Below are 144,179 nucleotides of genomic sequence, written 5' to 3' on the forward strand. Positions count from 1 at the left end.
GTCAGAATCAAGTGGACTTTGGCAGCTAAGGCAGCTCGCCGTTCCAGCTTCAGCTGTGCTCCTTCCCCCCCCCCCCCCGCCCGCCACGTGAATCTGGCCTGGGGGTTTGCAGCGGAGGCCGCGGACACAGCTGGCTAAGTGAAGAGCGTGGGGGTGAGGAGCTGAAAACAGTTCCTTGCAAAGAAAGAGCAGGTTTTGCTTATAAAGGAAAGTCGAAATGTGCTAAAGGAGGTATTTGAATATGAATGAGGTATCCGGGTATTTAAATGCCCCCAAAGAAAATCACTCAATAGCAAGAATGCCTAAGCCTAAAAAAGATTTCACAGAACACAAGCACACACTTCAGTAAATGAGTTAATAAACCATATAGCTAAACATGCATGGCATTTTCGACTCATGCCTCATCTCCTACTCTTTTTAAAGGGCAGAGAGCTGTTTAACAACCCTCCAGTGTTCCAGGCAGCAAACAGGCTCTCAACTATTAATGGCAAAGCTGCTAAAAGCCAGACATACCTGGGACCAGATGAAAGGTTTCGTTTGTTCACCTTCAACATTACACTAGTTCCCACTCAGGACCTCTGAACACATTACTGGAAATTTTTTAAACACACAGTTACTGGTGTGAAGAGGTTTCTGAAAACATACAAAGCATACATTCAACAAGAAAGTCCACCTGAAAATCCTGTGAGGGCAAAACTGGATTGGAACATTACAGCGCGCCTGTTCCTTTTTACAAAGACCAAAGCAAGTTCAAAGACTCAGAAACCTTGAAAATGATACAAATGTTATGGCTAATTAGGTTTTATCTTGCATGCCAAATCCAACAGATTGGTAGTCGCTTCCTGAAACCCTGTCGGATACCTGATCAAATTAGTAATAACTGCCGTGGCCTGGGGACGCGGGGGGAGTAGATATTCACCATTAGTTTAAACGTCTGCTTTGCTTTGCGTCTCATTCCTATCTTCTCTCCTAGAGGTGCAAACCCACGGCTTGTGCGCTGGGTTCACACTGAAAGATAGGCTTTGGCCCTCACGGGATTTTTTAAAATTCGTTGCCAATATCGGGAAATGAGAGATTTCACCTTTGTTAGGAAGGATTTGAAGTTTCTTTTAAAAATGGAAATTTCTAGCAATTTTAGGCCTGTCTTTCCAAAAGGCAACCGTCACTGGAGCTGAGTAGGGCCTGCTTCCTGTAGATGCGATGCTGCGCTCTCTTCAATTTACCTTCTTTTCACTCACGGACGGTGCCTGTCTGGCCTCTGTAGGATACGTGTTTCTGACCCTCTACCTGTACCTCTGCATTGCTGTTGCTTAATCAAGCTCCTCCACGTTAATGAGGACCTCGAGGTTCACTGTTTCCTTTTCGACTTCAGTTCTGTCATTAAACCAGGATGACTTTAACTCCTCGGCCTCACAGTTGCTGGACTTGCTCAGCTGCAAGACGGATCACCTCCACTTTGGCAATCCACTCTTCAGCAACAGAAATGTTCTACCCACAAAAATTTGGGGGGCGCCTGGCTGGCTCAGTCGGTAGGGCATGCGACTCTTGATCTCGGGGTCATGAGTTCGAGCCCCACATTGGGGGTAGAGATTACATTAAAAAATAGAATAAGGGAGGCGCCTGGGTGGCTCAGTCGGTGAAGCGTCTGCCTTCGGCTCAGGTCATGATCTCGGGGTCCTGGGATCGAGCCGGTGACAGGCTCCCTGCTCAGCGGGGAGTCTGCTTCTCCCTCTGCATGCCCCATCCCCCACTTCTGCTCTCTCTCAAATAAGTAAATTAATAATCTTTAAAAGATTAAATAAAAGAAAATTTTAATTCCAATATTCTACTTTTCTGTTTTCGTGTTTGGTTTTGTTTTACCATAACCTCATATTGGTACAGATGTTTCTCCCTTTATTTCTAAGAAATCTTCCATCACTTCTCAGCCAGATGTTTAGTCCCTTGACCTTTCCCCGATTTTCCATATCTATCAGTCCCTTTCTGGTCTACTTTGTTCCCATGGCCCATCCTGTCCCTGCCTCTCTTGAAATTAGTTTCATGGTATTTTTGTCCCTTTGTCATTCTCTCAACCCCGCTCATCAAATCACGTCCCTGAGTCCATCCAACCATTCAGCTTCTCCAGGGTGATGAATGCTGCTGGATAAAATCACACTACAAATTCATGATCTCCAGGCTCAGTGAACCTTCTATCCCTAAATATCACCCTCTCCTATTCCCCTCAATAGGGGAATGCTTCATAGCTGCCACTCCCCTCAAACGATAAAGACTGCTTCGTCTTGCCTCATGTTCAGAGGCAACTTTTGCTTTCTGTTCTCTGAGAAAATCAAGGCTGTCAGACGAGAGCTTCCTCAGCTTGCTCCTTCTCCACCTAAGGAATTACTTGAGTTTCCACACATTCTGACCTCATGTCTCAGTGGGACAAATGTTCCTCCACCATTTGAGACTGATCCTTCCCACCCGTATGCGCATCTCCTTGACATCAGCCCATTCTCCTCCTCCTGAAGGCCTGACTTTATCCCATCACTTCTACCCCTTCTCTTATCTTTGATAATTCTCTGTGCCGACTTATTCTTCCCTCTCAAAATATGAATGTGCTCGAGTGTTTTCCATCTAAAAAACAATCCTCCCTCAACTTCAACTACCCTTCTGGCTGCAATCCTATTTACTGCCACTCTTTTCCCACCAAATTTCCTGAAGAGCGGTCTCTAATTCCTTGCTTTCCATCACTCCTCCAGCTACTGATTTTTGGTTTGTATCATTACCTCTTCATTGAGACTTTTTTAAAGGTCACCAATAACCTCCATACTTCCAACTTGAGTAAGCATTTTTTTGTCCTTATTTTGTTTGATGTCTGAAGCATCTGCCCAGTGTTGACTGTTCCCTCTGCCTCCAAGCTCTCTCCTTGCCGTCGATGGTTTTGCTTCTACCTGTGTGGCTGTGTCCTATAACACTTTGGAAAGCACTGCTTTTGCTTCTCAACTAAATGTTGTCATTACCCAGGACTCGGATCTCAGCTCTATGCTCTCCCCATATTACATACACTCACTTACATAAACCTTCCACTAGTACCTGTCAGCTGCGGCATCCAGTCCCGCCATCTCTCTCAAGCTCAAAACCCACTCATCCAAGTGTGTCCTGAATATTTCTATTTGGATCCTCTAAAGGTCCTGCAAATTCCACATGTCTCAAACTGAACTTCTCCCTCTCCTGCTTTCCCTGTCCATTAATGACATCAATATCTATCTAGTCTTTCAAGCGAGAGATTTGTGAGTCTTTCGGAAGGTCCGTTCCCTCTTCTTCACCCAATTCTTGTAACTACAGATTTTAAATCTTTTTTTTAAAGATTTATGTATTCATTTTAGAGAGAGCATGAACAGGGAGAGGGGCAGAGGGAAAGGGAGAATATCCCAAGCAGACTCCACGCTGAGTGCAAAACCTGGCACTGGGCTCGATGCCACGACCCTGAGATTGTGACTGGAGCCAAAACCAAGAGCTGGGTGCTCAACTGACTGAGCCACCAAGGTGCCCCATAATGACAGATTTTAAATGTAAGCAGTGCAAAGAAGAAACAGTGAAGACACCATCTTGGCAATAAGAGAAACAAGATCATCCTGTGAGACCTGGTCATAGTTTGGCCCTGGGGAATCTATTCTCCCATAGAGCTCCTATTTGAAAATGCTGAAATACAATCTGATCATAACACTTCGCTTCAGTGACTCCCCATAGATTTCAGAATAAAGGTAAAGCACTAATATAGAGCACAGGCCCTTCCTGAACCAATCCTTATCAACCTTGCTAGTCTCATTTCCTGCCTCTCCTCCGTGTGCCCTCCATGCATTAGCCACACTGAACTGCTTGCACTTTCCTGAATGTATTACACTATTTCATATCTATACTTTTAGTCATGCTGTTCCCTCTGCCTAGAATTAGCCCACATTTCTAATCCTTCTTTTTTTTTTTTTCCCATCTGCTTAGCTAACTCTTAACGTTTCCTTGAAGACTTAACGCAAACATAAATTTCTTCAGGAAGCTTTCCCTGACTCTTGAACAGGAGCAGAATTTGCCACCCCAAAATATGCCTCTTTGGCATGAGGATTATTTTAGGCTGATTATTTTTAAGAAATGGCAGACATAGTAAGAAGCTCTGAAAACTGAGTAGAAGTTACCATTTTGTAAGAGAAATTAACATTTACAAGGGAAATCTCCACTTATAAGGGTGTCTTTCTGACTATACCAGAGAGAGGAAGATGGCTCTAAATCTCTAGAAACTCTTATCAATGGAGAAGACAAAGACAACAACCTAAATCTGCATAACAGCTATACCCTTGTTTACGGGGCTTTTCCTGGAAACCTCCCATAACTGGACCCCCCCCCCCCATCATTTTCTCTTGTCTTTAGCTTGCGATGGTGTATAAGCTGATGGCTTGGGCCATTTGAGGGAGTGGCTCAGGTTTCCTGGGTATGTCCCATTTACGCAGGACATACACATGTTATTGAACTTCTGTTTGTGTTTTTCTCCTGTTAATCTTTTTATTATGGAGGAGTCTCAGCCAAGAACCTAGAAAGATAAAGGGAAAATTACTTTTCCTCCCCTACACCCTCCTTTTCTGCAGCCCCAGTATTCAATGTGTATCTTTATCATAGCACCTTGTCACACTGACATGCATACCAGTTTACTTGTGTGATTTTTCTATCAAGCAGTAAAGTCCCAAAAGCAGGGATTGATTGATTGATTATTTATTTATTTATTTATTTGTGTATTTATTATTCTTGTCTCTCTATTGCCTGGTACATTATTTAGTATATAGTACACACTAAATTAATATTTGATAAATAAAGAATGAAGGAACAATGAATGGAAAGTTAATTAGGGAATAGAAGAGACTAAAAATCCATGCTGCTATGATTTCCTTTTTAACACTTACTTCAAATTTATATTTTCATTAGGGGCTTTTATTGCAGTTATGTACTTATGGGAGGTGATTGAGGATTTGTAAGAATTCGTACCTCTGGTCACCTTTGTGTTACTTTATCATGAGTAAGTCAGACTGTACTTTGCATAATTGAAGTGCTGCCTGGCTAGATGCTGGTGGATCCTGTTAGGGTAACTAGGCTACATTATGTCACCAAGGAGTCTTCTTTTACTTGCCAAACCTCTACTGTCTTACAAAGAATGTCTATGTAAACAGCGCCCCAGCCACTATGCCTCTGGGACTCTTCTGCCACTGCTCTGGCTGCCTGTGCCTCATCTGCTCATACTTCTTGCCGTCTACAACTGCTACTTTAATAGAATGAGCCAACCAGGCTCCCCAAGCAAGGTGAGAAAATTTTCCCAGAAGAGCAAAATAATTGTTAAATCACAGGCTTTGTGGATCAGAATTGCTTCTAACCTCACTCAAAGCCTCCTTTTGTGCCTAGAACAAATTTAAATAGTTGTGCTTTTCCTCCCTCTACTACAAGCCCCCCCCCATACCCCACCTCCAAAATCAACACCTTCTTGCCAATGAATAGCCTAATTCAGACCTCTCTTTCCTCTTTGATGCATGGGTCAGGAGGTACACTCTGCTCCCTTCCTGCCTGTTCCAAGGATGGCGTGTCCTGTCCGATTCTGCTACAGGCCCTCCATAGGATGAGAATGTGGTGTCTCTCTAGGGAGGGAAGCTCACCACTATGATGCAGCCCGTAAGGACTATAACGAAGGGGCCGTGGACGACTCCTCTGAGCTGGTCCTTGCAACCCAGGTGAGCCTCATCAGCCCACAGTGGGCACAAGCTACACATCCCCAGGCTAGTGAGTCAACCCCTCAAAGTATCTTGGCTTATCAGTTTGCATTACCTTGGATGTAGTACCTTCTTATACTTATTTCCGTGCTTTTAACTGTAGCACAAGTACTTTTAGAAGGTGTTGCTTCTCTGGTATAAAAAAAAAAAAAAAAGTTAGGAATCCTGCTGCCCTAAGAGTCATATCTAATATTTCCATAAATATCATTAACACTTTTGCCTGTACTTTTCAAAGCCAGTACGTTCTTCCACCTACCTCCCCTTTTACAATCTTTGGTTAGACCACATTGCGTTGATGTTCTTTTAACCCCGGATTATTTAATGCCCTCAAGATGTCAAGAGTTGCAAGTGTCAAGGATGAGCAAAACACCCCTGTTGACATAACTTCATATCAATACTTTATTTTTTTTAAAGATTTTATTTATTTGTTTGACAGAGACAGAGATAGCGAGAGCAGGAACACAAGCAGGGGGGTGGGAGAGGTTCGAGAAGCAGGCTTCCCCCCCACCCGGAGGAGGGAGCCCGATGTGGGACTCCATCCCAGGACCCTGGGATCATGACCTGAGCCGAAGGCAGACGCTTAACGACTGAGCCACCCAGGCTCCCCATATCAATACTTTAAATGGTCTTTTTAAACAAACCAAATTAGTCTAGTAATCATCAAATCTTTCTTTTCGCATTTTCAAATCTCTTTCTCCAAACTTTTGAATTAATCTCCACTCAGATATTATACATTCCCATGAGTCTTCAAAATTCTCAAATATCACCAGTCTCTTCACAAAGCCAATCAATTACATTCAAGCCATAGGGAAACATTTTTTTTACGAGTATCTGTAAATATTCTCTCAAATGTTCCTGAATATATTTAGAGCTAGATAATTCAAGTTGAAACATGCAGCCTATTAAAACTCAATGCTTTTCACATTAAATTTAGGCCATGACCAAATCACCAAGCTTGCTAATTAGATTTTCTGTGATTTGATCAAGCTAGAGAGTTCAAATCTTAATGCTAACTAAATTGTCAGAATTCGTTCCCTTTTTAACAATTTGATTGATGTGAGAAATTTAAATCTGATCAGAAACATTAGTTCTGGGGGCGCCTGGGTGACTCAGTCAGTTAAGCGACTGCCTTCAGCTCAGGTCATGATCTCAGGGTCCTGGGATCGAGCCCCCGCCTTGGGCTCCCTGCTCAGCGGGGAGCCTGCTTCTCCCTTTCCTCCCTGGCTCATGCTCTCTGTTGCTATCTCCACCTCTCTCTCAAATAAATAAGTAAAATCTTTAAAAAAAAAAAAAGAAAAGAGAAAGTTCTGAAAACTTTGTTTTCCATGTAATAAAAATCACGTGTCTCCTCTTTAGGCAGAAGTAACTAAAGTGGCTGCCCAAATCATCTGACCCCCAAGTTTGCCTAAGCAAAGAGAAGTGCTTTTCAAAGCTTCCAGTTCCTGTACCTACGTGTGAGCATTGGCGGCTCTGTGTCACTGGAGGAAAGGCATAGGAGAGGGATTGTCCTGAGCTGTTGCATGTCAACGACTGGGTCTGGCTCAGGACTTCATCGGTACCTTGCTGCCTTTCCAACTGGCAGATTAAGACGAATAGGAGAACATCCACACAGCCACGACTTCCACTCCACCTGCTGCTGCTGACAGATTATTTATTAATGCCTTCACGTGACATGTTTGGCATTAGGGCTGAGATGTGACAAGCAATCTCCTGCATGCCGATGACCAACTTCAGCTGAGTGCCAAACATTTTATAATTTCTATATTCCTTTGGGAACTCGCTAGGAAAATATGCCCCCCACCCCAGAATTTTATTTTGATAATAAGATGCTTTCTTGGGTAAGGTCACTTAAACTATTTGAAAACTAGGAGTAATTTAGTAATGCTTTCTCAACGTTGGCCTCCAAGATTCACTTGTATCATAGGGAGCATATTTATTTGGAGCAGCATGTATTTGAATGGACCCAAAGCGAATGGTATATAATTTAACCCTTGGTCCATTTTTATGCAACAAAACACCAGAGCTTGAATAATTGCATAAATCGTTAAAGAAGCATTTCTCCCTAGTCAGTTATTAAAACAAGAACTTCCAGAAAGGCACTGAGAGCATATGTTGCTACCTTCATAATATCCCAGGAAGGAAGGCTAGAAACACTCTGAGAAGAGTAGAGCCAGAGCAAAGAAAATTAGGGCTTGGCACCAAACACAGCCACCAAATGTAGGGCAGTATGTCACTCCCAGAAAAAAAAGAAAGGGTATGGTCATCTTAGAGGCTCTGAGCTGAGAGCAAATCATACTCTGTCCCCTGCACTCCTGCTTCCGTGGACATCCACATCCAGGTGGGACCAATTCAAAGGAAAGGCGCTCTCACCATCTGTACCCAATAGAAATATGGAGAAGGGCTCTACTGACTGGTAGCCTCATGGCCTTGGGGGGAGGCTTAGGAAGCCTCATCTGTCACAACTTCTAGATGATCCACAGGTAGGGGGTCCACAGGCCTTGCTTTAAGTAGCACTGCCTCAGAGAATAATAAAACTATCATCATCATAGAATCCTAGAGCTGGAAGGCCTCCAGAGGCTATCAAATCATTTCCAACAGTCAGAGCTAAACAAAAAATGGTGTGGACCCCCTCTGGGAGACAGTAAGCTGCCTATCACTGAAGGCATTCCAGCGGAAACTCAGTAACTCCTTAGCAAGAATATTGTAGTGGGATTTCAAACACCACATGGGGAAGTTAACTAGGTGATCTTTAGGACAATTTCAAGTCTGAGATTATATTATCTCTAGCTCTGGGAAAAGACAGAAATCCCATTCCCAGAAGTAGAAATAATACTAAGATAAGTTCCAACTTATCAGATCATGGGAGTGATGTTTAAAAAAACAGTTTAAATGCAAACTAAAACAATGCCAAATGTTCTGAGAAACGAAACTATGTACTCAGAGTCCATGGAGAGAGTCTAGAGGGCAGAGGTTGCTTGGTCTAACTTGAAGGGGCAAGAGAAGATAAGCTACTATGGATGAGTACTTCTGACCTATAGCTGACGAGCTTGCTATTAGTGTTTGATATTCATCCTTTCCTGCTTTCATCATGGGGCAGAGGTTAGAAAACAGGATGGCAATGAGATAGAGAAGAAGGAGTGGGAGCAGGGAAGAATAACATTGTATTCTTCAAGTAGCCAAGTTTCACGGAGGGGCGGGCATGATAAGGAGCAAAATGTCTGAAAAGGCTCCTGGGGAGGGGGGGAGTGATAACAAAAGAAAGGTTGGGAAACACTGCTTTATATTGAGGAGTGAGATTGCAGTGTATGTGTATATTCAACTTATATGTCCTGCCAAAGAGTTTTCCAGAATGGGTACATTTTTTAAAGTACCAGAGGCTATTCTCATGTATACCCAGGGGTTGAGGACAACTCACTCTGCTTCGCAGTTCATGGTAGGCAGAACAAACAGTATCACCAGTCTGAACATTTGGGTCGATAAGGTCCTATCTCTCATCTTCCTTGGTCACCACCACAGTCCCTAATCAGCAGCTTCTCCCTCAAGTTTGGGAACGAATTCTGTCAAGAAGGATATAAAGAGCTCTAGGTGATTTCATCAATAAATAAATACCGAGTCATCCTAACTACAAATTCTAACTCTGACTCTGTGCCCCAGTTATTAACAGCTGCTCTAAGACTCCTTGTTGGGTATTTTTTGTCTACCCTCTGGGACCTCTTTTGCTGAACCCATGCTTTCTATGTCAACAGCCTGCCTTGACTACACGTATGTCACTGCCTATTCTGAAAACCACACTCCTAGAAGCTTAGCTAAGGAAAGAACAAGAGAGGGGCGCCTGGGTGGCTCAGTCAGCAAGCATCTGCCTTCAGCTCGGGTCATGATCCCAGGGTCCTGGGATCGAGCCCTGCTTCGGGCTCCCTGCTCGGCAGGAGGCCTGCTTCTCCCTCTCCTACTCCCCTCTCACTATCTCTGTCTCTGTCAAATAAATAAATAAAATCTTTAAAAAAAAAGAACATATAAAATCTACATAATTTTAAAAAAAAGAAAAAGGAAAGAACAAGAGAAAAGCATTCTCCGAAAGTGATGCTTTTTCAACATTTTTAAGGTGCTATATTGACATGGTTGTTTTTAATACTTGTGGTACAGAGAAAGCAGTCAATAAGTGTTGTCTTAAAAAAAAAAAAAAACAACCTGTGCACTCCCCTACCAGCCAATACCATAGCCACTCTCATACAAGCCCACCCTTTGGCTTCCTCCCTCTCAGGTTAGAAATAAGGCAGTCCTCTGCACCTCCCCCTTCCCAGCCGGGCTTATTTTTTATCACCAGAAGCTGGGTCTTCCCTGCAGCACCTGCCCCCTTCCAGACATCTCAGGTTCTAGCCTCACCTGAGTGTAGTTAAACCTACTTGTGTCCCAAGGTGTCCTGTTGGTGAAAAAATCAAAGGCTCCCTGCACTTCCTGAGTCTCCGACCAGTTCTATCAGGAAAACGCTGTCCCCTTACTGAATCATAATTTATATTCTTAATCTGCAGGTTGTGAATATTTCTTTTGGACCTTCCTACGCTCCTTACTTTCTAGACATGCCTACATTTAGGGAATCAAATGATACCCTCGAATATCACAATTGTAAAATCCTTATTTTAAAAAAAGCGGTTTTTGCTTTCCCATTGCATTTAGAAGGCTACTAAGCTCTGGCAGACGTTGAACTGAAGCAGCATTTTGGGGGCAGTAACTGGAAAAACCAAATTTTCCTTCACCGCTGGCTGCCTCACTAAATCCGGGCTACAGAAATAATAGTAGGGATTGCGGGAGGGGAGGCAGAAGGGGCCTCTGTAGCTCAGATGGCCAGCCAGACAGCATGGCCGTTGCTACCAGCTTAGCAGGACTCTAGTTAGAGCAGTCATTTAGCATCTGCGGTGACTCAACAACATAGGAAGTAACGTAAACTTTGTTAGCTTCCATTATGCCCTAGGGCACAGATTAATCCTCTTAAACATATTTATACTTCCAGAACCTCTGGACCAAGTAGAAGGACAGTGATTCCCTGGAAAGAAAATATTGGCTCAGAGTAGGAAGAATGGAAAAAACAGGTTCACTTCTTTAAAAAGTTGTAATTCTGTATTTTTCAATCGAGTAAAAATGAATCATGATCTCCCTCTAGTGACCATAAGGAGAGTAGCCACCAGAGTATCTTCTTGAGTTCCTTTTTTTTTTTCTTTTCAACAGGCTGTTTTTAAGTATAAAATATTCATATTTATCCTTAGCAACTAAACACACACGCACACACACACACACGGTATATGTATATATCTCTGTTTCTTTATGACCAGAGCATAAGACTGTACTTGGAGCGAGGATCAGAACACAAAGTATGGACGTCATAATTTGGAGACCAGCTACATAGACACTAATTGTTTTCTAGCTAAGCATAGGGGCCTCATAAAATATTAAAATCTTGGGGACTGGAAAACTTCATGTTTGGTAAACTGGTGTCTAAAAGAAGAGGAAATCTGATTTTCTTAAGGTTGGACTAAATAAATTTACACTGATGAATAAGCTTCTATGAAATGCCTGGAATCAGATTATATTACAGATTTCCTTTTCATTTCTCTTATATCCACTAAGTCCTTTCTATTGAACAGTGTTTTCTTCTCTCTATTGTTCTAAAATTTACGATGTTTTTAATGTTCTGCGTTGTTTTGCCCTTAACTTAAGAATCATACTCATGGGCCAGCATTACTTTGGTCCCAAAGCCAGACAAAGACCCCACCAAAAAGGGGAATGACCAACCAATATCCCTGATGAACATGGATGCAAATATTCTCACCAAGATACTAGCTAATAGGATCCACCAGTACAATAAAAGGATTATTCACCACGAACAAGTGGGATTTATTCCTGGGCCGAAAGGGTGGTTCAACATCCACAAATCAATCAATGTGATGCACCACATTAATAAAAGAAAGAACAAGAACCATAACATCCTCTAGATGCAGAAAAAGCATTTGACAAAATACTGCATCCATTCTTGATACAAACTCTCTGCAGTGTAGGGAAACATACCTCAATATCATAAAAGCCATATAAGAAAAACCCACACCTAACATCATCCTCAATGGGGAAAAACTGAGAGCTTTTCCCCTAAGGTCAGGAACACCACAGGGGGGTCCTCTCTCACCACTGTTGTTCAACATAGTACTGAAAATCCTAGCCTCAGCAATCAGACCAAAAAAAAAAGAAAAGAAATAAAAGGCATCCGAAATTGGCAAAGAAGTCAAACTTTCACTTTTCACACACAACATGATAGTCTATGTAGAAAACCCAAAAGACTCCACCCAAAAATTGCTAGAACTGATACAGGAATTCAGCAAAGTCACAGGATATAAAATCAATGCACAGAAGTCAGCACTAACAATGAGGCAGAAGAAAGAGAAATCAAGGAATCGATCACATTTACAATTGCACCAAAAACCGTAAGAGACGTAGGAATAAACCTAACCAGAGAGGGAAAGGATCTGTACTCTGAAAACTATAGATCGCTTATGAAAGAAATTGGGGAAGACACAAAGAAATGGAAAAACATTCCATGCTCATGGATTGGAAGAACAAATATTGTTTAAATGTATTACCTACCCAAAGGAACCTACACATTCAATGCAATCTCTATCAAAATACCATCAACATTTTTGACAGAGCTGGAACAAACAATCCTGAAATTTGTATGGAACCAGAAAAGACCCCGAATGGCCAAAGGAATGTTGAAAAAGAAAACCAAAGCTGGAGGCATCACAATTCCTCACTTCAAGGTGTATTACAAAGCTGTAGTGATCAAGACAGTATGGTACTGGCACAAAAACAGACACATAGATCAGTGGAACAGAACAGAGAACCCAGGAATAGACCCTCAACTCTATGATCAAGTAATCTTCGACAAAGCAGGAAAGAATATCCAGTGGAAAAAAGACAGTCTCTTCAACAAATGGTGTTGGGAAAATTGGACAGCCACATGCAGAAGAATGAAACTGGACCATTTCCTTGCAGCATACACAAAAATAAACTCAAAATGGATGAAAGACCTAAGTATGAGACAGGAATCCATCAAAATCCTGGAAGAGAACACAGGCAGCAACCTCTCTGACCTCGGCCACAGAAACTTCTTGCTAGACATGTCTCCAGAGACAAGGGAAACAAAAGCAAAAATGAACTATTGGGACTTCATCAAGATAAAAAGCTTTTGCACAGCAAAGGAAACAGTCAACAAAACTAAAAGGCAACCGACAGAATGGGAGAAGATATTTGCAAATGACATATCTGATAAAGGGCTAGTATCCAAGATCTGTAAAGAACTTATCAAACTCAACACCCAAAAAAACCAAAAATCCAAATCAAGAAATGGGCAGAAGATATGAATAGACATTTCTCCAAAGAAGACATCCAGATGGCCAACAGACACACGAAAAAATGCTCAACATCACTTGGTATCAGGGAAATACAAATCAAAACTACAATGAGATACCACCTCATACCAGTCAGAATGGCTAAAATTAACAACTCAGGAAACAACAGATGTTGGTGAGGATGCAGAGAAAGGGGAACCCTCTCACACTGTTGGTGGGGATGCAAACTGGTGCAGCCACTCTGGAAAATAGTATGGAGGTTCCCCAAAAAGTTAAAAATAGAGCTACCCTACAACCTAGCAATTGTACTACTCGGTATTTATCCAAAGGATACAAACATAGTGATTCGAAGGGGCACATGCACCCCAGTGTTTATAGCAGCAATGTCCACAATAGCCAAAATATGGAAAGAGCCCGGATGTCCATTGACAGATGAATGGATAAAGAAGATGTGGTATGTACTAGTGTGTTTGTATACAATGGAATATTACTCAGCCATCAAAAAGAATGAAATCTTGCCATTTGCAACGAGGTGGATGGAGCTAGAGGGTATTATGCTAAGCAAAATAAGTCAGAGAAATGATTTCACTCATATGTGGAACTTAAGAAACAAAATAGATGAACATAGGGGAAAGGAAGGAAAAATAAAGTACAATGAAAATTGAGAGGGAGGCAAACCATAAGAGACTCTGAACTCTAGGAAACAAACTGAGGATTGCTGGAGGGGAGGTGGGTGGGTGAAGGGATAATTGGGTGATGGGCATTAAGGAGGGCACTTGATGTAATGAACACTCGGTGTTATATGCAACTAATGAATCACTAAATTCTACCTCTGAAGCTAATTAAATAAATAAAATAAATAAGAATCATACTCATGCATATTTACTTTTCCTAATTTCTTTCTTTTTAAGATTTTATTCATTTATTTGATAGAGAGCGAGAGAGCACAAGCAGGGAAAGTGGCAGCGGGAGAGGGAGAAGTAGACTCCCCGCTGAGCAGGGAGCCCAACACGGGCCTCCATCCCAGGACCCTGGGACCATGAGCTGAGATGAAGGTAGATGCTTAACCAACTGAGCCACCCAGGTGCCCTACTTTTTTAATTTCTTAAAGATATTAATATCTGTAGCTTCTCCCTAATAAAACTAGAAGTTCAGCATGTTCTTACATTAATTTGGTCACCTGTCATCTCCATTATGTTAATATGGCCTATAATTTTAATTATGGATTTTGATGAATATATGTTCACTTTTTCTTCTCTTTAGTCCTGAAATTATTTTTATTTTACTTTTAAGGCAACATAAACTTAGCAAAGAAATTTGGTCGTCCAAAGTTGCTATATTTCTAGAATTATCATTTGGATTTGTTTCTATTTTTGAGTACTTCTTCTGTTCCAGTTTCAATTTGTGTTCTTGTATAACAAACCCCCTAAGGCCTAGTTACCCAAAGGCCATTTTTATTATTCCCTCACATTTGAATAACAATTTAGCTAGATAAAAAGTCTAGGCTCAAAGTTCTTTTCCTCAATCTTTAAAAAAATAATAGCTCCATTGCTTCCTTGAGTCCAGAATACCGTTCAAAAGTTGGATATCTATCTAAACTTGATGCTTTTATTGTTGATCTATTCTTTCTTGCTCATTTGTAGGCTGATTGACTTTTTAAAAAATCAGTACACTTTACTTTTTAGAGCAGTTTTCTCTAAAAATTGAGCAAAATGTACAGAGTTCTCATATATCCCAACATCCCCACTCACCCACCCACCAATATACATGCACACAGTTTCCCCTACTATTAATATCCTACGATAGTGTTGTGCATATGTTATAAATGATGAGGCAATATTGAAACACTATTATTAACAAAAGTTCATAGTTTATATTAGGGTTCACTCTTGCCTTAAACATTCTATGGGTTTAGATATATTATCCACCATTACAGTACCATACAGAATAGTTTCACTGCCCTAAAAATCCCCTGTGCCCCACCTAATTCATCCCTCCTTCCCTCTCCCCATTGCCATCATCATCACCGTCACCACGATTATCAGTGTCATCATCCTCACCAGCATCGCCATCGTCATCATCACCATCATCACCATAAACATCATCTTCATCATTATTACCATCACCTACACAATTATGAACATCATCTGCATAATCAAAAGAATCTTCATAATAATCAAAACCATCATCTTTATCACCAGCAGCAGCAGATCACCATCATTATTCACATCATCATCTTCACCATCATTGCCATGATCATCAACATCATTGTCATCTTCATTATAACTATGGTCATCCTCATCATCATCACCCCTCACCATCATCTTCATTATCATTGTCACCTTCTGTTATGGACTAAATTATGCCCCCAAATTCATATGTTGAAGCTCTAACCCCTAATGTGACTGTATTTGGAGATAGGGCCTTGAGGAGGTAACGTTAAATGCGGTCATAAAGATAGGGCTCTATTCCTATTGGACTTGTGTCTTTACAAGAAGAGAAAGAGACAACAGAGCTCGCTGTTCTCTGCTCATACACAGAGAAAAGGTCATGTGAGGACATAATGAGAAGGGTCCATCTTCAAGCTAAGAAGAGAGATCTCACCAGAAACCAACCCTACCAGCACTTTCATTTTAGACTACCAGTGTCCAGAACTGTTAGAAAATAAATTTCTGCTGTTTAAGCCACCCAGTCTGTGGTATTTTGTTATGGCAGCCCAGGCTGCCATCACAACCATCTTTATCATCTAAAGAACCACAACTGTCACTTTCATCATCAGCACCATCACTATTTTTACCTTCACCATCATCAATCACCCTTAGCATCATCTTCATTATCACCAACATCATCGCTGAATTATGACCATATTTATCATCTATGTTTATACCATTTTCATCATCTTCTGTGTTATTACCATCTTCCACATCATCATTATCAATCACCATCATCTTCATATTAATCATCATCACCATCCTTATCCTCACCTTTATCAGCAGTCATCATCACAATCAGCATTATCTTCATCTCCATAATTATCACCATCATCACCATTATCACCAATATCACCAAAATCATCATCATCATCACTATCATCATCATCACATCACCATCTTCATACTGCTCATAAAATTCGACATCATCAGATTCTTATCATCATTAAAATCATCAATATCATGATCTTTACCATAATCACCAACATTATTTTCCCCCTATTTCTCACCACCAATGGCTATCATCACCACCAATGTGTACATTGCCATCATTTCATCATCTTTACCATCATCCTCATTATCTTCACCATCCTTAGCATCATCACCAATAAAATCACTATCATCAACAACAGCATCATCTCTATCACTATGATTATCACCATGTCCACCACCACCATCATCTTCAACATCATTGCTATTATCATTTCCTCATCGCCATCATCATAACCTTAATCATTAATGTGATCATCACCATCATCCTCACCATTAACATTACCATCATCACTGCCATCATCATCTTCATCATCACCATTCTCATCACAATTATCAGCACCATCACCATCATCTACAATATCTTCATCATCACCATCGTTGCCCTCATTACCAGCATAATGAACATCATCATTACCATCATCATCACTTTCACCATTTCCAAATTCCTCACATAAGCATCACGATTATCTTCCTATTCAGCATTACCATCATTTTCATCATTTTTGCACTCATCCCCATCACCATAATAGAATCCAAATCATTATCTTTATCTCACCATCATCATCAGCTTCTTTTTTATCTTCATCATCATCACCATCATCATCTTAATTATCATTTGCACTATCCTCATAACCATGACCATCACAATCATTGCTGTTATCATCGCAGTTGTCACAATTATCATCATCACCATCATCAACCTCATAATCATCATTATAATCATCATTTTTATTATTACCACCATCATTTTCAATGTCCTCATTATCATTAGCTTTACTATTACGAACATCATCATCATTTCATCATTACCACCATCTTTGTCTTCTTCATCATAGCCATTATATTATTCATTATATTATCTTTACCATTAAAACCACAAGCATCATCATCTTTATTATGAACATGTCATCATCATCATTCATACTCTTCAATACCCTTATTATCATCACAATCATCATCTTCATCACCATCTCATGACCATCATAACGATAATTGTTATTACAATTACAATGGTTATTACAATTCTGTATATGTTATTACAATATACAATACAATTGTTAATACAATTGTTATTACAATTACATCACCGTCTCATGACCATCATAATGATAATTGTTATTACAATTACAATTGCTATCACAATTGTTATTACAATACATCCACAATATCTCCATCACCACCATTATCACCATCATCTTCACGGCATCATCCTCATTCTCATCACTGTTCTCATCATTTTCATCACTACCATTGTCTTCAGCAGCTTTGCATTCATCATCACCATCATCATCACTATCCCACTATTTTCAGTCTTACCACCATAATCATCATCATCTTCATCATCATCATCATCATTCTTCGTATTCTCTTCATCATCACCACTATCATCATCTTCATCATCATCATCACCATGATTATCACCATCATCTTAATTATTTCTATCATCATCATCATCATTACTATCATTATTCTCACTGTTATCAATATTTTCCTTGTCATTACAATTAACATTACCATCATCTTCATCTTCATCACCACCATCATCCTTTTTTTACCCTTTTCATTAACATTATCATCACCATAATATCCATCATCCTCATGTATATTATCACCATCAGCAGCAGCATCTTCAGTATCATATTGCCATCATCACTTTTACCACAATTAACATTATCATTGTCAACCCTATCATTGTGATTGTCTCCATCATTTTCATATTCATCATCATTACCTTCATCATCACCATTATCACTCTCATCATTCTCACCAGCCTTGTCAGCATATTCATTAATATTCATCACAGTCTGGGGTGCCTGGGTGGCTCAGTCTACTGAGCATCTGCCTTCGGCTCAGGTCATGATCCCGGGGTCCTGGGATCGAGCCCCAATTCAGGCTCCCTGCTCAGCGGGAAGCCTGCTTCTCCCTCTCCCTCTGCCACTCCCCTCCGCTCATGCTCTGTCTCTTGCTTCCTCTCTCTAAGAAAAAAAAAATATTCATCACAGTCACTATTATTGCCAGCAGCAGCAGCAACTTCTTCACTCTCTTCATCCCATCATAATCACCATCATAATCCTTACTATAATCTTTATCATTACCAGATATGCAGAAGATAAATCAATTACAGAGGAAAACTTGGCAGACAAAGGTACCAAAGTCAGCGTAGTTCCATAGGTTAGTGGAACAACAATTTTTTCTTAGTTCTTTAAGATCTTGTACAAATTTATATATATTTATCAAATTTAATTTCCTTCTTTATTGGAAACACAGGACTATAACATGGTAAGTGCCTTTTGAAAATTATCCTTTCTTTTATTCTAACTCTTTTATAATTGTTTTTATTCCTTCTAATTGAGCTCTTGACAAAGGATATTGTTTTATACATGGCTATGGCTTATCCCTTTGGTAAAATATTTTTATCAGCGCTAGAGTTTGGATATAACAGGTATCATTATTCCCTAAGGCTCAAAACAATGTATTGATTTGTTTCAACTTAGGATGCTTTCCTACAGTGCTCTGAGACTGAAACTCTACCATATCGCCTTTCTTTTGGTGGACACATAGTAACCATTTCTGATACTGCCTACAGAGGAGCTCCACAGCCACTCCATCTGGAGAACAGAATATGGTAGCCTTTAAGTTGCACAGCTGGACTCTGACCAATTGGTGTACAGAAGAATCAGGAGAGGGGCGCCTGGGTGGCTCAGTTGTTAAGCGTCTGCCTTCAGCTCAGGTCATGGTCCCAGGGTCCTGGGATCGAGCCCCGCATCGGACTCCCTGCTCGGCGGGAAGCCCGCTTCTCCCTCTCCCTCTGCCCCTGCTCGTGTTCCCTCTTGCTGTCTCTCTCTCTCTGTCAAATAAAAAAAAAAAAAAAAAAAAGAATCAGGAGAAAGTAAGAAAACATGTTCATCAGTCAGAGGACTTGTCAATGTGGGGACATGGATGAAATGGAACAAGTAAGAAAAGGTAAAGTGAAAAGGCTGATCCAACATACCAACATCCTATATTGATCTATCACCAAATAGAATGTGAGAAATTCCTGAGAAAAATGCAGAATAAGTAACACCAGTATCCCCAGTTCCCAACTCAGATTCCATAAATCTGTGCATTTTAAGCCATTTATCAAGTATTCCCTAGCTTTCTGGGCTTTCCTGTTTATGTCATTCCTGCATCCTCTAGACTCTCTTTCTATAATCCCCCTTCTAATATCCTGACTTCTGGCAATATTGACGTACATTTTCCCTTCTTCTTTTGTCCCTTTCATAGGTTGTCCAGAGTGAAAGTTATTCCCTTTAGCAAATAGTTCTAACTGAGCAACTGACAGAGCAGTTTTTTCAATTTCTTCATTTTTTCTTTGTCTTCTCTGGAGTTTACCAAAATAGAGTAGCTGCACCTAAGATCTGAGTAATAATCTGCCCTTGCCTTCCCATAGCATTTTCCCTAATATGAATTTAGAGAACAGCAAAGGGCCAAGACAAAGGTGGTTGGGATCAGGGGGTGAATTTGACCTGCCCTTAGATCCGGGCCTACAAACATAGAGAAAACATCTACAAATCACTGATGAAATCAGTGGGGGATTCACCCACCTTCTTGTGATACCACTGCAACTTCCACCAGCTTACCTTTGATGGAAAGGCTTCACATGTGATCATTACCAACCCTTCCTGATGGGGCTCCAAAGTCCTTCATTCTTTCATACTTGTGGGGTGACAATAAACATCTTCCCTTGTCACCATAACACTGGATGTGATCTTCCAGACTCCAAAGTGTTTGCTAGAGCACCTGAAGAGCCTTCGGAGAGCAGGATTCCATGCAGCTGCCAAGTGCAGAATTCGAGGAAGTAGCCAGTGCGCACCACCATGCACGCGGTTGTAAACTGCAAACACTCTGCTTCTGGGTCCCAGGGAAGAGATGACATGAGTATTATCAGCTAGCAAGAAAGGAATGTGCATTACCTGGCTGTCTGGGGTAGCTTCTCAATGACATCACCTTTGCTGCTGATCCAACTAGGAAGGCCTGGGTTTTTATTTTATTTTATTTTATCTTAGATTTATTCATTTATTTGAGAGACAGTGTGTGTGCAAGCAGGGGGAGGGGTGGAGGGGGAGGGAGAGGGACAAGCAGACTCCACACTGAGCACAGAGCCCGACACAGGGCTCAATCCCACGACCCTGGGATCACGACCTAAGCCAAAATCAAGAGTGAGACACTTAACTGACGGAGCCACCCAGGCGCCCCAAGCCTGGGTTTTTTTCACATTGACAAGAAAAATGTAAACAATATAGCACTTTGGTCTGGTTACCCGTATTGACATTCATCAGCTTAACACCTTCTTTGTTTGCTTTTTTCCAAGTAACCAGCGAAACTGCTGCTCATATTTATCCGAGTTCTCAATTATTCTCAGATCATGTCCCTTTATCATATCTGCTTTTCTAACTGCATGGACGATAAGGGACTCTCAGAGGTATAATCTGGGATAAGATGTAACGTGGACATAGGGCCAGGCCATGAGGCACACGAACATTCATCTTGAAATAGCCGCTGTTGTACAGAGAACACAGTGCAAACAAACTCAGCAGATTTCATCACTGATGAAGCCAACAGCCAGCACAGACACCACAGATACCCTGAAGATATTTTGCCACCTTTTTTTTTTTTTTTTTGCATTCCAGATGCCTGTCACCTGAGTCCCTCCCCCAAACCCTCCAGGGTATGCACCTGCATCTGTCCAGCCCAGCCCCAGCGTTAGCCTCCGCTGCTCTCTGCATGCCCGGGGGAAAGTATGCAGCAATAGGAGAGCACGCCAAAAGCCAGGGCCTCCACAGCTGCCAGTGAGCTCATAGTTGGCCGTGGCCGCTGCTGCCTGCCCTGACCCCCATCACTCCATGGGTGTCTGCAACTGGATCCTGCCACTACACAGGCATTTGCAGCTGGCCCCTGCAGCTGAATGTGCACACGCCACTGGCTCCAGCCACCACGGCTGTCTGCCCGGGTCCCTGGCCACCAGAACTGGAGGCGCCGCCAAAGGCAGCGGCCCTTGTAGCCACTGCAGACCCCATGGTGCTCGCAAAGGACCATTTAGTTGTTGATGCTGTGTTCCACAGCATCCTGAGCCAAAGAGGCATCGTACCCGATTAGCCCTGGTGATGTCAGAGCCCCTGCACTAGGTGTGCCCCCCACACCAGTGGACCACAGGGTACAGCGGAGGCCAGCATACCCCACCCAAAGGCAAAAGGCTTCACGTATGGAAGTCAGTCCATAAAGGCTGGAATAGGTAACTGCTTACTCAAAAGCACAGACACCTATACAAAGCCACAGGGATGACAAAGGATCAGGGAAACACGTCTCCACTGAAGGAACACAGAAAACCTCCAGTAACTAAACCCCCCCTGCCAACAAATGGAGATCCAGCAATTTCCCTGCGATGAGTTCAAAATAATTGTTCTAAATATGCTCAAAGATGTACAAGAGAACACAAATGAACAATTTAATGATATCAGGAAAAGAGTACAGGAATAAAATGAGAAGTTCAACAAAGAGAAAACATCAAAAGGAAACACATTTATGAACTGAATACAATGACTGGACTGAGGAATTCGAAAGAGAGCTTCAACAACAGACTTGAATAAGCAGAAGAATCATTGAGCTAGAAGACAAATCAATTGAACTTATCCAATTAGAGGAGTAAAAATAAGAGAAAATGAAAATGCAAGAAGAAAGTCTATGGGACTTCTGGAATACCATAAACAGAAATATTATCCATATCACTGGAGTCCCCAGAAGGAGAAGAGAGGGAGAAAGTGGTCGAAAGCTTATTTAAAGAAATAAAGGCTGCGGTGGCTGGGTGGCTCAGTTGGTTAAGCATCTGCCTTCGGCTCGGGTCATGATCTCAGGGTCCTGGGATTAAGCCCAGCGTCGGGCTCCCTGCTCAGTGCAAAGTCTGCTTCTCTCCCTCTCTCTCTCCCTCTCCCTCTGCCCCTCCCCCACTCATGCTCTCTCTCCCTCTCTCTCTCAAATAAATAAATAAAATCTTAAAAAAAAATGGCTGATACATCCAACATAAGAGCATCTAAATATATAAAGCAAATATTAACAGACCTAAAGGGAGAAATAGAGAGCAATATAATAATAGTAGGGGACTTTAATACCCTACTTTCATCAGTGAATAGTTCATCCAGACAGAAAATCAATAAGGAAGCAGTGGCTTTGAATGACACATTAGGTGAGATGGACTTAACAGACATATACAGAAAATTGATCCAAAAGCAACAGGATACACAATATGCATTCTTCTCAAACAGACATGGAACATTCTCCAGGATAGATTATATCTTAGGCCACAAAACAAGTCTTAGTAAATATAAGAAGACTGAAATTATATCAAGCATGTTTTCTGACCACAACGGTGTGGAACTAGAAATCAATTACAAGAAGAAAACTGGAAAATTCACAAGTACGTGGAGATTAAACCACGTGCTATTGAACAACCAATGGGTCAAAGAAGAAATCAAAGAAATCAAAAATATCTTGAGACAAATGAAAATGGAAATACAACATACCAAAACTTATTGGATGCAGCAAAAACAGTTCTAAGAGAAAAGTTCATAGGGATAAATGCCTACATCAGAAAACAAGAAAGATCTTGGGGCGCCTGGGTGGCTCAGTCGTTAAGCGTCTGCCTTGGGCTCAGGTCATGATCCCAGGGTCCTGGGATTGAGCCCCATATCGGGCTCCCTGCTCAGCGGGAAGCCTGCTTCTCCCTCTCCCACTCCCCCTGCTTGTGTTCCCTCTCTCGCTGTGTCTCTCTCTGTCAAATAAATAAAATCTTTTAAAAACAAAAAACAAAAAAACAAAAACAAGAAAGATCTCAAATAAACAACCTAACTTTACACCTCAAGCCCTAGAAAAAGGAGAGTGAATGGAGCCCAAAGTTAGCAGATGGAAGATCAGAGTGGAAATAATGATATAGAGACTAAAAATACAATAGAAAAGATCAATGAAACAAAGAGCCAGTTTTTTATTTTTATTTTTTTTTTAAAGATTTTATTTATTTATTTGACAGAGAGAGACAGCGAGAGAGGGAACACAAGCAGGGGGGAGTGGGAGAAGGAGAAGCAGGCTTCCTGCAGAGCAGGGAGCCCGACGCGGGGCTCTATCCCAGGACCCTGGGATCATGATCTGAGCTGAAGGCAGACGCTTAACGACTGAGCCACCCAGGCGCCCCAAGAGCCAGTTTTTTAAAAGATAAACAAAACTGACAAACCTTTAGCTAGACCCACCAAGAAAAAAAGAGGACTCAAATAAATAAAATCAGAAATGAAAGAGATGTTACAACTGATACCACAGAAGTACAAAAGGCCATAGAAGACTACAATGGATAATAATTATACCATAATTATACCAATAATTATACCAACAAATTGGATGAATTCATAGAAACATACAATCTACCAAGAGTAAATCATGAAGAAATAAAAAATCTGAACGTACTGATGACTAATAAGGAGATTGAAATGGTCAAAGATAGGAACCCTATAAAGGCAGAAAGTAAAGTATTCCTCCGTTGGCCTGCATACAGTGGTAAGTGCACATGTGAAAACACAGGGTAATGAACATTGTGTTTAGGAACAAACTGAGAGACATGGTAAATAAAGTGCTGACCTGCATATGAAGAAAGACTTCCTTGATTTTAATAGTAATCCTGCTAAAACAGTTTAGAGAAAATCCCCCACCCTGATCAAGTTCCTCATCCCCTACCTTTGATGTGTAAATCCTTGGCCTGCCTTTAGCAAGAATTCTCCTAATTGGGGCACTTGGCTGGCTCAGTCAGTAGAACATGTATGTGACTCTTGATCTTGGGGTTGTAAGTTCAAGCCCCACACTGGGTGCAGAGATTACTTAAAAATAAATTCTTAAGGGGCGCCTGGGTGGCTTAGTCATTAAGCATCTGCCTTGGGCTCAGGTCATGATCCCAGGGTCCTGGGATCGAGCCCCACATCGGGCTCTCTGCTCCACGGGAAGCCTGCTTCTCCCTCTCCCACTCCCCCTGCTTGTGTTCCCTCTCTCGCTGTCTCTCTCTGTCAAATAAATAAAATCTTAAAAAAAAAAAGAGTTCTCCTACCCTCCTTTTTGTAATTTTCCACCTACTGATCCCCTCACTTGGCTGTGAGACTCCACTTGTCCTTGTTATATGTGGAGATGAGCCTGATCTCTCTCCCCTATTGCAATTTTCCACCTACTGATCCCCTCACTTGGCTGTGAGGCTCCACTTGCCCTTGTTATATGTGGAGATGAGCCTGATCTCTCTCCCCTATTGCAACAGGGAAGGCTTCTTTGGGATGACATTTGAACAGAAGATGCTTGATTAGAGAGAGTAATTCACTTTTGCTGTTAATAGTATTCTTTCACTTGAGATTTTTCTGGTTCTTTGTATGACAAGTGATTTATGATTGATTGTATCCTGGACATGTGGGTATTATATTCTGAGTATCTGGATCATCCTTACATGTTATACTTTAGCCAACAGTTCAGATTTAGCCCTCAGGTCATGGCGAACTTTCGTGGGCTGTGTTTCGAATGACAATTGGGATTTCAGAGGCCTTGAAAAGCTATTCTGCTCTGCTTTACTTACGTGTTACTCAGAGGCCAACCTGAGTACCTAAGCAGGATTTCAACTTCTTGTACAGGTAACTTGGGGGTTTTGCCCAGGATGAGATATATATTTAAAAATTCCTTTTTCCCACTCCTTCCTTGACTTTCTAGTTTGGAGGGGTTGAAACATCACCTCATCAAGCTTGCCCAGCTCTGTCTCCTAGATATCACCTCATTAGTGGAAAGGGAATGCTGCCTCCCAACTACCAACTGGGGCAACGTGTACTAGCAATTTTTAAGTATCAAGGAATTTAATGTTGAAAAACTTTCACTCTGTGCTTCTCTAGTAGGAAAAAAGACACAGATGTTCATTCAGCATCTTAGCAAAAAAACACCAAAAAATTCAGCTAAGGTACACTTGTTGAGTGGAATCTGAGCAGGAGGGCAGAAATGTGTAAATAAAGAGAGTATCCCGGGATCTGTGCTTTATTAGAACAGAGACCAGAAATGCTATCCACAGGATCAAAACCAGTAAAGTATGATGGCAAGGAAAAGGAACATGTTCCTATTTCAGATTATACAACAAAGTTAAGTAAACTGAGCCATCAGTATATGTGACATTCATCCACAAGAGCTCTTTTTTGCTGAGTAAATATTCGATAAATAAACTAAATGTTAAAAAATAATGAAATGATATTTTTATACACGTGGATGAGTTATTTCCCCATATGTTGGCCTGGGTAAGTGCATTTTCATTAGAGAATTCATTCCTAATTCATGGGTATTGTGTAATTTTTGTGATAAGCCTTTTATTTTTTTATTTTTATTATGATTTATTCATTTGAGAGAGAGGGAGAGAGCACAAGTGTGGGGAGGGGCAGAGGGAGAGCCTGAGCAGGGAGCCTGATGCGGGACTCGAACCCAGGACCCCAGAATCATGACCTGAGCCAAAGGCAGACGCTTCTAACTGAGCCACCCAGGTGCCCCATGTGATAAGATTTTAAAATAAAAAGGGGCGCCTGGGTGGCTCAGTTGGTTGAGCGACTGCCTTCGGCTCAGGTCATGATCCTGGAGATCCAGGATCGAGTCCCACATCAGGCTCCCTGCTCAGCAGGGAGTCTGTTTCTCCCTCTGACCCTCCCCCCTCTCATGTGCTCTCTCTCAAATAAATAAATAAAATCTTTAAAAAAAAAAAAGATTTTAAAATAAAAAACTCAATAATAAGAGAAAAAAATACATTGATGACAATTAAGCAAAACATTCAAGAAGAAAGCAGTTTCCTATACCATATACAAAAAAAAAAAAATGAGGTTACTGTCACTACCAAATGTTGCCACATATTCCACACTATAAAAATTTAAATCTCAATAGAAAACATTATCTTTTTTTCTCTCTTTTTTAAATTTTTTATTGTTATGTTAATCACCATACATTACATCATTAGTTTTTGATGTAGTGTTCCATGATTCATTGTTTGTGTATAACACCCAGTGCTCCATGCAGAACGTGCCCTCTTTAAGACCCATCACCAGGCTAACCCATCCTCCCACCCCCCTCCCCTCTAGAACCCTCAGTTTGTTTTTCAGAGTCCATCGTCTCTCATGGTTCATCTCCCCCTCCGATTTCCCCCCCTTCATTCTTCCCCTCCTGCTATCTCCTTCTTTTTTTTTTTTTTAACATATATTGTATTATTTGTTTCAGAGGTACACGTCTGTGATTCAACAGTCTTGCACAATTCACAGCGCTCACCATAGCACATACCTTCCCCAATGTCTATCACCCAGCCACCCCATCCCTCCCACCCTCCACCACTCCAGCAACCTTCCGTTTGTTTACTGAGATTAAGAATTCCTCATATCTGTGAGGTCATATGATACATGTCTTTCTCTGATTGACTTATTTCGCTCAGCATAACACCCTTCAGTTCCATCCACATCGTTGCAAATGGCAAGATCTCATTCCTTTTGATGGCTGCATAATATTCCATTGTATATATATACCACATCTTCTTTATCCATTCATCTGTCGATGGACATCTTGGCTCTTTCCACAGTTTGGCTATTTTGGACATTGCTGCTATAAACATCAGGGTGCATGTACCCCTTTGGATCCCTACGTAGAAAACATTATCTTAACAAAAATAACTAAGATAACAAGGGTCAATAATTTCTTTAAAAGCACCTATGTTTATATTTAGGAGAGTTACAGTACTTAAAGATGGTACAAGAATCAAAATTGCTTTTCAAAAGAATGTGTTTCCTAGGGGCACCTGGGTGTCTCAGTCAGTTAAGCGTCTGCCTTCTGCTCAGGTTATGATCCCAGGGTCCTGGGATTGAGCCCCTGTTTAGTGGAGAGCCTGCTTCTTCCTCTCCCTCTACCCCTTCCCCACTCGTGCTCTCTCTCTCACTCTCGCTTCTATCTCAAATAAATAAAAATCTTAAAAAAAAAAAGAATGTGTTTCCTATATTACTGTAGTGAGACAAAAAGATATGCCCACATTCTAATCCCCAGAATCTGTGACTCCTTTATATAGCAAAAGATGTGATTAAGTTAAAGATCTTAAGAGGAGGTACTTATTCTGGATTATCTGGGTGAGCTTTGAATGCAATCGCCTTGCGAAAGAGACAAAGAGATGTAGAGGGAGTTTACAGACACAAAGAGGGGAAGGCAATGTAAAAATGGAATGAAGGGAGATGCCGCCCAGGAATGCTAATAGCCATTATTAGAAGCTGGTGGAGTCAAGGAAGAGATTGTGTCCTAGAGCCTCCAGAGGGAGTGTGGCCCTGCCAACACTTTGATTTTGGACTTCCGTGCTCCAGAACTCTGAGAGATAACTTTTCGTTGTTTTAAGACACCCAGTTTATGATAATTTGTTATGGCAGCCCTAGGAAACTGATACAATTATCCTTACACAACCTTATTGTTTTCTCTTTGCCTCCTACATGAGTTTCACATTCCCCATGGAGTTTCCAATTATTGAGATACTGTCTGAAGAAGGAGCATAAGATGGTGAGCTCACAAGGAAAGCAGAAGAGCCAGCAGTCTTATTCCCTAACATTGTACCATACTTGGCTACAGCTATGCAATATGTGCACATTAATGATCACCAATGGCTAGAAGATGCCGTAAACTTTAGTCCAAGTTTTGCCTTTGACCATTCGATTCTCTTCAAGGAGAATCAAGTCATAGGGTTAAGAATGGAACCATGAAGTTCAGTTTTATACATTTATTTCTGCTTCTTTCCTTAAAGTTAGAGCCAAGTGATGATCCTGGAGCAAAAGGTCCCTCTCCCCCAACAGAGGTGGTGATGGAGGAGGAGGTCCTTGAACAAAGATGACCGTGGTGGTGATGATGGTTTACCATTTATTCCAGGTAAAGGAATTGGAAGAGGAGGAACAACTCCTTTGGGTAGGGGTGGCACTGGTAGAGATGATGGTGGGCATGGCCCTCTATCTGCCTATAGAGGCAGTAGAAGAGGTCCTGAAATTTATGAGTAACTGGACAGCCAATGTTCCTTAATAGAAATAATCTAATGTTGAAATGCTTGCAGTAAAATATGCAATAGACATTTGTGGGTTTTTTTAGAGATGATACACTACTTATTAATTTATCAATCTTCAAGGACTTAGTACCTGCAAGAGACTTGTACAGATATTTAATAAGCATTTTTAACTCTACACAATGAGGGTCCTGGTCCTTCTGCTAACACTCTAATGCTAGAAGAGTTGGCATCCTTATCTAAAACTTTGTGAAACAGTACTCCAAAATAATGAGAAATTAGATTTCATGGTGAACATATGCAAAGAAGTATTCTATCTTGCCTGGGCCTGTTAGACTAGTTTGTTCAAATATGGATAATACAAGGTTATGGTTTGATCCCCTTGGGAGCTAATTAGCTTTACACAAAGAGTCTGTCTCAGAGTACCAATGATCTAGCTATCTTATAACAACGTAAGCGACATCCATTTGTATAGTAATATATGCTTATCAAAGTTTTTACATCTATGATCCCTTTTGAGCCTTATTATAACCTTGTGATATAGGTAGGGCAAGTAGTTTTATCTCACTACTTATAGATGAGACACTGAGACTCCAAAAGCCTAAGTGATTGGACAAAGGTCACAAATTTAGTGTGAAACATGATTAGGACTTGAATGAAGTTCTTCATACACCTAATTCAGCTCCCTCTCTATTATAGCAGACTACCTCCTCATGCCTGCAAGTCATTTGTCATGAGCTGAAGACAGAACCTAGGTGAATGCCCTAATATGGGGAGTGAAAAAAGGGAGAATAACCAACTTCTTAGAGGGGAAAAAAAAAAAAAAAGCAAAGTAGGATAGAAAAAAAATTGTCAAATATTATAGATACAGTAAAGAAAAGTGAGGCTAAGAAAAGGCCACCAGATTGGGTCACTTGGAGTTCACTGTAGAGTTTTTTGTTAAGTTTTCAGTAGAATGGTAGAAACCAGCCAATTCAAGCAACAAACACCTATTGAGGATCCACTATGTTAAGATACAATCTTCACATTCTGAATATTCCCTCCAAATATGAGCTGTCTTGAGGAGAGTACTTAATCAGTTGTAAAGTGTAGACCACCTAACAAGGATTTTAAGTATCATGAAAACTTTCCTCAAAGAGAACGTAGGTGGGAATATAAAGTTGACAGGTTTTGAAATGATGGTAGTCAAGATTATAGAGGTCTACAAAAGTTTTGGGGATCATTAAAATAATTGAAGATTTTCTTCATGAAAGGAAATGTCCTGATGGTTAATTTAATGTGTCAACATGACTGGGCAACAGGGTGCCCAGATATCTGGCTAAACATTATTCTGGGTGTTTCTGTGAAGGTGTTATTAGATGAGATTAATATTTGAATTGGTAAATTGAGTAACACAGATTGCCCTCCCTAATGGGAGCAGGCCTAACCCAATCAATTGAAGGCCTAAGTATAACAAAAGTGCTGGTCTTCCAACCAGTAAGAAAGCATTCTTACTGCCTAACTGCCTTTGAACTGGGACATTGGCATTTTTCCTGAGTCCATTTAGGACTCAAACTCAAACATTGGCTCTTCCTGGGTTTCAATCATGCTGGCCTTCCAACCAGAACGACATCATTGGTTTTCATGATTCTAAGGCTTAGATCAGATTAGATCAGATTAGATCTAAAGCAATGGCTCTCCTATGCCTGCAGTTTGCCAACTCACCTTGTAGATCTTGAGACTGGCTGCTACCATAATCATGTGAGCTACTTTGTTACATTATGTATACTATATTATATATTATATATGTTATATATAAAGTATATATACAAATTTATATAAAATATATGCATATTTACATATAAGTGTATGTTATATATTATATATAAAATATAGTCATATTTATATATGAATATATTATGTATATATAATATATACATGTGTGTATGTATAATATATACATAAAATCTCTGTCCCGTTGGTTCTGTTTCTCCAGAACCCAGAGTCATATAAAAGTGGACCCAATTTTTCAAATTAGAATGAAAATTTTCTCTCAAAAATAATTTTGCTTGTATAATATATTCTATCACAAAATATGTAGAGAAGCTTAAGAAACTAATGTTTTAGTCTTTTCTACACATGGAAATGATTTGTCTTGGGAAATCAAATTTGTAGAGTTATTTAAACTAAAATTTTAATTTATGAGAAAGTCTGTTTCTGGTCCTATTTTCCTTCTATTTAACTAGATATTTTCCAAATTATAACTCATCTTGACATGATACAATATATATGTAGTTTCATTACCTGTGTTCAGTTTTGCTGGAATTCTGTTTTAAGCTCTTTGATCTTTTCTTCTGGCATCTTGTTTTGAGCTTGGGTTCAGACGATGAATTTTTCCTTTATCTACAATGATCATCACCATAAATGCATACTTAATAATATAGCTTCCAGAAAGCTTTAAACAATATTATGTATTAAATAAATGGAATACCCTTTGCTTCTTTAATTCCCGGGCCTTCACTCATGACTATTTTCATGACAATTAAATACCCCTCTGTCGGGGTGGGGCTAGTGCTGGTGGTGTAGTGGTAGTAATGATGAACTATGCTCTCAAACTAAGGCAAACAAAAGCATTTTTACTCCTGAAAAAAATACTATAAAACATTTTTTAAATGTGTGAGCCACATTTTTCTTCATATATCATGGGCATTTTTTGTTTTGCTATTCAAAATTAGATCTTAATAATTTCATCCTAAATGGGGAAAACTAAGAACTTTTCCTCTACAGTCAGGAACAAGACTGGGGTGTTCACTCGCCCCACTTTTATTCAACAAAGCACTGGAAGTCCAAGCCACAACAATCAGACAACAAAAAGAAATAAAAGGCATCCAAATTGGCAAGGAAGAAGTAAAACTTTCACTATTTGTAGATGACATGATACTCTATAGAAAACCCAAAAGACTCTGCCAAAAATGAAGGGGGGGAAATCGGAGGGGGAGACTATGGACTCTGAGAAACAAACTGAGGGTTCTGGGGGGGGATGGGTTAGCCTGGTGATGGGTATTAAAGAGGGCACATATTGAATGGAGCACTGGGTGTTATATGCAAACAATGAATCATGGAACACTACATCAAAAACTAATGATGTAATGTATGGTGATTAACATAACATAATGAAATAAAATTAAAAAAAAATTTTTTTAAATGTGGCATTACAAAAAAAAAAAGACTCCACCAAAAAACCACTAGAATTGATCAACAAATTCAGTAAAGTCACAGGATACAAAATCAATGTACAAAAATCTGTCGCACTTCTATACACCAATAATGAAGCAGCAGAAAGAGAAATTAAGAAAACAATCCTATTTACAATTGCACCAAAAACCATAAGATACCGAGAAATAAACCTAACCAAAGAGGTGAAAGATCTGTACTCTGAAAACTATAAAACACTGATGAAAGAAATTCGAAGATGACACAAAGAAATGGAAAGATATTCCATGCTCATGGATTGGAAGAACAAATATTGTTAAAATGTCTATACTACCCAAAGCAATTTATACATTTAATGCAATCCCTATCAAAATACCACCACCAGCATTTTTCACAGAGGTAGAACAAACAATCCTAAAATTTATACAGAACTATAAAAGACCCCGAATAACCAAAGCAATCATGAAAAAAGAAAAGCAAAGCTGGAGGCATCACAATTGCACACTTCAAATTAGATTACAAAGCTGTAGTGATCAAAACAGCATGGTACTGGCACAAAAATAGACACATAGATCAATAGAACAGAATAGAAAACCCAGAAGTGAACCCACAATTATATGGTCAATTAATTTTCAATAAAGGAGGCAAGAATATACAATGGGGAAAAGGACAGTCTCTTCAACAAATGGTGCTGGGAAAACTGGACAGCTACATACAAAAGAATGAAACTGGACCACTTTCTTACACCATATACAAATATAAATTCAAAATGGATTAAAGACCTAAATGTGAGACCTGAAACTATAGAAATCCTAGAAGAGAACACAGGCAGTAACTTCTTTGACATTGGCTGTAGCAACTTCTTTCTAGATATGACTCCTGAGGCAAGGGAAAGAAGAACAAAAATAATTTATACTGTTTTTTAATGTTATACACCATATATTTAAGTTTAATAAATTAGAAAATGAAGTATAAAAATAAGATGTCAGATAGTTCAACTTCTTAAATATATTTAATCTTGAAATGAGATCGCACTTCTAGAACATTCAAGTTGATTCACATTAATACAAATTAGAATCTTTCTACTGCATCCTTAATTGCTTAGCATTCTAAAAGATGTGCTCCACCAAATCAGACAGTAGAATGATACACATCATAAAGGCATTCTCCTTGAGACAGTAAATCAAAATACTTGTATAAAATGTTACGAGGGAATGTGAGAGGTTAAAATATGGTACTAATCCAGAGAGATCATCTAAATGGTGGACATTCTTCTGCTGTGTCCTGCCACAACCCCTACCTCAGTCAAGCCTCTAAACAAGACCAAACAAACCTATTTAGTGTGAACTCTGGTTGGTCCAGCTAAAGAAACGCCATATTTACATTTTATTTCCCCTTTGTTGCAATGTCACCTCAAATCATTTTAGAAGGCTATACAACAATGCTACTCCTGTTTCTAAAAGTGATATCGTCTTGTCTGGAATTGTCTTTAGCTTAAATGGAACATTAAGGACTTTCACTGTTAATCAATATTCATTCTCAGAGTATATTTTACCTTTAGAAATTACAAAAGGCATTCAGATCCAAGTCTGAAGGAAGAGTGCGTGAACAATCTGGATAATAATAATGGTTAGGGTCAAACCTAAAATACTACTTATTAATTGTTTTCTCCATTCGTATCTGAGTCCTGGAAAACGTCCCACAGTGGCTAATCTGAATCTCTAGTACCTTTAAATTTCAATCCCTCCCCAAAGACTTTGATCAATCAATGATCTGATACTCTATTTTTTTTAAAGTAATCTCTACACCCAGCGTGGGGCTTAAACTCTCGACCCTGAGATCAAGAGTTACATGCTCTACCTACTGAGCTAGCCAGGCTCATACTCTTTACGAATCTTTCACTGAAAGATATGAACTTGTTTGACTTCACTACTCTCCATGTTAAGATTTCTCTGAATCCAGGGGCACCTGGCTGGCTCAGTCGTTAGAGCATGGGAGTTCAAGCCCTATGCTGGGTATAGAGATTACTAAAAAAAAAAAATTAAACTTTAAGATTTCTCTGAATCCACACTCCCATCCCTTCTAAAATCAGCTTCTCTTTGTGTGCTTCTGAACATGTGCCTACACAAGATAATGTCCACAATTTCCTTCTGTAAATGGTTCATTGCTGCATTTGCAGAGTCATGTGATCTCTCTGCTTGTAATTTTATTTTTTTATTTTTTTTATTTTTTTGACAGAGAGAAACACAGCGAGAGAGGGAACACAAGCAGGGGGAGTGGGAGAGGGAGAAGCAGGCTTCCCGCAGAGCAGGGAGCCTGATGCGGGGCTCGATCCCAGGACCCGAAGGCAGACGCTTAACCGACTGAGCCACTCAGGTGCCCCACTCTCTGCTTGTAATTTAAAGTTAACCCCACTTAGAATTCAAATCACACAAGTCTAAAGTATGTGAGCGGGAAGATGCCTTCTTAGAAGTCCACTAATCTTATCCTCTACTTCTAACAATGAAGAAGCCAAGACCCAAGGAGTGTGACTTACTTAAAGCCACAGCCAATTAGGAGCAAAGCTGAGATCAGATCTTACTGCTTATCAAATTCTACAGCTGAGTTTCAAGAGTGTTAGAACTTACCAGATAGGTTAATATTTCCAGTCCCCCAGGCTCACGATCTCTCATGATCATCATAATGAACCATTAGAGAGACTGAGCGTACGTGGACACAGTGCTAACCAGATATTAACAGAGGAAGTTCTGTGCGAGGCCTACTTTGAAAAAGGAGCCTATGTGCTGAAGGGGGTAGCACAGAATCAAAGTACAACTGAGCTGACTTACTTACCTATCAGAAGTGTGACGTCAGGGTCTGCTCCTCGTCTAAGCTTGAACTCTGGGTCCACACCACGGCAAGGGCAGCACGTACTGTCGATCACACTCTTCGGGTTTCTTCAAAACCATGAGCTGAAAAGGAAAGAAATTATTTTTGATTACCCTTGCTGCGGATACAAATCAATTTCTCTAAGTAAAGATTCTGCGTGAGAAAGAGAAAAATACACCAGTCTTTTACTAGCCCTGTAACAGGAACCCTTCCAGCCACCGCACACCCTTGGGAGAAATAAGCCTAGACTTAAAGATGGTCTGGGCTTTATATGCTGCAAACCCTTTGTGATGTCATCAGCTGTGACCATTTGGTGACCTCACACTGTAATTTGCTGGGATTCAGTGGTCAGAGATACTAATCAACCTTTCTGCTTACTTAAGCTACTGTCCCTGAGGTTAATGAAATAAATATCCTGTTAGCCCTATATCCACGGATATAGAAATGTTCCCCACTTGCTACTTAATGATTCCAATGAGGGATGAATATCCTGGCACTAGGTGGCAAGGGACAGTTTGGATTTTGTACAGCTCTGTCACTCAAGTAGCTGTGAACAGCCTATATAAAACTGGACTGAGGGACGCCTGGGTGGCTTAGTCGGTTGAGCATCTGCCTTTGGCTCAGGTCATCATCCCAGGGTCCTGAGATTGAGTCCTGCGTCAGGCTCCTTGCTCAGCAGGGAGCCTGCTTCTCCCTCTGCCTGCCACTCCCCCTGCTTGTACACTTTCTCTCTGACAAATAAAATCTTAAAAAAATAAAACTGGACTGAGTCACTTAAGATGCTAAGCAAGGAACAATTTATACACATATTCAAGAAAGATCCAATTTATAGAAGCATACATGTTTAGTACACATGGCTAGAGCCTCAATTTATTCAAAGTGGCAAAGGTCTTGAACCATATCTTGATTACATAAACCATCAAGGTAATCCTGGCCCTAAACCTGACCACTTGCATATTGCCAAAATACAACACAGCACCTGTTGCATCAAAACTGGAGGGAAAATGACTATTGGTCAGGGGCTAAAAGATTTAACAGAGTAACAGAAGAGGTATAGGATATTCCCTCTCGTTGCAGCTCTCATCCCCAGATCTCCACAGGGCTCTCTCCCTACTTCCTTCATCTCTTATGTCACCTTCTCAATGAGGTGTCCAATCCACCTGAAGGTGCAAATCCCCACAGCCATCCCATGCCCTACTCCCCTGTCCTGCTTTCATGTGCTGGAAAGCTCGGATCATTATCCTTTATGATATATATGTGTCTCATTGGTCTTACTTTTTCATTCTCCCCCACTAGAAGGTGAGCCACATGTGAGCTGGGACTTTTTTTTAAAGATTTTTATTATTTATTTGACAGAGAGCACAGGTAGGCAGAGTGGCAGGCAGAGGGAGAGGGAGAAGCAGGCTCTCTGCTGAGCAGGGAGCCCGATACGTGACTAGATCTCAGGACCCCGGGATCATGACCTGAGCCAAAGGCAGATGCTTTTTGTAATTTAATTTTATTATGTTATGTTAGTCACCATACATCATTAGCTTTTGATGTAGTGATCCACGATTCATTGTTTTCGTACAACACCCAGTGCTCCATGCAGTATATGCCCTCCTTAATACCATCACCAGGCTAACCCATCCCCCCACCCCCCTCCCCTCTAAAACCCTCAGATTGTTTCTCAGAGTCCATAGTCTCTCATGGTTCGTCTCTCCCTCTGATTTCCCCCCCTTCATTTTTCCCTTCCTTCTCCTAATGTCCTCCATGCTATTCCTTATGTTCCACAAAGAAATGAAACCATATGATAATTGACGTTCTCTGCTTAACTTTTTTCACTTAGCCTAATCTCCTCCAGTCCCATCCATGTTGATGTAAAAGTTGGGTATTCATCCTTTCTGATGGCTGAGTAATATTCCATTGTATATATGGACCACATCTTCTTTATCCATTCATATATTGAAGGGCATCCTGGCTCTTTCCACAGTTTGGCTATTGTGGACACTGCTGTTATGAACATTGGGGTGCATATGGCCCTTCTTTTCACTACATCTGTGTCTTTGGGGTCAATACCCAGTAGTGCAATTGCTGGATCATACTCTATTTTTAATTTTCTGAGGCACCTCCACACTGTTTTCTAAAGTGCCTGTACCAACTTGCATTCCCACCAATAGTGTAAGAGGGTTCCCCTTTATCCACAACCTCTCCAACATTTGTTGTTTCTTGCCTTGTCAATTTTTGCCATTCTAACTGGTGTAAGGTGGTATCTCAATGTGGTTTTGATTTGAATTTCCCTGATGGCTAATGATGATGAATATTTTTCCATATGTCTGTTAGCCATTTGTATGTCTCCTTTGGAGAAGTGTCTGTTCATGTCTTCTGCCTTTTGACTTGATTATTTGTTTTTTGGGTGTTGAGTTTGAGAAGTTCTTTACAGATCTTGGATACCAGCCCTTTATCTGTAGTGTCATTTGCAAATATCTTCTCCCATTCTGTGGGTTGCCTCTTTGTTTTGTTGACTGTTTCCCAAAGGCAGATGCTTAACCAACTGAGCTACCCAGGTGCCTGAGCTGGGACTTTTTTTCAACAACAATCAGCTTAAACAATATTCAACAGTTTGCGGGGGGGGGGGGGGGCTTGCTTTTTTGTTTGTTTGTTTTGCTTCAGTATTTTAAAACATATTGCAGATATATGATTTCACACATAAATCTTAAGCTATACAAACCATACACTCTACTATAACAAACACTCCAACAGATAAGGGCTTTAAAAGACCCAAATATTATCATTGCATCTAAGAAATTATAATTACAGTCAACCCTTGAACAAAATAGGTTTGAACTACATGGGTCCACTTATACACAGATTTTTTTTTTGAAACAGCACAGTATTGTAAATGTATTTTCTCTTCCTTATGACTTTCTTAATATGATTTTCTTTTCCCTAACTTACTTTATTATAAGAATATAGCATATAATACATATACAAAATATATATTTATGTTACTGGTAAGGCTTTTGGTCAACAGTAGGCTATTAGTAGTTAAGTTTTGGGGGAGTCAAAAGTTATACTTGGATTTTTGATTGCATGAGGGGGTCAGCACCCCTAACTCCCCTCATTGTTCAAGGGTCAACTGTATTGCCTAATACCACATGAAAATACCCATGTCCAATATTTCTGGTTGACCTAAATATGTCTCTCAAATTTGATTTGTTCTTATTAGGATCCAAACAAGGATCATCCACAGAATTGGCTGAATTATGATGTAATCCTCTTTTCATCTATAACATCCCCTTAACCCTTTTTGTTTGCCATTTCTTTGATGAAAATACTGGATTATTTGTCCTATAGAATTACTCACATTCTGGATTTTTCTGGAGGCATCCTTGTCCTGAACAAATTCCATTATAATCAGAATATCTCGTAGTGAGATCTATAGACTTGGTTAGATTCAGGCTAAATTACCTTAGCAAGAATGTTTTATACCTGATGCTTTGTACTCCTATTACATCATATCAGAACGCACATGATATCTGTTTCACACACTGCTGATATAAAGATTGGTCAGGGGGCACCTGGGTGGCTCAGTCAGTTAAGCGTCTGCCTTCAGCTTAGGTCATGATCCTGGAGTTCTGGGATTGAGCCCAGCATCGGGCTCCCTGCTCAGCAGGGAGTCTGCTTCTCCCTCTGCCCCTCACCCTGCTCCAGCTCTCTCTCACTCTCTCTCAAATAAATAAATAAAATAAAAATAAAGATTGGTCAGGGGGTCATAGTATTCTTACCATGATTCACCCACATTATAAAATTTCCCATCATTCTTTTACTTACATTTTATTAAATTTGCATGGGCTTACTCTTTTATTATTGATATGAAATTCATACTCCATATAATTTATCATTTTAAAGTATACAAGTCATTGTTTTTTTAAGTTTGTTCACAAAATTGTGCACCCATCACCACAATCAATTTTAGAATATTTTCATCATCCCAAAAAGAAAGTCCATACCCATTAGCAGTCATTCCCCATTCCCCCAACCCCCAGCCCCTGACAACTTTTAATCTACTTTTTTTCTCTATGGATTTACCTCTTCTGGACATTTCTTGTGAATAGGATCATGCAATATGTATTTTTTTGTGTCTGCCTTTTTAAAAGTACTATATTTTCAAGGTTAATCCATGTTGTATCATGTATTATCTTCATTCCATGCAATGACTAAATAAAAATCCATGGTATGGATATAGCACATTTTATTTAAATGTTCATCAGTTGATGGACATTTGGGTCATTTCTCCCTTTTAGCTTTATTAATAATGCTGCTATGAACATCATGTACAAGTTTTTGTTTGAATATCTGTTTTCAGTTCTCTGTTATTTATACCCAGGAGTGGAATTGCCAATCACGTGGTCGCTCTATGTTTAACTTTTCATGGAATTGCCAAATGGCTTTCCCAGGTGTCCACACCATTTACATTCCCACTAGCAGGGTATGTGAGATTCAGTTCTTGACATCCTCACTGCAAATTGCTATTTTCCATTTTATTTTTAATATAGCCATCTTGCTAAGTAGGAAGTGGTATCTCCATGTTGTTTTAAGTTTTATTTCCCCAATGACTAATAATGTTGATCATCTTTTCTTGTGCTCATTGGCCATTAGCATGGAGGGACCAATGGATTTGCAGCATGAGAGCCCCATGTGTGTGAATCCATCTTGTGCAACCCTGGTTCACGATGGCAAAGCCAGTGAGTCTCTTCGTACCTCAGTTTCCCGACACAATGAGTAGTAACCGAATCTGTGTCTGTCCAGGGAAGGGGGACAGAAGAAAAGGCTTTGGCTTGGATCTCTGAGTGAGGAAATGGCCCTTACTTCCTAAAGGGAAGGACAGGAAACACAGGGAGGAATCCAGAGGGGCAGCTGAGATCCAGAGGCCAGGGATGGGTCAGGTAATTCACTTTCCACTCTGCCTGGTGGGGAAGGTGAGGCAGAGCATTCACCCCTCCCTCCACCCTCTGGGAGTGGAAGGCAGCAGGGGTTTGTGAGATTTCCTGTGTTGACCTGAAATGCAAAAAGGCAGCTGCCTGACCAGGACAAAGCCCCTCAGGGTCCTCTTTGTCTTCCTTCCACCCAAACAACTAGGGAATGGGTGAGAAAAAGGGGCTGTGAGTCAGAGCTTGAGCCGCCCTGGGAGCAGCCAGACAGCAGGTGGTCTTGAGGGGACTATGCAGGTGTTGGCAGGGGTGACTTCAGTTCTCTCTTGAAATATGTCTGAATTCCTCTATTTGTGAACATGTTTTTTAATAATAATCAAGAAAGGACTGCATTTGTCAATGGAAATAAGGAGAGTCAACAAAAATATCTTCACAGTCGACTGTTTAGTAACCAAATAGCTGGAGGACCCATGAATCTGGGGAGCTCCTTCGACGACTGTTTTAAAAGATCTTTATTTGCATCCATCTCTCTGTCTCCTCAGGTTACAACCTGCTGGGAGGATCCACGCACCCAATTAACACCCCTCATCTCTGAGTGGCCGCATCACCTGTTAGGTTCGTGTTTCTCTCGTCATCTACACGTGTCTCCATTATGGGAGCATTCTTTTGCAAGAGCAACGTGTTCCTTTCAATAGTTAGGAAGAAATAAATCAAGACGGCGGTCAGGCAGGAGAGACCTGCCAGTCACTGTGATTCCTTCGGCTCCAGCACATCCGCATCCACCTAGGCGGTGTGGACACCGCCTGCAGCAGCCCCGGCCCCACTCAAGGAGCGCTGGTTCCCTAGCAGGTCCTTGGCAAAGGGCGGGAGGGAGGTGACGGGGAGGAAGGAGCGCCTGCTGTCCGGATGCCGACTCTCACCTGGGGAGGGAGCAATTAAAGTTTTCATAACCTCAGGCATAAGAATGATGCAAACTTGTAACATCGTTTGGAAGTGTATTTTTTTTTTTTTTAAAGATTTTATTTATTTATTTGAGAGAGAGAATGAGATAGAGAGAGAGCACGAGACGGGGGAGGGTCAGAGGGAGAAGCAGACTCCCTGCCGAGCAGGGAGCCCGATGCGGGACTCGATCCTGGGACTCCAGGATCATGACCTGAGCCGAAGGCAGTCGCTTAACCAACTGAGCCACCCAGGCGCCCTGGAAGTGTATTTATTTAAACTTCTTTTCCAAGTAGTTTTGCAACTGTTGAAGGGTAAATTTTCGATTTGTTTCAGCACATTCATCGTCTTGCCGGCAGGGACCCTACAAGGCGGACAAACTGATTTTCCGGAGCAAATGGCGAAACACGGCTTTCCGCTCTGACTTTCCCAGGTCCACCCCTCTCCGCCCCTTCTTGCACCTGGGACCTTCTGAGGATGTCCCACCCCTCCCTTGGGCGGGGCCAACACCGAGGAACCCGGATTCTCACCCCCTCCCCCAAGACCCCGTATCTCCAGCCCCCGCCGGCTCCAGGGAATAGGAGGAGACGCCAACGCTGGGGGGAGGGGCTGCGGCCTAGCCGAGGCCTCGAGGGCGCTGCTTTACGGCAGAGATGGGCTGGGGTCGCAGTCACACCGTCTACCCCGGCGTGAGCGCCGGAGCTCACCTGGTTTTTCCCGCAGGCCCGCGGCCTCCGTCAGGTGGGTCCCTTGGCCTTTGTCCCTTTGCCTTTCCTTTCCTTTCCTTTCTGGGATGGGAGGGGGCCCGGGGACGGGGGCCGGGTTTGGGCGGCCCTTCCGGGCCCGAGGACCTTCCCTGTCCCCCAGCGTGTGGGCAGCCTGTGCCCGGCGTGCTTACCTAGGCCCTCGGTGGCTGCAGCCCCGACGGCTTGGAGGGACAGGCGGGTGGGGGGGGCGAGGCGGGGCGAAGTCGGGCGTGAGCGCCGGGATTGGACCGCCGCCTACGTTCTAGGTTCTGTGCCCCGGCGGGGGTAGGGGGGAGAGCCTGGTCGTAGCGCCCCTGGGGCCTCCGCGGCCGGCGGGTGGGCCTGGGAGCGTTTCCCTGTGGCTGTGGGTGGGCCCGCGGATTCCTGGATTCCTTCTCCCCTCTCTCCCCTGGCCTTCCTCCCTATTTGCGTGGCCGCGGGAGGTTCCGCTTGGTCGGTTTGGATGGAGGGCTTCTCAGAATGTATCCCGAGAGCAGTAACGTTTCGTGTAAAGAAACATGCTGCTTCTAGGGACTGAGGAAAAAAATAGGTGTCCTTCTTGGCCGTGTTGGGCTCAATCCTCTACTCATTTCTGACAAACTTTCTTGAAAATCTTGCAAAAAACCCAGTTCCAGCGACTGGCCTAGGAAACTATTCCGTCCTATAAATTGTTTATTTAAATCAGAGAGGGAGACAAACCATAAGAGACTCTTAATCATAGGAAACAAACTGAGGGTTGCTGGAGGGGAGGGGGTGGGGGAGATAGGGTAACTGGGTGATGGACATTGAGGAGGGCACGTGATGTAAATTAAAAAATAAAGTAAATTGTTTAAGTGAAACCATTGGATTCACACAATAGGTTGCAAAAGAATATGAGGAGATGTCATTCACATTATTTTAAATGGACTGATAGGACTTGTGAGACTAGGGTTAATTTTCACAAGTCGTTTGTGCTCTTCCTGATTTGTAACTTAGCAGGGGAGCTAAATTTGAAGAGGTAAAGTGACCTGAGTGAAGAAATCCAGGCTCTTTATTTAAATTTAAATGCAATTTCATTGATATATAGTGTATTATTAGTTTCAGAGGTAGAATTTAGTGATTCATTAGTTGCGTATAACACCCAGTGCTCATTCATTAAATGCCCTCCTAATGCCCATCACCCAGTTACCCCATCCCCCCACCTACCTCCCCTCCAGCAACGCTTAGTTTGTTTCCTAGAGTTAAGAGTCTCTTATGATTTGCCTCCCTCTCAATTTTCATCGTATTTTATTTTCCTTCCCTTCCCCTATGTTCATTTGTTTTGTTTCTTAAATTCCACATATGAGTGAGATCCTATGGTATTTGTCCTTCTCTGACTTATTTTGCTTAGCATAATACCCTCTAGTTCCATTCATGTCATTGCAAATGGCAAGGTTTCATTCTTTTTGATGGCTGAGTAATATTCCATTGTGTGTGTGTGTGTGTGTGTGTGTGTGTGTGTGTGTGTACACCACATCTTTATGCATTCATCTGTTGATGGACATCTGGGCTGTTTCCATATTTTGGCTATTGTGGACATTGCTGTTATAAACATTGCAGTGCACGTGCCCCTTCAAATCACTATGTTTGTATCCTTTGGGTAAATACCTAATAGTACAATTGCTGGGTGGTAGGGTAGTTCTATTTTTAACTTTCTGAGGAACCTCCATACTGTTTTCCAGAGTGGCTACACCAGTTTGCATTCCCACCAACAGTGTAAGAGGGTTCCTCTTTCTCTGCATCCTCACCAGCATTTGTTTCCTGTGTTGTTCATTTTAGCCATTCTGACAGGTGTGAGGTGGTATCTCATTGTAGTTTTGATCTGTATTTTCCTGAAGCCCAGTGATGTTGAGCATCTTTTCATGTGTCTGTTAGCCATCTGGATGTCTTCTTTGAAAAAATGTCTATTCATGTCTTCTACCCATTTCTTTTTTAAAAAAAAAGATTTTATTCACTTCACAGAGAGACACAGCGAGAGAGGGAACACAAGCAGGGGGAGTGGAAGAGAGAGAAGCAGGCTTCCCGCTGAGCAGGGAGCCCAATGTGGGGCTCAATCCCAGGACCCTGGGATCATGACCTGAGCCGGAGGCAGACGCTTAACGGCTAAGCCACCCAGGCGCCCCATGTCTTCTGCCCATTTCTTAACTAGATTTTTTTTGGGTGGTATTGAGTTTGATAAGTTATTTTAAAAAGACTTTTAATTTATTTGACAGAGACACAGCGAGAGAAGGAACACAGCAGGGGGAGTGGGAGAGGGAGAAGCAGGCTCCTCGCTGAGCAGGGAGCCAGATGTGGGGCTCCATCCCAGGACCCTGGGATCATGACCTGAGCCGAAGGCAGACGCTTAGTGACTGAGCCACCCAGGCACCCCGAGTCTGGTAAGTTCTTTATAGATTTTGGTTACTAACCCTTTATCGGATATGTCATTTGCAAATATCTTCTCCCATTCTGTAGGTTGCCTTTTAGTTTTGTTCTTTCCTTCGCTGTGCAGAAGCTTTTTATCTCGATGAAGTCCCAATAGTTTATTTTTGCTTTTGTTTCCCTTGCCTTTGGAGACATGTCTAGCAAGAAGTTGCTGTGGCCAAGGTCAGAGAGGTTGCTGCCTGTGTTCTCTTCCAGGATTTTGATGGATTCCTGTCTCATACTTGGGTCTTTCATCCATTTTGTGTTTATTTTTGTGTATGCTGTAGGAAAGTGGTCCAGTTTCATTCTTCTGCATGTGGCTGTCCAATTTTCCCAACACCATTTGTTGAAGAGACTGTCTTTTTTCCATTGGATATTCTTTCCTGCTTTGTCGAAGATTAGTTGACCATAGAGTTGAGGGTCCATTCCTGGGTTCTCTGTTCTGTTCCACTGATCTGTGTGTCTGTTTTTGTGCCAGTCCCATACTGTCTTGATCACTACAGCTTTGTAATACAGCTTGAAGTCTGGAATTGTGATGCCTCCAGCTTTGGTTTTCTTTTTCAACATTCCTTTGGCCATTCGGGGTCTTTTCTGGTTCCATACAAATTTCAGGATTGTTTGTTCCAGCTCTGTCAAAAATGTTGATTGTATTTTGATAGGGATTGCATTGAATGTGTAGGTTCCTTTGGGTAGGTAAGACATTTAAACAATATTTGTTCTTCCAATCCATGAGCATGGAATGTTTTTCCATTTCTTTGTGTCTTCCCTAATTTCTTTCATAAGCGATCTATAGTTTTCAGAGTACAGATCCTTTCCCTCTCTGGTTAGGTTTATTCCTACGTCTCTTACGGGTTTTGGTGCAATTGTAAATGGGATCGATTCCTCGATTTCTCTTTCTTCTGCCTCATTGTTAGTGCTGACTTCTGTGCATTGATTTTATATCCTGCGACTTTGCTGAATTCCTGTATCAGTTTTAGCAATTTTTGCGTGAAATCCAGCCTCTTATATTCCTGTGTATTTAAAACTTTTAAGAGCTTGTCATTAGTTCTACAACCTTACTGTATTTCACTCATTAAATGGTTCCTACTCTGTAGCATCAGAACTCCCATAAATCTGTTCTGTCCATATTTGATTATTTATGACACATGTCACACCTTGTTCAGTCCCTAGTGAAATCTGAAAAAAGAAGTAGGTTATATAATTAATAGAAATGAACAAAGGTCAAAAGTTTATGTTATACACATGTGTTTGTATGTCACCTGCCTATCCAGATGCACATGTCCTTTTGGCCATTCATGAACAAAAAAATGTAGGTGGAAGGACCATGCTGTTGATTGTGTTTACTCCAAGGGAGTAGAATTTTGATGAGACTCTTTCAGACCATATTTTAACCACATCTCTGTTCTTTTAAAGACAAAATAGGAATTTATTTATTTTTTTAAAAAGATTTTATTTATTTGACAGAGAGAGAAAGACAGCTAGAGAGGAAACACAAGCAGGGGGAGTGGGAGAGGGAGAAGCAGGCTCCTGGCTGAGCGGGGAGCCCTATGCGGGGCTCGATCCCAGGACCCTGGGATCATGACCTGAGCCGAAGGCAGACGCTTAATGACTGAGCCACCCAGGCGCCCCAGGAATTTATTTTTTTTTTAAAGATTGTATTTCTTTGACAGACACAGCGAGAGAGGTGGGAGAGGGAGAAGCAGGCTTCCCGTGGAGCAGGGAGCCCGATGTGGGGCTCGATCCCAGGACCCTGGGATCATGACCTGAGCCGGAAGGCAGATGGTTAACAACTGAGCCACCCAGGCGCCCCCAAAATAGGAATTTAAATTACAATTTTTAAACACAATTTTTTGGAAAAGTTGATGGTTATCAAACAGCACAGATGTTAGTAATGAATTTTTGACCTAAAATAATTATCTGTTTCTGCCTATGCATTTAACCAAGCCCCCAAATTTTCAGGGGCTTTCCCCAAGCAATGGGATTACTGGTGGTGTACATTTTCATCTTTTTACAGTTTTCTATGCAATAGGAGGATCTGAAAGAAACAAGCTTTTTAAAGAAGCAGTTTCAGTTTATCAAAGATAATGAAGGCTAGTGGCAATACATGTTTCCCCTGCTATCAGAAATTAAAGAACATTTCTATGAAACTTACCCTAAGTTGAAATGGCATAAAGCCAAGAGTATCCCGCACTTTCTGAAAATTTGAAAGTTCATGTTACACCACATCACTTTTAAGGAAGTCCGAGAGTAGTACTGGTTTTTGCTAACTGAAGGAAATCTGAGAATTGTCGCTTTCTGGAAGAAAGCTGTTACCATACTAATGTTGGTCTTTCATAAAAGTGAAGTGGTGTAACTCAAACTTTTGGGAACAGGGGATACTCAAATGCAAAATTATGATACTGAGGCAAATGTTTAGTCTCATTTCCACAATTTAACACCTCATGTTAAGTTCTGCAAAGAAGATTTGATGGCATGAGATAGCAATTGAAACGTAAGGGTTAGGGATTTTCACATGAGGGACAGCACCCATTTTATGTATTCAAAGAGATTGGCTCCACACTTTGTGTGAAAACATCAGCCTGTGAAATGGCATTTTACTCTCTGCATGTGTAGGATAAATCCTTGCAAGAAAATAGTAAGTGATGACTTGAGACCACTTAAGATGAGCCAGATTTGGGGTGCCTAGGTGGTGTAGTGAGTTAAGCATCCAATTCTTGATTTGGATTCAGGTCATGATCTCTGGGTCCTGGGATCGAGCCCCATGTCAGGCTTCATGCTCAGCGCAGAGTCTGCTTGAGATTCTCTCTCCCCATCGTGTTTTCTTTCTCTAAAATAAATAAATCTTTTTTTTTTAAAAGATGAGCCAGATTCAACATAGGGCCAGAAATAGTTAATACATAAAAAGTTAATACAATAAACTAGTAATACAAGCCCCTCAGAGGGGCAGGTCATGAGTAGAAACCCTTGATGTGTAAGAAATTGTACAACAGTGCAATTTTTGTTTAGATTTTCCTTATGAGTTGGTAGGGAATCTTTTTGTATATTTAGGGTACTTTTGTGTTTCTTTCTCTGTGGGCTGTTAATATCTTTTACTGTTGGGTGGTACCGAAATTATTTCTAAAGCGTCCTCTAAAGTGTGAGTTGAAAATATTTTCTTATTTATCATTGCTTTTCTGACTTTGATTATGAGGGTTTTTTTTAATATGGTGAATTTTGCCTGTTCATATGTATCCATGTTTTCTTTGATGGGTTTTAAATCAAAGATCGAAAGGCTTTCCCTCCTGCACATTTACAATGGAATCAGCCCATGCTTTCTTTTAGTAGTTGTATGATTCTGTTCATTGCACATTTAATTCTTGGATCCATCTTTTCTAGATGGGTACCCCTTTGTCCCAAATCTGTCTTCACCTCCACTGATTTGGGAGGCTACCTTTTGTATGCTAAATTGTTTGTTTTTAAAGATTTTATTTACTTATTTGAGAGTGTGCACAAGTTGGGGCAGGGGGGGCAGAGGGACAAGCAGCCTCCCCACCCAGTGTGGAGCCTGATGCGGGCTTGAGCCCAGGACCCTGAGATTATGACCTGAGCAGAAGTCAGATGCTTAACTGAGTGAGCCACCCAGGAGCCCCTGTATGCTAAATTCTTGTATGTCTTTGGGTCTATTTTTTTTTAATTTATTGAAGTGTCATTGACATATAGTATTTAGTTTCAGGTGGGGGTGCCTTGGCTGGCTCAGTCGGCTGGCAACTCTTGACCTTGGAGTTGTGAGTTTGAGCCCCACATTGAGTGTAGAGATCACTAAAAATAAATACACTTAAAAAATAGTTTCAGCGGGTGCCTGGATGGCTCAGTCGGTTAAACGTCTGCCTTTGGCTCAGGGCGTGATCCCTGGGTCCTGGGTTCGAGCCCCACATCAGGCTCTCTGCTCAGCGGGGAGCCTGCTTCTCCCTCTCCCTCTGCCTGCCACTTTGCCTACTTGTGATCTGTCTCTCTGTGTCACATTAATAAATAAAATTTTTTAAAAAATAGTTTCAGGTGTCTAACGTAGCAATTCAATTATATACATTATGAAATGCTCAGAGTAAGTGTAGTTACCATCTGTCACCATACAAAGTTACTACAATATTATTGACTATATACCCTATGCTGTACTTTTCATCCCCATAACTTATTTTATAACTAGAAGTTTGTACTTGTTAATTCCCTTCACCTATTTCACCCATTACCCCACCCTCCTCCCCTCTGGCAACCGCCTGTTTATCATCTGTATTTCTGAGAATGCTTGTTTTTTGTTTTGTTTTGTTTTTTAGATTCCACATGTAAGTGAAATCATATGATATTTGTCTTTCTCTGTCTGACTTCATTTAGTTAATATTCTTTAAGTCCATCAGTGTTGTTGTGAATGGCTAGATTTCATTATTTTTATGGTGAGTAATATTCCATTGTGTATATATATATACTACATTTTTATCCATTGATCTGTCAGTGGACACTTGGGTTGTTTCCATATCTTGGATATTTTAAGTAAAGCTGCAGTAAACATTGGGTGCATATATTTTTCTGAATTAGTTCTTTTGTTCTCCTCAGGTAAATACTCAATAGTAGAATTATTGGATTGTATGGTATTTCTATTTTTAATTTTTTGAGGAACCTCCATATTTCCATAGTGGCTGCACCAATTTACATTCCCATCAATAGTGCATAAGGGTTCCTCTTTTTCCACATCCTCACCAACACTTGTTATTTCTTGTCATTTTGATACTAGCCATTCTGACTGGTGTGAAGTGATATATCATTGTAGTTTTGATTTGCATTTCTTTGATGTTAGGTGATGTTGAGCATCTTTTCATATGTCTGTTGGCCATCTGTATGTCTTTGGAAAAATATCGGTTGGGGTCCTCTGGCCATTTTTTAATAGAGTTGTTTTTTTGTTATTGCGTTTTATGAGTTCTTTATATATTTTGGGTATTAACCCCTTATTGGATATATGATTAACAAATATCTTCTCCCATTCAGTAGGTTGCTTTTTCATTTTATTGATGGTCTCCTTTACTGTGCAAAAGCTTTTTAATTTACCATTGTCCCAGTTGTTTATTTTTGCTTTTGTTGCCCTTGCCTTGGGATACGGATCCAGAAAAATATTGCCCAGGCTGATGTCTGATGTCTTAAGAGTTTACCGCCTGTGTGTGTGTGTTTTAGTTTTATGGTTTCAGTTCTTCCATTTAGATCTTTAATCCATTTTGAGTTTATTTTTGTGTATGGTGTAAGAAAGTGGCCCATTTTGGGGTCTATTCTTGGTCTTTGTGTTCTGTATATATGGTAGAGCTAGTCATCCTACCACATGGCTGTTCATTATCAAAACCCACCTGATATTCCTACCTGTTTATTTTGTTGTCCCTTATGAATAATGGAAAACAACAACAAGGTCTTCTAAAGCCTTTTGGATTTTTCTTGGGATTAGAATAGATTGATTAATCAACTGATGATGAATTAATATATTCAAGAGGTTGAATCTTTTTATTCAAGAATATAATACATCTTTACTGTGGTTTGAGTGTGCTTTTCTGTCTGTCAGGACACTTAAAAGTTTACCTCATGTAAGTTTTTCATGCTTTTGTTAGATTATTCCTAGGTATATAATCCTTAATTGTTGGTAATATAAATCCCTTTATTCTGTTTTGTAAGGGGATATTTGTCCATGGAATTGGGCTGAAAAAATTGATAGAGTCCTTGATTACTTGATTATTAAGAATTTTGTTAACCCTCTAGGTGTCAGTGAAGGATATAAGTATTTTCCATATTGGTTCTTATCAACCCTAGGAAAGGTGGAAAAAATTGAAAGCATAGGATTTTTCAGCATTGGGTGGGTAAAACTTGGGTAAAAAGTTACAAATCAATTTCTCTGAAATATTTTCTCTCTTACAGTGCAGTGTTGCAAACGGAATTCAAATGTTACTACTTTTTTTTTTTTTTTTTACATCTCATTAGAGGGTGCTGAAACCCTTGCATTTCTTCTTTAACACATTTGCTGAAATTCTAAAGATTTTGAAAGTTAATGTTATGTGGGAAAGATGCTGACTGAGACCTTATATGCTGAGCACAGGCCAACATCCTGATCCACACAGTCTCATGTGGTCTCTACCCCAATATTGTGAGCATGGTAATAGTCTCAGTGTACCCTTTTGACAAGGGTTCACACTGACATGGTGATAGAGTGAACCTCCCACTTGAGGTCCCAGGTATCTTTCCAAATAAGAGGATCTTGGTAATCTAACTGGAAGCCAAGGAGAGCAGGCTGGCTTGACCATTGCAGATAAGACATGTGGGCAATAGACATTAATCCAGTGATTCCAGAAGGTGATCTATATCTCAATTGATTAATTTGAAAAGGGCATAGACACCCTAGTGTACCTAACAAGGTGGGCTAAGTTCAGAGTATGGTGGAACCTGTAAACCAGAATTAAAAAAAAAAAAAAAAGAGTTTAAGAGGATCAAAATAAAACAAATCTCTATTGCCTTTTCTTTTCAAGGCCTGATTAAACATGATATACAGTGGCTCTCTTCAAACTATGGAATACACAATACTAATCATGTTCTTTAGGGTCTTCTATTCCTATTTGTGCTTTGATTGTACATAGGGCCTTATTTGCTGATGAGAGCTAAACTAAAATGTTTGAAAATTGGAGAATCTAGTTCAAAGGATGGCATGAAAGGGGGCTTTCTAAACCTGATTAAAGCCCAAGCATCCACGAAACTTTAGACTGATCAGTTGAACTCCATCTCAATGTAAACCTACTTTAGCCGAGGAAACATAAGGAAATGGAGGCAGGCATTTGTATATTCATCAGTATATACCCCTTTTACCTTTTATATTGAGCTCAATGAAAAAGACTAGCCAGTTCTGTTAGAATTGGGACATCTAATACTGGGCAGGATGCATTTAGGTACGAGCCTCTTGGAAAACCATTTGGCAACATTGATCCAAAAATTGAAAGTACATGAGAATTTTGGTTCATTCTGTTGCTTCTCTGAAAATGCAGAGGGGAATTATATTCACATATAAATGAGCAGAGGAGTGCATCCAAGAGTGTCTTTAACTCAGGATTTGTAGAGTTGAGAAGTAGAAAGGGACCAGAAGGACCTCTAGAGGTAAATTAGTGGGATGTCCTGTTATTCAGCTATGGGACGGAATATACATTGCCTGCCATAGAAAGAATGAGATGGTGGTCCTCGTGGGCCTGAATCCTTGGGAGAAGTGTGTCCTCTTTTGAGGGGGACACGCAGAAAGGTTCCTGAAGGGTTGAAGTTTGATGAGTCTCCTTCAATATGAAACCAGAAAGAAATATCCGGGTGGATATGTGTACACCTCTATGTCAGTGCACACATAGACTGAGGTAGAAACAGACATTTTACCGTCCACCTAAACAGTTTGCTGTCAAGCATCGGACAATCTTTTGAGGATGAAAAGGATAACATAAGATTGTGACTTGCTTTTCTTTGGAGGTCTGTGGCATGCAGTGGAGGCTCTTTAGAATTTTGCTTGATTTTTCTCAATTGATTTAAAAGATTTCTAACGGCCTTCAGTCACATCGGGCCTCTGGAGCAGTACATTAATGTGTAGATCATTGTATGGTGACTAACATAACATAATAAAATTAAAAAAAAAATGTGTAGATCAAGAGGAAAAAAACAAACAAACAAAAAACACAAAAGAAAACATGATTTGTCTGTATATTCCCAGCCAGAACAATGTGCGGGCAGCTGGGGAATTGGGACGTGGGCACACCAGCAGAATGAATTTCCTTCTGATTATATTGTCTTCAGACACTTTACCTGGCCAGTGTGTTCCTTCAGTACACGTTGGAGATTATTCCCCCTTGCATCTGCCACAGTCTTGAAAAGTGGATTCTAGAGGTGTACCTGACATCAAGTAGTCTTCATCATATAGCATGTGCCAATTGCTCAGAAATAGGACCAAAGGCTTATGCCTTCGTATGAAATGCTTCACAGTGAAATGCACAAATTCTCACAAGCGTACAGAAATCTTACGTGTTTTTCATTAAAAATCTTCTCGTAGGAAGCACTGGGAAAATGAATATAGGCCAGATACAAGGACAGGTGTCTTTAGAATACCATGTAGTTCCATTTCTGACCCATATATAATAATCCATATCTGAAAAGTATGAACAGTCATGTAACATAAACCAGGTTAACAGGATTATTGTATTGCAACTAGAGATTTACCTTACTTGACCTCTCCTGGTGCCTGTAGACCAACTGTCTTTGTATCAAGCTACATGAGACCTCATGGTCAGGATGTTTTTGGAGGGGCTGGCAAATGTGGAGTGCTAAAGAAACAGCCAGAGTTACTTTCAGATCCACTGCTAGGGTGCCTAGATGGGGAGTCATTGCCTTTGTGTCCTGAAGGCAGTCCAAGAAGATTCTACAGAGACCAGGCCTTGCAGGATGGAGCGCCAGATTTTGAGGTGTTTGCCCCTTTACCCTAAAGTGGCCAAGATGGTGAGCCACCTTGTGTTAGCCAGACTGCACACAGGTTGGTGTTTTTTTCCTTAGGAAAGGGTGGAGGGAGAGGACGTGGGGTGGAAGGGCACATTGGCATTTCTGGTGCAGTACTGCCACCAAGAGGAAATACTTTGCAAATCCCACCTACCCTGCACCATCACTTCCTGGGGGAGGAGAGATGAGGGTGAAGTGTTAGACAAGGACAGTGTGTCCCTAGGAGGTCAGGAGACCCACTAGGCCAGGGGTGGGGTGGGGGGGGGTGGGTTGGTAAGCATGACCCAAGACGGAATTGGGTTGGGGAAGCTCCAGAGACTGGCACTGTGATAAGGATCATGGTCTAGGAGACTGGTGGGTCTGGCTCAGGAAACTAAGGCTTGGCACCCTAGTGGTGGATATGTCTGGGCAGGAGTAGAGGAAGCCCTCGGAAGGAGCCCCAGCCAGAAGGCTGTAGGCATTTGGCCAAGTGCCCTTTCCCCTTGTAGCAAGAGCAGGTTTGGCCTGGACAGACCAGGGCCCTGAAAGCCTCTCTTGGGCCGAGTAAAGCCCAGCCAAACACTACTGTGGGCACTGGAGGGCTGCTGCGATTGGCAGTCCTAGAAACAGGACAGTGACCTTCTTCTGTCCAGCTCAGAGATGAAATGTGGAGCCTGGCTACCCTGTGCTAAAGGGTCTGAGGCCCAGTGAAAGCAAGCAAGCAGAGTCCAGAAGGGACCAGCCCACACCAGGAAAAAGGAGCCAGGCTGAAGGAGCCCTTTGCCTGAGTTCAGTCTTACCAACTGTGGTGTCATTTGTTGGTGTCTCTAGGATCCAGGACTTCCAGACCCATCTGTGGCTTAGCAGAGCATTGCAGATTCCCTAGCCAGTAATTTGCTGCCTTTGGCATTCTTGGCCACCTTCCCCAAGACTCCCTGAGACTCACTTCAGTGATGATAAGGAATGGCCTTGGCTTCCATTCACCCTTGGATCTCCAAGGTCTCAACCCCATGCCTGCCCCCAAAGCTGGGAAATCAAGAGGTCTGAAGATGGTGCTTAAAGCTCACAGCTGTTGAGAGATGCCCCCCTCCCCCATATCCACCACAGATCAAGCATGTCTCTCAAAGACAGGAACAAGGCACATACTCCTGGGCACACAGCAATTCATTTTAGACTTCAGCTGTTCTGATAGCCGGCTTCTGGAAGAACCTCTGGGGTAGCTCATGCTCTTTGCCTAGCTTTTACCTGCTGAGGAGGCTGTCTGGGAGCAAGTTTCCAGGCTCAGCTCTTCCTCCACACACACTCCTTGATTTCACCCCTCCTGGAAGGGTGTGGGAAACCCACTGCTCCTTCATTTTATACTTGTGGCCTTATGTAGGCATAGCCTTTTGGGATTGAACTTTTTGCTGAGCTCCCAGGGCCAGGTCCTGATCGACATGGTCTGATTGTTCCCTAGACCAAGGTGGTCTCAGTATACCCCTCTGGCCACCTATAGAACATGGACCCCATACAGGAAATCCCAGGAGAGTCCCTAAACGAGGACCCATGTCATACACTCATATAGTGGGAGGGAGGTTGAGGAATAGGATGCTTCTGAGCTGTGACGTTCCCAACAAGTAGTGCAGAAAACAGACCTGGATCCCTTCACTCTGGAGGATGATGTCCATCTCAGTATACTGATCCTGTCCTGTTTCATTCTGTTTCTACAGCCTCTGTTGTATGGGACAGGTAGGGCTTTCTGGGATACTTTGGGGCCTGAAACCCAGATTCTCTTTGTATAGGGAGCCAAAGTAAACAAAACACAGTTCTAGCTCAAACCTGCAGTGTACCTGCATTACTCTTCCTTGTCTGGGTCTAGTACCAAATAATCAGGAAATTTTCCATCCTGTCTAAAAGGTGCTACCCCCACCAAGGGGTGGCAGCTGAGCTTGGGGCCTCTGGTCCTGGGTTACCCGTGGCCCTGAGACCCCAGGGACCTCACTGGCTGAGCTTGTTCCTGCACCAAGGGCAAGGATCCACAGGCCAGATGCCCTGGAGTTGGAGCTTCAGCTCCTGGTTTCTTAACATGGCGGCTGCCGAGGCCACGCCCCCACAGCCCGGGGAGGCCTGCATCCTGGCAGCCCAATGCTGCTTGATGGTCAAGTTCTGTCTCTATCCACCCTGTGTCGTTTCCCCACTGATTCTGGGGGTGTTCTGGGTCTGGCCCAGAATCTTGTGGGTGCCCCAGTACCACCCTTTGTCCCCTCACAGGCCTTCTCAGCAGAAGACAGGAAGGTGCTGCAGGCTTTGCTCAAAAAGTATCCGCTTGATGGCACTGTTGCTCCAGAAATGCCATGCATGCGTGCTTGTGACGTTTCTCCCTCTGCCCTTTAAGGATCAAAAAAGGTTCCTGACGACTCTAAGGCCAACTAAGTCCCCAAATGGGGTTGACTGTACTGGGGTGTTGGGGGAAGTGGTATCTCTTATATTTGGATTCTTAATGGCAGTGAGACTATACCTATAATAACATCCGAAAGAATACATACGTCTGTGGATTCATCACCACATCTAAGAGTTTTAAATGTGGATATCCTGGGAACTGGGACCCTGTTTTCTCTGCAAACTTTTGTATGGATACCCATATGGTTCTTTTGGGGCAGAATCCTTACTTTCTGAGGACATTGATTCCATAGCAGTAACTGTCACCAGGACCTGGATTTTCTTTCTTTTCTTTGAGTTATTACCTCTTTTCTGCATTCATCCAGCTACTTCAACCAGCTTAAGGGCTCAGGAGTAGGCCATTATGGAGGAAGTGACAGAGGCCCTGTTAGGTAAGAAGACAGGGAGGTGGTTTGCCCATGCTCACCTCCAGGAGCCTCAGTCACTCTGCCACTGAATGCCCCAGGTGGGTTGTGGGGGTTGGGGGTGGGAGGGGTGAAGTCCTATGGACAGATGAAGAGCCCAGTGGCTTCATCCACACAGTCAGATGACCTAGGTGAGGGCCATTGTTTAGCAGCCCCTCCTGGGAAGTCGTCTTTGGGAGTGTCTCTATATTCTACCTTCAGAACACCTGCTCATTCATTCAGGATTCACTTTTTCCTTAATAATAGACACATAAATATGTTTATGTGTCATACATGTGTATGCATATGTATAAATTTCCCCTCTGTATTTTTCCCCGTAACTGCCTTGGAGATGCCGTGTTGGATAGAAATTTTGCCCAGTCAAAGAAAAGCCTTTAGCGTTGCATGGTGACTGCTCCCAAGTTGTCTCTCTGCCTTCCAACTCCCTACCTGCAATGGGAACCACATGTAATTTTTCTTCCTGTATGCTGCAGGGATTGCATGCAAATGAAATCTAACAGACACAGAGGGCATGCTACATTCTGCTCTCTGACCCCCCAAGTCCTACATAGTACTTTATACACTTTCACATTTGGCTGCTCTCCCAGCATATAGGTATCCTGGCCTTGGCACATTTGTGCCGAGTAAATGTCCTTGCCTGCTCGATCCTCTCCATTTGTTTTCTCATAGCTACCCAGTATAGGGTACCCTCATCTCTGCCAGGGGGTAGAGCATAGGTTATTTTACTTGTCCCTTCTCGTCAGACACTGGGTTTCTCTACTTCTCTCCTTCCCTCTTCAACCAGCATACTGAGTCATGGTTACTGAAGTGTGGGTATGTGTGACCAGGATACATTCTCTTGTGTCAGCGTCCACACAGAGGAAAGAGGCTGGTAAATCGTAACTTGCCACATCCTTAAGAGAAAATGTCCACATCCCTAGAAAGTCAATGTGGTGGATCTCAGCACAACCAGAGAGGAGATACCTGGTACCCCTTTGAGTCAAATGAGTTGCTGCTCAGTAAAGGGTCTGTTACTCCATTCTGGAGGAGGATGCAGGCCTGCCAAAATACCCATTGATATCCCTCCATAGTCATGCAGGTCCAGAACTGAGGAGGAAAGCTCTGAGTATAAATGCCAAGGTGATGGCTGTGGCTCAGAAAAGAGACTGTGGAAGCTATCTTCAGTTTTCACCCAGTGCATTCTGTATGAGCTGCTTTCTGACACCCCTGAATGACAATCTGTGCAATTTTTGAAGGATGAGTGAAGTTGATGTATTCACCCTGCTGTATTCAGAAGTTTTGGTTGACCCCAGAGGTAGTAGGAATAGTAACCGGAAACACTCGGTTGCTTGAGTGGGATGTACACAACATCCTGTTCCCCAGCACCGTGGTGGTTCCATACTGAATGAGCTCTCTCTCGTTGCAGGGGAGGCAGAGTGAAATGAAAGAGAAATGAAAACGAAGAAGCCAGTGCTGGTGTTTTGGGTGAGTGAGTGCTCTTTTTCCTTTTTCAAGAGAGTTTATTTTACCGTAGGAAAAACACAGTGATCGTGGTATTTCAGCAAGGCTCCAGAAGGAGAGACTCCCCAGGCAGGTTCCTGACACCAAGACACTTTCGTACAGTACCAGAGTTTCAGCCATGGTAGAAAAGGCTCTCAAGTCAGTTCCTGATTGTGGAACAGGAAAAAGGAGATGCATGCATGAGCACCTAGATCATCTCTGTATATTACTTACAGCGATCCATATGAGGAATTCAAGGTCAGTGTCCTGCAGGACCAGGGAGAGTGGAAAGGGATTGGGCCTCAGCCTGACTTGGGCCCCAGTTCCTGTGAAGCCAACTACTAGATAACAGAACATTTGGCTCCTCACGTCACTCATGGAAGCAGCAGTCCCAGCGCCATGTGGGGAGAGGTCACTGGAGGCCTTTTCAGGAGAGCCAGGCCTGTAATGCCTGTTGCCATCTGCTTTGAGTGGATCTCTCCATACCTGTTCTTCCCATCATCTCCTGATCGCTCTTGGGTCTAGCTTGCTGCACCATGGCCTCCTGCTGGGTCAGGGAAAACTTGGGAACAAATGCTTGCTAGAATATTAAGAGAGTACATGTGCTAGGGGGTATGGGATTTTGGGGGAGCATATTAGGGCAGCCAAATACAGATCTCTCTGTGAGCTCTAATTTTCTTTCTTGACAAACCAAGGAACTTGAAAGCATGAAGTCTTCAGGAGGTGTACTTCCATTCCTCCAAGTGAAAATGTTGTGTGAAGGTATAACCAGAAACCAAACATGTTTTCTTTCTTCTTCTTCAAGTGCCTTTATACAAATGCCATGAGGATGATACTTCCTACCGTAGCTGAAAATAATTGAAGGCTTCTGCAGGTGGGCTAGGGACCTTGTAGCACCACCATGCTTAGGTAGGGTTGGACACTAGTCTGGTCAAGGTTCCTGCCTTAGAAAAGGGCAGAGGCAGGGTCCAAGCAGCAAGGGCATGGTGCCAATTCTGTGGCAGCCCTGCTTTCAAAAGGAACTTGTTGGTCAGTCCTATGAGCCTTTCACAGTATATCCTGGACAGAGCTGTGTGTTCAAGTCAAGTTCTTGTTCTAGGTTCTAGGCAGGAGGAAAGATACCACCTGTAGCCCGCAAAAGGAGCATTGGGCCATGACACCCCACGCCTTCCCCAGTATGACTTTCTATACAACAGCCAAGGGACAGGGAAGGATTATGCTCCCTGATAACTGCCATATGGGAGAAAGAGCTAATGGGAACCTTGGGTGTGATTCACTGCGTGACTCCTGTCCTGTTAGAAGTGACCAAAATTAGGGGTCTCAAGAGTTGAGGTTCCGGGGGGGGTGGCGTGATGAGTGGATCAGTTGGTTGGGCGTCCAGTTCTTGATATTGGCTTGGGTCATGATCTGAGGCACTCAGTGGGGGGAGTCTGCTTAAGATTCTCTCTCTCCCTCTCCCTCCCTGCTTGCATGCGTGTGCTCATTCTCTATCTCTCTCTCAAATAAATAAATAGCATCTTTTAAAAAAAGTTGAGATTCGAGGAGTCCCATGGAACATAAAGCGATGTGGAATTGCATAGACTCTACCTGTGCACACATAGACTGCCGTGGAAACAGACAGAATGCCCCTGACAGGGACACGCATCTCTCCTCGAGCGTGGGTCTGGAAGACCTCCAGTCAGTCCTGGGGGTTCCTTAGGTATTGCTTTGTGCAACTCACTATAATTGAAAGTGTTACCAACACCCAGAGTATGACAATTTCAGATAGAGAAAGAGTTAAATGCAAACTCAGAAAATACGGAAAAAGAACAGAAGACAGTGTCATTGCCATTTCTTTTCAACACGGAGCATATGGTGAAGTGCTGTGCTCCTGGAGGTGGACATGTAGTTCTCTTCGAGTCCTCTGCCTCCTGTCCATATCTCACCTCATTAGGAGAGAGGTCTTTCAAACAATGTGTACCTCAGAAGCGGCACCTCCCCCTGCCTCTTTGTCTAAGAGCTGTTGAAGCACTAAGGGGACACTTAGTATCACTGGCATGTCTCCAAACCTATTCCCCGATTGACCACAGTGAAACAAAGGGCTTCTCCAGGAGCTAAAAGAAACAATAAGGTAGAAACTAGGAAAATCCCTGATACCTAACCACACCCAGGTGTTTACGATGCCCGATAGGAATATGAGACAATCAGAGATTGACCCAAATCCACGCTGAGGTGGCTTGCCATCTCACAAGTGGCACACAGCTACTATCCACACCAACTCCTGTGTGCCACCATTGACACTGAATCCCAGGGAAGCCCTGCAGTACACAGACAGACACTCAAAAACCCTCAATCCTCTAGCAATAGGAAGTATACCTTTATTTTGCAGGATAGACAATACCCATTGACTACCACAAAACTTTCTGCCTGGCGGCCAGAGGCTGCCAGAGGAGGCAGGCATCTCGAAGTAACCTACCTACCTAAGGATGCCCTAGTCAGAATATGAGCAAGGGAAAACCTAGAAGTGATTAGAGGATACGACCCTAGGCCCATGACCACCATGCCGACTGAGGGACCCTACAGCCCACCCCTGCTGAAGATGGAATCGTGGATGGGTTTATGTCCACTACCAGGAGCCCCCCTGAGCTTCCATTGGCATCCACCTAGAGTTTTGGACACAAAAGCAACCTGAGGAGAGCCAGAGGGGAAAAAGACACGGCTCCACAAACCACAGAAGTACTATGCTCCGCAACAAGAGTGGCTGAGACATGGGAGCCGCCATGTTGGAGCCTAGGGGGCCGGGCTTGGCCTTTTTTCTTCGGCGAGGGCCGGAGGGAGAGGCCCTGGGGGAAGGGCCGGTTGGTGTCCGTGGAGCAATACTGCCATCAAGCGGAACTGCTCTGCGGATCCCGTGAGCCCACGGCCCGTGGCGTGCCTGGGAGTGAAGTCGGAGCCCCAGGCGGGAGAGAAGGGGCCCGCGGTCCCAAGGTGCCTGGCCCTTTTGACACGCACTCCACACTGGTCCGTTGACGGCCAGCTCTGAAGCAAGCGTGGCATTGGGACGCAGAGGCAAGAGCCAGCCAGCCGGCCGTTCCTTGTCGTTGCCCTGCCCGCCCTGGTGGCGTGTTGGGGAAGGTGTGGCCCAGAACGCGAAGTGTGCAAACTCAGACGCCTCGGCCGGGCGGCTCGGCCTCGACTTGGGTGGGGGAGCACTGGGGCCCGGCCTCCGCCAGACGCCAGAGGCGGGGAAGCCCCTGCAGATGGCGGTGCAGCTGCCCTGTGTGTGTCAGGCGAGGGCTTCGTGGGCCCAGGCCTGGTTTGGGGGGGGAGGGGGCGGTTGGTGGCCGCGGGGACGGGGAAGGGGTGGGGAGAACGGCTAAGGAGGCTGCTGGTGCTTCTACTTTGGCTCGTCCCGGGATGGGCCTGTCCCTCCTGGACTCCTCTCCTCCTGGTGTCCGCCACCACTATCTTCCCCTCCCCTACCCCGCCGCCTCTGCAGACCACCTCACCCTCCAGGTCCCTGGACACCGGGTGGCTAGCCTCCACACCTGATCCTCAGAACCGGACGCAGGGACATCAGGGCCCTGGGCCCTCCCAGACCGACCCTGCTCTGGCTCCTTGGGGAAGGGGCACGGCGGCCACCCAACGCGCGTGGGCCCAAGGCCTCCCTGGCGCCCCTGGCCCGGCTGGGTGCTCCTTCCCCCTCCGGGCTGGCTTGCACCCGTCTCGTCCGCCCAGACATGGCGGCCGCCAGGGTGCCGAGCCCTGGCTTCCCGTGCCCGACCCGCAGGGCACCGGGACCTCGCGCTCTGTCCCGCTACCCGTCCGTGGAACCTCCCAGGTTGCCCTGGGGGAGCTCTGCACCTCGGGGCAGTTGCGGGGGGGGGTGGGATGTGGTGCCACGGAGGTAGGGCCCGTCTCCAGTCCCGCCTGGGACTCCCACGTCACTGCTGGGCCTCTCCACTCGGGGCGGGCGCAGCGCGGGGCTCACGGGACCGCCGAGGAGTTCCGCTTGATGGCAGTATTGCACCACGGATGCCAACCGTCCCTTCCCCCACGGGCCTCTCCCTCCGCCCTTTGGCGAAGAAAAAAGGCCACGCCAGAAAGAAAACAAAAAGAAAAGGCCAGGCCAGTGTCCACCCTCCCTGGCTCCAACATGGCGGCTCCCACGTCTCGGCCGCTGTGGCGGAGGGGAGCATTCCCGCTTCTGGGGCTCCAGGGAGCGGAGCCTCGTCCCCTGGGCAGCGGGCCGAACCCCGTGTGCCCAGATGGACCCACAGCCAGGCACCCGTCTGCCATGGCCACGAGGGAGGCTCCCGCTCTGGAGCACACGGGCCGACCTTAGCGGAGACCCCAGCTGTCCCAGTAGCCTCACGCGTGGAAGGAAGGTCGGGGATGGGTCGTGCCTTCCCCCGCACACGTGTGCCCAAGCATCCGCACAGGTCCACCACCACCACCCCGACCGAGTGCGTGAAGGCACCTGTTGCCCCTTCTCCTCGCGCACGTCAGCTCCCAGAAAGCCCCTTAGTGTGTGTGTGAAGGGGACCGGGGGGTGGGGGGTGCGGGGGGGGTAGGGAGGAGGACGTGAAGGGAGAGGCTGTGCATGCTCACCTCCTTCTTGGCCAGGGGCACCCCGGTGTTGACCCCCTGGCTCTCCTTGTCCCCCAGCCCTTGCCCGAGAGCCCGGCGGCGTGCACGCGCCCTTTGGGCCCCGGCGCCAGCAGCGGCCCCCGCAGAGCTTGGGTCCCCGGAACGGTCGGCCGCCCTGCTTGCCGTCTCGGGGGCCTACCCAGAGGGGAGCAACTGGTTCACCCTGGGCCCGAGGTCGAGGAGCGGGGCTTCGCTGGCCTACTCTTGACTCCAGGTGGGGAAGGTGGGTGTCGATGCGGTGAATCCGAAGGATGAGGTCCTTGAGGGTTCGAGCGGTCCCCGGGGAGGGTATCCGTGGCCTCTGTCACCATTCCCGACCTGGGCCCCGTGGGCTACCGGGGGGCCCGTGCCCGCACTGTGTCTGGCGAGCCGACCGCGAACCCAGTGCCGACCCAGCTGAGCTAGGGGGCACCTGCGTCGCCTCCCTTGGAGCGACCCCGACCGTCCGGGCGGTTGACTGCTCTCGGAGCCAGGCCCTCCCTTCCCGAGGCGGCGCATCCCCACTTGGGGGTCTTCCGTGGCTCCTGCCTGCGCTCCGAGGGTGCTCAGGCCTTTGCTTTGTGGGCGGGAGGGAATCCCTAGAGTGGGTGGCAGGCCTCGGAGAACGGAGACCGGGGGTTTCAGCCGGGCCGGGGGGGGGGGTTGGGGGGGTTGGGGGGGTGGTGGGAAACTGTGTGCCAGCCTGCTTGGAAGGCCGGGCAGGTGACAGTGTCCGGGATGACCCTTTGGACTTGAGGCCGGCCCGGGCCTAGCGCAGGTCTGGGGAGAGGAGCGTGGGGACGCAGGCGACCCCCAGAGGGGCGGTGGACGCTCTGGCTCCCTACTCGCGACCGCGCGCCGCTCTGGCTCCCTTGACGTGGGCCCGGGAGGTGGGCGGGCGTGCGTGCGTGCGTGCCTGGACCGGTGCCGCGGGCCCACTTCCGACTTGGCCCGTGCCGGGCTGTCTTGGGGTGGACGCGTCTCTTTGCGGGGCCCCGTGGCTCCATGCTGAAAGAACGGAGCCCCTCTGGTGCATCTTCCCTCTCCCCCCACCGCCAGCCCCGGTCAGGCCCCAGCCCTCGTGGCGTGAGTCTCCCAGGTCAGCAGGGTTTGTGTCCCAACAGGGTGTCGTTCAGCCAGGGTTCGCAGAACTGAGGCGTGGGAAGGGACCGGAAGGACCCTCTGGAGGTGGAGGACGGGGAGCGGGGGTGGTTTGCGAGTGGGGTGGTGTGTTGCTTGCCACGGGAGGGACCGAATGAATATCTGCTCCCTGCCCTGGGAAGAGTGAGGTGGTGGGCCGCTCGGGCCGAGTCCGGGGCGAAGCAGGGCCGGAAGCAAAAGTGTTCCCCAAGGGTTGAAGTTGGACGAGCCTCGTGCCATTCTAGAGCAGGGAGAGGGCCCCGCGTGCTCGAAAGGAGCGCCGTTATGCCCTCGGGCGCAGGGACTGGGGTAGAATCGGACACCTGTCGTTCACCTACTCGGGCGCTTGCTGTGGGTTGTGCGGGCCACCTCCTGAGGTTTGGAAAAGGGTGACCTCCAACTGTGATCCACCGTTGTTTCTGGGGGACGGTGCGTGTGTGAGCGTGTGCGTGCATGCGTCCGTTCCCGTGAAGTAGCGTGAGCGCGTGTCTGTGAGTGCAAGTGTGTTTTCGAGCGTGTTCGTAGTGTGTGTGTGTGTGTGTGTGTGTGTGTGTGTGTGGTTTTTCTCCCCTTCTATGCCCCAGGCACGAGAGGCGGGTTGTGAGGGCGCACTTGAGAGGGACCGTGAGGTGTCCACCCCAGGATCCGGGCCGATCGAGGGGAGAGAAGAGCAGCAGTGGGGTGCATTGGCCCGGTCCCGCTCTGCTGGGAAAGGCCCGGGTCCTGGAGAGCAGGGGCACACGTGGGGCTGGCCCGTCCCTGGCCTGCCCCCTCCCGTGGGAGCTGTCCCGAGGCGCAGCCTGGGCCAGGCACCGGGCCGCTTTGGCGACCCTGGTGCCGCTGCCGGCTGCCCTCCGCACCGACCCGTGTGGGCCAGGGTCCACGTCGGAATCCCGTTTGTGGGGGGAGGGGCGGGACGGCGGTGAGGAGAGGCCACGGGCCATGGGCCGGGTGCTCGGGACCCCTCCGTCCTCGGGCCGTTGGAGGTGGACCTCACTGCCGACCCCACGGCCGGTGCCCGTGTTACCGCCTCCGCCGACCTTTGTGTCTGGCCGCTGCAGGCCTCAGGGTCACGCTGGCCTCTGGGGGAGTCCTGACGGAGGATCGGGCACCGACTGGCTAGGGGTGGCTGGGGCTCTGGGCCCACGAGCAGACCAGTGTGTCTCCTGAGGCGTCCTGCAGAGCTGCGCGGGTAAAGATGGAGGCCCGGAGGGGCTTATGGCCACTGCCGGGAGCCTCGGTGAACCTCGCTGGGCCTCGCTGGGCCTCGCCTTTGCTTTTCGGCAGGCTACGTGGAGCCAGAGGGGACGAGGCTCCGAGCCACGCAGCCTCAGAACCGGGAGTGTGCTCCCCCACGAGAGCAGAGCTGCGGGTGGGGGGTGGGTTTGGGGGGACGGGGACATGGGAGCCGCCATGTTGGAGCCGGTGGCCAGGGCTTGGCCTTTTTTCTTCGGCGAGGGGCGGAGGGAGAGGCCCTGGGGGAAGGGCCGGTTGGTGTCCGTGGAGCAATACTGCCATCAAGCGGAACTGGTCTGCGGGTCCCGTGAGCCCACGGCCCGTGGCGTGCCTGGGAGTGAAGTCGGAGCCCCAGGCGGGAGAGAAGGGGCCCGCGGTCCCAAGGTGCCTGGCCCTTTTGACACGCACTCCACACTGGTCCGTTGACGGCCAGCTCTGAAGCAAGCGTGGCATTGGGACGCAGAGGCAAGAGCCAGCCAGCCGGCCGTTCCTTGTCGTTGCCCTGCCCGCCCTGGTGGCGTGTTGGGGAAGGTGTGGCCCAGAACGCGAAGTGTGCAAACTCAGACGCCTCGGCCGGGCGGCTCGGCCTCGACTTGGGTGGGGGAGCACTGGGGCCCGGCCTCCGCCAGACGCCAGAGGCGGGGAAGCCCCTGCAGATGGCGGTGCAGCTGCCCTGTGTGTGTCAGGCGAGGGCTTCGTGGGCCCAGGCCTGGTTTGGGGGGGGAGGGGGCGGTTGGTGGCCGCGGGGACGGGGAAGGGGTGGGGAGAACGGCTAAGGAGGCTGCTGGTGCTTCTACTTTGGCTCGTCCCGGGATGGGCCTGTCCCTCCTGGACTCCTCTCCTCCTGGTGTCCGCCACCACTATCTTCCCCTCCCCTACCCCGCCGCCTCTGCAGACCACCTCACCCTCCAGGTCCCTGGACACCGGGTGGCTAGCCTCCACACCTGATCCTCAGAACCGGACGCAGGGACATCAGGGCCCTGGGCCCTCCCAGACCGACCCTGCTCTGGCTCCTTGGGGAAGGGGCACGGCGGCCACCCAACGCGCGTGGGCCCAAGGCCTCCCTGGCGCCCCTGGCCCGGCTGGGTGCTCCTTCCCCCTCCGGGCTGGCTTGCACCCGTCTCGTCCGCCCAGACATGGCGGCCGCCAGGGTGCCGAGCCCTGGCTTCCCGTGCCCGACCCGCAGGGCACCGGGACCTCGCGCTCTGTCCCGCTACCCGTCCGTGGAACCTCCCAGGTTGCCCTGGGGGAGCTCTGCACCTCGGGGCAGTTGCGGGGGGGGGTGGGATGTGGTGCCACGGAGGTAGGGCCCGTCTCCAGTCCCGCCTGGGACTCCCACGTCACTGCTGGGCCTCTCCACTCGGGGCGGGCGCAGCGCGGGGCTCACGGGACCGCCGAGGAGTTCCGCTTGATGGCAGTATTGCACCACGGATGCCAACCGTCCCTTCCCCCACGGGCCTCTCCCTCCGCCCTTTGGCGAAGAAAAAAGGCCACGCCAGAAAGAAAACAAAAAGAAAAGGCCAGGCCAGTGTCCACCCTCCCTGGCTCCAACATGGCGGCTCCCACGTCTCGGCCGCTGTGGCGGAGGGGAGCATTCCCGCTTCTGGGGCTCCAGGGAGCGGAGCCTCGTCCCCTGGGCAGCGGGCCGAACCCCGTGTGCCCAGATGGACCCACAGCCAGGCACCCGTCTGCCATGGCCACGAGGGAGGCTCCCGCTCTGGAGCACACGGGCCGACCTTAGCGGAGACCCCAGCTGTCCCAGTAGCCTCACGCGTGGAAGGAAGGTCGGGGATGGGTCGTGCCTTCCCCCGCACACGTGTGCCCAAGCATCCGCACAGGTCCACCACCACCACCCCGACCGAGTGCGTGAAGGCACCTGTTGCCCCTTCTCCTCGCGCACGTCAGCTCCCAGAAAGCCCCTTAGTGTGTGTGTGAAGGGGACCGGGGGGTGCGGGGGGGGTAGGGAGGAGGACGTGAAGGGAGAGGCTGTGCATGCTCACCTCCTTCTTGGCCAGGGGCACCCCGGTGTTGACCCCCTGGCTCTCCTTGTCCCCCAGCCCTTGCCCGAGAGCCCGGCGGCGTGCACGCGCCCTTTGGGCCCCGGCGCCAGCAGCGGCCCCCGCAGAGCTTGGGTCCCCGGAACGGTCGGCCGCCCTGCTTGCCGTCTCGGGGGCCTACCCAGAGGGGAGCAACTGGTTCACCCTGGGCCCGAGGTCGAGGAGCGGGGCTTCGCTGGCCTACTCTTGACTCCAGGTGGGGAAGGTGGGTGTCGATGCGGTGAATCCGAAGGATGAGGTCCTTGAGGGTTCGAGCGGTCCCCGGGGAGGGTATCCGTGGCCTCTGTCACCATTCCCGACCTGGGCCCCGTGGGCTACCGGGGGGCCCGTGCCCGCACTGTGTCTGGCGAGCCGACCGCGAACCCAGTGCCGACCCAGCTGAGCTAGGGGGCACCTGCGTCGCCTCCCTTGGCGCGACCCCGACCGTCCGGGCGGTTGACTGCTCTCGGAGCCAGGCCCTCCCTTCCCGAGGCGGCGCATCCCCACTTGGGGGTCTTCCGTGGCTCCTGCCTGCGCTCCGAGGGTGCTCAGGCCTTTGCTTTGTGGGCGGGAGGGAATCCCTAGAGTGGGTGGCAGGCCTCGGAGAACGGAGACCGGGGGTTTCAGCCGGGCCGGGGGGGGGGGGTTGGGGGGGTTGGGGGGGTGGTGGGAAACTGTCTGCCAGCCTGCTTGGAAGGCCGGGCAGGTGACAGTGTCCGGGATGACCCTTTGGACTTGAGGCCGGCCCGGGCCTAGCGCAGGTCTGGGGAGAGGAGCGTGGGGACGCAGGCGACCCCCAGAGGGGCGGTGGACGCTCTGGCTCCCTACTCGCGACCGCGCGCCGCTCTGGCTCCCTTGACGTGGGCCCGGGAGGTGGGCGGGCGGGCGGGCGGGCGTGCGTGCGTGCGTGCCTGGACCGGTGCCGCGGGCCCACTTCCGACTTGGCCCGTGCCGGGCTGTCTTGGGGTGGACGCGTCTCTTTGCGGGGCCCCGTGGCTCCATGCTGAAAGAACGGAGCCCCTCTGGTGCATCTTCCCTCTCCCCCCACCGCCAGCCCCGGTCAGGCCCCAGCCCTCGTGGCGTGAGTCTCCCAGGTCAGCAGGGTTTGTGTCCCAACAGGGTGTCGTTCAGCCAGGGTTCGCAGAACTGAGGCGTGGGAAGGGACCGGAAGGACCCTCTGGAGGTGGAGGACGGGGAGCGGGGGTGGTTTGCGAGTGGGGTGGTGTGTTGCTTGCCACGGGAGGGACCGAATGAATATCTGCTCCCTGCCCTGGGAAGAGTGAGGTGGTGGGCCGCTCGGGCCGAGTCCGGGGCGAAGCAGGGCCGGAAGCAAAAGTGTTCCCCAAGGGTTGAAGTTGGACGAGCCTCGTGCCATTCTAGAGCAGGGAGAGGGCCCCGCGTGCTCGAAAGGAGCGCCGTTATGCCCTCGGGCGCAGGGACTGGGGTAGAATCGGACACCTGTCGTTCACCTACTCGGGCGCTTGCTGTGGGTTGTGCGGGCCACCTCCTGAGGTTTGGAAAAGGGTGACCTCCAACTGTGATCCACCGTTGTTTCTGGGGGACGGTGCGTGTGTGAGCGTGTGCGTGCATGCGTCCGTTCCCGTGAAGTAGCGTGAGCGCGTGTCTGTGAGTGCAAGTGTGTTTTCGAGCGTGTTCGTAGTGTGTGTGTGTGTGTGTGTGTGTGTGTGTGTGTGTGTGGTTTTTCTCCCCTTCTATGCCCCAGGCACGAGAGGCGGGTTGTGAGGGCGCACTTGAGAGGGACCGTGAGGTGTCCACCCCAGGATCCGGGCCGATCGAGGGGAGAGAAGAGCAGCAGTGGGGTGCATTGGCCCGGTCCCGCTCTGCTGGGAAAGGCCCGGGTCCTGGAGAGCAGGGGCACACGTGGGGCTGGCCCGTCCCTGGCCTGCCCCCTCCCGTGGGAGCTGTCCCGAGGCGCAGCCTGGGCCAGGCACCGGGCCGCTTTGGCGACCCTGGTGCCGCTGCCGGCTGCCCTCCGCACCGACCCGTGTGGGCCAGGGTCCACGTCGGAATCCCGTTTGTGGGGGGAGGGGCGGGACGGCGGTGAGGAGAGGCCACGGGCCATGGGCCGGGTGCTCGGGACCCCTCCGTCCTCGGGCCGTTGGAGGTGGACCTCACTGCCGACCCCACGGCCGGTGCCCGTGTTACCGCCTCCGCCGACCTTTGTGTCTGGCCGCTGCAGGCCTCAGGGTCACGCTGGCCTCTGGGGGAGTCCTGACGGAGGATCGGGCACCGACTGGCTAGGGGTGGCTGGGGCTCTGGGCCCACGAGCAGACCAGTGTGTCTCCTGAGGCGTCCTGCAGAGCTGCGCGGGTAAAGATGGAGGCCCGGAGGGGCTTATGGCCACTGCCGGGAGCCTCGGTGAACCTCGCTGGGCCTCGCTGGGCCTCGCCTTTGCTTTTCGGCAGGCTACGTGGAGCCAGAGGGGACGAGGCTCCGAGCCACGCAGCCTCAGAACCGGGAGTGTGCTCCCCCACGAGAGCAGAGCTGCGGGTGGGGGGTGGGTTTGGGGGGACGGGGACATGGGAGCCGCCATGTTGGAGCCGGTGGCCAGGGCTTGGCCTTTTTTCTTCGGCGAGGGGCGGAGGGAGAGGCCCTGGGGGAAGGGCCGGTTGGTGTCCGTGGAGCAATACTGCCATCAAGCGGAACTGGTCTGCGGGTCCCGTGAGCCCACGGCCCGTGGCGTGCCTGGGAGTGAAGTCGGAGCCCCAGGCGGGAGAGAAGGGGCCCGCGGTCCCAAGGTGCCTGGCCCTTTTGACACGCACTCCACACTGGTCCGTTGACGGCCAGCTCTGAAGCAAGCGTGGCATTGGGACGCAGAGGCAAGAGCCAGCCAGCCGGCCGTTCCTTGTCGTTGCCCTGCCCGCCCTGGTGGCGTGTTGGGGAAGGTGTGGCCCAGAACGCGAAGTGTGCAAACTCAGACGCCTCGGCCGGGCGGCTCGGCCTCGACTTGGGTGGGGGAGCACTGGGGCCCGGCCTCCGCCAGACGCCAGAGGCGGGGAAGCCCCTGCAGATGGCGGTGCAGCTGCCCTGTGTGTGTCAGGCGAGGGCTTCGTGGGCCCAGGCCTGGTTTGGGGGGGGAGGGGGCGGTTGGTGGCCGCGGGGACGGGGAAGGGGTGGGGAGAACGGCTAAGGAGGCTGCTGGTGCTTCTACTTTGGCTCGTCCCGGGATGGGCCTGTCCCTCCTGGACTCCTCTCCTCCTGGTGTCCGCCACCACTATCTTCCCCTCCCCTACCCCGCCGCCTCTGCAGACCACCTCACCCTCCAGGTCCCTGGACACCGGGTGGCTAGCCTCCACACCTGATCCTCAGAACCGGACGCAGGGACATCAGGGCCCTGGGCCCTCCCAGACCGACCCTGCTCTGGCTCCTTGGGGAAGGGGCACGGCGGCCACCCAACGCGCGTGGGCCCAAGGCCTCCCTGGCGCCCCTGGCCCGGCTGGGTGCTCCTTCCCCCTCCGGGCTGGCTTGCACCCGTCTCGTCCGCCCAGACATGGCGGCCGCCAGGGTGCCGAGCCCTGGCTTCCCGTGCCCGACCCGCAGGGCACCGGGACCTCGCGCTCTGTCCCGCTACCCGTCCGTGGAACCTCCCAGGTTGCCCTGGGGGAGCTCTGCACCTCGGGGCAGTTGCGGGGGGGGGGTGGGATGTGGTGCCACGGAGGTAGGGCCCGTCTCCAGTCCCGCCTGGGACTCCCACGTCACTGCTGGGCCTCTCCACTCGGGGCGGGCGCAGCGCGGGGCTCACGGGACCGCCGAGGAGTTCCGCTTGATGGCAGTATTGCACCACGGATGCCAACCGTCCCTTCCCCCACGGGCCTCTCCCTCCGCCCTTTGGCGAAGAAAAAAGGCCACGCCAGAAAGAAAACAAAAAGAAAAGGCCAGGCCAGTGTCCACCCTCCCTGGCTCCAACATGGCGGCTCCCACGTCTCGGCCGCTGTGGCGGAGGGGAGCATTCCCGCTTCTGGGGCTCCAGGGAGCGGAGCCTCGTCCCCTGGGCAGCGGGCCGAACCCCGTGTGCCCAGATGGACCCACAGCCAGGCACCCGTCTGCCATGGCCACGAGGGAGGCTCCCGCTCTGGAGCACACGGGCCGACCTTAGCGGAGACCCCAGCTGTCCCAGTAGCCTCACGCGTGGAAGGAAGGTCGGGGATGGGTCGTGCCTTCCCCCGCACACGTGTGCCCAAGCATCCGCACAGGTCCACCACCACCACCCCGACCGAGTGCGTGAAGGCACCTGTTGCCCCTTCTCCTCGCGCACGTCAGCTCCCAGAAAGCCCCTTAGTGTGTGTGTGAAGGGGACCGGGGGGTGGGGGGTGCGGGGGGGGTAGGGAGGAGGACGTGAAGGGAGAGGCTGTGCATGCTCACCTCCTTCTTGGCCAGGGGCACCCCGGTGTTGACCCCCTGGCTCTCCTTGTCCCCCAGCCCTTGCCCGAGAGCCCGGCGGCGTGCACGCGCCCTTTGGGCCCCGGCGCCAGCAGCGGCCCCCGCAGAGCTTGGGTCCCCGGAACGGTCGGCCGCCCTGCTTGCCGTCTCGGGGGCCTACCCAGAGGGGAGCAACTGGTTCACCCTGGGCCCGAGGTCGAGGAGCGGGGCTTCGCTGGCCTACTCTTGACTCCAGGTGGGGAAGGTGGGTGTCGATGCGGTGAATCCGAAGGATGAGGTCCTTGAGGGTTCGAGCGGTCCCCGGGGAGGGTATCCGTGGCCTCTGTCACCATTCCCGACCTGGGCCCCGTGGGCTACCGGGGGGCCCGTGCCCGCACTGTGTCTGGCGAGCCGACCGCGAACCCAGTGCCGACCCAGCTGAGCTAGGGGGCACCTGCGTCGCCTCCCTTGGCGCGACCCCGACCGTCCGGGCGGTTGACTGCTCTCGGAGCCAGGCCCTCCCTTCCCGAGGCGGCGCATCCCCACTTGGGGGTCTTCCGTGGCTCCTGCCTGCGCTCCGAGGGTGCTCAGGCCTTTGCTTTGTGGGCGGGAGGGAATCCCTAGAGTGGGTGGCAGGCCTCGGAGAACGGAGACCGGGGGTTTCAGCCGGGCCGGGGGGGGGGGGTTGGGGGGGTTGGGGGGGTGGTGGGAAACTGTCTGCCAGCCTGCTTGGAAGGCCGGGCAGGTGACAGTGTCCGGGATGACCCTTTGGACTTGAGGCCGGCCCGGGCCTAGCGCAGGTCTGGGGAGAGGAGCGTGGGGACGCAGGCGACCCCCAGAGGGGCGGTGGACGCTCTGGCTCCCTACTCGCGACCGCGCGCCGCTCTGGCTCCCTTGACGTGGGCCCGGGAGGTGGGCGGGCGGGCGGGCGGGCGTGCGTGCGTGCGTGCCTGGACCGGTGCCGCGGGCCCACTTCCGACTTGGCCCGTGCCGGGCTGTCTTGGGGTGGACGCGTCTCTTTGCGGGGCCCCGTGGCTCCATGCTGAAAGAACGGAGCCCCTCTGGTGCATCTTCCCTCTCCCCCCACCGCCAGCCCCGGTCAGGCCCCAGCCCTCGTGGCGTGAGTCTCCCAGGTCAGCAGGGTTTGTGTCCCAACAGGGTGTCGTTCAGCCAGGGTTCGCAGAACTGAGGCGTGGGAAGGGACCGGAAGGACCCTCTGGAGGTGGAGGACGGGGAGCGGGGGTGGTTTGCGAGTGGGGTGGTGTGTTGCTTGCCACGGGAGGGACCGAATGAATATCTGCTCCCTGCCCTGGGAAGAGTGAGGTGGTGGGCCGCTCGGGCCGAGTCCGGGGCGAAGCAGGGCCGGAAGCAAAAGTGTTCCCCAAGGGTTGAAGTTGGACGAGCCTCGTGCCATTCTAGAGCAGGGAGAGGGCCCCGCGTGCTCGAAAGGAGCGCCGTTATGCCCTCGGGCGCAGGGACTGGGGTAGAATCGGACACCTGTCGTTCACCTACTCGGGCGCTTGCTGTGGGTTGTGCGGGCCACCTCCTGAGGTTTGGAAAAGGGTGACCTCCAACTGTGATCCACCGTTGTTTCTGGGGGACGGTGCGTGTGTGAGCGTGTGCGTGCATGCGTCCGTTCCCGTGAAGTAGCGTGAGCGCGTGTCTGTGAGTGCAAGTGTGTTTTCGAGCGTGTTCGTAGTGTGTGTGTGTGTGTGTGTGTGTGTGTGTGTGTGTGTGGTTTTTCTCCCCTTCTATGCCCCAGGCACGAGAGGCGGGTTGTGAGGGCGCACTTGAGAGGGACCGTGAGGTGTCCACCCCAGGATCCGGGCCGATCGAGGGGAGAGAAGAGCAGCAGTGGGGTGCATTGGCCCGGTCCCGCTCTGCTGGGAAAGGCCCGGGTCCTGGAGAGCAGGGGCACACGTGGGGCTGGCCCGTCCCTGGCCTGCCCCCTCCCGTGGGAGCTGTCCCGAGGCGCAGCCTGGGCCAGGCACCGGGCCGCTTTGGCGACCCTGGTGCCGCTGCCGGCTGCCCTCCGCACCGACCCGTGTGGGCCAGGGTCCACGTCGGAATCCCGTTTGTGGGGGGAGGGGCGGGACGGCGGTGAGGAGAGGCCACGGGCCATGGGCCGGGTGCTCGGGACCCCTCCGTCCTCGGGCCGTTGGAGGTGGACCTCACTGCCGACCCCACGGCCGGTGCCCGTGTTACCGCCTCCGCCGACCTTTGTGTCTGGCCGCTGCAGGCCTCAGGGTCACGCTGGCCTCTGGGGGAGTCCTGACGGAGGATCGGGCACCGACTGGCTAGGGGTGGCTGGGGCTCTGGGCCCACGAGCAGACCAGTGTGTCTCCTGAGGCGTCCTGCAGAGCTGCGCGGGTAAAGATGGAGGCCCGGAGGGGCTTATGGCCACTGCCGGGAGCCTCGGTGAACCTCGCTGGGCCTCGCTGGGCCTCGCCTTTGCTTTTCGGCAGGCTACGTGGAGCCAGAGGGGACGAGGCTCCGAGCCACGCAGCCTCAGAACCGGGAGTGTGCTCCCCCACGAGAGCAGAGCTGCGGGTGGGGGGTGGGTTTGGGGGGACGGGGACATGGGAGCCGCCATGTTGGAGCCGGTGGCCAGGGCTTGGCCTTTTTTCTTCGGCGAGGGGCGGAGGGAGAGGCCCTGGGGGAAGGGCCGGTTGGTGTCCGTGGAGCAATACTGCCATCAAGCGGAACTGGTCTGCGGGTCCCGTGAGCCCACGGCCCGTGGCGTGCCTGGGAGTGAAGTCGGAGCCCCAGGCGGGAGAGAAGGGGCCCGCGGTCCCAAGGTGCCTGGCCCTTTTGACACGCACTCCACACTGGTCCGTTGACGGCCAGCTCTGAAGCAAGCGTGGCATTGGGACGCAGAGGCAAGAGCCAGCCAGCCGGCCGTTCCTTGTCGTTGCCCTGCCCGCCCTGGTGGCGTGTTGGGGAAGGTGTGGCCCAGAACGCGAAGTGTGCAAACTCAGACGCCTCGGCCGGGCGGCTCGGCCTCGACTTGGGTGGGGGAGCACTGGGGCCCGGCCTCCGCCAGACGCCAGAGGCGGGGAAGCCCCTGCAGATGGCGGTGCAGCTGCCCTGTGTGTGTCAGGCGAGGGCTTCGTGGGCCCAGGCCTGGTTTGGGGGGGGAGGGGGCGGTTGGTGGCCGCGGGGACGGGGAAGGGGTGGGGAGAACGGCTAAGGAGGCTGCTGGTGCTTCTACTTTGGCTCGTCCCGGGATGGGCCTGTCCCTCCTGGACTCCTCTCCTCCTGGTGTCCGCCACCACTATCTTCCCCTCCCCTACCCCGCCGCCTCTGCAGACCACCTCACCCTCCAGGTCCCTGGACACCGGGTGGCTAGCCTCCACACCTGATCCTCAGAACCGGACGCAGGGACATCAGGGCCCTGGGCCCTCCCAGACCGACCCTGCTCTGGCTCCTTGGGGAAGGGGCACGGCGGCCACCCAACGCGCGTGGGCCCAAGGCCTCCCTGGCGCCCCTGGCCCGGCTGGGTGCTCCTTCCCCCTCCGGGCTGGCTTGCACCCGTCTCGTCCGCCCAGACATGGCGGCCGCCAGGGTGCCGAGCCCTGGCTTCCCGTGCCCGACCCGCAGGGCACCGGGACCTCGCGCTCTGTCCCGCTACCCGTCCGTGGAACCTCCCAGGTTGCCCTGGGGGAGCTCTGCACCTCGGGGCAGTTGCGGGGGGGGGTGGGATGTGGTGCCACGGAGGTAGGGCCCGTCTCCAGTCCCGCCTGGGACTCCCACGTCACTGCTGGGCCTCTCCACTCGGGGCGGGCGCAGCGCGGGGCTCACGGGACCGCCGAGGAGTTCCGCTTGATGGCAGTATTGCACCACGGATGCCAACCGTCCCTTCCCCCACGGGCCTCTCCCTCCGCCCTTTGGCGAAGAAAAAAGGCCACGCCAGAAAGAAAACAAAAAGAAAAGGCCAGGCCAGTGTCCACCCTCCCTGGCTCCAACATGGCGGCTCCCACGTCTCGGCCGCTGTGGCGGAGGGGAGCATTCCCGCTTCTGGGGCTCCAGGGAGCGGAGCCTCGTCCCCTGGGCAGCGGGCCGAACCCCGTGTGCCCAGATGGACCCACAGCCAGGCACCCGTCTGCCATGGCCACGAGGGAGGCTCCCGCTCTGGAGCACACGGGCCGACCTTAGCGGAGACCCCAGCTGTCCCAGTAGCCTCACGCGTGGAAGGAAGGTCGGGGATGGGTCGTGCCTTCCCCCGCACACGTGTGCCCAAGCATCCGCACAGGTCCACCACCACCACCCCGACCGAGTGCGTGAAGGCACCTGTTGCCCCTTCTCCTCGCGCACGTCAGCTCCCAGAAAGCCCCTTAGTGTGTGTGTGAAGGGGACCGGGGGGTGCGGGGGGGGTAGGGAGGAGGACGTGAAGGGAGAGGCTGTGCATGCTCACCTCCTTCTTGGCCAGGGGCACCCCGGTGTTGACCCCCTGGCTCTCCTTGTCCCCCAGCCCTTGCCCGAGAGCCCGGCGGCGTGCACGCGCCCTTTGGGCCCCGGCGCCAGCAGCGGCCCCCGCAGAGCTTGGGTCCCCGGAACGGTCGGCCGCCCTGCTTGCCGTCTCGGGGGCCTACCCAGAGGGGAGCAACTGGTTCACCCTGGGCCCGAGGTCGAGGAGCGGGGCTTCGCTGGCCTACTCTTGACTCCAGGTGGGGAAGGTGGGTGTCGATGCGGTGAATCCGAAGGATGAGGTCCTTGAGGGTTCGAGCGGTCCCCGGGGAGGGTATCCGTGGCCTCTGTCACCATTCCCGACCTGGGCCCCGTGGGCTACCGGGGGGCCCGTGCCCGCACTGTGTCTGGCGAGCCGACCGCGAACCCAGTGCCGACCCAGCTGAGCTAGGGGGCACCTGCGTCGCCTCCCTTGGCGCGACCCCGACCGTCCGGGCGGTTGACTGCTCTCGGAGCCAGGCCCTCCCTTCCCGAGGCGGCGCATCCCCACTTGGGGGTCTTCCGTGGCTCCTGCCTGCGCTCCGAGGGTGCTCAGGCCTTTGCTTTGTGGGCGGGAGGGAATCCCTAGAGTGGGTGGCAGGCCTCGGAGAACGGAGACCGGGGGTTTCAGCCGGGCCGGGGGGGGGGGGTTGGGGGGGTTGGGGGGGTGGTGGGAAACTGTCTGCCAGCCTGCTTGGAAGGCCGGGCAGGTGACAGTGTCCGGGATGACCCTTTGGACTTGAGGCCGGCCCGGGCCTAGCGCAGGTCTGGGGAGAGGAGCGTGGGGACGCAGGCGACCCCCAGAGGGGCGGTGGACGCTCTGGCTCCCTACTCGCGACCGCGCGCCGCTCTGGCTCCCTTGACGTGGGCCCGGGAGGTGGGCGGGCGGGCGGGCGGGCGTGCGTGCGTGCGTGCCTGGACCGGTGCCGCGGGCCCACTTCCGACTTGGCCCGTGCCGGGCTGTCTTGGGGTGGACGCGTCTCTTTGCGGGGCCCCGTGGCTCCATGCTGAAAGAACGGAGCCCCTCTGGTGCATCTTCCCTCTCCCCCCACCGCCAGCCCCGGTCAGGCCCCAGCCCTCGTGGCGTGAGTCTCCCAGGTCAGCAGGGTTTGTGTCCCAACAGGGTGTCGTTCAGCCAGGGTTCGCAGAACTGAGGCGTGGGAAGGGACCGGAAGGACCCTCTGGAGGTGGAGGACGGGGAGCGGGGGTGGTTTGCGAGTGGGGTGGTGTGTTGCTTGCCACGGGAGGGACCGAATGAATATCTGCTCCCTGCCCTGGGAAGAGTGAGGTGGTGGGCCGCTCGGGCCGAGTCCGGGGCGAAGCAGGGCCGGAAGCAAAAGTGTTCCCCAAGGGTTGAAGTTGGACGAGCCTCGTGCCATTCTAGAGCAGGGAGAGGGCCCCGCGTGCTCGAAAGGAGCGCCGTTATGCCCTCGGGCGCAGGGACTGGGGTAGAATCGGACACCTGTCGTTCACCTACTCGGGCGCTTGCTGTGGGTTGTGCGGGCCACCTCCTGAGGTTTGGAAAAGGGTGACCTCCAACTGTGATCCACCGTTGTTTCTGGGGGACGGTGCGTGTGTGAGCGTGTGCGTGCATGCGTCCGTTCCCGTGAAGTAGCGTGAGCGCGTGTCTGTGAGTGCAAGTGTGTTTTCGAGCGTGTTCGTAGTGTGTGTGTGTGTGTGTGTGTGTGTGTGTGTGTGGTTTTTCTCCCCTTCTATGCCCCAGGCACGAGAGGCGGGTTGTGAGGGCGCACTTGAGAGGGACCGTGAGGTGTCCACCCCAGGATCCGGGCCGATCGAGGGGAGAGAAGAGCAGCAGTGGGGTGCATTGGCCCGGTCCCGCTCTGCTGGGAAAGGCCCGGGTCCTGGAGAGCAGGGGCACACGTGGGGCTGGCCCGTCCCTGGCCTGCCCCCTCCCGTGGGAGCTGTCCCGAGGCGCAGCCTGGGCCAGGCACCGGGCCGCTTTGGCGACCCTGGTGCCGCTGCCGGCTGCCCTCCGCACCGACCCGTGTGGGCCAGGGTCCACGTCGGAATCCCGTTTGTGGGGGGAGGGGCGGGACGGCGGTGAGGAGAGGCCACGGGCCATGGGCCGGGTGCTCGGGACCCCTCCGTCCTCGGGCCGTTGGAGGTGGACCTCACTGCCGACCCCACGGCCGGTGCCCGTGTTACCGCCTCCGCCGACCTTTGTGTCTGGCCGCTGCAGGCCTCAGGGTCACGCTGGCCTCTGGGGGAGTCCTGACGGAGGATCGGGCACCGACTGGCTAGGGGTGGCTGGGGCTCTGGGCCCACGAGCAGACCAGTGTGTCTCCTGAGGCGTCCTGCAGAGCTGCGCGGGTAAAGATGGAGGCCCGGAGGGGCTTATGGCCACTGCCGGGAGCCTCGGTGAACCTCGCTGGGCCTCGCTGGGCCTCGCCTTTGCTTTTCGGCAGGCTACGTGGAGCCAGAGGGGACGAGGCTCCGAGCCACGCAGCCTCAGAACCGGGAGTGTGCTCCCCCACGAGAGCAGAGCTGCGGGTGGGGGGTGGGTTTGGGGGGACGGGGACATGGGAGCCGCCATGTTGGAGCCGGTGGCCAGGGCTTGGCCTTTTTTCTTCGGCGAGGGGCGGAGGGAGAGGCCCTGGGGGAAGGGCCGGTTGGTGTCCGTGGAGCAATACTGCCATCAAGCGGAACTGGTCTGCGGGTCCCGTGAGCCCACGGCCCGTGGCGTGCCTGGGAGTGAAGTCGGAGCCCCAGGCGGGAGAGAAGGGGCCCGCGGTCCCAAGGTGCCTGGCCCTTTTGACACGCACTCCACACTGGTCCGTTGACGGCCAGCTCTGAAGCAAGCGTGGCATTGGGACGCAGAGGCAAGAGCCAGCCAGCCGGCCGTTCCTTGTCGTTGCCCTGCCCGCCCTGGTGGCGTGTTGGGGAAGGTGTGGCCCAGAACGCGAAGTGTGCAAACTCAGACGCCTCGGCCGGGCGGCTCGGCCTCGACTTGGGTGGGGGAGCACTGGGGCCCGGCCTCCGCCAGACGCCAGAGGCGGGGAAGCCCCTGCAGATGGCGGTGCAGCTGCCCTGTGTGTGTCAGGCGAGGGCTTCGTGGGCCCAGGCCTGGTTTGGGGGGGGAGGGGGCGGTTGGTGGCCGCGGGGACGGGGAAGGGGTGGGGAGAACGGCTAAGGAGGCTGCTGGTGCTTCTACTTTGGCTCGTCCCGGGATGGGCCTGTCCCTCCTGGACTCCTCTCCTCCTGGTGTCCGCCACCACTATCTTCCCCTCCCCTACCCCGCCGCCTCTGCAGACCACCTCACCCTCCAGGTCCCTGGACACCGGGTGGCTAGCCTCCACACCTGATCCTCAGAACCGGACGCAGGGACATCAGGGCCCTGGGCCCTCCCAGACCGACCCTGCTCTGGCTCCTTGGGGAAGGGGCACGGCGGCCACCCAACGCGCGTGGGCCCAAGGCCTCCCTGGCGCCCCTGGCCCGGCTGGGTGCTCCTTCCCCCTCCGGGCTGGCTTGCACCCGTCTCGTCCGCCCAGACATGGCGGCCGCCAGGGTGCCGAGCCCTGGCTTCCCGTGCCCGACCCGCAGGGCACCGGGACCTCGCGCTCTGTCCCGCTACCCGTCCGTGGAACCTCCCAGGTTGCCCTGGGGGAGCTCTGCACCTCGGGGCAGTTGCGGGGGGGGGTGGGATGTGGTGCCACGGAGGTAGGGCCCGTCTCCAGTCCCGCCTGGGACTCCCACGTCACTGCTGGGCCTCTCCACTCGGGGCGGGCGCAGCGCGGGGCTCACGGGACCGCCGAGGAGTTCCGCTTGATGGCAGTATTGCACCACGGATGCCAACCGTCCCTTCCCCCACGGGCCTCTCCCTCCGCCCTTTGGCGAAGAAAAAAGGCCACGCCAGAAAGAAAACAAAAAGAAAAGGCCAGGCCAGTGTCCACCCTCCCTGGCTCCAACATGGCGGCTCCCACGTCTCGGCCGCTGTGGCGGAGGGGAGCATTCCCGCTTCTGGGGCTCCAGGGAGCGGAGCCTCGTCCCCTGGGCAGCGGGCCGAACCCCGTGTGCCCAGATGGACCCACAGCCAGGCACCCGTCTGCCATGGCCACGAGGGAGGCTCCCGCTCTGGAGCACACGGGCCGACCTTAGCGGAGACCCCAGCTGTCCCAGTAGCCTCACGCGTGGAAGGAAGGTCGGGGATGGGTCGTGCCTTCCCCCGCACACGTGTGCCCAAGCATCCGCACAGGTCCACCACCACCACCCCGACCGAGTGCGTGAAGGCACCTGTTGCCCCTTCTCCTCGCGCACGTCAGCTCCCAGAAAGCCCCTTAGTGTGTGTGTGAAGGGGACCGGGGGGTGGGGGGTGCGGGGGGGGTAGGGAGGAGGACGTGAAGGGAGAGGCTGTGCATGCTCACCTCCTTCTTGGCCAGGGGCACCCCGGTGTTGACCCCCTGGCTCTCCTTGTCCCCCAGCCCTTGCCCGAGAGCCCGGCGGCGTGCACGCGCCCTTTGGGCCCCGGCGCCAGCAGCGGCCCCCGCAGAGCTTGGGTCCCCGGAACGGTCGGCCGCCCTGCTTGCCGTCTCGGGGGCCTACCCAGAGGGGAGCAACTGGTTCACCCTGGGCCCGAGGTCGAGGAGCGGGGCTTCGCTGGCCTACTCTTGACTCCAGGTGGGGAAGGTGGGTGTCGATGCGGTGAATCCGAAGGATGAGGTCCTTGAGGGTTCGAGCGGTCCCCGGGGAGGGTATCCGTGGCCTCTGTCACCATTCCCGACCTGGGCCCCGTGGGCTACCGGGGGGCCCGTGCCCGCACTGTGTCTGGCGAGCTGACCGCGAACCCAGTGCCGACCCAGCTGAGCTAGGGGGCACCTGCGTCGCCTCCCTTGGCGCGACCCCGACCGTCCGGGCGGTTGACTGCTCTCGGAGCCAGGCCCTCCCTTCCCGAGGCGGCGCATCCCCACTTGGGGGTCTTCCGTGGCTCCTGCCTGCGCTCCGAGGGTGCTCAGGCCTTTGCTTTGTGGGCGGGAGGGAATCCCTAGAGTGGGTGGCAGGCCTCGGAGAACGGAGACCGGGGGTTTCAGCCGGGCCGGGGGGGGGGGGTTGGGGGGGTTGGGGGGGTGGTGGGAAACTGTCTGCCAGCCTGCTTGGAAGGCCGGGCAGGTGACAGTGTCCGGGATGACCCTTTGGACTTGAGGCCGGCCCGGGCCTAGCGCAGGTCTGGGGAGAGGAGCGTGGGGACGCAGGCGACCCCCAGAGGGGCGGTGGACGCTCTGGCTCCCTACTCGCGACCGCGCGCCGCTCTGGCTCCCTTGACGTGGGCCCGGGAGGTGGGCGGGCGGGCGGGCGGGCGTGCGTGCGTGCGTGCCTGGACCGGTGCCGCGGGCCCACTCCGACTTGGCCCGTGCCGGGCTGTCTTGGGGTGGACGCGTCTCTTTGCGGGGCCCCGTGGCTCCATGCTGAAAGAACGGAGCCCCTCTGGTGCATCTTCCCTCTCCCCCCACCGCCAGCCCCGGTCAGGCCCCAGCCCTCGTGGCGTGAGTCTCCCAGGTCAGCAGGGTTTGTGTCCCAACAGGGTGTCGTTCAGCCAGGGTTCGCAGAACTGAGGCGTGGGAAGGGACCGGAAGGACCCTCTGGAGGTGGAGGACGGGGAGCGGGGGTGGTTTGCGAGTGGGGTGGTGTGTTGCTTTGCCACGGGAGGGACGAATGAATATCTGCTCCCTGCCCTGGGAAGAGTGAGGTGGTGGGCCGCTCGGGCCGAGTCCGGGGCGAAGCAGGGCCGGAAGCAAAAGTGTTCCCCAAGGGTTGAAGTTGGACGAGCCTCGTGCCATTCTAGAGCAGGGAGAGGGCCCCGCGTGCTCGAAAGGAGCGCCGTTATGCCCTCGGGCGCAGGGACTGGGGTAGAATCGGACACCTGTCGTTCACCTACTCGGGCGCTTGCTGTGGGTTGTGCGGGCCACCTCCTGAGGTTTGGAAAAGGGTGACCTCCAACTGTGATCCACCGTTGTTTCTGGGGGACGGTGCGTGTGTGAGCGTGTGCGTGCATGCGTCCGTTCCCGTGAAGTAGCGTGAGCGCGTGTCTGTGAGTGCAAGTGTGTTTTCGAGCGTGTTCGTAGTGTGTGTGTGTGTGTGTGTGTGTGTGTGTGTGTGTGTGGTTTTTCTCCCCTTCTATGCCCCAGGCACGAGAGGCGGGTTGTGAGGGCGCACTTGAGAGGGACCGTGAGGTGTCCACCCCAGGATCCGGGCCGATCGAGGGGAGAGAAGAGCAGCAGTGGGGTGCATTGGCCCGGTCCCGCTCTGCTGGGAAAGGCCCGGGTCCTGGAGAGCAGGGGCACACGTGGGGCTGGCCCGTCCCTGGCCTGCCCCCTCCCGTGGGAGCTGTCCCGAGGCGCAGCCTGGGCCAGGCACCGGGCCGCTTTGGCGACCCTGGTGCCGCTGCCGGCTGCCCTCCGCACCGACCCGTGTGGGCCAGGGTCCACGTCGGAATCCCGTTTGTGGGGGGAGGGGCGGGACGGCGGTGAGGAGAGGCCACGGGCCATGGGCCGGGTGCTCGGGACCCCTCCGTCCTCGGGCCGTTGGAGGTGGACCTCACTGCCGACCCCACGGCCGGTGCCCGTGTTACCGCCTCCGCCGACCTTTGTGTCTGGCCGCTGCAGGCCTCAGGGTCACGCTGGCCTCTGGGGGAGTCCTGACGGAGGATCGGGCACCGACTGGCTAGGGGTGGCTGGGGCTCTGGGCCCACGAGCAGACCAGTGTGTCTCCTGAGGCGTCCTGCAGAGCTGCGCGGGTAAAGATGGAGGCCCGGAGGGGCTTATGGCCACTGCCGGGAGCCTCGGTGAACCTCGCTGGGCCTCGCTGGGCCTCGCCTTTGCTTTTCGGCAGGCTACGTGGAGCCAGAGGGGACGAGGCTCCGAGCCACGCAGCCTCAGAACCGGGAGTGTGCTCCCCCACGAGAGCAGAGCTGCGGGTGGGGGGTGGGTTTGGGGGGACGGGGACATGGGAGCCGCCATGTGGAGCCGGTGGCCAGGGCTTGGCCCTTTTTTCTTCGGCGAGGGGCGGAGGGAGAGGCCCTGGGGGAAGGGCCGGTTGGTGTCCGTGGAGCAATACTGCCATCAAGCGGAACTGGTCTGCGGGTCCCGTGAGCCCACGGCCCGTGGCGTGCCTGGAGTGAAGTCGGAGCCCCAGGCGGGAGAGAAGGGGCCCGCGGTCCCAAGGTGCCTGGCCCTTTTGACACGCACTCCACACTGGTCCGTTGACGGCCAGCTCTGAAGCAAGCGTGGCATTGGGACGCAGAGGCAAGAGCCAGCCAGCGGCCGTTCCTTGTCGTTGCCCTGCCCGCCCTGGTGGCGTGTTGGGGAAGGTGTGGCCCAGAACGCGAAGTGTGCAAACTCAGACGCCTCGGCCGGGCGGCTCGGCCTCGACTTGGGTGGGGGAGCACTGGGGCCCGGCCTCCGCCAGACGCCAGAGGCGGGGAAGCCCCTGCAGATGGCGGTGCAGCTGCCCTGTGTGTGTCAGGCGAGGGCTTCGTGGGCCCAGGCCTGGTTTGGGGGGGAGGGGGCGGTTGGTGGCCGCGGGGACGGGGAGGAAGGGGTGGGGAGAACGGCTAAGGAGGCTGCTGGTGCTTCTACTTTGGCTCGTCCCGGGATGGGCCTGTCCCTCCTGGACTCCTCTCCTCCTGGTGTCCGCCACCACTATCTTCCCCTCCCCTACCCCGCCGCCTCTGCAGACCACCTCACCCTCCAGGTCCCTGGACACCGGGTGGCTAGCCTCCACACCTGATCCTCAGAACCGGACGCAGGGACATCAGGGCCCTGGGCCCTCCCAGACCGACCCTGCTCTGGCTCCTTGGGGAAGGGGCACGGCGGCCACCCAACGCGCGTGGGCCCAAGGCCTCCCTGGCGCCCCTGGCCCGGCTGGGTGCTCCTTCCCCCTCCGGGCTGGCTTGCACCCGTCTCGTCCGCCCAGACATGGCGGCCGCCAGGGTGCCGAGCCCTGGCTTCCCGTGCCCGACCCGCAGGGCACCGGGACCTCGCGCTCTGTCCCGCTACCCGTCCGTGGAACCTCCCAGGTTGCCCTGGGGGAGCTCTGCACCTCGGGGCAGTTGCGGGGGGGGGTGGGATGTGGTGCCACGGAGGTAGGGCCCGTCTCCAGTCCCGCCTGGGACTCCCACGTCACTGCTGGGCCTCTCCACTCGGGGCGGGCGCAGCGCGGGGCTCACGGGACCGCCGAGGAGTTCCGCTTGATGGCAGTATTGCACCACGGATGCCAACCGTCCCTTCCCCCACGGGCCTCTCCCTCCGCCCTTTGGCGAAGAAAAAAGGCCACGCCAGAAAGAAAACAAAAAGAAAAGGCCAGGCCAGTGTCCACCCTCCCTGGCTCCAACATGGCGGCTCCCACGTCTCGGCCGCTGTGGCGGAGGGGAGCATTCCCGCTTCTGGGGCTCCAGGGAGCGGAGCCTCGTCCCCTGGGCAGCGGGCCGAACCCCGTGTGCCCAGATGGACCCACAGCCAGGCACCCGTCTGCCATGGCCACGAGGGAGGCTCCCGCTCTGGAGCACACGGGCCGACCTTAGCGGAGACCCCAGCTGTCCCAGTAGCCTCACGCGTGGAAGGAAGGTCGGGGATGGGTCGTGCCTTCCCCCGCACACGTGTGCCCAAGCATCCGCACAGGTCCACCACCACCACCCCGACCGAGTGCGTGAAGGCACCTGTTGCCCCTTCTCCTCGCGCACGTCAGCTCCCAGAAAGCCCCTTAGTGTGTGTGTGAAGGGGACCGGGGGGTGCGGGGGGGGTAGGGAGGAGGACGTGAAGGGAGAGGCTGTGCATGCTCACCTCCTTCTTGGCCAGGGGCACCCCGGTGTTGACCCCCTGGCTCTCCTTGTCCCCCAGCCCTTGCCCGAGAGCCCGGCGGCGTGCACGCGCCCTTTGGGCCCCGGCGCCAGCAGCGGCCCCCGCAGAGCTTGGGTCCCCGGAACGGTCGGCCGCCCTGCTTGCCGTCTCGGGGGCCTACCCAGAGGGGAGCAACTGGTTCACCCTGGGCCCGAGGTCGAGGAGCGGGGCTTCGCTGGCCTACTCTTGACTCCAGGTGGGGAAGGTGGGTGTCGATGCGGTGAATCCGAAGGATGAGGTCCTTGAGGGTTCGAGCGGTCCCCGGGGAGGGTATCCGTGGCCTCTGTCACCATTCCCGACCTGGGCCCCGTGGGCTACCGGGGGGCCCGTGCCCGCACTGTGTCTGGCGAGCCGACCGCGAACCCAGTGCCGACCCAGCTGAGCTAGGGGGCACCTGCGTCGCCTCCCTTGGCGCGACCCCGACCGTCCGGGCGGTTGACTGCTCTCGGAGCCAGGCCCTCCCTTCCCGAGGCGGCGCATCCCCACTTGGGGGTCTTCCGTGGCTCCTGCCTGCGCTCCGAGGGTGCTCAGGCCTTTGCTTTGTGGGCGGGAGGGAATCCCTAGAGTGGGTGGCAGGCCTCGGAGAACGGAGACCGGGGGTTTCAGCCGGGCCGGGGGGGGGGGGTTGGGGGGGTTGGGGGGGTGGTGGGAAACTGTCTGCCAGCCTGCTTGGAAGGCCGGGCAGGTGACAGTGTCCGGGATGACCCTTTGGACTTGAGGCCGGCCCGGGCCTAGCGCAGGTCTGGGGAGAGGAGCGTGGGGACGCAGGCGACCCCCAGAGGGGCGGTGGACGCTCTGGCTCCCTACTCGCGACCGCGCGCCGCTCTGGCTCCCTTGACGTGGGCCCGGGAGGTGGGCGGGCGGGCGGGCGGGCGTGCGTGCGTGCGTGCCTGGACCGGTGCCGCGGGCCCACTTCCGACTTGGCCCGTGCCGGGCTGTCTTGGGGTGGACGCGTCTCTTTGCGGGGCCCCGTGGCTCCATGCTGAAAGAACGGAGCCCCTCTGGTGCATCTTCCCTCTCCCCCCACCGCCAGCCCCGGTCAGGCCCCAGCCCTCGTGGCGTGAGTCTCCCAGGTCAGCAGGGTTTGTGTCCCAACAGGGTGTCGTTCAGCCAGGGTTCGCAGAACTGAGGCGTGGGAAGGGACCGGAAGGACCCTCTGGAGGTGGAGGACGGGGAGCGGGGGTGGTTTGCGAGTGGGGTGGTGTGTTGCTTGCCACGGGAGGGACCGAATGAATATCTGCTCCCTGCCCTGGGAAGAGTGAGGTGGTGGGCCGCTCGGGCCGAGTCCGGGGCGAAGCAGGGCCGGAAGCAAAAGTGTTCCCCAAGGGTTGAAGTTGGACGAGCCTCGTGCCATTCTAGAGCAGGGAGAGGGCCCCGCGTGCTCGAAAGGAGCGCCGTTATGCCCTCGGGCGCAGGGACTGGGGTAGAATCGGACACCTGTCGTTCACCTACTCGGGCGCTTGCTGTGGGTTGTGCGGGCCACCTCCTGAGGTTTGGAAAAGGGTGACCTCCAACTGTGATCCACCGTTGTTTCTGGGGGATGGTGCGTGTGTGAGCGTGTGCGTGCATGCGTCCGTTCCCGTGAAGTAGCGTGAGCGCGTGTCTGTGAGTGCAAGTGTGTTTTCGAGCGTGTTCGTAGTGTGTGTGTGTGTGTGTGTGTGTGTGTGTGGTTTTTCTCCCCTTCTATGCCCCAGGCACGAGAGGCGGGTTGTGAGGGCGCACTTGAGAGGGACCGTGAGGTGTCCACCCCAGGATCCGGGCCGATCGAGGGGAGAGAAGAGCAGCAGTGGGGTGCATTGGCCCGGTCCCGCTCTGCTGGGAAAGGCCCGGGTCCTGGAGAGCAGGGGCACACGTGGGGCTGGCCCGTCCCTGGCCTGCCCCCTCCTGTGGGAGCTGTCCCGAGGCGCAGCCTGGGCCAGGCACCGGGCCGCTTTGGCGACCCTGGTGCCGCTGCCGGCTGCCCTCCGCACCGACCCGTGTGGGCCAGGGTCCACGTCGGAATCCCGTTTGTGGGGGGAGGGGCGGGACGGCGGTGAGGAGAGGCCACGGGCCATGGGCCGGGTGCTCGGGACCCCTCCGTCCTCGGGCCGTTGGAGGTGGACCTCACTGCCGACCCCACGGCCGGTGCCCGTGTTACCGCCTCCGCCGACCTTTGTGTCTGGCCGCTGCAGGCCTCAGGGTCACGCTGGCCTCTGGGGGAGTCCTGACGGAGGATCGGGCACCGACTGGCTAGGGGTGGCTGGGGCTCTGGGCCCACGAGCAGGCCAGTGTGTCTCCTGAGGCGTCCTGCAGAGCTGCGCGGGTAAAGATGGAGGCCCGGAGGGGCTTATGGCCACTGCCGGGAGCCTCGGTGAACCTCGCTGGGCCTCGCTGGGCCTCGCCTTTGCTTTTCGGCAGGCTACGTGGAGCCAGAGGGGACGAGGCTCCGAGCCACGCAGCCTCAGAACCGGGAGTGTGCTCCCCCACGAGAGCAGAGCTGCGGGTGGGGGGTGGGTTTGGGGGGACGGGGACATGGGAGCCGCCATGTTGGAGCCGGTGGCCAGGGCTTGGCCTTTTTTCTTCGGCGAGGGGCGGAGGGAGAGGCCCTGGGGGAAGGGCCGGTTGGTGTCCGTGGAGCAATACTGCCATCAAGCGGAACTGGTCTGCGGGTCCCGTGAGCCCACGGCCCGTGGCGTGCCTGGGAGTGAAGTCGGAGCCCCAGGCGGGAGAGAAGGGGCCCGCGGTCCCAAGGTGCCTGGCCCTTTTGACACGCACTCCACACTGGTCCGTTGACGGCCAGCTCTGAAGCAAGCGTGGCATTGGGACGCAGAGGCAAGAGCCAGCCAGCCGGCCGTTCCTTGTCGTTGCCCTGCCCGCCCTGGTGGCGTGTTGGGGAAGGTGTGGCCCAGAACGCGAAGTGTGCAAACTCAGACGCCTCGGCCGGGCGGCTCGGCCTCGACTTGGGTGGGGGAGCACTGGGGCCCGGCCTCCGCCAGACGCCAGAGGCGGGGAAGCCCCTGCAGATGGCGGTGCAGCTGCCCTGTGTGTGTCAGGCGAGGGCTTCGTGGGCCCAGGCCTGGTTTGGGGGGGGAGGGGGCGGTTGGTGGCCGCGGGGACGGGGAAGGGGTGGGGAGAACGGCTAAGGAGGCTGCTGGTGCTTCTACTTTGGCTCGTCCCGGGATGGGCCTGTCCCTCCTGGACTCCTCTCCTCCTGGTGTCCGCCACCACTATCTTCCCCTCCCCTACCCCGCCGCCTCTGCAGACCACCTCACCCTCCAGGTCCCTGGACACCGGGTGGCTAGCCTCCACACCTGATCCTCAGAACCGGACGCAGGGACATCAGGGCCCTGGGCCCTCCCAGACCGACCCTGCTCTGGCTCCTTGGGGAAGGGGCACGGCGGCCACCCAACGCGCGTGGGCCCAAGGCCTCCCTGGCGCCCCTGGCCCGGCTGGGTGCTCCTTCCCCCTCCGGGCTGGCTTGCACCCGTCTCGTCCGCCCAGACATGGCGGCCGCCAGGGTGCCGAGCCCTGGCTTCCCGTGCCCGACCCGCAGGGCACCGGGACCTCGCGCTCTGTCCCGCTACCCGTCCGTGGAACCTCCCAGGTTGCCCTGGGGGAGCTCTGCACCTCGGGGCAGTTGCGGGGGGGGGGTGGGATGTGGTGCCACGGAGGTAGGGCCCGTCTCCAGTCCCGCCTGGGACTCCCACGTCACTGCTGGGCCTCTCCACTCGGGGCGGGCGCAGCGCGGGGCTCACGGGACCGCCGAGGAGTTCCGCTTGATGGCAGTATTGCACCACGGATGCCAACCGTCCCTTCCCCCACGGGCCTCTCCCTCCGCCCTTTGGCGAAGAAAAAAGGCCACGCCAGAAAGAAAACAAAAAGAAAAGGCCAGGCCAGTGTCCACCCTCCCTGGCTCCAACATGGCGGCTCCCACGTCTCGGCCGCTGTGGCGGAGGGGAGCATTCCCGCTTCTGGGGCTCCAGGGAGCGGAGCCTCGTCCCCTGGGCAGCGGGCCGAACCCCGTGTGCCCAGATGGACCCACAGCCAGGCACCCGTCTGCCATGGCCACGAGGGAGGCTCCCGCTCTGGAGCACACGGGCCGACCTTAGCGGAGACCCCAGCTGTCCCAGTAGCCTCACGCGTGGAAGGAAGGTCGGGGATGGGTCGTGCCTTCCCCCGCACACGTGTGCCCAAGCATCCGCACAGGTCCACCACCACCACCCCGACCGAGTGCGTGAAGGCACCTGTTGCCCCTTCTCCTCGCGCACGTCAGCTCCCAGAAAGCCCCTTAGTGTGTGTGTGAAGGGGACCGGGGGGTGGGGGGTGCGGGGGGGGTAGGGAGGAGGACGTGAAGGGAGAGGCTGTGCATGCTCACCTCCTTCTTGGCCAGGGGCACCCCGGTGTTGACCCCCTGGCTCTCCTTGTCCCCCAGCCCTTGCCCGAGAGCCCGGCGGCGTGCACGCGCCCTTTGGGCCCCGGCGCCAGCAGCGGCCCCCGCAGAGCTTGGGTCCCCGGAACGGTCGGCCGCCCTGCTTGCCGTCTCGGGGGCCTACCCAGAGGGGAGCAACTGGTTCACCCTGGGCCCGAGGTCGAGGAGCGGGGCTTCGCTGGCCTACTCTTGACTCCAGGTGGGGAAGGTGGGTGTCGATGCGGTGAATCCGAAGGATGAGGTCCTTGAGGGTTCGAGCGGTCCCCGGGGAGGGTATCCGTGGCCTCTGTCACCATTCCCGACCTGGGCCCCGTGGGCTACCGGGGGGCCCGTGCCCGCACTGTGTCTGGCGAGCCGACCGCGAACCCAGTGCCGACCCAGCTGAGCTAGGGGGCACCTGCGTCGCCTCCCTTGGAGCGACCCCGACCGTCCGGGCGGTTGACTGCTCTCGGAGCCAGGCCCTCCCTTCCCGAGGCGGCGCATCCCCACTTGGGGGTCTTCCGTGGCTCCTGCCTGCGCTCCGAGGGTGCTCAGGCCTTTGCTTTGTGGGCGGGAGGGAATCCCTAGAGTGGGTGGCAGGCCTCGGAGAACGGAGACCGGGGGTTTCAGCCGGGCCGGGGGGGGGGGGTTGGGGGGGTTGGGGGGGTGGTGGGAAACTGTCTGCCAGCCTGCTTGGAAGGCCGGGCAGGTGACAGTGTCCGGGATGACCCTTTGGACTTGAGGCCGGCCCGGGCCTAGCGCAGGTCTGGGGAGAGGAGCGTGGGGACGCAGGCGACCCCCAGAGGGGCGGTGGACGCTCTGGCTCCCTACTCGCGACCGCGCGCCGCTCTGGCTCCCTTGACGTGGGCCCGGGAGGTGGGCGGGCGGGCGGGCGGGCGTGCGTGCGTGCGTGCCTGGACCGGTGCCGCGGGCCCACTTCCGACTTGGCCCGTGCCGGGCTGTCTTGGGGTGGACGCGTCTCTTTGCGGGGCCCCGTGGCTCCATGCTGAAAGAACGGAGCCCCTCTGGTGCATCTTCCCTCTCCCCCCACCGCCAGCCCCGGTCAGGCCCCAGCCCTCGTGGCGTGAGTCTCCCAGGTCAGCAGGGTTTGTGTCCCAACAGGGTGTCGTTCAGCCAGGGTTCGCAGAACTGAGGCGTGGGAAGGGACCGGAAGGACCCTCTGGAGGTGGAGGACGGGGAGCGGGGGTGGTTTGCGAGTGGGGTGGTGTGTTGCTTGCCACGGGAGGGACCGAATGAATATCTGCTCCCTGCCCTGGGAAGAGTGAGGTGGTGGGCCGCTCGGGCCGAGTCCGGGGCGAAGCAGGGCCGGAAGCAAAAGTGTTCCCCAAGGGTTGAAGTTGGACGAGCCTCGTGCCATTCTAGAGCAGGGAGAGGGCCCCGCGTGCTCGAAAGGAGCGCCGTTATGCCCTCGGGCGCAGGGACTGGGGTAGAATCGGACACCTGTCGTTCACCTACTCGGGCGCTTGCTGTGGGTTGTGCGGGCCACCTCCTGAGGTTTGGAAAAGGGTGACCTCCAACTGTGATCCACCGTTGTTTCTGGGGGATGGTGCGTGTGTGAGCGTGTGCGTGCATGCGTCCGTTCCCGTGAAGTAGCGTGAGCGCGTGTCTGTGAGTGCAAGTGTGTTTTCGAGCGTGTTCGTAGTGTGTGTGTGTGTGTGTGTGTGTGTGTGTGGTTTTTCTCCCCTTCTATGCCCCAGGCACGAGAGGCGGGTTGTGAGGGCGCACTTGAGAGGGACCGTGAGGTGTCCACCCCAGGATCCGGGCCGATCGAGGGGAGAGAAGAGCAGCAGTGGGGTGCATTGGCCCGGTCCCGCTCTGCTGGGAAAGGCCCGGGTCCTGGAGAGCAGGGGCACACGTGGGGCTGGCCCGTCCCTGGCCTGCCCCCTCCTGTGGGAGCTGTCCCGAGGCGCAGCCTGGGCCAGGCACCGGGCCGCTTTGGCGACCCTGGTGCCGCTGCCGGCTGCCCTCCGCACCGACCCGTGTGGGCCAGGGTCCACGTCGGAATCCCGTTTGTGGGGGGAGGGGCGGGACGGCGGTGAGGAGAGGCCACGGGCCATGGGCCGGGTGCTCGGGACCCCTCCGTCCTCGGGCCGTTGGAGGTGGACCTCACTGCCGACCCCACGGCCGGTGCCCGTGTTACCGCCTCCGCCGACCTTTGTGTCTGGCCGCTGCAGGCCTCAGGGTCACGCTGGCCTCTGGGGGAGTCCTGACGGAGGATCGGGCACCGACTGGCTAGGGGTGGCTGGGGCTCTGGGCCCACGAGCAGACCAGTGTGTCTCCTGAGGCGTCCTGCAGAGCTGCGCGGGTAAAGATGGAGGCCCGGAGGGGCTTATGGCCACTGCCGGGAGCCTCGGTGAACCTCGCTGGGCCTCGCTGGGCCTCGCCTTTGCTTTTCGGCAGGCTACGTGGAGCCAGAGGGGACGAGGCTCCGAGCCACGCAGCCTCAGAACCGGGAGTGTGCTCCCCCACGAGAGCAGAGCTGCGGGTGGGGGGTGGGTTTGGGGGGACGGGGACATGGGAGCCGCCATGTTGGAGCCGGTGGCCAGGGCTTGGCCTTTTTTCTTCGGCGAGGGGCGGAGGGAGAGGCCCTGGGGGAAGGGCCGGTTGGTGTCCGTGGAGCAATACTGCCATCAAGCGGAACTGGTCTGCGGGTCCCGTGAGCCCACGGCCCGTGGCGTGCCTGGGAGTGAAGTCGGAGCCCCAGGCGGGAGAGAAGGGGCCCGCGGTCCCAAGGTGCCTGGCCCTTTTGACACGCACTCCACACTGGTCCGTTGACGGCCAGCTCTGAAGCAAGCGTGGCATTGGGACGCAGAGGCAAGAGCCAGCCAGCCGGCCGTTCCTTGTCGTTGCCCTGCCCGCCCTGGTGGCGTGTTGGGGAAGGTGTGGCCCAGAACGCGAAGTGTGCAAACTCAGACGCCTCGGCCGGGCGGCTCGGCCTCGACTTGGGTGGGGGAGCACTGGGGCCCGGCCTCCGCCAGACGCCAGAGGCGGGGAAGCCCCTGCAGATGGCGGTGCAGCTGCCCTGTGTGTGTCAGGCGAGGGCTTCGTGGGCCCAGGCCTGGTTTGGGGGGGGAGGGGGCGGTTGGTGGCCGCGGGGACGGGGAAGGGGTGGGGAGAACGGCTAAGGAGGCTGCTGGTGCTTCTACTTTGGCTCGTCCCGGGATGGGCCTGTCCCTCCTGGACTCCTCTCCTCCTGGTGTCCGCCACCACTATCTTCCCCTCCCCTACCCCGCCGCCTCTGCAGACCACCTCACCCTCCAGGTCCCTGGACACCGGGTGGCTAGCCTCCACACCTGATCCTCAGAACCGGACGCAGGGACATCAGGGCCCTGGGCCCTCCCAGACCGACCCTGCTCTGGCTCCTTGGGGAAGGGGCACGGCGGCCACCCAACGCGCGTGGGCCCAAGGCCTCCCTGGCGCCCCTGGCCCGGCTGGGTGCTCCTTCCCCCTCCGGGCTGGCTTGCACCCGTCTCGTCCGCCCAGACATGGCGGCCGCCAGGGTGCCGAGCCCTGGCTTCCCGTGCCCGACCCGCAGGGCACCGGGACCTCGCGCTCTGTCCCGCTACCCGTCCGTGGAACCTCCCAGGTTGCCCTGGGGGAGCTCTGCACCTCGGGGCAGTTGCGGGGGGGGGGTGGGATGTGGTGCCACGGAGGTAGGGCCCGTCTCCAGTCCCGCCTGGGACTCCCACGTCACTGCTGGGCCTCTCCACTCGGGGCGGGCGCAGCGCGGGGCTCACGGGACCGCCGAGGAGTTCCGCTTGATGGCAGTATTGCACCACGGATGCCAACCGTCCCTTCCCCCACGGGCCTCTCCCTCCGCCCTTTGGCGAAGAAAAAAGGCCACGCCAGAAAGAAAACAAAAAGAAAAGGCCAGGCCAGTGTCCACCCTCCCTGGCTCCAACATGGCGGCTCCCACGTCTCGGCCGCTGTGGCGGAGGGGAGCATTCCCGCTTCTGGGGCTCCAGGGAGCGGAGCCTCGTCCCCTGGGCAGCGGGCCGAACCCCGTGTGCCCAGATGGACCCACAGCCAGGCACCCGTCTGCCATGGCCACGAGGGAGGCTCCCGCTCTGGAGCACACGGGCCGACCTTAGCGGAGACCCCAGCTGTCCCAGTAGCCTCACGCGTGGAAGGAAGGTCGGGGATGGGTCGTGCCTTCCCCCGCACACGTGTGCCCAAGCATCCGCACAGGTCCACCACCACCACCCCGACCGAGTGCGTGAAGGCACCTGTTGCCCCTTCTCCTCGCGCACGTCAGCTCCCAGAAAGCCCCTTAGTGTGTGTGTGAAGGGGACCGGGGGGTGCGGGGGGGGTAGGGAGGAGGACGTGAAGGGAGAGGCTGTGCATGCTCACCTCCTTCTTGGCCAGGGGCACCCCGGTGTTGACCCCCTGGCTCTCCTTGTCCCCCAGCCCTTGCCCGAGAGCCCGGCGGCGTGCACGCGCCCTTTGGGCCCCGGCGCCAGCAGCGGCCCCCGCAGAGCTTGGGTCCCCGGAACGGTCGGCCGCCCTGCTTGCCGTCTCGGGGGCCTACCCAGAGGGGAGCAACTGGTTCACCCTGGGCCCGAGGTCGAGGAGCGGGGCTTCGCTGGCCTACTCTTGACTCCAGGTGGGGAAGGTGGGTGTCGATGCGGTGAATCCGAAGGATGAGGTCCTTGAGGGTTCGAGCGGTCCCCGGGGAGGGTATCCGTGGCCTCTGTCACCATTCCCGACCTGGGCCCCGTGGGGTACCGGGGGGCCCGTGCCCGCACTGTGTCTGGCGAGCCGACCGCGAACCCAGTGCCGACCCAGCTGAGCTAGGGGGCACCTGCGTCGCCTCCCTTGGAGCGACCCCGACCGTCCAGGCGGTTGACTGCTCTCGGAGCCAGGCCCTCCCTTCCCGAGGCGGCGCATCCCCACTTGGGGGTCTTCCGTGGCTCCTGCCTGCGCTCCGAGGGTGCTCAGGCCTTTGCTTTGTGGGCGGGAGGGAATCCCTAGAGTGGGTGGCAGGCCTCGGAGAACGGAGACCGGGGGTTTCAGCCGGGCCGGGGGGGGGGGGTTGGGGGGGTTGGGGGGGTGGTGGGAAACTGTGTGCCAGCCTGCTTGGAAGGCCGGGCAGGTGACAGTGTCCGGGATGACCCTTTGGACTTGAGGCCGGCCCGGGCCTAGCGCAGGTCTGGGGAGAGGAGCGTGGGGACGCAGGCGACCCCCAGAGGGGCGGTGGACGCTCTGGCTCCCTACTCGCGACCGCGCGCCGCTCTGGCTCCCTTGACGTGGGCCCGGGAGGTGGGCGGGCGGGCGGGCGGGCGTGCGTGCGTGCGTGCCTGGACCGGTGCCGCGGGCCCACTTCCGACTTGGCCCGTGCCGGGCTGTCTTGGGGTGGACGCGTCTCTTTGCGGGGCCCCGTGGCTCCATGCTGAAAGAACGGAGCCCCTCTGGTGCATCTTCCCTCTCCCCCCACCGCCAGCCCCGGTCAGGCCCCAGCCCTCGTGGCGTGAGTCTCCCAGGTCAGCAGGGTTTGTGTCCCAACAGGGTGTCGTTCAGCCAGGGTTCGCAGAACTGAGGCGTGGGAAGGGACCGGAAGGACCCTCTGGAGGTGGAGGACGGGGAGCGGGGGTGGTTTGCGAGTGGGGTGGTGTGTTGCTTGCCACGGGAGGGACCGAATGAATATCTGCTCCCTGCCCTGGGAAGAGTGAGGTGGTGGGCCGCTCGGGCCGAGTCCGGGGCGAAGCAGGGCCGGAAGCAAAAGTGTTCCCCAAGGGTTGAAGTTGGACGAGCCTCGTGCCATTCTAGAGCAGGGAGAGGGCCCCGCGTGCTCGAAAGGAGCGCCGTTATGCCCTCGGGCGCAGGGACTGGGGTAGAATCGGACACCTGTCGTTCACCTACTCGGGCGCTTGCTGTGGGTTGTGCGGGCCACCTCCTGAGGTTTGGAAAAGGGTGACCTCCAACTGTGATCCACCGTTGTTTCTGGGGGACGGTGCGTGTGTGAGCGTGTGCGTGCATGCGTCCGTTCCCGTGAAGTAGCGTGAGCGCGTGTCTGTGAGTGCAAGTGTGTTTTCGAGCGTGTTCGTAGTGTGTGTGTGTGTGTGTGTGTGTGTGTGTGTGTGTGGTTTTTCTCCCCTTCTATGCCCCAGGCACGAGAGGCGGGTTGTGAGGGCGCACTTGAGAGGGACCGTGAGGTGTCCACCCCAGGATCCGGGCCGATCGAGGGGAGAGAAGAGCAGCAGTGGGGTGCATTGGCCCGGTCCCGCTCTGCTGGGAAAGGCCCGGGTCCTGGAGAGCAGGGGCACACGTGGGGCTGGCCCGTCCCTGGCCTGCCCCCTCCCGTGGGAGCTGTCCCGAGGCGCAGCCTGGGCCAGGCACCGGGCCGCTTTGGCGACCCTGGTGCCGCTGCCGGCTGCCCTCCGCACCGACCCGTGTGGGCCAGGGTCCACGTCGGAATCCCGTTTGTGGGGGGAGGGGCGGGACGGCGGTGAGGAGAGGCCACGGGCCATGGGCCGGGTGCTCGGGACCCCTCCGTCCTCGGGCCGTTGGAGGTGGACCTCACTGCCGACCCCACGGCCGGTGCCCGTGTTACCGCCTCCGCCGACCTTTGTGTCTGGCCGCTGCAGGCCTCAGGGTCACGCTGGCCTCTGGGGGAGTCCTGACGGAGGATCGGGCACCGACTGGCTAGGGGTGGCTGGGGCTCTGGGCCCACGAGCAGACCAGTGTGTCTCCTGAGGCGTCCTGCAGAGCTGCGCGGGTAAAGATGGAGGCCCGGAGGGGCTTATGGCCACTGCCGGGAGCCTCGGTGAACCTCGCTGGGCCTCGCTGGGCCTCGCCTTTGCTTTTCGGCAGGCTACGTGGAGCCAGAGGGGATGAGGCTCCGAGCCACGCAGCCTCAGAACCGGGAGTGTGCTCCCCCACGAGAGCAGAGCTGCGGGTGGGGGGTGGGTTTGGGGGGACGGGGACATGGGAGCCGCCATGTTGGAGCCGGTGGCCAGGGCTTGGCCTTTTTTCTTCGGCGAGGGGCGGAGGGAGAGGCCCTGGGGGAAGGGCCGGTTGGTGTCCGTGGAGCAATACTGCCATCAAGCGGAACTGGTCTGCGGGTCCCGTGAGCCCACGGCCCGTGGCGTGCCTGGGAGTGAAGTCGGAGCCCCAGGCGGGAGAGAAGGGGCCCGCGGTCCCAAGGTGCCTGGCCCTTTTGACACGCACTCCACACTGGTCCGTTGACGGCCAGCTCTGAAGCAAGCGTGGCATTGGGACGCAGAGGCAAGAGCCAGCCAGCCGGCCGTTCCTTGTCGTTGCCCTGCCCGCCCTGGTGGCGTGTTGGGGAAGGTGTGGCCCAGAACGCGAAGTGTGCAAACTCAGACGCCTCGGCCGGGCGGCTCGGCCTCGACTTGGGTGGGGGAGCACTGGGGCCCGGCCTCCGCCAGACGCCAGAGGCGGGGAAGCCCCTGCAGATGGCGGTGCAGCTGCCCTGTGTGTGTCAGGCGAGGGCTTCGTGGGCCCAGGCCTGGTTTGGGGGGGGAGGGGGCGGTTGGTGGCCGCGGGGACGGGGAAGGGGTGGGGAGAACGGCTAAGGAGGCTGCTGGTGCTTCTACTTTGGCTCGTCCCGGGATGGGCCTGTCCCTCCTGGACTCCTCTCCTCCTGGTGTCCGCCACCACTATCTTCCCCTCCCCTACCCCGCCGCCTCTGCAGACCACCTCACCCTCCAGGTCCCTGGACACCGGGTGGCTAGCCTCCACACCTGATCCTCAGAACCGGACGCAGGGACATCAGGGCCCTGGGCCCTCCCAGACCGACCCTGCTCTGGCTCCTTGGGGAAGGGGCACGGCGGCCACCCAACGCGCGTGGGCCCAAGGCCTCCCTGGCGCCCCTGGCCCGGCTGGGTGCTCCTTCCCCCTCCGGGCTGGCTTGCACCCGTCTCGTCCGCCCAGACATGGCGGCCGCCAGGGTGCCGAGCCCTGGCTTCCCGTGCCCGACCCGCAGGGCACCGGGACCTCGCGCTCTGTCCCGCTACCCGTCCGTGGAACCTCCCAGGTTGCCCTGGGGGAGCTCTGCACCTCGGGGCAGTTGCGGGGGGGGGGGTGGGATGTGGTGCCACGGAGGTAGGGCCCGTCTCCAGTCCCGCCTGGGACTCCCACGTCACTGCTGGGCCTCTCCACTCGGGGCGGGCGCAGCGCGGGGCTCACGGGACCGCCGAGGAGTTCCGCTTGATGGCAGTATTGCACCACGGATGCCAACCGTCCCTTCCCCCACGGGCCTCTCCCTCCGCCCTTTGGCGAAGAAAAAAGGCCACGCCAGAAAGAAAACGAAAAGAAAAGGCCAGGCCAGTGTCCACCCTCCCTGGCTCCAACATGGCGGCTCCCACGTCTCGGCCGCTGTGGCGGAGGGGAGCATTCCCGCTTCTGGGGCTCCAGGGAGCGGAGCCTCGTCCCCTGGGCAGCGGGCCGAACCCCGTGTGCCCAGATGGACCCACAGCCAGGCACCCGTCTGCCATGGCCACGAGGGAGGCTCCCGCTCTGGAGCACACGGGCCGACCTTAGCGGAGACCCCAGCTGTCCCAGTAGCCTCACGCGTGGAAGGAAGGTCGGGGATGGGTCGTGCCTTCCCCCGCACACGTGTGCCCAAGCATCCGCACAGGTCCACCACCACCACCCCGACCGAGTGCGTGAAGGCACCTGTTGCCCCTTCTCCTCGCGCACGTCAGCTCCCAGAAAGCCCCTTAGTGTGTGTGTGAAGGGGACCGGGGGGTGGGGGGTGCGGGGGGGGTAGGGAGGAGGGAGGACGTGAAGGGAGAGGCTGTGCATGCTCACCTCCTTCTTGGCCAGGGGCACCCCGGTGTTGACCCCCTGGCTCTCCTTGTCCCCCAGCCCTTGCCCGAGAGCCCGGCGGCGTGCACGCGCCCTTTGGGCCCCGGCGCCAGCAGCGGCCCCCGCAGAGCTTGGGTCCCCGGAACGGTCGGCCGCCCTGCTTGCCGTCTCGGGGGCCTACCCAGAGGGGAGCAACTGGTTCACCCTGGGCCCGAGGTCAAGGAGCGGGGCTTCGCTGGCCTACTCTTGACTCCAGGTGGGGAAGGTGGGTGTCGATGCGGTGAATCCGAAGGATGAGGTCCTTGAGGGTTCGAGCGGTCCCCGGGGAGGGTATCCGTGGCCTCTGTCACCATTCCCGACCTGGGCCCCGTGGGGTACCGGGGGGCCCGTGCCCGCACTGTGTCTGGCGAGCCGACCGCGAACCCAGTGCCGACCCAGCTGAGCTAGGGGGCACCTGCGTCGCCTCCCTTGGCGCGACCCCGACCGTCCGGGCGGTTGACTGCTCTCGGAGCCAGGCCCTCCCTTCCCGAGGCGGCGCATCCCCACTTGGGGGTCTTCCGTGGCTCCTGCCTGCGCTCCGAGGGTGCTCAGGCCTTTGCTTTGTGGGCGGGAGGGAATCCCTAGAGTGGGTGGCAGGCCTCGGAGAACGGAGACCGGGGGTTTCAGCCGGGCCGGGGGGGGGGGTTGGGGGGGTTGGGGGGGTGGTGGGAAACTGTCTGCCAGCCTGCTTGGAAGGCCGGGCAGGTGACAGTGTCCGGGATGACCCTTTGGACTTGAGGCCGGCCCGGGCCTAGCGCAGGTCTGGGGAGAGGAGCGTGGGGACGCAGGCGACCCCCAGAGGGGCGGTGGACGCTCTGGCTCCCTACTCGCGACCGCGCGCCGCTCTGGCTCCCTTGACGTGGGCCCGGGAGGTGGGCGGGCGTGCGTGCGTGCCTGGACCGGTGCCGCGGGCCCACTTCCGACTTGGCCCGTGCCGGGCTGTCTTGGGGTGGACGCGTCTCTTTGCGGGGCCCCGTGGCTCCATGCTGAAAGAACGGAGCCCCTCTGGTGCATCTTCCCTCTCCCCCCACCGCCAGCCCCGGTCAGGCCCCAGCCCTCGTGGCGTGAGTCTCCCAGGTCAGCAGGGTTTGTGTCCCAACAGGGTGTCGTTCAGCCAGGGTTCGCAGAACTGAGGCGTGGGAAGGGACCGGAAGGACCCTCTGGAGGTGGAGGACGGGGAGCGGGGGTGGTTTGCGAGTGGGGTGGTGTGTTGCTTGCCACGGGAGGGACCGAATGAATATCTGCTCCCTGCCCTGGGAAGAGTGAGGTGGTGGGCCGCTCGGGCCGAGTCCGGGGCGAAGCAGGGCCGGAAGCAAAAGTGTTCCCCAAGGGTTGAAGTTGGACGCGCCTCGTGCCATTCTAGAGCAGGGAGAGGGCCCCGCGTGCTCGAAAGGAGCGCCGTTATGCCCTCGGGCGCAGGGACTGGGGTAGAATCGGACACCTGTCGTTCACCTACTCGGGCGCTTGCTGTGGGTTGTGCGGGCCACCTCCTGAGGTTTGGAAAAGGGTGACCTCCAACTGTGATCCACCGTTGTTTCTGGGGGACGGTGCGTGTGTGAGCGTGTGCGTGCATGCGTCCGTTCACGTGAAGTAGCGTGAGCGCGTGTCTGTGAGTGCAAGTGTGTTTTCGAGCGTGTTCGTAGTGTGTGTGTGTGTGTGTGTGTGTGTGTGTGTGTGTGGTTTTTCTCCCCTTCTATGCCCCAGGCACGAGAGGCGGGTTGTGAGGGCGCACTTGAGAGGGACCGTGAGGTGTCCACCCCAGGATCCGGGCCGATCGAGGGGAGAGAAGAGCAGCAGTGGGGTGCATTGGCCCGGTCCCGCTCTGCTGGGAAAGGCCCGGGTCCTGGAGAGCAGGGGCACACGTGGGGCTGGCCCGTCCCTGGCCTGCCCCCTCCCGTGGGAGCTGTCCCGAGGCGCAGCCTGGGCCAGGCACCGGGCCGCTTTGGCGACCCTGGTGCCGCTGCCGGCTGCCCTCCGCACCGACCCGTGTGGGCCAGGGTCCACGTCGGAATCCCGTTTGTGGGGGGAGCGGCGGGACGGCGGTGACGAGAGGCCACGGGCCATGGGCCGGGTGCTCGGGACCCCTCCGTCCTCGGGCCGTTGGAGGTGGACCTCACTGCCGACCCCACGGTCGGTGCCCGTGTTACCGCCTCCGCCGACCTTTGTGTCTGGCCGCTGCAGGCCTCAGGGTCACGCTGGCCTCTGGGGGAGTCCTGACGGAGGATCGGGCACCGACTGGCTAGGGGTGGCTGGGGCTCTGGGCCCACGAGCAGACCAGTGTGTCTCCTGAGGCGTCCTGCAGAGCTGCGCGGGTAAAGATGGAGGCCCGGAGGGGCTTATGGCCACTGCCGGGAGTCTCGGTGAACCTCGCTGGGCCTCGCCTTTGCTTTTCGGCAGGCTACGTGGAGCCAGAGGGGACGAGGCTCCGAGCCACGCAGCCTCAGATCCGGGAGTGTGCTCCCGCACGAGAGCAGAGCTGCGGGTGGGGGGTGGGTTTGGGGGGACGGGGACATGGGAGCCGCCATGTTGGAGCCGGTGGCCAGGGCTTGGCCTTTTTTCTTCGGCGAGGGGCGGAGGGAGAGGCCCTGGGGGAAGGGCCGGTTGGTGTCCGTGGAGCAATACTGCCATCAAGCGGAACTGGTCTGCGGGTCCCGTGAGCCCACGGCCCGTGGCGTGCCTGGGAGTGAAGTCGGAGCCCCAGGCGGGAGAGAAGGGGCCCGCGGTCCCAAGGTGCCTGGCCCTTTTGACACGCACTCCACACTGGTCCGTTGACGGCCAGCTCTGAAGCAAGCGTGGCATTGGGACGCAGAGGCAAGAGCCAGCCAGCCGGCTGTTCCTTGTCGTTGCCCTGCCCGCCCTGGTGGCGTGTTGGGGAAGGTGTGGCCCAGAACGCGAAGTGTGCAAACTCAGACGCCTCGGCCGGGCGGCTCGGCCTCGACTTGGGTGGGGGAGCACTGGGGCCCGGCCTCCGCCAGACGCCAGAGGCGGGGAAGCCCCTGCAGATGGCGGTGCAGCTGCCCTGTGTGTGTCAGGCGAGGGCTTCGTGGGCCCAGGCCTGGTTTGTGGGGGGGGGGCGGTTGGTGGCCGCGGGGATGGGGAAGGGGTGGAGAGAACGGCTAAGGAGGCTGTTGGTGCTTCCACTTTGGCTCGTCCCGGGATGGGCCTGTCCCTCCTGGACTCCTCTCCTCCTGGTGTCCGCCACCACTATCTTCCCCACCCCTACCCCGCCGTCTCCCGAGACCACCTCACCCTCCAGGTCCCTGGACACCGGGTGGCTAGCCTCCACACCTGATCCTCAGAACAGGACGCAGGGACATCAGGGCCCTGGGCCCTCCCAGACCGACCCTGCTCTGGCTCCTTGGGGAAGGGGCTCGGCGGCCACCCAACGCGCGTGGGCCCAAGGCCTCCCTGGCGCCCCTCCCCGGCTGGGTGCTCCTTCCCCCTCCGGGCTGGCTTGCACCCGTCTCGTCCGCCCAGACATGGCGGCCGCCAGGGTGCCGAGCCCTGGCTTCCCGTGCCCGACCCGCAGGGCACCGGGACCTCGCGCTCTGTCCCGCTACCCGTCCCTGGAACCTCCCAGGTTGCCCCGGGGGAGCTCTGCACCTCGGGGCAGTTGCGGGGGGGGGTGGGATGTGGTGCCACGGAGGTAGGGCCCGTCTCCAGTCCCGCCTGGGACTCCCAGGTCACTGCTGGGCCTCTCCACTCGGGGCAGGCGGGAGAGGGAGAGGCCGTGGCTGAAGGGCCCGTGAGCATTCTTGGTGTAGTACTGATATCAAGTAGAACTCCTCTCTTATTTAGTGAACCTTGCGCTGCTTTTTGCCTGGGAGTAAAGTTCGATTTTTATTTGGGACAGCATAGGGAACTTATGTGCAATTTTCCAACTCCCAGCGTTGCCAAACTTCCTTCCCAACCTTTGAGGCTCTATAGAGGTAAAGCAGGGCAAAGCATGAAGCCCTTTGTGCCCTCAGTGTTTGGTTTGGGATATTGTAGCTTTGGAACCTGTGGCATTTTTCTTTGGGTATGTCTGGATGAGTAGATGTTCCCTTCCTTTGTGCTGTGGGTCTTTTCCAAGTGTGGTTTTGACCGTGTGCCTCTTCCCCTAGGAGTGGAAGCATAATTGGCCTTGTGTTTCCCAGAGCCCTTGAAACCTTTCTCTTGGTCCTGCTATAACCTTTGTAAAGAGGGGTATGGCAGTTTGTAACACTGCTCTCTTTTGGTCAGCGAATAATTAGGACTCATAGAATCTTCAGGTCATCAGAAGGATATGCACACTTTGTTGTTTCCCATGTTTGATTTTCTTCGCTTGTGTTTAGAGATTTCACTTGGCCCAGTCCTGAGGTAAGTTAGTCAATTTTGTTGGGGCTCTTTTTTGTCCTCCAGACTAACTCGTTTGTGCTAGTGTCTATGCCTGATCCTTGGAGGCTCCATGAGACTAGAGGCATGTCTTTCTTGTGCTTCCATCTTTTTTGCAGGGTTGTTGGACTTCTTGATCGCAGTGCTGGTTTCCATTGCTCACCAAAGAATTTGTGTTTGCTTTTTTGAGGCCCCTTGATCAGGCTGGCCTTTCAGTGACTTCTTACAATTTTCCATGTTGATAGTCTCGTGCTCCACTGTGTCTGCTACTGGCCTACACTCAGCATGTTTCTTGAGCTCTTCGAGAAACCTAGGATGATAATGAAATATCCACAGATATGTTCTTGTAGGTCACTGAGGTTTCTCATTGGGGAGTAATTGCATTTTTGTCATGAAGGCAGGCAAAGAGGACGCTACGTAGACCAGGTTCTGCAGGTTGGAGCGCTAGACTTTGAGGCAAACATCTACCAGCCCCAGTGTGGCTATGATGGTGAAACTTCTTGTGTCAACTAGAGGGCACCTAGTTGGGGTTTTTTTTCTCCCTTAGCTATGGGTGAAGTGAGAGGACTTTGAGTGAAGGGGTGGTTTGGCATTTCTGGTGCAATACTGCCTCCAAAATAACGAATTGGATATCATAATAACCTTGCTCCTGGGGAGGAGTAAGAAGAATGAAGTGTGGGCCAAGGAAGAGGGTCCCCAGGATGCCAAGAGATCCACTAGGCACTAGGGAGAGTGAAGCCCAAAGCCAAGTGAGACCTTGGAAACTCCAGAGACAGGCATAAGCAAAATCACATAGCATGGATTCTTGGCTGGCCCCACATAGGAAGCCAAGCCTCAGGACCCTTGGGGCCCCCATGCCTGTGCCAATCTAGAGGAATTCTCTCCGAAGGAGCCCTGGTCAGCGTTTTGGGGGTCTTTGGCCACATTCACCTTTCCCTCAGTGCAAAAGCAAGTTTAGCCTGTGTGGGCGCAATGCCTTGGATGTCTCTTCTTAGCAAGCCAAGCCAGACCACTAAGAGCTCTAGAGTGGGACTTCTGTTGCTGCTATAGAAACGTGCTAAGTGATGAACCTCTGTTGAACCCAGGATTAGATATGGAGCCTGACTACCCAGTGCCGAAGGGACCTGACAAAGAATGAGAGCCCTCAGAGTCCAGAAGAGAACTGCCCTCCGGACAAATGAGTCAGGGTTGAAAGATACCTTCTGCTGAGCCTGAAATGGAATTAGCAGCTGGGGTGCCATCACCTGGGGTCACCAAGGATTATGGCACAATCCTGTCTGCAGGGCTCCTGGAGCCACCTCCCTAAGAGCAGAGGACAGGAGAGGAGCAGAATAATGAGGACACCCTGGCCAGTCACTTGAATTCAGAAGTCCTGAGACTCACACATGGAATGAGAAGGGACGGTCCTGGCTTCCATTCACCCCTGGCTCTCCAGGCCTCAACCCCATGCTTGTTCCCACAGTGGGGGAATCACCAAGAGGTCTGAAGACACTGCCTAAAACTCAGAGCTGTTGGGTTGAGAGAACCCAACCCTCCTCTCCCCGAGGAGGGCCACAGATGAAGCATGTCCGCCAAAGACAGGATCGAGGCGCATCCTCCCAGGCACACAGCCTTTTCTCCTAGACCGTGACTGTCCCTATAACTCACTTCTGGAAGACCCTCTTGGGTGGCTCATGCTCTTTGCCTAGCTCTTACCTATTGGGTGTCAGTAGGGGAGCAAGTCTCCAGGCTCTACTTCCTCCACACACGCCCCTTGTTTTCACCCCTCTTGGAAGGGTGCTGAAACCCGTTCCCTGCCCCTTCATTTCATACGTGTGAGTCACTTGAATGTGGGTCTAGCTGTCCTTATGTGGGCTTATGCTTTCGGGGGAGGTCAACCTTTGCCAAGCCTTGGGTTCAGGTCCCAACATATGATCTGTTTAGTCCCAGTTTAAAGTGGTCTTGGAGAACCTGGCTAGGTCACTCAGTAGAGCATGTGACTCTTGATCTCAGGGTTGTGAATTTGAGCCCCACGTTGGGTGTAGAGCTTTAAAAAAATAAAAATAAAATGGTCTTAGCGTGCTCTTCTGGGCAGGGCTGATGGCTCTACCCATAGAACATGGACCCTGTGTGGGAAATCTCCGGAGTCTCCTCAAAGAAGAGGACCTGGGTCATACACCCATACACAGGGAAGGAGGCCAAGGAATAGGGTGGTTCTGGGCTACAGCATTTCTGACCACAAGTGCAGAAAAGAGACCTGGATCCACCCAGTCGGGAATATGATGTAGTGAAACTTGTCCCAGCATGTCCTGTCCCAGCCCATCATATGGTGAGTGCGTATCTACATCCTGTGTCTTATGTGACAAGTTAGGCCTTCTTAGGTACTGTGGGGCATGGCACCCGGACTCTTTTAAGTGGAAGACAAAATACAAAATATAAAAAATATAACTCTAGCTCTAACCTGCAATCTGAATTGCTCTTTCTTGTCTGGGTCTAGTACCAAATGATCCAGTTCTCCATCTTTCATGCAAAATGCTGCCCCTGAGAGGGTGACCACCTCCTACCCTTCCCGGGATCATATGGTTTTTGAGGCTGGAGCGTCCAGTCCTGGGTTCCCCATGGCCCTGGGACCCCACACTGACCATGCTCACCTCCGCATCAAAGGCAAGGTTCCACAGGCCAGATGTCTGGGAGTAGGAGCCTCAGCGCTCTTTGTTTCTTTAACATGGCGGCTGCTGAGGCCACGCCCCCGCAGGCCGGGGAGGCTAGAGGCCTGAGGGTAGGCAGCCTGGTGCACTGGGGCTCCTTGTTGGGTGAGCCCAGCTCCGTCCGCCCTGTGTCGCTTCCCCGCTGATTCTGGAGGTGTGCCCATTCGCTGTGTCCAGCCCAGAAGCTTGTGGGTGCCCCAGACCCACCCTTCCTCCCATCCCAGGCCTTTCTGAGCAGCAGCACAGAAAGATGCTGCAGGCCTTGCTCAAAAAGGTTCCACTTGATGGCACTGTTGCTCCAGAAAAGCCATGCTTGGTTGCTGTGGGGCCTTCCCTCCTCCCTTTTGTGTATTAAAAAGGGCTCATGGAGGCCCAGAAGCCATCTAACCCCAAATAGGGTTGCTATCCTGGGGTGCTGGGAGGTAGTGGCTCTTCCTGTTGGGCTTATTGGCAATAGGAATGTACCTGTGATGACAGCCAAAGGAATCCGCGCATGCTTGGATCTATGTCTCTCCAGGAGTTTTATGTACACATTTCCTGGGAGCAGGGACCCTGTGGTTGTTGTTTTGGTACACTTGTGACTAGACTTCCACGTGGGAGTGTTTGGGCAGAATCCTTGCTTTCTGAGGACATTGGTTCATAACGGTGGCACAAGTTCTTGATGTCCCCTTTTCTCCTTGAGGTATCGGCCTGTCTTCTGTACTCCTCCAGCTATTTCATCCAGCTTAAGGGCTCAGGAGCAGTCCCTAGAGGGTGTGGGCCATTGTGGCAGCAAGAAGAAATGACAGGGTCCAGGTCTGGTTAGAGGAAGGGAGGTGGGTTGCTCAGGCTCACCTCCAGGAGCCTCAGGCAGTCACTCTGCCATCATGTGCCCCAGGATGGTTGTGGGTGGGTGCAGGGTGTTAGGGTCCACGGGACAGGTGGAGAGCCCAGTGACTCTATCCACACAGATGACCTGGGTGAGGGCCACTCTGTTCAGGAGACCCTGCTGGGACACCATCCTTGGGAATGTGTCCGTATTCCACTTGGAAAATCCACTTTCATTCACCATTCATTCATTCATTTGTAAATACATACATACACATAGAAGTGTCTGTGTGTTACATGCACAGTTGACCCTTGAAGACCATGGGTTTGAATTGCATTGACCTGAATTGCATAAGGCATTTAAGTATGCAGATATTTTTCAATAAATGCAATACAGCACTGTAAATGTGTTTTCCTTATGCTTTTCTTAAAATTTCTCTCTAACTCACTTTACTGTAAGAATACACAAGTGACAGCTACAAAGTAAGTGTTAATTGTTTATGTAATTGGAGAGACCTCTGGTCAACCATTGTTATTAGGTTTCAGGGAGAATGAAAAGTTGTACATGGATTTTCAACTGGGCGAGTGGACTTGTCAGCTTCCAACCCCCATGTTACTCAGCTGTCAACTGCATGTAAAATTTCCCTTCTGTACTCTTCCGTATAACTGCCTGGAGATGCCAGTGTGGAAAGAAATTTCTCCAAATCAAAGCAGAAATCCTTACCCTTGTGTGATGGCTGCTCCCAAGTTGTCTCCATCTTTCATCCTCCACCCCTCAGTGGGGACCACTTAATTTTTGTCATGAATCTTTTGGGGTTCAATGATAATGAAATCCAACAGATAGAGAGGGCATTCTCCATTTCCCTTGCCCTGACTCCCTAAAGCTCCTGTAGTAATAACACTCTTTTGCATTTGACTGCTCTCACAGCCAGGAAGTCCCCTGGCTTTGGCACATCTGTACAAAATCAATGTCCTGTTATACTTGATCCTTTATATTTCTTTTATAACAGTACCCAGTGTCTGGTGCCTTGGATCCTTCCTGGGGGCAGAGGCATAGGCTATTTCAGTTGTCCTTTCTCTTTGGACACTAGGTTCTCTTTTCTTTCTTGCTACTCTTCTCTCTTCATCCTGGGGCTTTGGCATCTGTGGTACAGTGTCAGGCTGCCTTCCCATCTGACCTGCGTGTCACCATCCATTCCAGAACCCGGGGGCCACCACTGGAGAAGAGCTAGGTCCTCAGGCCCTGTCCATTGTCTCTCTTGCTGTGGGTGATTCGTCTTCCTCTTGACTCCAGTGACAGTGGGCTGCTGCAGACCTTCGTGTCTGGCTGCTAGGTGTTTCCCATTTAGACTGCTCTCAGTGACTGGGGAGAATGTTCTGGAAGTATGTGCTCCACGGGGCACTGGCTGTACCTCTCTTCCTATCTTCATTGTGTTTCCAGATGTCTGAGACAAACGTGGAGTGCAAAGAAATAGCCATGGATACTTTTCAGGTCCACTGCTAGTGTGCCTAGATGGGGAGTCACTGCTTTCGTGTCATGAAGTCCAGGAGGATGCTAGAGAGACCAGGCCCTGCAGGATGGAGCGCCAGACTTTGAGGCTTGTGTCCCTTTACCCCAAAGTGGCCATCATGGGTGAGCCACCTTGTGTTAGCCAGGCTGCACACAGGCTGCCAGTTTTTCTGTTAGCAAAGGGTGGAGGGAGGGGCCTCGGATGGAGGGGCAGGTCCGCATTTTTGGTGCAATACTGCCATCAAGAGGAAATGCTTTTGCAAATCTGGCAAACCTTGTACCATCACTTCCTGGGGAGGAGTGACAAAGGAGTGAGGCATGGGAGAAGGACGGTGTCCCTGGGAGGTGAAGAGGTCCACTAGGCACAGGGGTAAGCGTGGCGCAAAGCTGAGTCAGGCCATGGGAGCATCAGAGACAGGCACGGATACAGGATCTTGGTCTCCAAACCTGGAGGTCTGACACAGGGAGCAAAGGTTTGGGATCTTGGTGGCTGCCATGTCTGGACAGGACTAGAAAAATCGGCTCCAAAGGAGCCCAGGCCAGGGGGCTGTGGGTATTTGGCCATGTGTCCCTTCCATTAGGCAAGAGAACACATTTGGCCTGGGTAGGCCCAGGGGGTTGAACCTTTTGTGTTCAACCTGTTTTCCTCACCTTGGGGCCAGGTCCTGATGTATATGGTCTGATTTCTCCCTAGCTTAAAGTGGTCTCCATTTGGGGCGCCTGAGTGGCTGAGTCGGTTAAGGGTCCATCTCGATTTTGGTTCAGGTCATGATCTCAGGGTTGTGGGATAGAGCCCCACATTGGGCTCTGCTGGGTGTGGAGCCTCCTTAAGATTCTCTCCCTCTGCTTCCCCCCACCCCCACCGACCCATTCCTGCTCTTTCTCATGCTCTCTCTAGAAAAAGAATGATAAAAAAAAAATAAAGTGGTCTCTGTCTGCCCCTGCTGCAGGCCTATGGGTGCACCACAGAACATATACACCACGTGGGAAATCCCAGGAGTCTTCACAAAGAGGATCCAGTTCATACATCTGTATATTGGGAGGTTGCTATGGAATATGGTGTTCCTGGGCTGCAAAGTTCCTGAAGTGTGTGAGGAGAATACCTGGATTCTCTCACTTTGGGGGATGATGTCCACCTCAAGATACTAATCCTGGTCACGTCTGCTCCTGTTCCCTCCCATCCTTAGTGCATATCCACACCCTTTGTCATATGGGACAGGTAGGGCTGTCTGGGATACAGTGGGGCCTGGGCCTCAGATTCTTTTTAGTGGGACCAAAGTAAACAACTCTAGCTCTAACTTGTGTTGCACTGGCATTATTCTTCCTTGTCTGGGCCTACTACCAAAATCATCAAGAAAATTTTTTTTTTTTTTTACGATTTTATTTATTCATTTGAGACACAGAGATAGAGAGAGCATAAGCAGGAGAGGCAGAGGGAGAGGGAGAAGCAGGCTCCCCATTGAGCAGGGAACCCAATGTGGGGCTGGATCCTAGGACCCTGGGATCATGACCTGAGCCGAAGGCAGACGCTTAACCATCTGAGACACCCAGGCGCCCCAAGGAAATTCTTTATCCTGTTTGCAAAATGCTGCCCTGACAAGGTGGCTGTCACCTCCCCTTTCTCCTGTTCCTGTGGTGTCTTGGCCTGGGCACTCCAGTCCTGGGTTCCTTGTTGCCCTGAGACCCGAGGAACTCCACTGGCCGAACTTGCTTTGGACTGAAGCCGAGGATCCACATGCCAGATGACCTGGATTATGAGCTTCAGGGACTGGGTTCTTAACATGGCGGCTGCCGAGGCCACGCCCCCACAGCCTGGGGAGGCCTGCATTCTTTGTAGCCGGAGCCCAGCTCCGTCCATCCTGTGTTCCCTCACTGATATTGGAGGTTGCCAGGCTGCTAGGTCTGATCCAGAATGTTCTGGGTGCCCCAGTCCCACCCTCCTTCCCACCATAGGGCTTCCTCAGAGGATCCACACACAGCATCTGCAGGCTTTGCCCAGAAAGTATCCCCCTGATGGCACTGTTGCTCCAGAAGTGCCAACACACGGCTTTTGCAAGTGTGGCTGCTCAGCCTTTTGAGAATCAGAAAAGGCCCCCGGTTGGGGGCGGTGGGGGAGGCTGGTGTTAAAGGTCATCCATGCTTTTCAAGTGGGGTTGACTCTACTAGGCTGTTGGGGCAGGTCCTGGTTTTTTCCTTTGGGTTTCTTGCTGGCAGTAGGAATATCCATATAGACACTCAAGGAATACATCCACCACCACATCTCAGAGTTTTAAGCCTGCATTTCCTAGCAACAGGGACCCTGTTTTCTCTGCATTCTTGTGGCTGGAGATCCATATGGGTGTTCTGGGGCAGAATCCTTGTTTTCCAAGGACATTAATTTATAGCAATAGGTGTCAGGATGACCTGTGTGGTCCCCTGTTCTCCTTGAGGTATTGCCTCTCTTCTGTGCTCAGCCAAGTACTACATCTAGCTTTAGGGCTCAGGAGCCAGCCCTAGAGGGAATAGGCAATTATGGCAGCAAGAGGAACTGATAAGGTCCAGGTCTGGTTAGAAGAGGGGAGGTGGATTGCCCAGGCTCACCTCCAGGAGCCTCAGGCAGTCACTTTGCCGTTGGGTGCCCCCAGGATGGTTGTGGACAGGTAGGGGGCGGTGAGGTCCATGGGACAGTGGCCCCGTGGCTCCGTCTACACAGTTATGACCTTGATGAGGATCATTTGTTCAGCAGCCTTTTCTAAGAAGCAGTTCTTGAGAGAATGTCTGTACTCTACCCTCAAACCCCCAGTCATTCGTTTATTCGTACATATATAAATCGTGTGTATATGGAAATACGTATTTCCAAACTCCTGTACTTTTCCGTAATGCCTTGGAGATGCTACTGTGGGTAGAAATTTCTCCCAGTCAAAGCAAAAGCTCTTAACCATTGCTTGGGGACCGTTCCCAATTTGTCCATCTGTCTTCTAATCCCCTTCCTGCATTGGGAACCTCTTGTCGTTTTTCATTGTGTATGTTTTAGCGTTGAATGCCATTGACAACAATCAGACACAGAGGGCCATCTACATTTCACCTGTTTTTGCCTCCACAATGCTCACAGAATAATATACATTCTTTTGTCTTTGGCTGCTGTCCCAGCATCTAGGTGGCCTTGGCACATCTTGCCAGAGTAAACGTCCTGTTCCGCTTGAACCTGTCCTTTTCTTACAGCTACCCCGGGTAGGGTGCCTTGTCTCTGCCTGGGGGCAGGAACATAGGTTATTTCATGTGTCCCTTCTCTTTGGACTTTAGATTTCTCTTTTCATCCTCTTCTATGACAGGAGTGGCTCTGAGGCTGCAGACAGGTTTCTGTTTACCAGAGTTCGAGAGCACATGACCGGATACGTTTTCCAGTGTCATTGTCCACCCAGAGGAAATCGGTTGGTCAAACTGTAAGTCAGCCACATCCTGGAGTAAATGCCTTCATCACCAGAAAGTCAATGTAGTGGGTCTGTTTGGGGCCAGAGAGGAGAAAGTTGGTGCCCATTTACCTGCATGTCACATAACCTGCTGGTCAGCTGAGGATCCATTTATAGAGAAGGATCCTAAGGATATAGGACTCTGAATTCTTTGGGTCAGGGTACACCATTGGTAGGGGGTAGGGGTGCAGGTCTTGTTTTGTTTCTCTCCCTTGCTTACTTAATAAGCTTTTAAAGCCTTCGGCTGAGATGGAGCTTGCAAGGCAGTTCCAAAGGAAAATGGCCATCACTGTGAGCCAGTGTTTAGGGCTTGAAATGTCCATGTCATTTGTGATAAAATTGGGTTGGTGGGAAATGGGAAAGCCTGGTAATGAGTCTGGGGCTGGGGTACTTTCTGAATTGATTTTCGCTGATGTGTATACAACTCTGAATATGCTAAAAACCACTGAATTGTTCACTTTAAAGAAGTAAATTGTATGGTATATACTGCAGTTAAAGCAGTACTCAGAGGGAATTATAATTGTATAACACGTATTTTAAAAAAAGAGGAGACTTTAAATCAACAACCTAACTGTTGATTTTTAATCTTAGAAATCAGAAGATCAGCAAACTAACACAAAGCAAAAGCAGAGAGAAGGAAATAATTAAGGTAAGGATAAAGGAAATACAGAATAGGAGAAGAAAACTAAAAGTCAGTTCTTTGAAAAGATTAAATTGATAGATCTTTAGCTAGACTGAATGGAGAAAATAGAAATAACTGAAGTTAAAAATGTAAGGTAAGGGGACATTATGGCCTATGTCAGAGAAATCAGATGGGTGATTGGATTGTATTATGAACAACTGTACTCAATAATTAAATAAGGTAAAATTAGTAGAAACACACAAGGTACGCAAAGCTGACTCAAGAATGTATAGATGATCTTAACAGACCTTTAGCAGTTACATATTTTGATTAAGTAGTTAAAAATCTCCTATCACATACAATTCCAGGACAAGATGTAATCACTGGGAAATTTCACCACTTAAAGAGTAACTGGCACTAATCCTCAAATCTTCTAATAAATTGGGAACACATCTGTATTAGGGCTCCCCAGAGAAATTGAGCCATACAGAGAAATGGAGAGATTTATTTTATGAAATTGGTTTGTGTGATAGTTGAGGCTGAGAAGTACAAAATCTGCATGGTAGGCTGGCATGCTTGAGATCCATGAGATGGAGTGTTACGGCAGAGTGGAGGTAGAATTCCCTCTTCTTTGTGGGACTTCTTTTGTTTTTCTCCTGTGGCCTTCAACTGATTGGATAAAGCTCACCTGTCTTGTAGATAGTAGTCTGATTTAATGATTGAAATGTTAATCTCATCTAAAAATATCTTCACGTCACCATTTAGATTGGTGTTGGACCAAACATCTAGGTGCCATGGCTTAGCCATGTTCACACATAAGATTAACTGTCATAGCATCTATGTCATTCTTTGAGACCAGCATTACCCTGGTACCAAAGCCAGGCAAAAATGACACAGGAAAACTACAGGCCAGTATCTTGTCTGACTATACACATAAAAATCCTCAGCAAAATACTAGCAAACATAATCCAAGCATATTTAAAGAAAGATTATATACCAAGATCAAATGAGTTTTACTCCAGGAATGCAAGGGTGGATGAACATGAGGAAATTAATCCATGTAATATACACATAAATAGAATGAAGGTGAAAACCCACATGATCATCTCAATTGATGCAGAATAACCCCTTGACAAAATACCCTTTTTTTTAAAAAAAGATTTTATTTATTTATTTAACAGAGAGAGACACAGCGAGAGAGGGAACACAAGCAGGGGGAGTGGGAGAGGGAGAAGCAGACTACCCATTGAGCAGGGAGCCCGATGCGGGGCTCGATCCCAGGACTCTGGGATCATGACCTGAGCCAAAGGCAGACGCCCAACAACTGAGCCACCCAGGCACCCCTGACCCATGACTTTTAATTGGTTTGTTTTGTCACTCAAATGTACACTTGATAATACTGTAGGTCACCATGTCAAATCCTGATAATGAATTTTTCAAAGGTGCAGAATATAAGATCAACATGCAAACATGGTAGTGTTGGCCATAAATGCAACCACATGTATCTACTTCTGGCCGATGGAAGCTTACACACAGACGCTAGAAAGAGAAGGCAATGTGAAGATAGAACAGAGATATGTGGCCATGAACCAAGGGATGCCAAAAGTTCTGGAAGGTGGAAAAGGCAAGGAAGAAATTGTCTCCTGTAGCTTCTAGGGAATGTGGCCCTACCAACACCTCAATTTTTCTGCCCCCCAGAACTGTGAGAGAAATTTTTGTTGTTACAAACCACTCAGTTTGTGGTAATTTGTTGTGGCAGCCCTAAGAAACTAATACAATTATCCTTACACCACTTTAATTCCTTTTTACCTTCTACACGAATTTCATGTTCCCTATCGCGTTTCCAATTATTTAGATACTGTACTGAAAGAAACATAAGATGGTGAGTTCACAAAGGGAAAGAGTCAGCAATCATATTCTCTTAACATCATACCATACTTGTACACAGCTCTGCAGTTACTTGCACGTTAATGACAGCCAGTGCCTAGAAGATGATGCCCTTTGATCATTTGACTTTGTGGAAAAACCTCTAGTCAGGGTTTTTGCCTTTGATTATTAGACTCCAGTCTGGAGAATCTAGTGCTGCTATTCAAGAATCAGTACATGGAGTTCAGGTTTATATATTTATTTCTGCTTCGTTTCATAATTTAGAGCAGACAGTATGATTATGGAGCAGGACATCCCTAAACAAAGGTAATAGTGGATATAATATACCAGTTAGTAGGGGCTCCTGGGTGGGCTCAGTTGTTAAGCGTCTGCCTTCAGCTCAGGTCATGATCCCCGGGTCCTGGGATCGAGCCCCGCATCGGGCTCCCTGCTCCGCGGGAAGCCTGCTTCTCCCTCTCCCACTCCCCCTGCTTGTGTCCCTGCTCTCGCGATCTCTCTGTCAAATACATAAATAAAATCTTTAAAAAAAATAATATACCAGTTAGTAGAGGTAAAGGAGTTGGAGGAGGAGGAGCAATTCCTAGGGGTAGAGGTGGTGCTGGGAGAGCTGGTGGCAGGGAGGTCCTGGAATTTATGAGCAACCTCCAAGTCCATGTTCCTATAATATAAATAATTCAATGTTTAAATACTTTTAATAGAATACGCAGCCCAGAGTGCACAGCAATAGACACTTGTGACTTTACAGATTATATACTGCGTATCAATTTATCAGCATTCAGTGACAGTACATGCAAAGGACTTGTATAGATATTCGATGAGCACTTTAAACACTACACAGTGACTACTTCTGCTAACACTCTGATACTAGGAGAGCTGGCCTCCTCATCAAAAGCCTTGTGAAATAGTACTGCAAAATAATGAAAACCTAGATTTCATGATAAACCTATGCAAAGGAGAATTCCTCTATCCGGCTGGGACTGTTAGACTTGTTGGTTCACATATGGATAATACAAGGTCACGGATTGATCCCTAAGGATCTTATGGTAAGAGGATGTTTACTTTTGGGCACCTGGGTGGCTCAGTTGGTTAAACGTCTGCCTTTGGCTCAGGTCATGATCTCAGGGTCCCGGGATAGAGCCTCACGTCAGGCTCCCTGCTCAGAGGGGAGTCTGCTTCTCCCTCTGCCCCCCGCCCCACCTGTACCCTCTCTAAAAAAATCTTTTTAGACGGCCAAGAGTCCGTCTTACAGCAGTGGGGACTGAGCTGTTTTCTAATACCAATAACTAAAAATAAGTAATATCCATTTGCATAGGAACAATGCTTATCAAAAATTTTTCCTCACTTTTGATTGTCATTAGGAGTCCATAATGTAGTTAGGAAAACTAGTTTGATCTCACTACTTAAAAAGTTACCAAACTCTAGGAATTTAAGTGACTGATGCAATGTCTTGGATTTAATCAATTCTAAAGCTTAGACCTCCTAATAAAGATTTTAAGTGTAATGGGATATTTTGGCATAGATAACTTTATATATCCACTTACATTTTCTTTTTTGACATGATGGTAGTTGAGGTTTAAAGAGTTGTAAAAAGCTTCTGGAATTATTAAAATTATTGAGGATTTTCTTTTTGCAAGGAATTACCATGGACCCAATTTTTCAAATCATCATGAAAATTTCCTCTCAGCAGTGTTGCTCCAAAACATATTCTGTCACAATATCCAGGCCAATTTAATGAGCTTTTTCCCCACCTGAAAAAGATCCGTTGTTTTGAAAAATCTTATTTGTAGAGTTATTGAAACTAAAATGCATAATTGCAAGTCTGGTTGTGGTCACATTTTCCTTCCATCTGACAAGATCATTTTCTTTTATTTATTTGAGACAGAGTGTGCACGAGCTGGAGGGAGGGAGAAGATGACACTGAGGGAGAAAAAGAACCTCAAGCAGACTCCCTGCTAAGTGCAGAGCCCTACTGGCCTGGATCCCAGGACCCTGAGATCATGACCTGAGCTGAAACCAAGAGTCAGATGCTTAACCAACTGAGCCACCCCGGCACCCCTAGATTATTTTCTACCATTGAACTCAGTGTGACAGGACAAAAAGTCTATGTAGCTTCATTACCTTGGTCTGATGTTGCTGGAATTCTGTTCCAAGGTCTTTGAATTTTTATTCCTTGAAGCTCATCTTGAACTTGTGGTCAGGTTCTGAATTCTTCACTTCTGTGCATTAATCACCATTATGAATGTACAGTTTCAGGAAGGCCTTAAATAATATTATATGTTAAATAAATGGAGGATTTTTTGCTTGCTGAAGTCTCAGACACTCAGAAGTTCAGAGTTCCTGATTATTTTCATGACAGTTCTCTGTGGAGGCAGAGCTGGTGGCCGTCGTGGTAGCAAGATGAAATATACCCCTGACTTAAGGTAAAAAACCATTTCTCACTTCTGGAAAATAAAAATGAAAAAAATGAGAGGACAGAGTAGTTTTTCTTCATATACCGTGACCACATTTATTGTTCTGTTGAAAATTGATTGTACTTAACTTCTAAGACTTAATTAGAAAGCGAATCCTCATAATAAGCCAATGGCTCAACAGGAACTCTCATTCATGCCTGGTGGCAATGCTAAATGCCACTTTAGAAGACGGTTTTCATACAAAAGTAAACATACTCTTAAAAAGATTTTTCTAGAGAGGGTACAGGTGGGGCGGGGGGCAGAGGGAGAAGCAGACTCCCCTCTGAGCGGGGAGCCTGACGTGAGGCTCTGTCCCAGGACCCTGAGATCATGACCTGAGCCAAAGGCAGACGTTTAACCAACTGAGCCACCCAGGTGCCCAAAAGTAAACATCCTCTTACCATAAGATCCTGCAGTTGCACTTATTGGTATTTATTTACCTGAGTGAGTTGAAAACATGTCCGCATAGAAGCCTGTACGTGAATGTTTATAGCAGCTTTATTTGTAATTGCCAAAACATGGAAGCAACCAAGATGTCCTTCAGTAGGTGAATGGATAAATGAATGGTAAATGTAAATGGAATAAAAGAAATAAACAATCAAGCTACAAAAAGACACCGGGGGATGGGGGAGGGTGGCACCTGGGTGGGGTCCTGGGATTGAGCCCTGCATCGGGCTCCTTGCTTGGCGGGAAGCCTGCTTCTCCCTCTCCCACTCCCTCTGCTTGTGTTTCCTCTCTCGCTGTCAAATAAATAAAATCTTAAAAAAAAAAAAGATCAGTAGTTAACAGGGATTCCACAGGAGGGATGAGATGAATAGGTGGAACACAGGGAGGTTTTTTTAGGGCAGTAGAACTCTGCTGTATGATAATGTAATGGTGGATACATACCCTTATGTATTGTGAAAACCCATAGAAATACAACACAAATGACTGTGGACTTCATTACCCCTTGTAACAAATGTACCACAGTAATGCAAACTGATAGTAATAGAAGAAACTAGAAGGAGGGGGAGTAGGTGAGGGATATGTGAACTCTGTACTTTCCAGTCATTTCTTTATAAACCTAAAACTACTCAGAAAATAGTCTATTAATTTTTTTAAAAAGCTATCAAGCAGTTCAGTTTCTTAACTGTATAGCCTTGAAAAGAGACTGTACTGATAGAATGTTCAAATGAATGGACATTAATGCAAATTAGAATCTTTCTACTTCAACCTTCATTGTCTAGCATCCAAAAAGAGGTGCTTCTGAGTGTAAAATAGTTATGTCTTCTGAGATGGCTGAAGCAAACCACTTCCATGAAATGTTATGAGAATAAAGGTGGGAGGTTAAAATATAGTACTAGGCCAGAGAGAGCATCTGACAGGGGTGATGGGTTCCAGAATATACCACCCCAAAGTATGTCTCTTTGGAACAGGGACTGGTTTTTTTTGTTTTTTTTGTTTTTTTTTTTTTTATTTATTCACGAGAGACAGAGAGAGGCAGAGGGAGAAGCAGGCTCCCCGCAGAGCAGGGAGCCCGATGCGGGACTCGATCCCAGGACCCTGGGATCATGATCTGAGCTGAAGGCAGACGCTTAACCATCTGAGCCACCCAGGCACCCGGAACAGGGACTGTTTTAAGCTAAAGGCCACTGAGAACCAGCCAACATAGGAAAGGTTCCAAGAACAGCACAAGCTTTCTTTTGTAAAGGAAATTTCCATTGGTAAAAAGTCTCTCTCATTACTATTTATTTTAATTCTTTCCCCAGCTTTATTGAGATATAATTGACATATAACATGGTGTAAGTTTAAGGTGTACCATGTGATTTGATATACATATATCAAAGATAAACATACATCTCATGAAATGATTACCACAATAAGGTTAGATAACATGCATCACCACTATGTAGTTAACCTTTGTGTGTGGTGAGAACTTTTAAGATCTCTCGGCAACTTCGCCGTTAACTATAGTCACCATGCTGTACACTAGATCCCCAGAATAAATAATTTTATTATTATTTTAAAAAGATCTTATTTCTTAGAGCACAAGCAGGGGGAGCGGCAGGCAGAGGGAGAAGCAGGCTCCCCACTGAGCAGGGAGCCTGTTGGGGGACTCGATCCCAGGACCCTGGGATCATGACCTGAGTTGAAGACAGACGCTTACAAGACTGGGGTAGCCACCCAGGTGTCCCTTATTCATTTTATAATTCAAAGTTTGCACCCTTGGACCACCTTTACTCATTTCCCCCACCCCTGCCTCTGGTAATCACCAGTCTACTCTGTTTCTTTGAATTAGTTTCTTTTTTAGATTCCACATATAAGTAAGGTCATACAGTATTTGCCTTTCTCTGTTTGACTTCTTTCACTTAGCACAATGCCCTCAAATTTCATCCATGTTGTTGTAAGTGGTCACATTTTCTTTTCTAGGACTGAATAATATTCCATGGTGTGTGTAATATATGTGTATATCACATTTTCTTTATTCCTTTACCATTAGACACCTAGGTTATTTCCATGCTTTGGCTATTGTGAATAATGATGCATCAGTGAAGATGCGGGTGCAGGTATCTCTTCAAGATAGTGATTTTATTTCCTTCGGATAAATACCCAGTAGGAGTGCTGAATCATATGGTAGTTTTATTTTTAATTTTTCGAGGAGCCTCCATACTGTTTTCCATAGTGGCTATACCAATTTATATTCTCACCAACAGTGTATAAGAGGTCTCTTTTCTCTACATCCATGCCGAACTTAATGTCTTTTATCAGCTTTTATGAATGCAGAAGGCATGACTTAAATATGCATTAACAAACCCTTGTTTACCATACATTTCCTGGTTACCCTCCCATACCTTGCCTCCACTCCTTCACCCCTCACCAGAAACCCAAACTTCCTTTTCCTTGTTTAGCCTAAGGTTGGTTTATAAGCCCAAATTCGAACCACCCCTTTGGGTTACTCATCGCTGGGTACTCCCAATGTGTACTTAAACTATGCACATGTTAATAAAGTTCTGTTTTTGTCTTGTTGAGATTTTCCTCCACCAGGGACAATGATCTGGTGCATCCTGTCCCAGCCCTACCTCATCAGGCTTTTAAATAGGTTCAAACAAGCCTGAAAATTTGAGTGAACACAGCCTAAGTCTGGCTCTATCAAGATAGATAATACTTCCATCTTTTTTTCCCCCCTTTGTTGCAAATGTCACCCTGGGTCATTTTGGAAGGTCACACACATCCCAATGATGTGATTTCTGTTTCTAAAAAAGATACATCTTTCTAGTAGAATTGTCTGAGAGTCTGTGGAATAAAAATTTTAACTGTTAGGAAATATTCATTCCCAGCGTAGATTTGGCCTTTAGAAATTATAGTCATTTAGATCCAACCCTAAAGAAAGATCGGGTGAGCAATATGGATAATAATAGTAATGACTGGGATCAAACCTGAAATATTACTTAATAATTATTTCATCCATTCATATCTGAGTCCCTGAAAAATATCCCACTGTGGCTTATCCAAATCTTCTCTAGTATATTTAAATTTCAAACACTCCTCAAAGTCTTCATGGTCAGTCAGTGACCTTGTTTCTGGGTTCACTGAGAAGATGTGACCTTGGTCAGCAGCTTCACTGCTATCCATGTTAAGATTCCTCTGAATCCGGGACGCCTGGGTGGCTCAGTTGCTTAGGCGTCTGCCTTCGGCTTGGGTCGTGATCCCAGGGTCCTGGGATTGAGTCCTGCATCGGGCTTCTTGCTCAGCGGGGAGCCTGCTTCTCCCTCTGCCTGTGGTGCTCTCTTTCTCTCTGACAAATGAATAAATTAAAAAAAAGATTTCTCTGAATCCATATTCCCATTTCCCCTCCTCTAAAATTAACTTCTCATGTGCTTTTTGAGCATAGTGCCCAAACAAGGACACCGTCCACTATTTCCTTCTGTAAAAGGTTTATTGCTACATTTGCGGAGAGGCGCATAACCTACTTGTAATTTAAAAATTAACCACACCAGTCCTATGTGAGCGGAAAGAGGTCTTCTTGGAAGTCCACTAATCTTATCCTCTCTTCTTAGTGATGAAGCTACGATCCAAGAAATATAAATGACTTAAAACCACAACCAATTGGTGGCGTTGAGCTCAGATCTTACAACGAATTCATTATCATTTTATTACTACTTTATATTGCCTCTTAAAAGGACTCAGAATAAGAGAAGGAATCCAGATAGTCACTGGAAGAAAGTTCTTCCATTTGATAACAGAGAATAAAATGGAGCAAACATTGCTAAGAGGGTAATTTAAAATGGAGCCAGGAGGACACTGAAAAAGTGGGACCTATGTTTCCTGTCTCAAACTCTCAGAATTGGTGCTGACTTCAGCTAAAAGCCAAGGCATCTGCTGCATGTTCGAATTGAACATAAATGGGGGCGCCTGGGTGGCTCCGTCAGTTAAGTGGCTCTTGATTTCAGCTCAGGTCATGGTCTCAGGGTCATGAGATCAAACCCTGCATTGGGGGCGTGGAGCCTGCTTAAGATTCTCTCTCTCGCTCTGACCCTCCCTCCCCTTGCTCACATGCAGGCACATGCTCTCTCTAAAATAAATAAAATCTTTAAAAAAGAACTGAACATAAATGGACTTTCCACCTAGCACTAGTCTTAACAACCAGTCACATTTCATTCAAAACAACTTATGTAAATGCCCTCTTTCCTCCTTAAAAACCCTCAGCTTTGTCTCTCCAGAGCACACTTTTGATTTCAGTTGACTCTGTCTCCCAGATTGCAAATCCCAAGACCCCCAATAAACGTACAAATTTTATTTTACAGATTGCAGTTCTGCCTTTCAATATTACATGGTGTCAGGAGTGCCGTCCAAAGTGACCAGTCGCCATCTCTCCAGCACCACCATGGATTTGAGTGAGGTACCTACAAGAGTCTATTTCATGCATCTCCTCAGTGGCTTTGGGTCATGGTGGTTAAGTCCTCTTGGTCCTGAACCTTGAGGTTTAGGCCTTTAGTTGGGTGTTCTGTCTTGCTGGCTTCCATCCTCACTCATATTCGAGAGGATTCTGTCTGCACGTTTCCTAGTGGAAGATTCCTGTTTAGTAATCTTCTGAGTACTAACTCATGGGAAATCCTGCTTCTAAGAAGGGCTTATATGACCAACCCTCTTCTGGGACTCCTGCAGGTTTTATGTTTAAAGAATATGGTCCTTCCTGCTGTAAATTTTTGCCCGGTTGGACTCCTATTACCTGGGGTGATTTAAAACCCCACTGGCTATGATGGGGCAAAAATTAGTTCACTTGCATGCACAATTGGAAAAAGGCTATAAAGCCAAACAAAGCCAGTGGAAAGCTTCTTTTAATTGGTATCTAAAGGCCTTAAAAAGAAAAACTGAGAAGTTTGCTTCCCTTCAGGCAGTTAGTTTCCAATTCGGATCTCTCCAAGAGGCTTCCAAAATTAGAAAAACAGGTCAAATCCTGACAAACTTCCCCTTCCTTCACACTCACCCACTACTCCATCTCCTTTTATTCTATATCCATCCTCAGCTCAACATCCCTTATACGCTGGAGACCCTCACCCCTCTCCAGATCCTATGGGACCTAAAGCTCCCCTTTACCCCCATCTTATTGCTGCCCCATCTAAGGTTAAGCCTGGGGAAGCAGGAGTTGCCTAGACTTCCTTCCCTCCTGGTCAAAAGCTGAATTACGGGCCACAGCTGAAGAATTCCCCAAAGCCACTGAAGATCTTTATAAATTTGCTGAGGAATTTGCCATTGTGATCCAAACATATGAACTTTTTTTTTTTCTGATTTAAATCAACTAATCATAATCCTAGTTGATGGAGGACAGGCTAGGAACTGCATGCATCTAGTTGAGGTAACACTAGATGATTTCTCCAAATGGAGAGCCACTGACAGAACAGAAGCCCTTTAAGTGAGAAAGAGACTCTGAAACTATTCCTAAGGCTTTCCCAAAATCCATAGATAGGGGAAAAAAATTCAACAGTGTATTCAAAAACCTGAAGAATCTGTTCTCAATCATTTTAACCAACTAGAGACGATCTTTGCCAAAAACTCTGGCCTTTCTGCTATTGATCAAACCACTTACACCATTTTTAATTCCATCTTTGTTGATGGCTTAGTTGAAGAACTGTCGTTCCTCATAAAGAGAGTTTATTTAAATTGGCGGACTATGCAAACTCCTGATCTTGTTAATCTGCCAATCCACTAGCTTGACCTTATTCAGAGACTAATAAAAAGAAAGCCACCTAGATTATGAACCTTTAGTTCCAACAGTTAAGAACTAACCAAAGTAAACGCCCATTCAGGGTTGTGGCACTATTCCAAAAGGTACCTGTCATTACTATAAAAAGCTGGGACATTTAAAAACAGATTGCCTAAAACTGAGAAGATTGACCCAAGGCAAGGTTAGTCAACCTTCCCTGTCTCCATTTCAAGTACCCCAGGGAAAGGATCCTTTCACCAATCTCAACAGTAGAGCTGCTCTGAGGACTTATGGAGGCAACTTTATCCCTCTACCCCCCATAGTTAGATCAGTTAGATCAGTTTCTCCCAAAGTATTGGTTTGGAGGAGAGGAAAAATCCCCTCTCTATTAGGGCTTTACTTACCAGTTTTAGACCCAACCAGTGTCTTCTGTCCCCTTCCTCAAACTGTACAATTGTTTGGGGTTTCTAATCACTCTATGACTGTTTTAAATCTTTTCCCATCCCATTCCAGCTGGGACCTATTCAGAAACATCCATTTCTCCTGACTCCTTTGGCTCCCATTCACTCACTAGGTCGAGATTATCTTGAAGCTCATCAGACACACATCTCCTTTTCACAAAAGGCTGAAATATTTTTAAATACGGAACCCTGAAATCCAAATCTTCAGGAAAATCCCAAAACCTTAAATCCCCGTCCTTTCTCTAAAACCCCTCCCCAGAACCTCTCCTAGCTCTGTCCCTGAGACACAACCAGTATCAGGTACGTCCATGGCACTGCCCATCAAAATGTAAATTGATAAAAAGTACGCACTAAGGCCATCCAAGGAATTAAACCTACCATTGAGGACTGTTTACAGAAACCTGTAACACCCTCATCCTCCTTGTCTGTAAACCACACGGAAGAGGATCGAAGTTTGTACAGGACCCCAGGGCAATCAATAATATTGTTACTCCTCAGCACTCTGTAATACCCAGTCCTCACACCTTGCTCATAGCCATTCCTCCTAACAGCAAAACCTTTACCCCTGGAGACCCTTGCAGTGCCTTTAGCATACCTGTTGACCCTGAAAGCCCATTGTTATTTCCCTTCATCTGGGAAGGGCAGTATGCATAAACTTTTATGCCACAGGGCTACACTGAAAGCCCCACTTATTTTTCTAAATGCTGAAAGCAGACTTTCTTTTTTTTTTTTTTTTTAAAGATTTCTATTTATTTGACAGAGTACGTGCACAAGCAGGGGAGCTTCAGAGGGAGAGAAAGAAGCCAAGCAGGGAGCCCGACATGGGGTTCAATCCAAGGACCCCGGGATCATGACCTGAGCCAAAGGCAGACACCCCACCAACTGAGCCACCCAGGTGCCCCAAAAGCAGACATTTTAGACATAGAATTCTCTGAAGGCTCTTCCCTGTTACAGTATGTGGATGACCGGTTTCTTTGTTCTCCTTCTCAAGAGACTTGTACTGAAGATAGCCTTCACCTTCTAAAGGCCCTGGCTAAAAAGGGATGTAAGGTGTCTAGAGAAAAACTGCGATTTTATTTGCCCCAAGTTAAATACTTGGGACACCATAGTTTAAATCAGGGATTACTCCTTGATCCAAACAGAGTCCAGGGACTATTGTCTTGCCTACCTCCAGACACCAGCTACGCAGATTTGGGGGCTTAGCTAGATCCTGTAGAAATTGGATAGCTAAATTTCTAGTCTTGGCCCGACTGCTTTTCTCTCTTCTCAACTCTGACAAACCTGACCGCCCCCCCCTTACTTGGGACCAAGAAAGTCAAGAAGCCTTCAAATAAAGCATGGCCTCTTGAATCCTCCAGCCCTGGGACACCCAAACTATGACCTACCATTCTTTCTCTTCACCCCTGAAAGAGAAGGGAATGCCCGTGGGGTTCTAACCCAGTGAGATGGGGACCAGTACAGGCCTATCGGCTCCTATTGCCACAGCCAAGGGACTGCCACCCCGCATGAGCGCTTACAGCTGCCGGTGCTGAATTACTGGAGAACGCAGAAGAAATGATCATGGGTTCCGTACTGACTATGTATGTTCTCTCTCCTTCAGCACTTAGCCTCCAGTAGATTAACCTCTCACGAAATTCTTCTGCTATCACCCCCAAATATTATTGCTGCGTGCTGTCATTCCTTAAATCCTACTATCCTGGGGCGCCTGGATGGCGTAGTCGGCTAAGCATCCGACTCTTGATCTCGGGTCATGAGCTTACAGTTGTGGGATTGAGCCCTGCGTTGGGCTCCATGCTCAGCGGGAAATCTGCTTGAGATTCTCTCTCCCTCTGCCTCCCCACTCATGCTCGCTTGCTCTCTCTGAAATAAATCTTTGTTTTAAAAAAAGGTATTTAAAAAAAAAATCCTACTATTCTGCTGCCTTTACCTTCTGGTGACTGCATCTTCTAACAGACAGACTCCTAGTGCCAAGACAGGATTTACCGGAGCTACTGCTTGAACGTGCAGACTTAGGTCTGGTTTGCTGATGGTTTTTACCTTAAAGATAAAACCGGAAACTAGCAAGCTGGTTATGCAGTTGTCTCCCTAACAGGAAATATTGAAGCAGGACCTTTCTCTGCAGCCACCTCAGCTCAACAGGCTGAATTATTCACCTTAACCTGAGCCCCACCCCACCCCCACCCCCTGCTGACCCTCTGACATTGGCAGAAGGACAAATCATTAACATTTATATTGACAGCCACTGTGCTTTTGGTATTATACGTGATTTTGATATGCGCTGGAAACAAAGAGGATTTTTAACCTTTGCGACAAGAGATTAAAAATAGTTATATCTTGGAACTCTTGGCTTGGATTCTATATAAAACCCTAAGGCTTTAGTCATTATCAGTATTCCTGATCATTCAGTGGCAAACATGGAGGAAGCAAAGGGGAATGTAGCCACCCAACAGGCTGCCTTTGGAAATTATAATCCACTTTTACCTACTGACTTTACCAAAAAGCTTAAAGAAACACTTAGAGAGGCCCAAGAAATTGCCTCAGGAAAGAATCAAAAATGGTCTGATCAAGGCTGTTGATTTCAGCTTCAATGAAATCTTTGGTATGGGTCAAACAGCAGACCAGTCCTCCCTGATTGCCTCCAAGAACAAATTCTTAATTATATTCATGAACTTAATCATTGAAATATTGGCAAGGTGGTCCTTTGGGAAAACGATATTTTTGGAAACCATCTCTAAAAATAGCCCTTCAAGGGGCACCTGGGTGGCTCAGTCGGTTGAGCCTCAGACTCTTGATTTCAGCTCAGATCATGATCTCGGGATCGTGAGATCGAGCCGTGCGTTGAGCTCCATGCTCAGTGGGGAGGGGAGTCTGCTGGAGATTCTCTCTTTCTCTCCCCCTCCCCCTGCTCACGCTCTCAAATAATTTTTAAAAATAGCCCCTCAAATTTATGAAAAATGTCAGATTTGCCCTAAACATAACCCTGGAAACCCCTTCATAGTTCAAAGGGACTTTTTGCCTTTGCCCTCTGGGCCCTTTGAGATGTGGCAATTAGATTTCATCTCTCTTTGCCACCATTGCAAAGAGAGAAATATGTTCTAGTAATGGTTTGTAGGTTTTCTCACTGGGTAGAAGCTTTCCCTTGTCACAGACAACAGCTTAAGCAATAGGAAAAATCCTATTAGAAAAGATTATTCCCCACTGGAAAACATCCTTGTAACTTCATAGCGAATGAGGGACCCATTTCACTGGATAGATATTACAGGCCATTTGCCACATTTAGGCAATTATGCAACAGTTCTGTCATGCCTCTCCATCCTCAATCCTCTAATATTTTAGAACGAACCAGTGGTGTTATAAAAACCCAACTAGCAAAACCTAGGGATTTTTCCCACTTGCCATGGCCAAAAGCTCTTCCCTTGGTACTACTGAATCTTAGATCCACTCCCAGTGGGAGACACTCTCACCCTTTGAAATAATAACTGGAAGACTAATGAGATTAGATCAAGGTGCAGTTGAACCCAGCTTTTACTTAAAGGTAAGATGCTGACTTGGAGGGATTGATATAGACCCTTCGAAGAAATGTGAGATTGATAGAACAGTCTTTTCACAGTGCGCTCCTAGCAGATGAAAGACCTCAAACATCATGGCCTTCAACCTGGAGACATGGTTTATTGGAAAAGACCTCCATAACGACTCTCTCCAGCCTGGCTAGAGCGGGCCACAGCAGGTATTGCTGGCCAGTCATTGTGCTTGCTGAATTAGACGGCATTACTCAGGGATTCATGGTCCTCATTTTCAAAAGGCTTCAACATCTAACTGGACCATCAAACTGACCAGAGACCTCAAACTAACCCTTTCGTGGAAAATGAAGCAGATGACATCTGTGTAGACTGCCCTCACAAGACGTGGGGTCAGGCCAGTATGATGTTCACAAGATACATCACACCAATTCTCGTGAGGCTTATTTCTCTTCCCTTTCATTTCCACTTCTGAGTGGGGAAACAATGCTAGAACTCAAATGTCCCAATCCCTTGCTACTTCTGGAAACCTTTCTGTTGGGTTTGTCACCATGCTCCTACTGGGTCCTTTATTGATAATAATGACCCCGTAATGTTACCTATATACAGTTTCACCATGGTCCCAAATATTTCCATTAGTTACAGCAAAACACCTCCCTCTATCACTTTTCATGTCAAGATATTCTTGCCTTAAGAAGACCCTCCATGTTTTATACTCACTCCCCCTAAATTTTTTTAAGATTTTATTTATTTATTTGAGAGAAAGAGCCCACACACAGAGGGAGAGGGAGAGAGAGAAGTACACTCCCTGCTGAGCAGGGAGCCCGATGTGGGGCTCGATCCCAGTACCCTGGCATCATGACCTGAGCTGAAGGCAGACGCTTAACCGACTGAGCCACCCAGGTGCCCCTCACTCCCCCTAAATTAAAGACCACCTCCTGGGTCAACAGAACTTTGATGAGCAAAAAAAATGGAAACCCACTCCTTCCCTTCCTTTGATTTCCTCTATACAAATTGTGTATCTTCCACCTGTTCTAATAGAAACTTTTTCAACTGTCCATCTCCATTATGCCAAGTCTTTTGGATATTCCCTACTTGAATGTTTAGCAAACCATTATGTACCAAACCTGACACTATCTTTCAGCAACTCAGTGGTGCTCTTTTACAAGAAATATGTTCCTTTAACCAAACCACTGGATGTTCAAAGCTCTCTGATCCCTGGCTAGATGCTCTCCCCCTTCTCCTTTACAAAAATGAGACCTTGGCATTCCATGCACCCCCCACAGTATACATCTTTGTGCATATGCCAGCACTCTTTGGGCATTTGTTTAGATAGCTGGAGAATTACTGGCCAAGGCCTTTTAGGCCACCTTATTTCCCCCCACACAATCCTCAGATCCCATCTGATCTCCCATCACATGAAGAAAAGGGACTTATTCATAATAGATTATCTGATGAAGATCCTTCTGATTATGAACATAATAGCTGTGATCCCCTGCAGGCTTTTCTGTCAATTATCAGTGACTGCTATCTCTTTTGAGGTTTCTTTTTCTGGCTGGGGGTTGGTACATGAGAACACATTGCAGAATTTAACTAGAATAGGTCTACAAATTGTATTATTGTTATTTTAATTTGTACCCTACTGATTATCTTCAAATTACGTTATGCTTTTCCCATTGTTGTTCTATTCAAAACATCAAAATAATGGTTGCTCAAAGATTTGAAAATATTCATCAGACGTACTCAAGGACAATGTGTGACAAGTGAAACTTCAGTTGACATTGCCTAAGATCCACTTCCTTAAACCTCCTTGTTGCTCAGCGGAGCCTTAAGACTGTCACACAGTAGGCTTGACAAATATCTACCAACCAGGAGACTCCCTCCACCCCCACCCCTGGGATTTGATGGACCTGGAGCAGGTTCTTGGCCACTCAGGCATCACAATGGGACTACAAAGCCAAGGTTGATCATTGATGCTTTCTTCTGTAGAGAAAGATCTTGATCAGAAGGGGAAAATGATAATGGAGAGAATAAATTGGGAGTGAGCATTGCCAAGAGGGTTAAAAATGGAACCAGGAGGACACTGAAGAAGTAGGACTTATGTCTCCTGTCTCAAATTCTCAGAATTGTTGCTGACCTTAGCATCTACAGCATTGGTAGAATGGTCCATAAAAGGACTTTGTGCCGAGCACTGGTTCTAACAACCAGTCATGTGACAGATTAGTCTAACTGTAGCTATACCAGTACCAGTCACATTTTGTTCAGAATAGCTTCAAAACTTTTTGCTTTAAAAACCCTAACGTCGAGGCGCCTGGGTGGCTCAGTTGGTTAGGTGTCTGCCTTTGGCTCAGGTCATGATCCCAGAGTCCTGAGATCGAGCCCCACGTCAGACTACCTGCTCAGCGGGAGAGTCTGCTTCTCCTTCTCACTCTGCTGCTCCCCCTGCTTGTGCTCTCTCTCAAAGAAATAAAATCTTTAAAAACAAAACCAAAAAAACCCTAACCTCCTTGGTCTCTCCAGAGCGTGCTTTTGATTTCAGTCGACTCTGTCTCTCCCGAATTGCAATCCCTAAGACCCCCCCAAAGGAAACAGACACATCTTATTTTGCTGGTTGCGGTTTTGCCCTTCACTGATCAACACATTCTAAATGTTGGTGAAGAGAGTACTGAAATGTCTTGATTATTTTTTGTACTGCTTTTGCCAAAATACATGTTTATGGGAAGCTTTGGTAGATAAATACATACAAGTAGGTCACACTGTGATTATCTGGTGAAAATGCCGACCCCAAATTAAGTGGATTCTGAGTTATCAAAGGAAATTTTGAATGTGCTACTACTTAAAACAAGAACATTAGCTACCCATTTTTTCACCAATGAAACTGACAGCTTCCCACAAACATTTTATGCTCAAGCTCTTAGAATCTATTCTAGTAACAGGAAGAGCTGAGCCATTTCTTTAGAAGCCCTGAAGTAATTTCTATGATGCTCTGTAATGTAAGGAGTGACTAGGAAAGTGATTATCTCATCTCCATGAAAAGTCCATTTTGAAGAGATAGTACTTTAACTTCCTGTATGTAAGTATGTAAGTACTTTATCTTCTTTCCTGTCAGAAGGCTTAAAGCTAGTTATGATTTGTGCTTCAATCTTTCATCCCTCTCACCAACAGGAAAGAAATAACTATACCAAAGTTTTATGGATTCTACAATGCAGAAGAATGAAACTTTGGGTAGCACCTTATGTAATCGCAGCTTATATGAAACAAGCAAGCGACAATCTAAATGTAAATAACATTAAGATACTCATAAAGCTGGCATTTCCTCAAATGGGATTTATGTGAGACATTAGCATGGTATGAAAAGGCAGCCTCATATTTCACCAAGCCTCTACGAAGTAGGAGTATCATTTTTAAAAAGTGAAGTAGAGGGGCGCCTGGGTGGCTCAGTCGTTAAGTGTCTGCCCTCAGCTCAGGTCATGATCCCAGGGTCCTGGGATCGAGCCCCGCACCGGGCTCCCTGCTCGGTGGGAAGCCTGCTTCTCCCTCTCCCACTCCCCCTGCTTGTGTTCCCTCTCTCGCTGTGTGTCTCTCTGTCAAATAAATAAATAAAATCTTTGAAAGAAGCTAATTGAGCTCACTTGAAGCAGAGAACGTGTATGACTGCTGTTTGGTTTTTGTTGCTATCAAGAAGACTGACTTTAGAGACCATAAAGCATAGAACTAGACGGCCATCCCACAGTTCTCCAACAAACTCCTGTTATCAGGAAGTGAGGGCTGAAGGAAGGCAGTGGGGATTTTCTGAAGTGCACTGCTTCTAACCAGATCCTTCCTGCAACCAAGTAATTTCATTAGTGAGGCCAGTGTTTTTCTTCCGTATGTAGTAGAGGTGATGAGGAAGGAACGGTAGATTATAGTAAGCTTATTAGGAAAAACATCAATATTCAGAGGTTGTGTTTGGGGTCTAGAAATAGAAAGTACTCTATAATGGAAACAATATTGCAAAGGTTTTGCAAAAGAGAAAGGAGAGGATATGTGATGGAATTAAAGCTATTTTATCTAACATTTAATGAGCCTTGTCACTCTTGAAATTCCAACTGCTGTTTTTGCTTACTTACTTTACCTTTTGCCTAGGCCACACAAGAATTGATTTTTTTTGTTTGTTTGTTTTATTTATTTATTCATGAGAGTCAGAGAGAGAGATAGAGAGAGGCAGCGGCAGAGGGAGAAGCAGGCTCCCCTCCTAGCAGGGAGCCCGATGCGGGACTCGATCCCAGGACCCTGGGATCGTGACCTGAGCCGAAGGCAGACGCTTAACCATCTGAGCCACCCAGGCGCCTCAAGAATTGATTTAAATTAAACAAAAGTGATTACAAACAATCACATCAGATCCCACGCATTAGGTAGCTTCCATCTCTATTCTGCTATGCAGGGTAGTACTTATTTTATTGTAGCACAGTATACTGATGGGGTTTAAAACATGTTACCCCAAAATACGGAACCCTGGCATATTGAATATTTGAAGCTGAAGAAGTTTGAGAAAACGGCAGAACAGGTTGGTCTCTGACCTCCCCCATATCCCTTGCCTTACTTCCCTGAAACAGGTCTCAAAATGACCATGTGATTTAATAGGTGCCCTCCCTCTACCTGGAGGAGAGAAGCATCCTTATCTCTAAATAAGAAGGGCTGCCAAGAAGAATCTGAACAGGCCTTGCTAAGATTACCCCTGTTCGTTACAATTATCTCATGCTCCTTGACCTATCATATTGATCAAACCCAGCATAAAAATACACAACTCTAAAAAAAAAAAAAAAAAAAAAAATACACAGCTTTGTTTCCTCAGGTCTTCATTTCCTTATAGAAGGCTCCTGTGTCATGTATAACTGCGTCAAATAAATCTGTAAAAAAGCTTTGCGTCTGCTAACCTGTCTTCGTCAGGTTAATTTTCAGACCCAGCCAGGGACCCCGAGAAGGTTGAGGAAAGCTCTTTCCTTTCATAAACACATAACATGAAATTTACAATTTTACAGGTCATCATTTTTTTAAAGATTTTATTTATTTCACAGAGAGCACAAGCAGGGGGAGCGGCAGGCTGAGGGAGAGGGAGAAGCAGGCTCCCTGCTGAGCAGGGAGCCCAATGTGGGGCTTAATCCCAGGACCCGGGGATCATGACCTGAGCCCAAGGCTGACGCTTAACCAGCTGAGCCACCCAGGTGCCCCCAGGTCATCATTTTTGTCTATTGCTATTAAAGAGAAATTGAACTATACCACACATAAAGCATAAGTTAGCACATACTCTTCAATTGGCTGACTTACTAAATTCAACACTAGACTTCTCAAGGACCATAACCATGCATCCATGAATATATTTAGACCACATTCTTAAACACTTTAAAAGGATCCCAAATGCTTATTTTAAACTTTTGTGATTTTATAATTCTATAAAATTTCTTCTGTGATTTTTTTTTTTTTTTTATGGGTACAAATGTGCCAAAGACACGATGATTAAGACTCAAAATACCCTTAAGATTTGATCTGGAGGAGAAAGTACTAAACTTGCATTCATATACAACAGGTGCATGTTTTAAAAATGTATATGAAACCACATTAATGAATCCCTAGTTAGGATGAAACAAATAACTAGAGAATCTCTTTGGAGCAACAATGTAGTTTTCATTACTATAAATACTGAGACAAACCAAAAACTTGAGTTGTGATGGATGTGTTCCTTATTTTGATTGTGGTGATCATTTCTCAAGTGTAATATAGGTCAATATTTATCAATTGTACATTTAAAATAGAGCAGTTTATGTTCTATTATATGCTTTTTAATAATGTTTAAGATAAAAAGCCCCAAACCTGTGTGTCTGGGGCAAAGCAACCAAAGAGGAAGATGGTTAAGTGATCAGGGCAAAGACAAATTAAAAAAAAAAACTGTAAAACAAAAACCGTGGCTTACTTTCTGTGCCCCCCACTACAGGGGCTGGCGTGGGCTTGTGGCCTGTGGGCTCGCTGAGCTCGCAAGCTCCCTGTCAGCCAGATCCTGTTCTCCTAAAGCCAGATAGTGTTCATTGCTGACCGTGCTTGGGAGTTACTGTTATTCTAATTTCAGTGGGACATTACTGCAGAGTTTCAGGCAGGGGTCTCTATGATCCGAGTGATGGAAGACATTGGAATCACAGGTATGTAAGATTGGAAGAGAAATCAAGCATCCTGGGTACAAGTGCTCTTAAGATAGAGGTCCGAGATGCAAAGGAGGTCAGGAAGATGGCAGAGTAGGAGGGTCCTGAGCTCACCTCATCCCATGGACACTCCGAGATTTAACAGTGCGTATATGAAAACAACCTGAAGATTGGCAGAACAGATCTTCCCCAGTTACTCATGGGAGCGCACATCAAAAAAGGGTACGAGGGGCAGAGACACAGTTGGGAACCAAAGCCCTGGTGAGACTAACCACAAATGGGAGGGACACCACAAGCACAGAAGAGTGAGAGGATCCGACCCTGCACCGGGCACCCCAGGCCTGAGGGACCCATGCTGGAAAGACAAGTCCTTATGACATTTGGCTTTGGGGTGCCTGGGTGGCTCAGTTGGTTAAGCGACTGCCTTCAGCTCAGGTCATGATCCTGGAGTCAAGGGAGCAGGGAGCCCGCTTCTCCCTCTGACCCTCCTCCCTCTCATGCTCTCTCTCATTCTCTCTCTCTCAAATAAATAAATAAAATCTAAAAAATAAAAAATAAAAAATAAATGACATTTGGCTTTGAAAATCAGGGGGAGCTTAACTTGTCTTAATCGGTGTGCTTTAAATTAGCAGGCTTAGTTCCGGGAGAGCCAGAGGTGACAGGAAACTGGGTCCCCGCCCTCAAAGAGCCACCTTTAACAAATAACACGGCCAAGACAGCATAGAAGCAGGAGTGTGAAAAGCACCTGGAGTATACGTGATGGGTATTTATCTACTCAAAACATGTGCTGGCGGGGCAGGGATCTTTAGGAGACTTCCCCAAGAACAAAACTGCTGGCAAGCACCATTTCTCTGCCCTTACCCCATCCTAGATGGCGGGATGCTTTCAACCCAGCACAAACACTCCACCTGTCTTGCTAGGACCACAAACCCTGTCCCCGTGCTCCCTTGCGGACCTGCCCTGTAAAAGCCACCCAACTTCTCAGGCATCTTCCCAAATAGGCTGCTGCCCTGACGCACCCCACCAGCAGCCCCAGCAGGGACTGATGCCACCCAAAGTGACTCCTGCCCTGTGTGTGTTGGGGGAGGGCGGCAGATAAGCACACAAACCAGCACGCTTAAGTTCCAGCAGCACAGGGGCAGTGCCCTGCTGTGAGGTGTGACTGCAGCCCCAGCAGACATCTGGTCTGACTACTGGCCACGCCCACCAACCAAAGCCTGGGGGCGGGGGGGGGGCAGCTCAGAGGGAACACCCTGCAGTCTGGTGCATGCAACCTTAGCACACGGACTTCGGTGCAGAGAGCGAGCATGAATGTGGACGCTGCCAAATCACCAGCCTGCAGTGGCCTCAGGCCGCTCGACAGCACGGGACAACCCTGCCAGGTGCCCCCATAGCATGCAAAGCGGGCCACTGCAGCCAGCCGCACAAATGGCAGACGTGGCTCAGCCACAACAGTTAGGACACACTCAACCCACATAGCAGACCCCGCTGGAGCGCCCGCTTCTGGTGACCGCGGGGTATTATTGTGCTACAGGGCACCACAGGCCCTCTTCTTCATAAGGTCGCTACTTTCAAGATCAGGAGACCCAGCTGACCTTCCTAATACATAGAAACAAGCACATACAAAATAAGGAGACAGAAGAATATGTCCCAAATGAAAGAAGACCGAATCATAGCAGAAGAACTAAATTCTGAAATGGACATAAGCAATATGCCTGATAAAGAATTCCAACTAATAAAAAAAAAAAGAATTCCAAGTAATGGTCTTAAACATACTCACTGGACTTGAGAAGAGTAGAGGATCTCAGTGAGACCTTAAAGAGACATTAATAAAACACACTCTACCCTTCTACCTTAAAAGCCCAAATGGGAACAGGGTCCAGATGCCATAACTGGCGGGTCTGGTACAGTGATTTTGTGACCTCAGCAAGCCCAGGGTCACAAGCCCACACCAGTCCCAGTCACGCTGGGACGCACAAAAAAAAAAACACGACAGTTTAAAAGGCCTGAAGAGGGGCGCCTGGGTGGCTCAGTCTGTTAAGCATCTGCCTTGAGCTCAGGTCATCGATCCTTAGCAGGGAGCCTGCTTCTCCCTCTCCCTCTGCCTGCCGCTCCCCCTGCCTGTGCTCTTTCTCTGTCAAATAAATAAAATCTTAAAAAATATAAACAAAAGCCCTGAAGAGCTGCGGGGATACTTTCCTCCCCTTCACCTTAAAACCCCAGACCAGAACAGGATCTGGCTGACAGGGAGCTTGCGAGCTCAGCGAGCCCACAGGCCACAAGCCCACACCAGCCCCTGTAGTGTTGGGGCACAGAAAGTAAGCCACGGTTGTTTTTTGTTTAAACTTGTTTTTATTTTTCTTCTTGTTTTTCTTCTTTTTTCATTTTTTTCTCAAGTTATATTATTTTTCATTTTTATTTTTATTTTTACTTTCTGTAAGAAGTGAAAAAGAAAAACCTCGGAAAAGGAACTAAATGAAGTGGAGATAAACAATATGCGTGATAAAAGAATTTAATGATTATAAAGATACTGGGCTGGAGACAAGAGTGGAAGAACTGAGACCTTCAAAACAGGGAGGAAATACAAAAATGCACTAATCAGGGTCGAAGCATACAATAACAAAAAACACTAGAAGGAATCAATAATAGATTAGCTGCTGCAGAAAAATGTATCAGCCATCTGGAAGGTAGTCAATGGAAGGCACACTAGTTGAACAAAAAGGAAAACAAATTTTTAAATGAGGATAGGTTAAGAGATCTCGTGGACAACATAAAACAAATGTTTGCATTACAGGTGTCCCACAAGAAGAGAGGAAGCTGTCAAAAGCAGTTTATTTGAAGAAATAACTGAAAACCTCCCTAACTTAGGGAAGGAATTAGACATCCAAATCCAAGAAGCACAGCCAGTTCCAAACCAGATGACCCCGAGGAGGTCCGCATCACGACACATAATTAAAGTGACAAAAAATAATGATAAAGAATTTTAAAAGCAGCAAGAGAAAATAAGTTACATACAAGAGAAACCCCAGAATGCTGTCAGCTGATTTTTCACCAGAAACGTTGCAGACCAGAAGGCAGTGGTAGAATATATTCAAAGTATTAAAAGGAAAAAACCTACAACCAGGAATATTCTACATGGCAAGGTAATCATTCAGATTTAAAGGAGAGATAGAGTTTCCCAGACAAACAAAAAATAAACCCCACTAAACTAGCTTTACAAGAAATGTTAAAGGGACTTTAAAAAATTTTTTATTTAAATTCAATTTCATTAGCATACAGCGTATTAGTTGCAGAGGGAGAATTTAGTGATTCATCAGTTGCATATAATGCCCAGTTCTTATTCCATCAAGTGCCCTCCTTAATGCCCATCACCCAGTTACCCCATCCCTCCCACCAACCTCCCCTCCAGCAACCCTCAGTTTGTTTCCTATAGTTAAGAGTCTCTTATGGTTTGTCTCCCTTTCTGTTTTCATCTAAATTTATTGTTCTAAAGGGACTTCTTTAAGTGGAAAAGAAATGGCCATAAATTAGACATAAAAAATGATAAATAAAAATAAAATGTGACAACATACACATAAAATGTGAAGGAAGGAGTGAAAATGGAAGAGAACAGAAGGGGAAAAATAAAAGATTCTTTCGTTCATTTTTTTTAAGGATGTGTTTGAGCTTAAATGACCATCAAATTAATATAGACTGCAATGTACTTATGATGCTTTATAGGAGCCTCATGGTGACCACAAACCAAATTCTATGATAGATACTCAAAAAACAAAAAGAAAGCCAAACATAACACTATAGAACCCATCAATCACAAAGAAAGAGAAGAGAAGAAAGGAACAAAGAACTACAAAAACAACCCAAAAAAAGGTAACAAAAATGGCAATAAGTACGTAACTACCTTTAAATGAAATTACCTAAATACTCCAATCAAAAGACATAGGGTGGTGGAATGGAAGAAAAAAACAAGACCCATCTATATACAGCCTACAAGAGACTCACCTCAGACCTAAAGACGCATACAGACTGAAAGTCAAGGGATGGAAAAATATTCCTCATGCAAATGGAAACAAAAAAGCTGGGTAGCAATACTTGTATCAAACAAAATGTACTTTATTTTTTAAGATTTTATTTATTTGACAGAGAGAGACACAGCGAGGGAGGGAACACAAGCAGGGGGAGTGGGAGAGGGAGAAGCAGGCTTCCCGCGGAGCAGGGAGCCTGATGCAGGGCTTGATCCCAGGACCCTGGGATCATGACCTGAGCCGAAGGCAGACGCTTAACGACTGAGCTACCCAGGCGCCCCTGACAAAATGTACTTTAAAACAAAGACTATATAACAAGAGACAAAGAAGGGCATTACATAGTGATAAAGGGATCAACCCAACGTGAGGATAGAACAGTTATAAATATTTCCACACCCATGGGGCGCCTGGGTGGCTCAGTCGTTAAGTGTCTGCCTTCGGTTCCGGTCATGATCCCAGGGTCCCTGCTCAGCGGGAAGCCTGCTTCTCCCTCTCCCACTCCCCCTGCTTGTGTTCCCTCTCACTGTGTCTCTCTCTGTCAAATAAATAAAAAAATCTTTAAAAAATAAAATAAAATAAATATTTCCACACCCAACACTGGAACACCGAACTACATAAAGCAAATATTAACTAATGGACATAGAGAAATTGATGGTAATACAATAATAGTAGTTCACTTTAACACTCTACTTAAATCAATGGATAGATCATTCAGGCAAAAAAAAAAAAAATCAACAATGTCTATTAATGACTCCTTGGACCAAATGAACCTAACAGACACATACAGAATAAATATTCCATCCCAAAACAACAGAATACACGTTCTTTTCAGGTGCACATGGAACACACTCCAGAATAGATGAAGTATCAGGCCACAAAACAATCCTCAATAAATTTAAGAAGATTGAAATTGTACCATGCATTTTTTTCTGATAACAGTATTGAAACTAGAAATAAATCAAAAGAAAAACAATTGCAAGAAACAAACATATGGAGAATCAACAACATGATACTCAACAAACAATGGGTCAGTGAGGCAATCAAAGAAATACCAAAAATAAATAAATAAATGGAGACAGATTAAAATGAAAAGAGAAATTGGTCCAAAATCTTTGGGACAGAGTGTTGTAAGAAGTATATAACAATACAGGCCTACCTCAAAAAACTGGAAAAAGCTCAAATAATCTAACCCTACACCTAAAGGAACAGAAAAACAATGAACAAAGCCCCAAGTAAGTAGAAGAAAGGAAATACTAGAGATCACAACAGAAATAAATTACATTGAGACTAAAAAACAATAGAAAATATTAATGAAACCAAGAGCTGGTTCTTTGAAACAGTAAACAAATTTGACAAACCCTTAGCCAGATTCATCAGGAAAGAAAGAGAAAGGACCCAAATAAGTAAAATCAGAAACAAGAGAGAAGTAACAGCTGACACCACAGGAACACAGAATTATGAGAATATTACAAAAAAATTATACACCAGCAAATTGGACAACCTAGAATAAATAGATAAATTCCTAAAAACATATAATCTCCCAAAATTGAACCAGGAAGAAATAGAAAATCTGAGCAGACAATTACAAGTAATGAAATTGAATTGGTAATCAAAAACCTAACAAAAAATAAAAGCCCAGGACCAGATGGATTCACACGGGAGTTCTTCCAGACATTTTAATTAAAGAGTTAACACCTATTCTTTGCAAACTATTCCATAAGTGAGAATAGGAAGGAAACCTTCCAAATTCATTATACAAGGCCAGCATTGCTCTGATACTAAAAGCACAGAAAGACAACACAAAGAAAAATTACAGGCCAATATCTCTGCTGAACATAGATGAAAAAATCTCCAACAAAATATTAGCAAATTGCATACAATATATTAAAAGGGTCATCCACCATGATCAGTTGGGATTTATTTCAGGCATGCACAGATGGTTCAATATTCACAAGTCAGTCAACATGATACAAATCAACAAAATGAAGGCTAAAAACCATATGATCATCTCAATAGATGCAGGAAAAGCATTTGACAAAATTCATCATCCATTCATGATAGACTCAACAAAGTGGGGTTAGAGGGATCATTCTTCAACATGATAAAGGCCATATATGAAAAACCCACAGCTAACATCATACTCAATGGAGAAAACCTGAGCACTTTTTCACGAATATGAGGAACAAGACAAGGATATCCACTCTTGCCACTTTTATTCAATATAGTACTGGAAGTCCTAGCTGCAGCAATTAGACAAGAAAAAGAAGTAGGCGTCCATACTAGTAAGACTTTAACTTTGCACCGTGTTGCAAACAACACTATAATAGAAAATCCTAAAGACTCCTCCAAAAAACTACTAGAAGTATAAAATTGCCCAGAAATAAACCCATGCTTATGTGGCCAAATATACCTATGATAAAGGAGGCAAAATATACAATGGTGAAAAGACAGTCTCTTCAAACTAATGTTCCTGAGACAAGGAAAAGAAGCAAAAATAAACTCTTGGGATTACACTTAAGACAAACAAAAAGCTTTTGCATGACCAGGGAAACCATCAACAAAATGACAAGACAACCTACTGAATGGGAGAAGATATTTGCAGATGATAGATCTGATAAGGGGTTAATATCTAAAATATATAAAGAACTTACACTGCACCAAAACAAACAAACAAACAAACAAACACAAAAACCCACAAGTAATCCTATTAAAGGGTGGGCAGAGGCTCCAAAAAGACATTTTTCCAAAGACATACAAATAGCCAACAGACACATGAAAAGATGTTCAACATCACTCATCCTCAGGGAAATGCAAATTGAAATCACATTGAATTATCACCCTACACCTGTCAGAATGCCTATGATCAAAAACACAAGAAATAAGTGTTGTCGAGGATATGGAGAAAAAGGAACCCTGTTGCACTCTTGATGGGAATGCAAAGTGGTGTGCCTACTGTGGAAAACAGTATGGAGTATTCTCAAAAAATTAAAAATACAAATACCATATGATCCAGTAATACCACTACTGGATATTTATCCAGAGAAAACAAAAACACTAATTCAAAAAGATACATGCACTGCTATGTTTATTGCAGCATTATTTACAATAGCCACAATATAGATGCAAACCAAGTGTCCATCCACAGATGAAAAAATAAAGGTGTGTGTATATATAGGTGTGTGTGTATAAAATGAATTATTACCCAACCATTAAAAAATGGGATCTTGCCATTTGCAACAACTTTAATGGAACCAGAGGATATTATGCTGAGATAAGAAAAACAGAGAAAGACAAATACCATACAATTTTGGTCATTTGTGTAATTTAAGAAACAAAATAAATGAACAAACATTTATAGGAATTTATCCATTTCTTTTAGGTTGTCCAATTTGTTGTCATACAGATTTTCATAATGTTCTCTTAGAGTTGTTTGTATTTCTGTGGTGTTGGTTATTTGTCATCTTTTTTATTTGGGTCCTTTCTCTTATGAGAAGTCTGACTAGAGGTTTATCAATTTTATTTTTTCAAAGAACCAGCTCTTGGTTTCATTGATCTGTTCTATTGTTTGTTTAGTTTCTGTATCATTTATTTCTGCTGTAATCTTTATTTCCTTCCTTCTGCTGGCTTTAAGCTTCATTTGTTGTTCTTTTTCTAGCTCCTTTAGGTGTATGATGAGGTTATTCCAGATTTTTCTTGCTTCTTGACACAGGGCTTCTATTGCTATATACTCTCCCCTTCGGACTGCTTTTGCTGCATCCCAGTGGTTTTGGACCGTGGTGTTTTCATTTTCACTTGTTTCCATGTATTTTTTTTTATTTTTTTCTTTGATTTCCTGGATGACCATTTCATTGTTTAATAGCATGTTGTTTAACCTCCATATATTTGTGGTCTTTCCAGATTTTTTGTGGTTGATTTCTAGTTTCATAGTGTTGTGATCAGAAAAGTTACGTGGTATGATTTCAATCTTTTTGTATTTGTTGAGACCTGTTTTGTGACCTAATATGTGATCTACTCTAGTGGATGTTCCATGTGCACTTAAAAAGAATGTGTATTCTGCTGTTTTAGGATAGAATGTTCTCAATATATCTGTTAAGTCCATCTAGTCCAGTGTGTCATTCAAAGGCATTGTTTCCTTGTTGATTTTCTGTTTAGATGATCTGTCCACTGATGTAAAAGTGGGGTCTTAAAGTCCTCTACTATTATTGTATTGTCAATGAGTTCCTTTATGTTCATTATTGTTTTATATATTTACAATTGTTATATCTTCTTGTTGGACTGTCCCCTTTATTATTACATAGTGCCCTTCTTTGTCTCTTGTTCTACAATCTTTGTTTTAAAGTCTAGTTTGTCCCATATAAGCATTGCTACTCTGGCTTTCGTTCGACATCCAGTTGCATGACTCACGTTTCTCCATCCCCTCACTTTCAATCTATAGGTGTCTTTAGTTCTAAGTTGAGTCTCTTGCAGGCAGCATATACATGGGTCTCGTTTGATTGTTATCTGACACCCTATGTCTTTTGAGTGGAGCGTTCAGTCCATTTACATTCAACATAATTATTGATATATACGTATTTATTGCCATTTTATTACTTGTTGTTTCTGGACATTTTCTCTGACCCTTTTTTGTGCTTCTTTCATGTTTTGCTGATTTTCTTTAGTGATCTATTTGGATTTTTTTCTCTATTCTTTGCATGTTTTTTGGTGGTTTTTGATATATGGTTACCCTTAGGTTTGTATATAACCTTTTCTGCATATAAGTCTTTATTAAGTTGATGGCTGTTTAAGTTTGAACCCATTCTTTTCTCCTCTCCTATGTTTTAGGTATATATTTTATATGCTTTTTCTATGAGTTCCTTGACTTGATTTTTTTACAGAAATATTCATTAAAAAAAGAAATATTCATTTTTACTGCTTTTGTATTTCCTACATTTATATGGTCACATTTGGTCTCCTTTCCACTCAAAGAGTCCTCTTTAATATTTCTTGCAGGGCTAGTTTAGTGATCATGAACTCCTTTAGTTTTTGTTTGTCTTGGAAACTCCTTATACGTCCTTTTATTCTCAGTGATAGCCTTGCTGATGCATTATTCTTAGCTGCAGATTTTTCCCATTCAGCACTTTGAATATGTCATGGCATTGCTTTCTGGCTTGCAAAATTTCTGTCTGAAAAATCTCCTGCTAGCTTTATGGATTTTCCCTTGTAAGTTACTGACTTATTTTGTCTTCCTACTTTTGAGATTTTTTTCTTTATATAAAAAACAGATTTATCAGTGTTTTGTGAATTTAATTACAATATGTATTGCTGTGGGCCTGCTTTTGTTGATTTTGATGGGTGTTCTCTGTGCCTCCTGAATCTGGATGTGTTTCCTTTCCCAGGTTAAGGAAGTTTTCAGCTATTATTTCTTCAAATAAATTTTCTGCCTTCTTTTCTCTCTTCTTCTTCTTCTAGGACTCCTACAATACAAATGTTTTTACATTTGATGGAGTCACTGAGTTCCCTAAGTCTATTCTCATTTTGCATAATGTTGTTTTCCCTCTTTTGTTCAGCTTCATTGCTTTCCATTAGGTTGTCTTCTAGGTCATTAATTCATTCCTCTGCTTCTTCCAGCCTGCTGTTCATTGCATCAAGCCTGTTTCTAATCTCGTTTATTGCATTCTTCATCTCTGATCGATTCTTATCTCTTGTCTCTGTGGTAAGGGTCCCACTGATGTCTTCCATTCTTTTCTCAAGTTCAGTGAGTATCCTTATGATCATTGCTTTAAATTCTCCATCAGGCATGTTACTTTTATCTGTTTTGCTCAGATCTCTGGCCGTGGCCTTATCTTGTCCTTTCAATTGGGATAAATTCCTCTTTCTTTTTTTAAGTCTCTGCATCCTTCTCTGTGTTAGAAAAGCCAGTCATGTCTCCTACTTCTGAAAGTAATGGCCTTATGAAGAAGAGGTCATGTAGTGCCCAGGTCCTGATGCTTCAGGTTAATGCTTCCAGTGTGTTCTGTGTGCGCTCTGCTGTTGTGTTCTGGCTGCTCTATTCCTCAGACCAGTCGTCTGCAGATGCTTTCCTTGCCTGCTGGGGGCAGTGTTTGGTCCCTGTCCTAGATGTGTCAAGTTTTAACTAGGTATGCTCTGGTCTGCCTGTGAAATGAGGCCTGTTGCCATGCCCACCAGAACTGAGGCCCTGCAAAACTCTCTGGTCAGGAGACATAGTGTGGGCAGGGGCCTGTGCTGGTCTTCCCACCAACAGTGCAACAGGGTTCCTTTTTCTCCATATCCTCGACAGCACTTGTCATTTGTTGTGTTTTTGATTGTAGCCATTCTTACAAGTGTATGGTGATACTTCATTGTGGTTTTGATTTGCATTTCCCTGATGATGAGTGTTCATCATCTTTTCATGTGTCTGTTGGCCATTTGTATGTCTTTGGAAAAATGTCTGTTTGGGTCTTGTGCCCATTACTAATCAGATTATTTGGGGTTTTGGTGTTGAGTTATGTAAGTTCTTTATATATTTTAGATATTAATCCTTTATCAGATATATCATTTGAAAATATCTTCTCCCATTCAATATGTTGCCTTCTCGTTTTGTTGGGGTTCCTTGATTATGCAAAGGCTTTTTTTTGTTTTAAGTAAACTCTACCCCAACATTGGGCTCCAACTCATGACCCCAAGATCAAGAGTTGTATGCTCTACCAGCCAGGTGCCCCAAAAGCTTTTTATAAAAGTGTAGTCCCAAGAGTTTATTTTTGCTTATTTCTATTGCCTAAGGAAACATATCTAGTAAAATGTTTCTACTGCCAATGTCAAAGAAATTACTGTCTGTTTTCTTCTAGGAGTTTTATGGTGTCAAACTCACACTTAGGTCCTTAATCCATTTACAGTTTAATTTTGGTTTTGATGTAAAATTGGTCCAGTTTCATTCTTTTGCCTGTAGCTGTCCAGTTTTCCCAACACCATTTATTGAAGAGATTTTCTTTTCCCCACTGTATATTCTCACCTCCTTGGCCATAGGTTAATTGACTATATAAGCATGGATTTATTTCTGAGCTCTCTATTCTGTTCCACTGATCTATGTGTCTGTTTTTGTACCAGTACCATACTTTTTTGATTACTACAGCTTCGTATTGTAGCTTCAAATATGGGATTGTGATATCTCCAGCTTTGTTATTCTTTCTCAATAATTCTTTCCTTCTTAGCTATGTATTACTTTTAAGCCTATCTTTTAGGGACGCCTGGGTGGCTCAGTTGGTTAAGCGTCTGCCTTCGGCTCAGGTCATGATTCCAGGCTCTTGGGATTGAGTCCCACATTGGGCTCCTTGCTCATTGGAGAGCCTGCTTCTCCCTCTGCCTGCCGCTCCCCCTGCTTGTGCCCTCTCTCTCTCACAAATAAATTCTAAAAAAAAAAAAAAAGTATCTTTTAAAACTATCACTATGTATTTCTTTTAAAGAGTTTCTTCTAAGGGTGATTACACCGGGGGGTGGACCTTGGCAGGGGTTACTTTCATTCTCCTTTGAAACACTTCAGTATTTGTAAAGATTTTTCTTAAAAATAATCAAGAAAAGAAATAAGGATTACACTTACCAGTGGAATTGAAGAGTCAACAAAAAAACCTTCATAGTCCATTGTTTAGTAAGAAAATAACAAAAAAAACCTTCATAGTAACCTGTTTAGTAACAAAATAGCTGGAAGTTACCAATGAGTCTAGGAAGCTCCTTAGACTATTGTGTTTTTTTTTCCCAAGATTTATTTATTTATTTGAGAGAGCGAGAGAGTGAAGGAAAGGGGCAGAGGAAGAGAGCATCTCAAGCCGACTCTGCAGTGAGCACAGAGCGTGATGCAGGGCTCAGTCTCACAACCCTGAGATCATAACCTGAACCAAAACCAAGAGTCGGATGTTTAATCGACTGCACCACCCAGGTGCCCCTAGACTGTTCTTTTATTTTTTTTTTTAAAGATTATTTATTTATTTATTTGACTGAGAGAGACACAGCAAGAGAGGGAACACAAGCAGGGGGAGTGGGAGAGGGAGAAGCAGGCTTCCTGCAGAGCAGGGAGCCTGATGTGGGACTCGATCCCAGGACACTGGGACCATGACCTGAGCCGAAGGCAGACGCTTAACGACTGAGCCACCCAGGCGCCCCTAGACTGTTGTTTTTAAAGGATCTTTATTTCCATCTCTTTCTCCACCCCCCCTTTTTCTTTTAAAGATTTTATTTAGTCATTTGACAGAGACACAGCGAGAGAGGGAACACAAGCGGGGGGAGTGGGAGAGGGAGAAGCAGGCTTCCCGCTGAGCAGGGAGCCCGACGTGGGGCTCGATCCCAGGACCCTGGGATCACGACCTGAGCCGAAGGCAGACGCTTAACGACTGAGCCACCCAGGCGCCCCTCCACCCCCTTTTAGGGAACAAAACGCATGAAGGACACATACCCCAAATCAACACTCTCTTCATCTCTGAATGGTGGCACGAGTGGTTGTCTTCCTTTCCTCTCTACACTACACTGCCTCTGTTTATGCACACCTTACTTTGTAAAAACATATTCTTTTGTTCGAAATGAAATATTTAAATAAATGCACCAGTCAGGTACCTGGGAGTCACTGTGACCCAACAACACATCCCCACCCACCTAGGCATTAGGGATGCCACTTGCAGCAGCCCTGGGAAGGCCATGAAGAAGCACTGGTCCCATAGCAGGTCCTTAGCAAAGTGTACAAGGTGATGTGGTTCAAAAAGTGCCTGTTTTGTTTTTTGGTTTATTAAAGATTTTATTTTTTTATTTTATTTGAAAGAGAGCGTGTGTCTGCATGTGCACGCGTGCATGGGCAGGGGAGAGGGGCAGAGGCAGAGGGAGCCCGATGCAGGACTTGATCCCAAGATCCCGAGATCATGACCTGAGCTGAAGGCAGATGCTTAACCGACTGAGCCACCCAGGCGCCCCAAGAAGGGCCTGTTCTTGGAAACCTGGTCCTCTCGTCTGGGGATGGAGCAACTAAGAGTATCATAACATCAGGCTTATGAATGAGACAAACTTATATTATTTTTTGACAATACTTGTTTAAACTTCCTTCTATTGTAAATAGTTTTGTAAATTGTCAATATTAAATTTCCCACTTTATGAGACATTATTTGCCCACTATCAGGAAGGAAAAATAATTTTCTTTTTACTATTGTACATTCTTGCTGGGGCCACTATAACAAAAGACAGATGAACAAGAGTAAACACACAAAAGTTTATTGACCTGTGTATCCTCCCTGTGACACATGGGAGTCCCCAGAGGTGAGCAACACAAAGGCTTGGTTACAACTTGAGTTTACACAGTATTTTTGCAGAGGAACAATAAACTTTTAGAATAATTACATGACAAAAGCAAAGGACCTTGAATCTCCAGAGCAATAAATTGTGAGAAGGCAAATATATGGGAAACTAATAGTAGATGAGGGCTAGTTGGTAAAATCCATTACGTAGATTTCTCTAGTGCCCTCTCCAGGCTAAAGAACTAATGTTTTCTCCATGGAATAACTTTTCTCCTTCCTGGTAGAGATAGAAGACATCTTTTAAAATTTATGCCCTACTTTTAGGCAAATGGGGAGAGGGCTGGGAGCTTTGCTTGTATAGGCTTCTGCTTAATTGCCCACAACTCAATAGTCCTTATGCCAAAGTGGCACATTTTGAGGTCACATATTCTGCCACCTTCACTAAAAATTCATGCTGTATATATTTGGTTATGTATGAGAAATTTCATGTTCATTTCAAGCCCTGAGCAAATCTGAAGAAAATGTAGATTACATC

At 49.9% G+C, this 144,179-nt stretch overlaps 1 long non-coding RNA gene across 1 annotated transcript; it reads left to right on the forward strand.

Moving 5' to 3' along the window:
• The first annotated feature begins 40,828 nt into the window (after positions 1 to 40,828).
• On the forward strand, positions 40,829 to 113,676 carry LOC118529781 (uncharacterized). The gene is made up of 6 exons (XR_013444505.1): positions 40,829 to 41,118; positions 43,355 to 43,519; positions 56,289 to 56,347; positions 108,942 to 109,052; positions 109,671 to 109,728; positions 113,471 to 113,676. It is a non-coding gene; the product is annotated as an uncharacterized LOC118529781 (long non-coding RNA).
• The last annotated feature ends 30,503 nt before the right edge of the window (positions 113,677 to 144,179 follow it).

This window comes from Halichoerus grypus, chromosome X, assembly GCF_964656455.1.
Source record: "Halichoerus grypus chromosome X, mHalGry1.hap1.1, whole genome shotgun sequence".
Classification (NCBI taxonomy): domain Eukaryota; kingdom Metazoa; phylum Chordata; class Mammalia; order Carnivora; family Phocidae; genus Halichoerus; species Halichoerus grypus.